This window comes from Balaenoptera borealis (genome assembly GCF_965194805.1).
Source record: "Balaenoptera borealis genome assembly, chromosome: 5".
Classification (NCBI taxonomy): Eukaryota; Metazoa; Chordata; class Mammalia; order Artiodactyla; family Balaenopteridae; genus Balaenoptera; species Balaenoptera borealis.
Genome location: NC_138862.1, coordinates 111,564,734 through 111,708,912, shown reverse-complemented (window position 1 = coordinate 111,708,912; position 144,179 = coordinate 111,564,734). Strand labels below are relative to the sequence as shown.

The following is a 144,179-nucleotide window of genomic DNA, read 5'->3' as shown; positions in this document are numbered from 1 at the left end:
GCACATGATGTATTCACCAGCCCAGAAGGTCTTTGAACTCTGTTGTTTAGGATTTTTATAAAGGTTTCATTACTTCATTACATAGGCATGATTGATTAAAGATGATTGAAAGATTAACTCAATCTTCAGCCCCTCTCCCCTCCCTGGACACCTGGGGGTGGAGCTGAAAGTTCCAACCCTCTAATCACATGGTTGGTTTCTCTGGCAGCAAGGCCCCATGCTCCAAGAATCACCTTATTAGCATAAACTCAGGTATTAGTTGAAAGAGTCTAGTTATGAATAACAAAAGATGTTCCCCTTTCCCCAGTCACTCAGGAAATTCTAAGGGCTTTAGGAGCTCCACCATGCTGGGAACCAGATAAGACCACATACATATTTCTTATTGTCACAATGTCACTATACCGTGTGTGCAGGATGATGCTAAAAAAAAAAAATGACAACACTGACCTACAGGCACAATTTCACCACATTTTAAAAATATCTACAGTGTGCAAGGCATTTTGCTGGTGACGTGGATGGAGAGATAGAAAAGACAGGACTTCTGTGGCTCACAGTCTGTCGAGAAGTAGGATTTTTAAAAGACCATGAAATAAATGATTTTAAGCAAAAGCATTGTCAAATGGCAAAACTAAAACAGTTTAGTAACAAGTTTGATGTCCTTTATTCAAGGGAAAACAGTCCATGGATTGTGGGAGCACAGTGCCTCCCAAGGAAGTGGCTCACTCCCTTTTTGGGATTTTGGGTGAGAGTGAGTTTTATAGGGCATTAGAAGCAGCAATGAGGAAACAGGGCTAATTGGCTGGGGTTGCGTTTCTGACCTTATCTAGAAAGATCAAGGAACAAGGAAATAACTATAAAGCCCAGAGTTAGCTTGGCATTTGGGGATTGGCTGACTGGATATACTGTGTTTCTGGTCAAGCAAAACATTTACAGGAGCACAAAAGTGCAGTTTGCTGACATAGTACCGTGGGCAGGAGCTGATCCGTCTTGGACCTGGAAATTTATTTCAACAGCATAAATTTTCAAAAGTGACCCCCAAATAAGTAAAAAAGCACAAATATAAATCAATAATCACAGTGTAGTAAACCACGGCCAGGCCTGTTTCATCAAAATCTTAAGTAGGTACAATAGCACAGTAAGAAATTAAAAACTAGGTTATATAAAAAAATGCCTGGTGAATGTTAGGTACTTCAATGGTACAAAGTGGTAGTCAAAAAAATGTAAATCTGGAACCCAGAAAATGGGCCTAAGTATCATGGTTTAAATAAAATAGAATGCAATTTTTAGTATAAACTCCTGAGAACCCACCTACACTCCGCCAACACAGGAGGCGATATCAGGCAGGCAGTCAGCTGCTTGGGGTCCAACCTAACAGACCGCTGCCTCCGTGTGGACAGCTGAGGCCATCAGAGGGCGGCATCCCTCCGTGGGGAACAAAGGTGGTGCCAGAAAGCCCAGTGCACTCACACCATCGTGAATCTTTATTCCCCTTGAAGAATAAAGAGAATAATAGTAATAATAATAATTCTCTTTATTATCCTCTGAATTGTTTGTTTGCCGGTTAGGAAATCAAACAAAAAAAAAATTATGTTGCTTAAGACAGTTGTTTTTTTTGAAAAAAAGAAAGAAAGAAAAAGAAGAAAAGAAAGTTGTGCTGCTCAATAAATAATTCTCATTGATCCTTAAATGTGGAGTGACTTTTGTTGCCTGGCCCATGTTACCAGAGAAGAAACTGAAAGAGGTACAAATTATTTGCATTATTATAGTGACTTTCAAAGCATTGGAGGAAAAAAAAAAATCTAAAGTTTCCAATTCATTCTACAAAGCTAGAAAAGCTTTTAAAAAACTATAATCAAAAACAAAACTATAGGTCAGCATTTCCAAAACTGATCCACAAATCCCTCTTTCTAATACATATTAATGAATGGTGTACCCACAAAAAAGATTTTGTGATCAAACAACTTAGAAAAGTGCTACATAAATTTTGGGAAATTCAGCCTAAAATACATTTTAAAGGTACATTGATTTCAGTACTGAAGAGTCATAATTTTGTTTCATAAAAGATATTACAAAATTATGAATTCCTCTATTTATTAGAGAAATAAAATTTCTATATGTCATATATATATTTTAAATGTATATCAATCAAAATTTCTAGGCATTGCTTTTATATAAAGTCCACTCTGTTTTGTTTGCTAATTTCTAAATCTAGCAAGAGATCATAATACTAAAAACCCAATATTTTCTCTAAGAGGCAGATATCAAGAGTCTCAGCTGAATATCTCTTTTGGCTTGGTTAAAAGGTGGACAGAAGTTACTAAGTTCAATTACGACCCCCCCCAAAAAATCCCTAAATATTTCAAACAATTGACTTTTCATACAAAGCACAGGGTATAGGCATATGGACTTGTATAATTAACACCAGTTTAGGCTGTCTCTTTGAAATTTTCATTGTTTTTTTGGCTCTGATTTGAGTCACAACAATGAAAAGATAATTAGTCATAAGAAAAAAAAATCTGGTTATATATGTGGTTCAGCTACATTATGAAACCAATATCAGACATTTTAATTTTTCCTTCTAATGAAGATGAAAACGGCTAGTGAATAAATCATATAGAGACACTATAAAAAGAAGGAGTGATTATCACACTGAGCAGTATCTTGCAATTTTTTGAAGACTGCTTCAATGTATCAAAAGAGGGAATGAGGTTTTAAGGATACTTGCAATAAGCAAAAGGAATCATTTTTACTCCAGAATCATAAAATCGCATCATTGTTTTTTTAAAAAAACTACTGGACACTAGAATGAAAACTACAAACACTGAATTTAATGTGTTAAAATTCCAGACAGCCAATAATAACTTTTCCAGAAGAGTTCATCTTACTAGGATTCAGTGTGGACACTGGGGAAATTCACACCATTAAATGGAAAAAGTTCCCGTCTTTGGTCAGTTCCAGGGAAATAGACTCTGAGTCTGGGATTAGCGTGCAGGAGGCTTGTTGCGGGGGCAGAAGCAGGGGGCAGAACACCGGGAGGTAGAAAGGGATGTGGGACTGGGCAGAGGGGAAAGTTGAACTGTTACGTGGCTGTGATAAAGTCTCAGTCAGCTCCAGTGAATCCTGTAGGAAGCTGTGGCGATGGGATGGCCCTTTCAGAGCCGTGCAAACTTGAGGCAAGAGAGCCAGTTCCTTGTATCTCCACACTGAATGTGGACTGCCCTAGGGAGGAGATGGAACCTGGGGCAAGATCACCCGCTTTGGCCAAGCGCAATGCCTGGGGAAGGACTCAGCTGTGAGCCAGCAGCCGGTGGAATGTGGGGTTGCTGGACAGTGCAAGAAGCATCTCCGGACTACTGGTCCCACGGGTGGGGACTGTTACTAATCAGTGACATTGAGCTGCAAGAATTCCTGACATTAGTGAAATGCAATGAGAAATTCATTTCATGCTTGTCTACTCAGGTAAAGTTCAAAGAAGAAAAATCAGCAGAACAAAAATAAATAAATAAATAGATAAATACATGCTAGGGTAGAAGTTTGGGAAGAACAGAAATAGATGTAATGTACCTCTGAGATAATTGACATCTGCTGAAGTCGGATGTTAAGTATTTATTTAGATTTTCTCCCCCAGGCACATGCACATACCATATACACCATGATCCTTAAGTCAAGAAAATTTAGTCTAAGCAGTAACTCCTGGTCAGAGAAATGTGTCCTCACTCTGTTGAACAGATATCTGCATGCTATTACTTAACTCAGGCCGAAACTAAAACCACACCCTTGTAGGTAGGTAATACCAATGCACAGCGACCTTGGCTTAGCAATAGCATTTTATTTCCCCCTATTTCCCCCTAGTATTTTGGCTGCTGAGAAAGTCCTGTTTCCAAACACCTAACCCAAATAAAATGTAAAATGTAATCTCCCTATTTCCTATTTCTCTGTCTTCACTGCATCTCAAATCTCAAATGGCTCACACCAACCTCCCAATCAAATTCACTCAGAGATTTTTTTCAAATTAACAAGATATAAAACAGACAAGATAGGTACATGATGCTTTCAGCTGCATTCACTAAAATCAACCTGAAAAGCAGGAAATCATTAATTATTTTTAAGTAAAAGGAACAAAATACTAGAAATTCGATCAATTTTCAGTGGCACAATTTTGGGGTGGAGTTGTTGATGAAATACATATCGTGCATTTTTCCTCAACCAGAAACCTACCCTTTTTTCAAGACTAGTTTCAGAATCACTTATATACCTAAAATACATTGAACAAGCTATTATATGTGAAGAGTACAGATTCACAGCAAGAAAGGATCTTAGATCACCTAGTTCAACCCATTTTACAGGTAAGGAAAGTGAGGCTAGAAATGGGAAACCACTCATCAAAGAATATGGAGCTAATTAGTAGCCACTGCCACACAAAAACCCAACTCTCAAAGCAGTGTTCTTCCTGCAACAATAGCTCTGTTAACGTTTCGGGAAGTTTCAATGTGTTCTTGTTTTCTATGTCATTGCAATTAACATTTAATCTAGTAGGAGATTGTGGTTCCTAATGTGGTGGCTAATGTTTAAATGTTTAAGTTACTTTGGTATTTTGTGAACAAAGCAGGAAACTAGCCAGATTTTGTATCTTAGATAAACCTGGTTATATGTTTTGTATGGCTCTTAAAGCTGGGTAATGTGGTTACCAAGTCACAAAATTTTAAATGCATCTAACGTTAGTTCTTTACCTAGGCTCCAGGCCTGGTACAAAAGAACTGAGTCCACGAGACCCATGTGCTGATGGAACCAGTGGCCCTAATAACCGCCAGCAATGTTCTGTCTGGCAAGAGGTTTCCAGCTTAAGAGGATGCATGGCCCAAAGCCAGCACCAATCTTACAGCATGAAAAATTAAAACCAGAATATAGTTTCAAAATCTGTAAGGCATTTTAAATGTCTGGCTAACCCTGTGCTGTAATTTCCATTCTAGCTTTTCCACTGTATTCAGAACGGGATTTTGTGTTAAGATTTTTAAAGAAGATACAGTGGGGACGAAAATCCATAACCATACATCCTCCCAACCTCCAGACATGATACGCTTTTGCTGAGCATATTTTATATATTATCTATGGCACTTTGGCTCATTCCATGCTTATGAAGCCAAGGTTAAAAGTTCAATTGCAGCAAGAGTCAATGACCTTCCCTCTGACCTGTGGCCCTAGACAGTGTTCCAGACCCTAATTACCCTCCAATAAAAGATGTTAGGAAAACTCCATACAGGAGTGAATGGTCTCCTGGAGCTACTGGAAAATATCTTCAATGACATGTCCTTTGTCCAGAGACTAGTAGCACTATCTCCACATACAAAAAGCAGAGGCGCTGACATTTTTTTAAAAATCAGCTACACTCCAGGCCTTTCCCTGGACCCTGGGGACAGACACATGAACGAGAAAGTTAGGTACAATTCCTGGATTCTAAATTCTGCTTCTTCCAGGAAACTTGTTGGAAAATTTCAACTAATCCTGATTCCTCTCTTCTTTGAGCTCCTATAGCACTTAGAGTCTGTAACTCGATATTAGAGACCTTCCACTGGTATCTCTTGCTTCGTTTTCATTTGTTCTTCACCACAAGAGGGTCTCATTTCCCCAACTAGATTACAAACTCTTTGAAACCAAGAACCATTGCGCTTTATTCTCTGTCCCACACAACGCTTAACACAAGAATGATCACTCTATTGATACAAACTGTTGCTTTTTAATTGCCCTTAAGCAGCTAAAAAAGAAAAAAAATTAGTGAAGAAGGAAGACTGAGTGATTTCAGATAAAATTTCGACTGAGAATTCATTTCCTTAAAAATTCTCTCTCAAAACATTGACAATAACTTTTAATCCACACAAAATGCAAAGCCTAAACATAAACTAGTAAGTAATACATTCACACATGAATGTTAATACACAGTATCTATACAATATTAGGTGAAAAAGCAAATTATTATCACTATATGTATAGAAAAAATAAGGATAAATACCAAAATATTACATTAAGCCATAGGAAATTGTGGTTTTTTTGCTCAAGAATGTTCAACTCCCACCAAGTTCATATGGCTAAAGTGTTATTAATTGTGTTTGGTTCTAGATGTGAACATTATAGGTAAATTGAAATGCTCTTCACATTTTAGGGTATTTCTATTACTTTTCTATTTTTCTACAGTGAGCATTTATGTTTAAATTAGAAAAACAATTTAAAACATACTCTGATTTATTGACTATACTAGTAAATTTTTTTTTTTTTTTTAATTTATGAAAAGATGGCCCTGCCACAGGAAATCTGGCATCTAGCCTCCCGAAATCTTGGTTAGATTTGCTTCATTAGATTCAGCTCAACGCTCCTTGAGAAAGCAGCTCTTTAGTATCTAACCCCCTCTAGTGAGCAGATTGCAAACCCTCAGCTCACTCTTGGAATTACACTTGAACAGACCAGCCGTACATTGGACGCTAGCATTGTTCCTAACAGTTTTTAATTGCAGAATATTGCAAGCTTATTCTTCAATGAGTTGTTTTTATTTTTCTCCAGACCAAATGAGTCCAACATTTCTTTTATTAATGGGTCCATCCCTTACCTTCAATTCAATTTGAATTGCAAAGACTCAGAGTAGAAAATGGTATCACGATGTTAAGAACATCAGGGTTAGCTGGATCGTCCACCACATTTCTAACTTCAGTGCAACCCACCTCTGTTACCTAGGGCACATGCTATAGGGATAATACCCACAGAACTGACAGGAAGAACCAAATATGTGATCTAGTACAGGCCGGCTGGAAGGATCATTAAATGCTACACAGCAAAGCTGGAGGCTAATACCAAACATGGCTTTCACTGTTGGTTTGTATTTATTCAGAAATTTTATCAATGTCAGTCTTTCACAGAATTTCAATTTAGCCTTCGGTTGAACTTCTCCTGTGGGTTTAGATTTATTGTGAAAATTTTCATTTGATGCATCAAATAAATAAATGAACATCTAGGGACTTCCCTGGCGGTCCAGTGGTTGAGGCTTCCACCTTCCAACGTAAGGGGTGTGGTTTCGATCTCTGGTTGGGGAGCTAAGATGCCACATGCCTCGTGGCCAAAAAACCAAAACATAAAAACAGAAGCAATATTGTGACAAATTCAATAAAGACTTTAAAAAATGGTCCACATCAAAAAAAATCTTTAAAAAAATTAAAAAATAAATAAATGAACATCTAATATATGTACTCATTTGTAATTATAACTAGATTTCCTAGATTTATTATCCATTGCTTCCTGAGGTTGAATCATTCCTGAAGGAGTTGCTGTTGGCACATCTACAGGATCACTCCCATCTTCCTCCAGGAAGGTCCCACACACAGTCTCTTGTTTCCCTTTACACTGGGAGGAGGGCTCTTTGTGAGATGCAAGCCTCGGACTGAAAACCATCTCACATTTCCTACTTCTGTTGGTTCAACAAACATTTACTATGATCCCATTAGACATAAGTCACTGTGATGTGTGGAATATAAAGATGAATTAACTCTTTTTTTTTTTGGAAAATGGAAAATTCCCCCAGGACAGCTGATCATCTAGAAAAGAAACTCACATCTGTACGTAAGTAACTATAGAGTGAGGCAGAGTGTGACAAGAGGCCTCTGTGAAAGGTGCAAATGAAGCGGGGTTGTGAGGAGGCGGTGGTGTCATCATCGCAGGTGACCTTAGCGAGAAGGCCGCACTAGGTCTTAAACAACCACCCAGCTCAAAACCTTTCCTCTGCCCATTCCTACCCCAGTCTCCTCTGCACCAACCTCTCCTCTTCCAAATGTTTCCTTTTTTTTTCTTGCCTATCACCTGTCAGAGCTAAGTCATAGATAGGGGTTGGTCAGATACCGAGGGGGAGGTGGACCTGGGAAAAGAAAAAGAAAGTATAAAAGGCCAGGAGATCGAAGAGAAAGACAAAATGTGTCCCAGGGAGACAGGCAAAGGGCTCACACTGCAGGACTCAGGCAGGGGCAGCAAAAACCTGCTGCAGGTACCCCTTTCAACGTGTAGCTTGGTGCAGGCCCAGGGGCAAGGGTACCATGTAGGTAAAACATACCTACGCCAAGACATGTAAGTGCTTAGGGCTCCAGGTAAGTTTGGCCCTTCTTTCAGCCAAGCCACAGCTGCCGTGCAGGGAAGAAGCATTTCTTCCACTCCCGTGATGGCCAAGGTCGCCTAGCCCAGTGAGGAGGCAACGCTCCCAGAATTTGAAAGGCAAATTCAAATCTTTGCGCTCAGGCTCACTTGGTTTGGGTCATCATGTGTCATGTATGTTGAGAAAGCAGGAAACGACCCATTCTTCTAAAGTAGGGAGTAGGATGGACTTTTTCTTTGGTGTCCCTAATAATCTCCTGTTGTAGAGGAATGGATAAAAAAGATGTGGTACATATATACAATGGAATATTACTCAGCCATAAAAAGGAACAAAATAGTGCCATTTGCAGAGATGTGGATGGACCTAGAGACTGTCATACAGACTGAAGTCAGAAAGAGAAAAACAAATATCGTATAATATCGTTTATATGTGGAATCTAGAAAAATGGTACAGATAAACTTATTTGCAAAGCAGAAATAGAGACACAGATGTAGAGAACAAACGTATGGATACCAAGGAGGCGGAAGGGGGGATGAATTGGGAGATTGGGATTGACACATATACACTATTGATACTATGTATAAAATAGATAACTAATGAGAACCTATTGTATAGCACAGGGATCTATCTCTACTCAATGTTCTGTGGTGACCTAAATGGGAAGGAAATTCAAAAAAGGGGGGATATATGTATACATATAACTGATTCACTTTGCTGTACAGCAGACACACAACATTGTAAAGCAACTATACTCCAATAAAAATTAATTTTAAAAAAATCTGTTGTAAGCAAGGGATAGCGTGGAGTAGACCTAAGGAAACAATCCTTCAAGGACACAGCCCCACCTTGCATCCTTACACAAATGACAGCAGAAACGCAAAAGGACCAAACCAGGCAGGGAACAAGCCAGCAGCCCCTTCTGTTCTCTTATTGACAACCCTTTCTCTCCCCTGGTCCCCTGCCTCTAACCTACATCTGTGTCACCCTGACCCTCCAAGTTTTCAAACTCTGCCCTCCATAAAGACTTCGACTTGATTCCTCTGATAACTATCCAAGAGTCATTTAATCTCAATTCCTCATTCAATCCCAGTTCCTCATTGCATTACCTGTAGAATGGAAATAATAATGACTACTTTACAGAAATGGGAGGATCACGTGAGATGATGTTTATAAGTTAAATGATTTTATGTATGTAAATTTTATGTGCATGATTTATATATATATATATATATGTATAAATGATTTTAGGTGAGGCGATCTGCACACATTTAGACAATGTTGTCTAGCACACAACAGTTCTTTAGCCCCCTTGCTGCTGTCACCTTGGATTTGCTGTCATTTATGCTATTATGGAAGTTAAGCATTAGTATGTGTGAAAACGATTTATAAACTGTAAAGATCTATGCAAATGTGATATTGCTAATGATTTACTTACTCTGTACCAAGGGATATTTCCATTTTATTTGGAGACAAAATCTTAAGCTAAAGGTGATGCTATAATGGCGGGAATTCAGACATGGGGAAAGAGAATGTAGATAAGGAAGACAATCCCCTCAAGGTCCCCCAAAAAGATATTAAGTAGGAAAGTAAAGCAGCTTGACACTTTCTCTACATATAAAGGCAACTCTGAGTAAAGTCAGTTAGTGATTGTACACAATGTTGAGGATAAACAGAAATAGACGGTTCCAAAAAGTCTGTCATAAAGATGGGATGTATTAGTCTTTGAGCATCTCGGGTCTCCTTATATCTCCACCATCACATAAGGACTCCCGTAGGCATGCAAATGCAAACATGCACACACCTTCCATCATGCAATACTGAACTTGCTTCCCTCCCAGTTTTTCTCTCCCGCCAGACAACTGGGGAAGGAGCATTCTCTTTGAGTTTAAGGATCAGAATCATTCACTATGGAAACTTCCATTTTACACTCGTAAGTGAAGGCCAGAAAGGTCATGCAGCTGAGCGTGAATCACAGTTGAGAGAGGGGCAGACCCAGCTGGAATCCAGGCCTCCTCTTCCCCCCCACTACCCCGTGCCTACAAGGCCTCATGCTGGCATCTGGCTTTTAGTCTAGGGTCTAAGGTGAATGCATGTTCCAACATCATTAGCCATATAAGCTATTTTAAGGGAGAAGCTTTGGTAAATTATGCCTGTTTGGATTTAGTACAACACTGATTCCAGCAGATGGCAATGAAGAACTTTATAATTCCCACATATGGGTGAGGAACCCAGTTTATGCTCTTAAGTGATTACAACAGCTTTTGTTTGGTAGGTAAACAACTCAGTTTTTAATAACATTGAAAGATTTATGCAACCATCACCAACATCAAGTTTTAGAATATTTCCATCACCCCCAAAATTTCTCCATGCCCATCTAAGATGAATTCCTGGGCCTACCTCCAGTTCTGGGCAACCACTGATCTTCTGTCTCTCTCTATAGATTTGCTTTTTTCTGGAAATTTCACACAAGTTGAATCATGCAATAAGAATCTTTTGTGTCTGGCTTCTGTCACTTAGCAAAGTATGTTTGAGGATCCTCTCTGTTGGAACATGGTTCAGTACTTCGTTCCTATTCATTACTGAACAGCATTCTACTATATGGATAAGTCATATTGCGCTGATGGACACTTGGATTACAGCAATTTTTGTTCTGATCTAACCAATGTTTAGGTACAAGAAGAAAATTGTTCTCTTCTGAATGACATTTATTTTTTCCCTCTTTGTCTGAATACCAAAAAATCTGAAACCTAAGTTTGTTAATTCATCTGACCCAAAATATATTACACTATGGCTCTGAACCAGGTACAGTGGAGGCCCTGTGGAAGGATACCGAGATAAACAGACGTGATGCCCCATCAAGTCAAAACAAATGGGTCTGATCCATCCACGCAGGGACTTTCACAGACAGTTCAACAACCGGAAGTTAAAGAGAATGAGTTCTAAGGACACCTACTTACTTCTGACTCTAAACGTGAAGACTTAATAAAATCATGAAGGTGGTTGGACCAGAGCAGCAATTCCCAGATCTGGCTGATGTTTTCTCAAGTCCTTCTTCCATATATTCTGATTTATTTAACTTTCAGATAAGCACTGAAAGTTATGTATTTTGAAGCTCCCCAGGTGAATCTGATAAACCTGATGTCAGGTTTGGGATCTTCTTGTCTCTAGATGGCCTTTGCTGTCCCTTCCAAGACCAAGGGCCCTCATTACTGTGGAAGACAGCCAAAAGCAACAGAACCAGCTCCGGCTGGGCCCCTTGTCAGCTGAAGCCAGAGTGGAGAGCCCTGAGAGTTTTGGAAGCAGTCTACTTGGAAATAGGGGTGGACCTTTTATTCTGCATATGGACCTTAAAACATGATTGGTATACACACATGTATGTAAACACCGGTAATATATCTATCAACCGAAGGTGGTTATCAATATGAGGGTTAGAAAATGCTATTAATGCCATTTCCCTAAAAGAGCCACTGTTTCAGTCTTTTAGAAAGCACCGTATGTGGTGAATACACTTTTGAAGAAACATATCAACATATATAATTATCGAACAGAAAGCAGTGGGACGCATAATATTGCTAATCTGCTTTACTTGAAAGCAATTAGAACACTGAGCATTGGCTTATATTCCCTTTTCAGGGAACAAATTTAACTGAGAGCCAAATAGCACAAAGCTCTGTAACTTAGACAAAAAGAGTTATTAAAACTGTCAAGGCCAATACATACTTAAGGATGAAAGTAAACTGTAGCTGACACCTTCTTTCCATTAGCTCACATCCATATTTCCCTTGGATGTGTGCTTGTCAATTCAAAATTATTAAGTTCCAAATGAGTCATTTGTTTTGTTTTGTTTTTTTAACATCTTTATTGGAGTATAATTGCTATACAATTATACAATGTTGTGTTAGTTGCTGCTGTATAACAAAGTGAATCAGCTATATGTATACATATATCCCCATATCTCCTCCCTCTTGCGTCTCCCTCCCACCCTCCCTATCCCACCCCATTAGGTGGACACAAAACACGGAGCTAATCTCTCTGTGCTATGCGGCTGCTTCCCACTAGCTATCTATTACATTTGATAGTGTATATATGTCCATGCCACTCTCTCACTTCATCCCAGCTTACCCTTCCCCCTCCCCGTGTCCTCAAGTCCATTCTCTACGTCTGCGTCTTTATTCCTGTCCTGCTCCTACTGGGCATACACCCTGAGAAAACCATAATTCAAAAAGAGTCATGTACCACAATGTTCATTGCAGCACTCTTTACCACAGCCAGGACATGGAAGCAACCTAAGTGTCCATCGACAGATGAATGGATAAAGAAGATGTGGCACATATATACAATGGAATATTACTCAGCCATAAAATGAAACGAAATTGAGTTATTTGTAGTGAGGTGGATGGACCTAGAGTCTGTCATACAGAGTGAAATAAGTCAGAAACAGAAAAACAAATACCATATGCTAACACATATATATGGAATTTGTTTTGTTTTGATGGAAATATCTCAGATTCTTTTTGGATGTTATTTCTGAAATAGAAATAACGATGTACCCCTACTGATTATTGGCAGATTTATGTTTACATATGAATCCCTAAAGAATCCACTCGAGGAATATGCTGTCTTGATAGAGATCTTAGGATAAAGGTCTTCAGCTCCAATGTTCTCCTTCAGGTTCCTGCACCACCACTGTCAGAGCCATTCTTTGGACATTTGCTATATATTCCTAATTTGTTACAGCTTAGGTGTTTTTGTTTTGTTTTGTGTGAAGTGTTTCCTGGTAGACAGCTGTTTGCAGGCTGTGTCCTCTGTCCAGGTTAGAAAGAAGGAACTGTTAGACCGTCTGAGTTGACACTGGTGCCCAGATAGCTGAAGTGTCACCCTGGCCCTCCTCCTTGGGGGATGGGGTTTTGGTGTGATTGATGGAGTCCACTGGGTCTGTAAACCCACCAAGTGCGTGTTTACCTGGTTCCTGAATTTATAGTTGGGAAAAGAGTGCTTAGTCAGTGGGTGTAATGCCCACATTGGATCCTCAATCTGTGAAATAAGGGATCTCATGGTGGGGAAGGTCAAACTGAAATCTCTGAAACTGCCCACCCCCAAATTTAAAAAATTATCACATCCAATAGGTAGGGGATGGCAGGAATCAGTGCCAGCTTTAAGGATCTAAAGGATGCAGTGGTGGTGGTCCCCATCATATCTTCATTTGATTCTCTAGCCTGGCCCATGGGAAAAAAAACAGATGGGTTCTAAAGGGAACCCTCCTACGCTGTTGGTGGGAATGTAAATTGGTGCAGCCACTGTGGAAAACAGTATGGAGGTTCCTCAGAAAACTAAAAACATGGTTACCATATGATCCAGCAATCCCACTCCTGGGCCTATATCCAGAAAAGACAAAAACTCTAATTCAAAAAGATACACGCACCCCAATGTTCACAGCAGCACTATTTACAATAGCCAAGACATGGAAACAATCTAAATGTCCATCAACAGATGAATGGATAAAGAAGATGTGGTACATGTATACATAAATAAAAGCATAAAAAAGAATGAAATAACACTATTTGCAGTAACATGGATGGACCTAGAGATTATCACAATAAGTGAAGTAAGTCAGAAAGAAAAAGACAAATACAATAGAATTCACTTATATGTGGAATCTAAAAAAAAGATGATACAAATGAACTTATTTACAAAATAGAAACAGACTCACAGACTTCGAAAACAAACTTATGATTGCCAAAGGGGAAGAGGGAGAGAGATAAATTAGGAGCTGGGGATTAACAGATACACACTACTATATATAAAGTAGATAAACAACAAGGAAACTACTGTATGGCACAAGGAACTATATTCAATATCTTGTAATAACCTATAGTGGAAAAGAATCTGAAAAATATATCTATAAGTATATATATATATATATATATATATATATATATATATATAACTGAATCCCTTTGCTGTACACCTGGAACTAATACAACAATGTAAATCAACTATACTTCAATAAAAAGTTGTTTAGGAGAAAAAAAAAAAGAAAAAGCAGATGGGTTCTAGAGTGGACCTTTGAAAACTCCAGGAGGTAATAGCCCCAATTGCAGCCACTATGCTAGATACGGTATTCTTCTAGAGCAGATTAACACAACCTCAGGTACATGCTATGTGGCCATTGATCTGGCATATATGTTTTTTTTCTATTCTAATCAGAAGAGAGGATGAGAAACAGTTTGCATTCACATGGAACAGGCAGCACCGTACATTTACAATTTGCCAGAGAACTATGTTAATTCTCCTTCCTCTGGTCATAGTATATTCCAAAATATCTGGATTATCTGGATATCCAACAGAGAATCACGGTGCTTGATTAGACGTATAACATTATGCTACTGGGCAAGATAAATGAGAAAGCTAGCATGCTGGAGGCCTTGGTAAGACCCATGCAACCCAGAAGGTGGTAGACAAGCCTTATAAAGATTCAAGGGGCGACATCAGGACAAGTTTTGGGGCCCAGTGGTACTAGGCATGCCAGTTAATCCTCTCCAGAGTAAAACAAGAATTATTGCGGCTTACCTTCTACCCTGAAGTAGGGAGCTCAGTGCATTCAGGCGCTGATGGCAGCACACTCCACACCTGGGGACGCTGCTCCAGTCTCTGTACCAGGTGATGCAAATACTGCCAGCCTTGAGTGGGGCCCCAGGAAGGAAAGGGCTCTTCAGCAGGTCCAGGGCTGCTGTGGTACAGCAACCCTGTCACCTTAGCCTTCTGAGCCAGCAGAACCTGTGGTGGTAGAGGTATCCGTGGTTGGAAAAGATGCTGCATCGAGTGTATGTAAGCCGCAGCGGAGGATGCAGTCCTACAAGTCCTAGGAATCTGGAGCAAGGCCATGCCATAGGCGGGGAAGAATTAGACACCTTTTGAAAGACAACTCCTCATTTGCTCCTCAGCTCTGGGAGGGATGGAGTGCTTGGCCACAGGGTACCAGACAACCATGCAGCCAGAAACGCTCAGCACGAGCTTGGTCCAATCAGACCCACCAAGTGATGCCGTCAAGTAGGCCCAGCAGCGCTTCATCACAAGATGGAAAGGGACTATCTGGGGTCAAAAGCCCACCAGATCGGAGGGCAGAAGCAAGCTGCATGCACAAGTAGCTCAGACCGCCTCACCAACCACTTTGTCAACCGCTTTGCCATTCCCTCAGCTCAAGCCCGCAGCCATTTGGAGAATCACGTCTGGTCAGCTGACCACCACGCTTTAAGGATGGATTGGCTCAGCAGGTGGTGCAGACTAGAAATGGATGGCAGCTGTTTCAGCCTCAAGTGAAAGAACAGCTTCAAAGCCTCAGAATGCTTATATCAGGACCAGAAAATATTCTGGCCCATGGAAATTAAAGACCAGCAACATCTGACCAATGCTGAAATGATTTATTTTTCAGTTGACTGATACCCAGGATACCATTATTGTCACCGGTGTTCATTATCCAGCAGATGCTAACTTTTTCACATTAACTGACAACCTGAAAGCCAGGCAGCTGAGCTACCCTCAAGCTAACTGCAAATGATGTTATTCAGAGTCCCAGATTCCTTCAGTTTCTAGTATCACCTTCTTTACCTGCTGAGGGGGTAAGGCTTTGATACTGGGTCACCTCACGTCACAATACAAAACAGGTTTTGCCAGAAGCCTACAGCAGCCTAGGATGCAGACACCTACCCAGTGATTCATGGGAACAAATGCAAAGCATCTGCCCATGTGAATTACATTAAGATCAGCGGAAACCTGGCTGCCCCTTAAAACAACAGAGTTAAAATGAAAGGAAGCCTGGTTCTTTGAAAAGTGGTAAACAAACAAACGACTTTATTCCTTCTTGGGAAACTTATTCAGAAAAGGCATATCATTTTACACACAGGAAGACAAATACACAGTCATTTTCATTACACCACACTCAGGAATCCAGCCCAGCACCTACTTTTATACCACCCCAGCAACTTAATTAGCTTTCTCTGGTTATCATTTTATTTTGCTGCCACACTTTTGGAATGACCACCTTTCAAACACAATCGTATTAACACGTAACATGCTGCCCTGTGACATGCTCCCTGCTATGGGGCAGTGCTTTCTGCAGAACCTGACGTGTGCTGCTTCCCCTGGCAAAGTTGTCTTACCTGAACCCGGCAGGGACTGTACAAAACCTTTCTGTTTCCTGTCCAGGAGGCAGGGCACCCCATGGGGCCAAATGGTTCTGCTTTCTTAATCCTGTCTTCACTTAGCATATGGGAAGAGACAGGATAGCTTTTCCCAACCGACCCTGAGCAAACATGTCAATTAGTTCAAGAGGAGCTTCACAGCTGAAAGGAAATGTGGAATTCATCTAGACTAATCCTCACGTTTTGCAAATTGAAAATCCATGTCCTAAATAATGGATCAGACTTCCACCAGGCCACTCAGCTAGAGAGCAGGAAATGCTAGCGGGCATGGGACCATGACAACGTACCCTGCCAAAGAGAAGGCATCAGCTGAATTAGCGGGATTGCCTTAGCAATCCACCCCCAGTGACTGCCTCCGGTATAGCCCCAGACCTTTTCTCTGGTTACCGACCCTCTGCTCCGTCTTTGGCCTCTCTCTGGTTGGTTCCAGCTGTTCCTCTTGGTGTATGGTGTCAGCTGGGGTCCAGTCCAGAGGATAGTTATGCCAGGTATTTAAAACTGTGGGGATTTAATTCAGAGACTTGGTTATATGGTTGTTGGAACACTGAAAGAGCAAAAAATAGCGCGCAGAAATAACCCAGATGTTAGTAATTGCAGGAAGCAGACACCACCACAGGTAGGGGAACAACAGGAAAGAAGTGGGGTCACAGGCTCTGCAGTCACAGGAATGCTCCCCAGGATGTAGGTGCTCCAACAGCCAAGGCTACAGCCGTCAGCTGGTGCCTCGTGGCTGATACCTGAATCTATGAAGGAATTGCCACGTGATTGCTGCTGGTCAAACCATTCCAATAGGACTTATTCTACCGCCGAAGAAAACAAACTGTTTATGAAAAGAAACTCTTTTATAACAGCTGAAAGCCTTGTTATGCTAATGAAAGATCATTTTATGTAATCATTAAAGCCAGTCCCTTAAGGATATATATACTAGGTAAAACTTTGTAGCCTGGCCCTAATTACTGCATGTAGTTAAAAGCAATCAAAAACCATTTCTTCAAAATTGTTCTGTAATTAAGACGGCTCATCAGTTAGATGTGAATTTTTCCCTATCCCAACTTGTCCGAATTAGTAAAGTTCTTACCAAGAGCAATAAATCAAAACCATTATAATTACAAGGATTGTGTTCAGTCTCATCCATCATAGGTCTCTAATCATTTGACCTATAATTGCTTTTGTAATTGCTTCAAGCTTTAGTAACAATCATTGCTGCTATTTATTATGAGTTGATTACGTACCAAGTTAAGTTATAAAAATTTCATTTGATTGTTGCACTTTACCTGGGAGGTAAGTATTATTCCCATTTTAGAGATGAAGAAGCAGTTCTGAAAATGTCCTTGACTCGCACTCACAGAGATCTTTTAGGACTTACTTTATGATTTATAGTATTTATCTCTGTTCCTTATGCTACTACAGAGATTAATGGAATTATATAAAAAATAATCCCAAAAAACACATAGCAATAAAACTATCCAAAATAGAACATATGGAGCATTTTTATTATAGTTGTGGTAGCATCTGTGTCTGCTAATTCCATCATCTCAACAGCTTCTACTCTGTATCTACTGATTGATTTTTCTTCTGGTTATAGGCCTTATTTTTCTGCTTCTTTGCATGCCTGGTATTATGGGTTGAATTTTGTCCCCCAATAAGGTGTGTTAAGTCCTAACCCCTGGTACCTTGGAATGTGATCTTATTTAGAAATAGGGTTGTTGCAGATGTAATTAGTTGAGACCTGGATGAGGGTGGGCCCTTAATCCAATATGACTGGTGTCCTTATAGGAGGAGAGGGCAGAAACTCGTGGTGAGAGCACCATGTGACAGAGGCGGAGGCTGGAGTTACGCAGCTGAAAGGCAAGGAGCACCACGGATTGACATCCGCCACCAGAAGCCAGGAAGCAGCCAGAAAGGACTCTACCCAGAGTCGCAGAGGGAGCACAGCCCTGCAGACGCATTGATATCACCCATCTAGCCTCTAGAACTGTGAGAGAACCCATTTCTGTTGCTGTAAGCTACCTAGTTTGTGTTCCTTTGTTACGGCAGCCCTAGGAAACTAATGAACTTGCCAATTTGGATTGGATGCTGGATATTGTGAATTTTGCATGTTTGGGTACTGGATTTTGTTGTATCACTTTAAGGAGTATTGGGCTTGGTTCCAGCAGGCAACTAAGTTACTTAGGAACAGTTTCATCTTTGTGAAACTTGCTTTTTTTTAAAAAAATTTATTTATTTATTTATTTATTTTTGGCTGTGTTGGGTCTTCGTTTCTGTGCGAGGGCTTTCTCTAGTTGTGGCGAGCGGGGGCCACTCTTCATCGCGGTGCGCGGGCCTCTCACTGTCGCGGCCTCTCTTGTTGCGGAGCACAGGCTCCAGACGCGCAGGCTCAGTAGTTGTGGCTCACGGGCCCAGTTGCTCTGCGGCATGTGGGATCCTCCCAGACCAGGGCTCAAACCCGTGTCCCTTGCATTGGCAGGCAAATTCTCAACCACTGCGCCACCGGTGAAACCCCGTTTTGTTTTTTTTTTAACTTTATTTTATTTGTTATTATTATTTTTTTGGCCATGCCGTGTGGCTTGCGGGATCTTAGTTCCCCAACCAGGGATCGAACCCGGCAGTGGAAGTGCAGAGTCCTAACCCCTGGACCGCCAGGGAATTCCCCAAACTTGCTTTTAAAGTTCATTAGGATGGCTCAGGAGAAACCATTAGTCTAATGTTAACACCCTTCTTCAAACTATACTCAATGCCCACGTTTTACAAGGCCTCCCCACTTTGGCTGATGGGACTAAGAACTATTTCTAGCCCAGTGTGAGCTCCTGGAAATGTTTGACCTATTGCTGTCTGTGGGTCTTTCCCCAGCCTCGAGGAGTTTCTTCTCAGGCTGGTGCAGATCAGGACTCAGCCAAAGACTGGAGAGGACCCATCTGCCCATCTCAGGAACTCTCCGGGTAGCACTCTCTTCTCTGGTGTTCTCTCCCACAAATTCTAGGCATCTATTCTCTCAAAATTCTGATTTCTATCTCTTCAACTCAGCCAGACCTCTGGGCTCCACAACCTGGAAACTGCCTTTGGGCAGTAAATTGAGTCAATTGTAGAGCTCATCTTATTGATTTGACTGTCCTTTTCTCAAAGATCACAGTCTTTCACTGCCTCTTAGTCAATTCATGCAAATCTTTGTTTCACGTATTTTATTTGATTTTCCTTTTTTTTTTTTTATGTTGAAGATTGAATCCAGTCCCTATTACAACATCATGGCTAGAAGGAAAGTATGTTATTTATTTTTTTAAGTAAACAAGAATATGGTGTTTTGAAGTAAACAAGAATATGGTGTTTTGAAGTTTCTTTCTCTTCCCCCCTTCTTAGTAGCTGGAGGGCACATCCCCTGTCACTACTGCACATGAATGTGAAACATATCATGTATCTTTTTTGGCACCAATAGGTTTGCTGTGAAGTCTCCAAGAAAGAGAAAACTAAAAAGTGAATCAGAGCCTGGCAGATCAGACCCAAGGAACCCAATCTCAATAAACATCTTGAGTTACTGATGACTGTTAGAGGCAAACTGGTAACAGAAATCGCATTTTGCTTTTCAAGTGATTTCATGAGCCAAACAGATGGCAAGCTTCCTCACTAGTCAGCAAGTACAAACTCTGCGATTGCCATCTTTGAAACAGTCTTACCTTGACACCATGTGGGACCAGGCAGGGCTGGAGGAGACAGAAAGCACTGAGATGACAAGTGAAAGCAGATGTCTTGTGTGGTGTGTGGTGTGATCATTAGAAACCAGGAAATTTACGTAAGAGTAAGTTGGGCAAAAAGCAACACTCTATACTAAACACATGCTAAATTACAGAGAGTTCGTAAACATGCCAAATGCCATATTTTTATAGCAATTCATAAATTATAAGACATTCCCACATTTATTTATTTTTTTCAAACCTACTGTATACATGGTCTTCTATTTCTCAGCTGATGGAAATTCCATTTTCCAGACATTCAGGCCAGATCTCCCAGTCATTGCTGGCTCCTCTCCTCTCACACACCTCCCATCCAATCCAACCCAGCAAATCTGGTAAGTTCTAACTGTAATAGATCAAGATGCAACCACGCCTTAATACCCCCACTGTCTGAGTAACTAACTGTCCTCTCTCCCTGGATTCCTGCAAGAGCTTCCTAACTAGTGAACCTGCCTCAAACCCAGCCTTCCAAGACTATTTTCAATCCAACAATCAAAATGGCCCTAATATAAATCAGATTATGTCACTCCCCTGCTCAAAACCCAGTGATGGCTCCCTATTTCTCTCGGAGGAAAAGACAAAGTTCTTACAACTTTTAGCCTATAAGACCCCATAGGACCCAACTACCCTGCCTGGTTCTCCTTACCCTGGTCTACCTTTTCCTTTTTCCATAATTTCATCATCTAGCCTGCTATATAATAGGGTTATGCCAAAATGCAACCCAGTCTAGCAAACCAGCAGCCTTGACTGATAAAATGATACATATGTCCTCAGCTAATACATCTGGTGAGGACCGGTTTCCATACTGTTACTAACTACCTTAGCCAACACAGTCATACACAACTCTCCTTTTTGGTAGATAACAGTTATCTATAGAGCAGTTTGAGGTAGATGAGGGTGAATTGCTGCCACACTCTTGCTATTTAGGTTATAACCAAAGCAAAGCCGACATGCATGCAGATATGGGTTGAGCAAACAGTTATTAGCAAGCAGCACAAAACATCTCTGCTAAACTGTGTAAGTTCAGAGAGATTCCAGCTCCCTGGATCCCTTTAATGTTACCTGACAAGTTCTCTCGAGGCAGACACAACAACATTTCAGAGGCAAGATTCTGTTAGCCTTTTAGATATCATCAAGCAAGAAGAATCCTCTGAAACCAATGGACAGAGGATCATTTAGGGAATGAGCCTGGGGTGCCTTCCCTAAGGACATAGACTACAGGCTTTCCCCAGTTTTTATACCTTATTCATGCAAGAGGTATAGCCAATCCTCTTATCTTGACCACCTCAAATTTCACAAAGGAGAGCCCATTTCTAACATACATTATATAGTCAACTGGTCCCCATTTTTATCAATAACACAGTTCTGACATTCAATTCTAATGGAATATCTAATTACCATACCCTTGGTTTGCTCAAGATACCAATAATCCTTATGGTAGCCACATCTAGTATGAGACTGCTATAGCCTAGAAGCTGATTACCCCTTTTGTGTAGATTCTCCATTGGGCAAATCTCTGCCCCTAGATTTAAAACGTGTGTTAACTAGCACATACTTAATTTCACATTACTTACAGGGAATATATTAAAGTAGATTAGAGATCTTATAGCACATGGCAATGAGTTAACTGGTGCCTCCATTGACAAATAGTTCAATGCCTACTATATTCACTATAACAAGCACCAAGACAGAGTAGGTTTTATTTTCCTTTTTTTTTCTCACAGCCACAACTGTTGATCAATTCCTGGTATCATATAACATGCCTGTGGCAGAAACTGAAAATCCAATCACAAAGAATTGGAAGACATGACTGTCACACCAAAATGTGTTAAGTGTGGGTAACTACCTACTCTCCACCAAAAATTTCTTATGTCTGTGGAAAGAAGTGATGGAAGAAAAATGGGCTTTCTGCAAAATCAGAAAATTCATAAGCTAGAACATATAGTAGAATGCAATCAGAGCCCTATATGTCAGTCATTTTTATTCTTTTTAAATGCTTTCTTTTATCCTTTGTGACTTGAATGATTCTGTTGTGAGTGTAGAATAATTGGCTTTTCTGTTTGAAAAAGGAATAATGTGTTTCTAGTAAAAGTACTAGATTAAAAATATTCTTTTCATTGTATGCCAATATTTTTCATTTTTATGTTTGCTAACATGTCTGAGCAAATAGAAACATCAGATACTTTAGATGTGAATTTCAATGTAAAAATTACTCATTGAACATGAGTCAACAATATTCCCTACAGAAAGCTCTGCCAAACACTATCAGTCTAAAAAATATTGCTCTATCAAGCCATGCATCATTCAGGGAGAGTTGTACAAGAAAATCTGTCTTGGTTTTTTATTGGGTTTTGCCAAATAATATTTCCAATATTTATGACCTTCAGATCATAAGTTCTCTAAAATTAACTACTTAAAAAGAGATCTTGAATTGTGTTCTAGAAACTCAGTCACCTGGTTTTTCCAAATTTTCAGTTATTGATGAACAAAAACAAAACCCGTGTTGATTCCGGCAGGGCCAAGGTGGGGTTAAAAGAATATTTCTGTCCTTGGAGGAGAAATGATTTGGCTGGGCCTTAGAGAATTGCTGGCATTCAGCTCATGCTTCATGCCTTTCCAGGTGAGAGCCAAACACAAGTTTGTCACGGAGACCAGAAGGAGCCCTTGTCAGGGTGAGAGTGAGGTCGAGGTTGGAGGAGGAGAGTGAGGAGGGAGGGGGTGAATGAGAAAAATCAGCTTGGCAAACTCAGGTGCATGATTGAAGGAGCAAATTAAGCACTGGCTTAGGGCACGAACACAGCAGAGGGCCCAAGAGAGGAGAAATATTAAATTTTGCCAAGTTGATCTGGAATTTTGCAAGCCAAAATTGTAAAAAAAAGGGGCTATTTTCATTTCAACATAGATGTGACTTGTACCTTTTATAGATGAGTGATGCTTTATGTTGAATTATGTCAGATGAGAGATGGGGGTGGCAGGACTTCTGGCACCAACATCTCCTTAGTCCCGGGGCCTCTAAAGGTCCTATTTGGGCTCCAAGTGGAGCTCTAGAGGAGAAAGCTTGGAAACGTAACAGGAAAAAATACACTGGCACATCAGGGGAAAGAAGGCAGCATCTTGTAAGATGAATCGTGCAGCGATATATGAGGTGGAGGAGAGCACAGTGAGAATTGTCACAGAGGGGTGAGGTGACGGGAACTGCCAGGAAGACGAGCCCAGGGGTATTTTGAGAAATATTTCATTTATCAGTACAAAGAGGCAGTGTTGAAAGTAGCATAATCCGCTTTCATTATATTTTTGTATGGCAAAATTATCCTATTTATGTAGGTTAAATGTAACTAATCTGTTAATACTCTTTATCAAATATTCTCCTTGTAATAACATCAAATCTTATAAAACATACGTTCGTATATGTGTATGTATATATGCATGCATGTATATATGTATATATACAAATGTACATAGAGAGAAAGAACTGATTCAATTCCTAAGATTACTAATGTCAGTGTATGTTTTTAAAGTAGCTTTGAGATAATAGTTCACATAGCATACAACTCAGCCATTTAAACTGTAGAACTGAATATCTTTTAGTATATTTACAGGTACATGCAACCATCATCACCGTCAATTTTAGAACACTTTTATCACCTCTAAAAGAAATCCTTTAGCTATCACCCCCTACCTTTCCAGGTCACTCCCAGCCCTGGGCAACCACTAATCTCCTTTCTGTCTCTCTTTTGGATATTTCATATGAATGGAGCCATATAATATGCTGTGTCTTAAAGAGGGGCTTTTTCACTTCTAATGTTTTTAACATTCAAACATGTAGCATGTATTTGTGCTTCATTCCTTTTTATGGCTGGATAATATTTCACTGTATGCAGGTATGTACCACATTTTTTAAAATCCATTCATCACTTGATGGACATTTGGACTCTTTCCATCTTTTGGCTATTAAGAATAATGCTGCAATAAACATTTGTGTACAAGTTTTTCTGTAGGCATGTTTTCATTTCTTCTGGGTCAATACCTGGGAGTGGAAGTTCTGGGTCATATGGTAACTCTACGTTCAATCATTAGAGAAACTGTTAGACTGTTTTTCAAGGTGGCTTCACCATTTTACGTTCCTACCAGCTGTGGATGAGGGTTCTGATTGCTCTACAGCCTCATCAACACTGATTTTTGATTCTAGTCATCCTAGTGGGTATAAAGTGGTATCTCATGGTGGTTTTGATTTGCATTTTCCTAAAGACTAATGATATTGAGCATCTTTTCACGTGCTTATTGGCCACTTATATAACTTTCTTGGAGAAATGTCTATTCAGCTCCTTTGCCCATTTTTAATTAAGTTATTTGGTTTTTTATTGAATATTATTGAATTTTAAGAGCTCTTTATATATTCTCGATATTAGATTCTTATCAGATAAATGATTTGCAAGTATTTTTTCCCATTCTGGGGAAGTCTTTTCACTTTCTTGATGGTGTCCTTTGAAGTAAATTTGTTTTTAATTTTGATGAAGTCCCACTTATCTATTTTTTCCTTTGGTTGTTTGTGTTTTTGGTATCTTATCTAAAGTATATTATCCTTTGGCAAATCCAAGGCTATGCGAGTTTACCCCTATGTTTTTTTCTAAGAGTTTTGTAGTTTTAGCCCTTACATTTAGGTCTTTGATCCATTTTGAGTTAATTTTTGTGTATGGTGTGAGGTAAGGATTCGACTTCATTATTTTACACGTGGCTCTCCAGTTGTCACGGAACCATTTATTGAAAACTTTTCTTTCTACATTGGATGGTCTTAGTGCCTTTCTCAAAACTCAGTTAACCATAGATGTGTGGGTTTATTTCTAGACTCTCAGTTCTATTCCAGTGATCTATACATCTAACCTTGTGCCAGTACTACCTTGTCATGATTACCATTGTTTTGTAGTAAGTTTGAAATTGGGAAGTGTGAGTTCTCCAACTCTGTTCTTCCTTTTCAAGATTGTTTTTGTCCAATCTGGGTCCCTTACAATTCCATATGAATTTTAGAATCATCTTACCAATTTCTACAAAGAAGTCAACTTCTTGCTTGAAAAAAGAGAAGTACCTAATAAGATACATTTCATTTTAACACTTGAAAGATATTTTAAAGTCCGGCATACCAATCAGACAGAAAAGATTACCTTATTTTTTGGCAGGAGCACATAAGAAAATGGAAAATGTTTTCAAATTTTTTCAGCCAAGCAGATTCAGCACTATCACAAAATTCAATCATATCTTCCTGGAGAGAGAATTAACTTTTAAACAATCAAGGAAACATGTTCAGATCCTGGGGTCAAAAGTCAATGGGAATCATTTCTACTACTTTAATGAGATATCCATCACTTCCCCCAATGTCCTAATTCCAATCTTCCACAAGTCTGGTACAGATAGAGCAGATGCATCATTTAAAAATGCTCATTCCCCTTGCTGATGTGCAGAGAAGGGTCTCAGAGAACCTCTGAAGCTTATTGTATTTTGAAATTGGAGGAACTTACATTCCAAGGAGAGAACACTGAGTTTTGAGGAAGTTGATAGTGTTAGAAAATTACTGTTTTCTTGGCTTCTGACTGGGCTGGTTTATGTCAATTTTGTATGTATATTCATAGTTCGGTAAAATGTTAACTTGTCCTAAAAGGAAGAGCTCTAAAAAAAGGAAGAGCTCTAAACACTAAAATAATTTTCCCCAACTCATTTTATTCAGAAATTTCTGGGAATACTAAATTCTAAAATACCTCGATGACACATCTTGGAATTCAGATGTAGTCTCCCACCTCCCATTTCCCAAGATATAGTTCCCCAAAGGACATAGCTAATCAATGTACTCATAAACCAGTAATAGGAGAAGTTTGTCACTCACTCAATCAAAACCACAAACGTAAATGGTTCTGTTCATTATTTCTATTCTTTTCCTCTAAATTCTTATTCTAGGAATGTATTTAGGAAGTAGACTTTACTATTGGAGCTTTAGAATCACTTTTAGGGTTCTTTTTCCAGGAAAATAAAACCGCATGATCTTTGCTTTTCATGAGAGTATTTTTCTGCCAATAAGTATAAAACTCATTTGACTTTTTCCCATAGGAAAAGTGTTTTAGTGGAAATATAGGATACTCCAGGGACTGGGCATTTGTAACCAAATAGTGTGGCAGTTGAGTTACTCTGTAGCCTTTTAAATTAGCAGATTCATGTGACACGACAGATAGCCAAAAAAGAGTTAGACAGCCTTGGGTTGAGCTTTGGTGATGTTATTCTTTAACTGTGTCATTTGGGGTCAGGTTAATCTGGTTCAATTTCTTCATCTCCACAAATCGGGGGGAAAAAGTGTCCATCTTACAGCTTTGCTACGATTATATAAGAAAAGAAAAATAAAACTGCATAGACATTAACCCCCAACAAAGCTATAAAATATTCCCACAAGAGTCATGCATTTTTAATGCAAGCTGCCTCATATGCTCTGAATTATACAGATAATGCAAAAAAAAAAAAGCTCAATTCTGCCTTGTCTGACTTAAAATTAATATTTTAACTTTACCTGTCTTTTAAAACCTACATATGATTTTGGGAAATGACTTGAATGATCCATGTCACTACAAAAGATATTTAGGGAAGATTCTACTGCAGAATTTTCTGTGTGATACTCTTCAGGGAGCAGAGACTACGCAAATCATACCTTCAGCCATTTCCAAAAATAACATGCATTTCTCACTTCTTGACACTAGATGGCACACCTCTGAAATAAACCAAGGAATTTGTATAAGGGAGGAAATGAATCTGGGTTAAAATAAGCCTCCTCAGACCAACATATCCTGACATTTGAAATGGAGGAAGATGGAGAGTGCCTGGAAAACCATTTATCTTTTCGACAATTAGGAAATGACATGGGAAATTAACCGTTCAGCCATTGTATTATTTTCCTAGGGATGTTGTAACAAAGTACCACAAACCAGGTGGCTTAAAACAACAAAAATGTATGACCTCACAGCTGTGGAGGCTAGATGTCGGAAACCAAGGTGTCGGCAGGGTTGGTTCCTCCTTGAGACTCTGAGGGAGAATCTGTTCCAAGATCCCCTCCTAGCTTCCGGTGGTTGTCAGCAATCCCTGGCATTCCTTGGCTTGGAGATGCATCCCTCCCATCTCTGTCTCAGTCTTCACATGCCTTCTCTGTGTGTCCCTGTGTCATCCCGTGGCTTTCTACAAGGACACCAGTCATTGGATTCAGGGCCCACCCTAATCCAGTATGACCTCATCTTAGCGAATTACATCTGCAAAGACCCTATTGCAAATAAGTCACAGTCTGAGGTTCCAGGTGGACATGGATTGCGGGGGACACTCTTCAGCCCAGTACACACAGCAACACCCAAACTGGGCAGCCAGGTTTGGAGCTGAGCTGTGAGACGCACGGACAAGCCATATAACCTGCCTAAGCACCACGTCTTCATCTTGTGAAAAAGGAATATTAACATATGTGCCTCATAGTATTGTTGTCAGGGTTAAATGAGGTCATACACACAACGTACTTAATGACTGGCACATAGTAAGTACTCAGTAAATATTAGCTGCTACTGATGTTATTATTGTTACTGGAATTCAAAAACGGGTCCTTCCACCTTACGTTTCCTCCAGAGCCTGACATGAAGGGTTCTCTGGTTTGAGTTTGACAGAATGATGAAGAGGGCAAAATGCATCTCTTAAAAGACCCAGACTTGCCTCTGTACTTCTCCTCTGCGGGAAAGGGTCCACCTGTGTCTTGATTTTTTTTATCATGTATTTATTGATCTTACTGAGTCTACTTTCCAAAAAGGATTTGTGACGACAATGTCCTTGTGTTCTCTTCCTGCTTCCTCAGGTTCTAAATGTGCCCAGGATTGGTCCAGACCTAGAAGAGCAGAGGACTTCGCAGCATTTGAGTAAAGGGGTAATAGGGAGTGACAAGATGTAGTGACTGTCCAACCTCAAGCAGAACCAGCTCAGGACAGGCGAAGAGTCGCACCTGAGCACACAGAAAGGGAGGGCCAGGCTGGGTCTGAGTGGGACTGCAGGGGTTGTAACAAAATAATCACACTTGGGGCCCAAAGCCAGCAGTGGATCTTGGTGGGTGAAAGTGATGCTTTAGGAGAGGAGCCCCCCAGGGCACTCAGGAGGGAAGGAGTTTAGGGACGGCCTGAATACCTGCCAGTCGGAAGGAGGAAGGCTTTCAGACAGAAGGTGGTACCAAAGAAGCAGAGGGTGAGGAGGAAATGTCTCTTTCCAGGGTAGCCAGGATCAGTGGACTCTGAAACCCCTACCTAGTTCCCTGGGCCCCTCAACTTTCATGCCCTAAGCAAACCATCACCGCTACCAGAGGCCTGCTCTGGCTTCCACAATCCCTTTCTCAGAGAAGGCCCTCCAGAATCACCAGCCAGAAGCAGGGGTCATTCTGGAACCCACCCTGTCCCTCATGGTCCACATCCTGTGGGTTCTACAACTCCAGAGTCACATGACTCCATCCCTTCTCTCCCTGCCCCTCCCCAGTACCTAAAGAACAAAGTCTTCAGCATGGAACACAAGGCCTTTAGAATCTGAGCCCTTGTCTACCTTTTCAAGCCTCACCTGCTTGGTCCTCCATCGGTACCCTAACCTCCCTCCAAGACAAACTGTGACAAGGTGATTGCTGAATGAATACAGGAATGAATAAATGCATCACTACAAACAGGAGGAGGTTTAGAGCTTCCAAATATTTTTCTGTCAAATTCTACCTTTTAATAAAACAAACATTCTGGGGTTCTCTTATTGGATTGATAGTCCATTGTGGTTTTAAAAGGACCCTATCCAAAAAAAAAAAAAAAAAAGACCCTATCTGTTATGAGAGTAGAGATTGCATCTTTCTCAGTCCTAGCATGGTACCTCACACAATGATATTTGTTGAATGGCAAGATCTAAATTCTCAGCCCTGGGGAGTTCAAGTTTGAGTTTTCTTCCAAGGTTGGGTCTTCCAATCTGCCTTGTATATGGAAGGATCAGAAATGAGTGACCTGGATGAAGGCACCTGCTTCTGCAGCAAGAAGCCCTTGGCAGACACCTCTGACACAAGGGGCAGGAACTTGGAGGGAGAACTGAGGCCAAAGAGGAAGCAATGTGTGCAAGTAGGAGATAGGTGAGGGGCTAATGTTGATCTGCAGATGGAGTCAGTTGTGAAAGTCCTGGAGGTGAATCCCAGGATGGATTGTCAGGTGAGATACAAAGACATCAGTACTGGAGCCTACAACGCAGGGTCAGACATCAGTTCACATGGGTGCTCCTCTCCCTGGGTCTTCTTCAAACTGAACTCTGTACCACAAAATTCATAAGTTGAAGCCCTAACCCCCAGTGTGATGGTATTTGGAGATGGGACCCGTAGGGAGGTAATTAAGGCTAAATAAGGCCATAAGGGTGGAGCCCTAATCCGATAAGACTAGTGCCCTGACAAGAAGAGGAAGAGACACCAGAGCATTCTCTCCCTCTCTCTCTCCTTGTGCACACAGAGGATGGGCCTCGTGAGACACAGTAAAAAGGTGTCTTGTCTGCAAGCCAGAAGAAGATCTGTCACCAGGAACCATATTTGCTGGCACGCTGATCTCGGACTTTAGTCAGTTTGGGCTGTTTTAACAAAGTACCATAGATGGGATGGCCTATAAACAACAGAAATTTATCTCTGGAGACTGGAAGGCTGAGATCAGGATGCCAGCAAGGTCAGGTGAGGGCCCTTTTCCGGGTTGGTTTCAGACTTCTCATTGCAACCTCACAGGGTGGAGAGAGAGCTAGTTAGCTCTCTGGCCTCTTCTTACAAAGGAACTCCACCCTCATGACCTAATTCCCTCCAGAAGGCTCCATCTCCAAATACCATCATATTGCGATTAGGGTCTCATCCTATGAATTTTGGAGGTGACCCAAACATTCAGTCAACTGCAGACTTCTAGCCTCCAGAACCGTAAGAAAATAAATGTCTGTTGTTTAAGCCACCAAGTCTGTGGTGTTTTGTTATGGCAGCCCTAGCCACTAAGACAGGTCTCTCTGGAAGGATCAGGCCCTGCCCTGGTATAAGAAGCACTCTAGTCTTCCTATAGAAGCCACACACTGTGGTGGCTGCAGAAGACAGCCCCTGGCAAACACACACACACACACAAAGATAAAAGAATGAATCTATAACTGTGGAGTACTGAGTATCAACCGAACAAGGCAAAGGAAGATACCCTGAAAGTAAGGCTATGCAAGCTGTCCGTAAGGCCAGATCTCTCTCCAAAGAAGTTATTTAGGGACCCCACAAAGCAGGGCATTAAAGCAGTGACTCGTGCAGTTTGGAGACTCACAAACATCAAAATGGTCAGTCACACTGTCCCTAAATGATTGGCTTCCAAGTGTCTGTCTAGGTACTTACTTGTTCCTCACCCACCTGCTGGCTGACCTTCACTGGGCTGCTTCTACTTCAAGAACGACACTCTTATCCCCATGACCATGAGCCTTCCTGATTCCATTTATGCTTCACTTTGGAGATCTGGGAAATTAGAGCCACCAGGAAACCAGACATCTATCTTTTTATTTTTGCAGTAAAAGTCCTTTAACAAAATTATTGCTTATACTCCATGAAGATGCGATTAAGAAAGTTGCTTCCTCCAATCAATCTTTTTTGACTACTTCCCCTGTAATCCAAAAAGAATTTATTTATATGTCTGCAAAAATTGAATGAAGCCAGATATAAAGACATTTTGAAAACTCTTTGGTCATGAAATATACAAGCTGCTGTCTGGCCCAACAGGTTTCCCAACACTGGAACATATAAAGTGATCCTGTAGTTAAACCCCATGTGTTTAGAAGATGGGAAACATCCTCCCCTCTGTCTGTGAGTAGTGATGGTGCTTCAGTTTTTAACTACTACTAAAAGCAAGTTTGTTTTCTGTTGAAACCCACCAGATCAATCATTTCTATATTCCTGCATCGTTGCAGGAATTTTGCATCATTGCTAAAAGGGTATCTTGACAATTGGCTTCTGTGTTCCAGGTGGACACTTGCACCAAAATAATGAACCTACCATTACATGAACTTTAAAGAATGTCATCCAGTGCTTTGCATGTAATAAGGAGGTCTGTTACCCTCAAGCACAGTTTGGGGTATGCTTACCATGCCGTGAGACCACAGAATTAGGGGGTTGGGGATCAGGATGATTTGTGCAGGCTTTAGGATATACAATAGAGGATCCATGAACCCTAGTGTGACACAAAGGCCCCTGCATCAGGAGCCTAGCTACAGAGTTTTTGAACAAGTAATTAATAAATAATAATTAATTAAAAGTAAAATAATCAAACAAATGTTGAGTTACCAGTTTACTGTTTAAAACAAGCTAGTTAAACATGCTGAAAATCTTATTTTCTGGAAATTTTTCTTCAGTATTAAAAACAAAAAATTTTTCTTTCTTAATAAAGAAAAATTTAGCTCTTTATGCAGTAATAGAAGGCTTAGAGAAAAACTGGACATGTTTGCTAGTTAAAACTAAAACCTATGCCCCTGAACTACATGTTGGCACGGCAGTGGGATTCTGGACTGCACTTCTCTCCTGGAACCACCAGGGGTCACGATTTGCACTCTTTAGCAGAGAACAAAGCGAGCTGGCCGTGAAACAAGGTCAAGAGGGACTTTTTTCCTGGTAGTTTGAGCAAAGGCCCAAAACCAGGAGCAAAGGCACTAAAGGCCCCTTCTTAGCTCACGGAGCTGCCAACACCTGCCTGCAGCTGGAGCCGGTTGCAGGGCCTGCAGGCTGGCTGAGGGTTCCTAAAACCAACCTGAGCTCCAAGAGCATCTTACCTGCTACTCAGACTAGACAAGAGGAGGGAGGGAGTCTGTCACTTGGGGGACTGCAGTGTCCATGGAGAGAGACAAAGCCTTCCTTATGGGGAGAGAGACAGGGCTTACTCTCCCCAAAGTCTAGTGCAGGAAGGAGCCCCCAAGAAACTCTCTTGTTAAGATGGGGTGTCTGCAAGAAAGAGAGGAGGGCAGTCCATTCCCTCGACCATGTCTGCTCAGTCCCTGACTTGCTGATCTGCCCCCAGCAGAGAACAAGAGAGGTGAGGTCAGGGCTGGGGAGGGGGCAACAGTGGAGCGGCTCAAACCCCTCTGATGGCCGTGGGAAGGGTGCCAGGTTTCCCCAAGGATGGGGTGGTCACCTCAGACAGTAGCTGAGCTCATACTGCCTCACCAATCCTCACCCTAACATGCACCAGCCGGGGAGAGAACCCAGCACAGCGGAAGGAGGCCCAGCAGGAACCGGCTGTCCCAGGCAGGGCAGGGAGCTCAGCGTGGGAAGGCCTGTGGCAGCAGTGCCCACAGGAGGGGACACTGGGCCCCAGCCCCACAGGGACTGTGCCAGAAAGGGCAGCCTGGATGAGCCAGAGAATCAGCAACAAGAAGGGACACCACAGCCCGCCCAGGGAGGGAGAGACACCTTTGCTCTTTGCCTCTCCCTCCCTCTGTTCCAATGATTGGAGGGCTTGGCTGGGGGCAGGGGGAGCTTATAAAGAACAGATTGTGCTCCTCCCTGTACACACACACACACACACACACACACACACACACACACACACGGCCATGAAAACCATAGACAGTTGTGACCTCCAGGGGCAGGAAGAGAGCTTCAAAAGTAGTTTGAGGGGCTTCCCTGGTGGCGCAGTGGTTGAGAATCTGCCTGCCAATGCAGGGGACACGGGTTCGAGCCCTGGTCCGGGAAGATCCCACATGACGCGGAGCAGCTGGGCCCGTGAGCCACAACTACTGAGCCTGCGCTCTAGAGCTCGTGAGCCACAGCTACTGAAGCCCATGCGCCTAGAGCCTGTGCTCCGCAACAAGAGAAGCCAGCGCAGTGAGAAGCCCGCGCACCGCAACAAAGAGTAGCCCCCGCTCACCGCAACTAGAGAAAGCCCACACGCAGCAACGAAGACCCAACGCAGCCAAAAATAAATAAATTAAATAAATAAATTTAAGAAAAAAAAAAAGAAAAAAAAAAAAGTAGTTTGAACTTGAAATTTAAAAATGAATGAGAGGGGCTTCCCTGGTGGTGCAGTGGTTGAGAGTCTGCCTGCCAATGCAGGGGACACGGGTTCGAGCCCTGGTCTGGGAAGATCCCACATGCCGCAGAGCAACTGGGCCCGTGAGCCACAACTACTGAGCCGGCGCGTCTGGAACCTGTGCTCCGCAACAAGAGAGGCCACGATAGTGAGAGGCCCGCGCACCGCGATGAAGAGTGGCCCCCGCTTGCTGCAACTAGAGGAAGCCCTCGCACAGAAACGAAGACCCAACACAGCCATAAATAAATAAATAAATAAATAAATAATAATTAAAGGTGCTAAAAAAAAAATGAATGCGGGACTTCCCTGGCAGTCCAGTGGTTAGGACTCTGTGCTTCCACAGCAGGGGACACAGGTTCAATCCCTAGTCAGGGAACTAGGATCCCCCATGCTGCGCGGCATGGCCAAAAAAACCCCAAAAGAATGAAACTTAGTCAACTACTAAAATAAGATTGTGATAAATCAAAGTGACTATAAACTTAATGGTTACCCTCACGGTTGTACTCAGTTACTAGTCTTCTACTGTCCTTTTAGAGAGAGTCAGCTCTCTTTCCCCTAAACTGGGATTTGCAGTGAACCAGATCACCCAACACAGCAGGGAAAACAAAATGCGCGTGCACACGCACACACGCGCACACACACACACACATAAATCAAGAGTTCATGGAACTAGTACAACAAACCTTAAGTATTATGAGAAAACTCATAATCCTGTTTGATAAAAAGATATAAATTCAACTTTATGGATAAAATACACCCTAATTATAGACTATTTATGCAGTCAGAGTGGGTGTGGAGAAAAGGTGAAATCATGTCAACCGCCCATAGGGTAGGTCAGATGAGGATCATTGCCAACCTGCGTCTCTACCTACAAAGTGTGGAACTTGGATTAGGCAGTCTGTAGCATCCCTTGTCACTCTCTGATTTTATAATCTTATATATACATCTTTATTAAAGCACATTCTCAATTTCTCACATCCTTTTTAAAAAGGCATGTCAAAGTGCACCACACTGAAACTTTCAACTCTGGAAAGAAGGCAAGGTGGACTCCTGGGTGGGGGGCTTCCAGGGTCTAGAGAGGAAGGCAGCCAGCTTCCTACTCCAGACAGATGGCGCCCTCCTACCTCCCACTTCCAACTTGCCAATTGCCAGAGCTCCAGACGTTGTTTCCCGGCCAATTATTTGGAACTTGGAGCCCCAGAGAAGTGCAGTGACTTACCAGTGTTGCGTGGCTAGTTAATGAACTTGGACAACAGACTGGTTCTACTAAGTGCCTGTCCAGAGCTGAAAGTTAATCTGATTCACTCACATGTTACACAGAGTAGTGAGGACAGTGCCTCCCCAGAGAGGCTTCCTCTGTCACAATCTCATCCAGTCGCTAAGAGATCAAGAGCCGCCATTTCCATGGCCGCTGCCCCTCCCTGGGTCATCTCACTTCTTATGTTTGTCTCCGCTTCAGTCTTTGTCTCCCCATACCTGCCATGTCTCCCCTCCCTTTCCAACTCTCTCAACTCCTCCTGAGCATAATAGTAATAATATTCTCTGTAGCACTTTACAGTGGACAAAATGCTTTTGCCTGAGAGCACATTGTCTAAATTCCACCATAGTTCTATCTTGTGATTAGGGACCAACACGATTTTACAAACAAGGGTACTGAGTTGGGGGGGGAAGGGACCTTCCCAAGGTGACAAGGCTAGTGTTAAAAACAAGACAACAGGCTAAAAAATTGAGTCATTTTGTTACTGAACCAAACTTGGGTCCCCTAGTGCACAGTAAAGCCAATCTACTGACACCAGGTTGTGGTGAAGGAAAGTACAGCATTTATTGCAAGGTGCCTGATGTGGGACTGAGCAAGGAGAACGAGCAGGGCAGCTCATACTCAAAAGACCTGAACTCTCCAATGGCTTTCAGGGAAATGTTTTTAAGGGCAAGGTGAGGAGAGGGTGGCAGAGTGCCTGATCAGCTCGTGAACATTCTTCTGATTGGTCAGTGGTGAGGTAATCAGGAATCAATATCAACAGTTTTGTGGTTCCAACTATCTGGTGTCTAAGTAATTTGATCAGCATGCAGTTAACTTCTTCCACCTGGTGGGGGTCTTATTATCTGCAAAACAACTCAAGGCCATGACTCAGTGTATTATCTATAGCCCTTGAGGAGGAACTAAAAGCCCTTGACTTTGTTTTATGGCTAAACTATTATTATTTTGTCTTGCTTGACTGTTTCCCTTTGCTTCTGCATTTTCTCACTTCTCTGATTAAATTTGTTCTTTGGGACTCGGGAAAGGTCTAAGAGACTAAAGCTTTTCTACAAACAACAGGCAGGTGAGGGACACGGGGCGGGAGGGTGGGGTCTGTCCGCAGGAAGGCCGGACAGTGTCCCGCTCGATTTCAGTTTATGCTAAGTCCCACATCACCAAACCAAGCCTTAATTACGGCTTCCTTCAGGCTCTCCCAGAAATGGAAGCTTAAACCAGGCAATCAGGAATCACCCAATCAGCACTAGTTAGGCAATCTGCCTGATAGACCCTACTGTCCCCTAAAGGAAAGTAAACTTGCAAAAATTAATCTGCTTTTTGTGAGTCCCTTGTTCCTGCTTCCTGTTCCTGTTAAAAGTCTTTAACTTTATACAGCTTTTCAGAGCTCCTTTATATCTGCTGGATTGGCTGCTGCCTGATTCAAGTTGATTTTTGCCAAATAAACTCTTAAAATGTTTAATATGACTCAGTTTATCTTTTAATACTAGTATTAGTAGACTTGAGGATTTGCTCTCGTTCTCTGCGGCCCCCATCTTTGTTCTTCCCTTTCTTTAAGATTGTGATTTTTTTTTTAAATGAGAACCTATGGTTCAGGAACCCTCTTGCACTGTTGGCTGGAATGTAAATTGATACAGCCACTATGGAGAACAGTATGGAGGTTCCTTAAAAAACTAAAAATAGAACTAACTACCATATGACCCAGCAATCCCACTACTGGGCATATACCCTGAGAAAACCAGAATTCAAAAAGAGTCATGTACCACAATGTTCACTGCAGCACTATTTACAATAGCCAGGACGTGGAAGCAACCTAAGTGTCCATCGACAGATGAATGGATAAAGAAGATGTGGCACATATATACAATGGAATATTACTCAGCCATAAAAAGAAATGAAATTGAGTTATTTGTAGTGAGGTGGATGGACCTAGAGTCTGTCATACAGAGTGAAGTAAGTCAGAAATTGAAAAACAAATACCGTATGCCAACACATATATATAGAATCTAAAAAAAACCAAAAGGTTCTGATGAACCTAGGGGCAGGACAGGAATAAAGATGCAGACATAGGGAATGGACTTGAGGACATGGGGAGGGGGAAGGGGAAGCTGGGACGAAGTGAGAGAGTGGCATGGACATGTATACACTACCAAATGTAAAATAGATAGCTAGTGGGAAGCAGCCGAAAAGCACAGGGAGATCAGCTCAGTGCTTTGTGACCACCTAGAGGGGTGGGATAGGGAGGGTGGGAGGGAGATGCAAGAGGGAGGGGATATGGGGATATATGTATATGTATAGCTGATTCACTTTGTTATACAGCAGAAACAAACACAACATTGTCAAGCAATTATATTCCAATAAAGATGTTAAAAAAAAAAGAAACTATGCTTCATTATGGAAAACAGTGTTTGTGCACTTAAAATGCAAATCATGTTAGCCATGAGTGTTTGACTTTACCACCCACCTACTGATAATTTGCCCTCTGATGACAACCTCACTGCTTATATTCTAATTCACTTACATCCACCAGAAAGGTGGGTGTTTGGGGTATTTTCCTGTTGTTCTGTTCCCACTGACTTGAACGTGCCTGACACTTAGAAGAGTTTCAAGAAATATTAAATGAATGAGTGAACAAGACAACCAGTATTTTTTGAAAAGCCAGTATAGACTCTTCTAGAGCTAGAAACATTGCCAAAGGCATTCCTCCTTGTGAAAAGTTATTTTTAAGTAAAACAGAATGATTCTAAAAGATTAAATTTAAACCTGATGAGAATTGTCATTTTTGTTAAGATGTTATTTATTGTTTCTTTTTTTTCCCCTCTTCCACATGCCATGCTAGCATTGCCCAAGAAGACCCTCTCCCAGTACCAGTCTGGAGGTGAAGTGAGAACCTAAGAGTTTGTGTATGTGTGTGTGTGTGTGTGTGTGTGTTTGTGTGTGCCTGCATGCACACACAAGCATGAGTTATAGAGGGAAGAGACAGGAGCAGGTAGGTGATAGACAAGTAAGAATGGGAAGGGGAGGAGAAAACTCCAGGAAGCAGTCTCCTACCTCTTTGCCACTTAAAGAAGCTGATATAAAAGCATATACATTCAGGAAAACGTTGCTTCCACCGCCAATGGGACAGATTCCAGGATGATGAGGAAGGGCCTCAGCAGGTAGAACTACTAGAAGCCACTGGTGGACATTCTGAATCTTGCATTTTACAAAAAGCTCTCATCTGGAACCACTGCCTCACGTGTCTTTCTCTGCATATCACATAAGCAATTTTTCTAACGTTGTCACATAAATTGATTTGGAGGGCAAAACTTCTCAGAGCATTTCATTGCTGATTCTTCATGAAGCCTAAACAAAAGCCTCTTGGCCTGAGATATGTTTACAAAAATCATTTCCGTTGTATGTGGTTCACTGAAATGAAAATGAATGAATCAGACTGAATTTTAACATCATTTGATAAAAATAAATGGATTTGAGTATAACCATGACTGGTTTACCTTAGTCATTCATTTGTTAGGTAAGATTCTATTTGCAGCCAGGTTATTTGTCTCCCATCCTTTTCCCCAACCCATCCCACCTCCTCAGTGGAAGGACAGTGATACGCGAGTGAGGAGAACCACCCAGCTCCTCCACCCTCTGGAGAAGGGCATGCTGGCTTGTTGCTCCACAGACCCCTGCTCTAGGAATTCAGTGCCACTGCCTAATACTTGCAGAGTCTGCCTTCCAGCAAAGGCCACCTTGGAGAGGTTAGTTGAGCTCCAGGAGAATGGGATGAGATTGCCATTTTTTTAGATTACTGAAATGCACAGTTACTATTTTAGAGCATTGTTTACAAAATGTTGATAGAGCATTCATCACCTCCTTTACATAGCACTTTCTCAGAGATGGTAAATTATCGGTCCAAATACCAAGTTTGGCTAGTTGCCAGCCTTCTATTGGGCCCATTCAGTATACTGTTTTTTGATTTAATCAGTTGTCATCATTTAAAATTTGGGACGCTTTACATTTAAAAAATGGATTTCCACCTTCTCTTAAGAAATAACAAATCTCCTAAGTTTAGGTCCATGTTTTTTCATGAAACAAAATCTCTGGAGTTGAGTGGTAGCTGACCTTTTTAGCAGACAGGACATGGTCCCACTGCTTTCTACTGCCTTACACACAACCCATTACAACTCGTATTATCTGCCTGAACCATTTGAATTTGCAACTTCTGCTTTTCACTCAACAGAATAGTTCTGAAAATGTTCTTTTTATTGTTAATCAGAAATCCATGTGTGCTTGTTAGTAGTTTATGAAACACTGTGCATCTATAATTTGTCAGTTTAAACTATTTTTACAATGAGAGGCTTTAACATGTACATTTAGTCTTGAGACATATAATAGGACATTGAATAGTATTTTTCTTCTTGCCTCAGAACTTTTAAGTCCCAATGCTGAGAGTAATTAGTGATAATGTCCTCAAATCCTAAAGAGAAGCTGCTGGACATATTTCGTGAGAATCACTGAAAGATATAGAAGGTCATCCCTCAGGCCTTCACTCACCTACATGTCCTATGTAAGGAAAAGAATAGCAATCCAGAGGGAAGGCATCAAAGTAAAGAGCCCTGGGGAGAGAGCTTTGGTTCTCCTCACTCTGGAACCAAGGAAGGGGGAGTTCAAAGAGCATCTCCTGGGAGGTTAGAAGTGCCTGCAGGGAGGGGATCCTGACAGCAATCTCCTTATCTGGATGAGGCCAAGCAGTGAATCTCACAGGCTCCCCTTTCCAAGGAGGAGCACAGGGAGGGAGCACCTAGGAGAACGTGCCATGCATTCTCTTAAGTTGGGGACACGCATGAGCAGAGACTGGGGCTCACTTCTCACCTAGAGATGCTTTCAGGCAAGAGTCAAAGGAGGCTGAGCAGAGAGGGTAGCAGTGGGGTCACCTGCACCCTCCCCAAGGATGCTTGAGTGTCGCAGGCGGTCCTGAAGTTGGAAAATTTCAAGACTGTTCTAATCTGATGTCCCGTTAGTCACTAAGGACTTGGATTCTTTCCCCTTAACTACACTTTCTGAAAAATCAAGGCCCTCCAAGGTGCCAGCATTCTGGTTTCAAGATGTCATTTCCTAGGGTTGCATCTGTCTCAGTTCCATCCTGAAGGAAAGTGTGTCAAGGTTCCAGCATTTCAGGAAAGGGTCCCGAGATGCACTCCTGTTGCCCCAGCTAAGGGTACACTCCAGGCTTGAGCCAGTGACTGTGGACAGGAGAGCTGTTGAGAGGGTAGAGGTGGTGATGGGCTTAAGCTGGTCAGCCTCCATCTCTGGAGCAGGATTTGAGCTTTGAGGGTAGGAGTATCCAACTGAATGAAAATCATTTGGAAGTAGGGAATGAATTGGGTAGGCAACCAATAATTCGTTCTCTGCAGAGGCAATTAAAGATATTTAAGTAGGGAGTGGCACAACCAATCATAGATTTGAAGTCATTTTGGCTACAGTGTGAAATTTGAAATGCAGGAAGACAAGACTGGAATGGGTATCTTTCCTATAAATAAAGACTTGGCTACATTTGAAAGTAAAATCTTTGGCCTTTAATACGTGCCTTGGTGCTTATATCAAAACTGGGAGCAGTGAAGAAATGAAGGCAAATATTTCCTGAAATTGCCAGACATCCTGACATTGCCACATCATCTCTGTTGATGTGTCTTCAACCTATCAAAACCACTCTTCTGAAAACCGTACTGTCAACATGGATACAATTTCCCATCTAAAGAGCACCAAAAATAGATGTGTCATAGATCTACAGAAGTTTGACTTGTTTTCAAAAGAAATAAATATCTCAGTTCCTATTTGCACCTAAATGCGTACATATGCATACATACACTCACACACATATTCATTCACTCACATGTACTTACATACACTCACACACAGACACTCATAATCACACACACAAACACATTCACACGCACACTCATGCACTCACATATGCTGTCACACACACACACTTTCTCACTTACACACTTAAATATGCAAGAGCCAATGCAAAGAGAACCATGTATTGATATTACTCCGCAGGACCCAAAATGGAAGAAGCAAAATGATGAATATTTATTTGGGTCCAATTTTTAAAATCTTGCTGGTTTACTTTTATATTTCAAGGAGAGAGGGGAGATCGGTTTAGGTTTGGGGATTCAGATCTTGGAAATTTCCATCTTCATTATGTATTCTGACTGTCTGCAGAAAAGCATTTTTCTCATTTCAGCTTTACCCTGCTCAATAAGTTTGCAACAGCTAGCATCTCTAAAAGAAAGGGCATCAGCAGCTTTCCTGGAATCCAAACTAGAGGAAAATTTCAAACATACTTACGCCACTATCTTAAAAGAGAAAAGGATGAGGATAATATCATGTTACTAATAGAAATAATGGAACAACAGTGAAGTAAGCTGTGGCAGCATCTCAAGTACAGTCTAGAGAGACTTGGGGAACTGAGTTTTAGCCCCAGGTCTGCCCCTGACCAGCGAGGAGATTTTGGTTAAGTCCCTTGAACTTTTTGAGTCCAGTCTTTATTCGTTCAATTCTGATAACCGAAGTTTTTTTTTTTTCCAAATTTTTGCAAATTGAATTGGGTAATAGTAGGTAGGTAATTTTCTTTGCAGAGCCTGACCTTAGCCGGAGTCTGAGTCCCGGCAATAATGTGCTCTGTGTGGCTACACCCTCATCCCCGGGAAACGCATTGCTGGGGTATCTGAAGCCCCTGACATGCTCCTTAAACCCTCAGCACAAATTCAGACCCCTCTCTCTGCTATGCCGCGAGACTTCGCTCGCGCCCACAGGCTGAGGACAGAGGGTGGAAGTGAGGAAATGTGGTGGGTCACCTCCACGGTGCTGCTCTCCATGGGGTGGAAGTGAGAAAGCGCTGTAGCAGCATCTCTCCTCCGAGACCCACTGCATGCAGCCTGGCCTCAGGTCATAAAAGGATTTGTGTAAACAAAGAAGACACACTCTTATCTATGTCAGAATTTGTCATCCTTGATTTTCTTCTTTTTTTTTTTTGGCACTGGCTTGAAAAAAATCTTAGCAAGTTAGACATACTGATGTCAGTACACAACAATATGACTCTCTTACAGTTTTCATTCCAACCCTAGAAAAACCCAAGAAGTAGGTGACCTGTGTGTGAGCTTAGGGTCCCTCCAACTTTACTTCGTGGGCTTTTAACTCCAACACTGAAGGTCTCCCCACTGAACCTCAGATTCCCAGGATATTCCATGAAAGCCTCCATAATAGCAAGAAGCATCTCAAGCCCTTTGCCCTTTTGTTCCCTTCAAAACCTAGAAGTCCTAAGTCCCTATTCGCTAATACACAACTCTTTGCCAGAAAAGCCATTAGAGCATGATGTATGCCTATTTAACTTGTGCAAATTGAATTATACACAGGTAGGGAGACAAAACAGAAAGATACATATTTATATAAACATGAGCCAAGTACCTCTCCTAGTGTTCAATAGAAGCAGCAGTCATGTATTCCAACTCTGGAGGAAAGAACTGCTGTCTGGGCCTTAACAAGAGGCAATCTCCTTATCTGGATCCTGACAGAAAACCAGGCCCACAGTCGTTACAGACCTTAGCACTGTGCAACTCCACTATAACTCAAGGCAAAGAAATAACACATGTAATAAAAGCTTCATATTTTACCCCTTATGAGTCATTTTTCTCTCTTAACAGGGCTCGTCAGTATTCAGTGCCAAACGGAAGTTACTGTAATTTCCTGTTACCTACAGGATAAGTAAGTGACCACAGCAGCATGGCCCACCTGCCTCAACTCCCTCCCTCAGTCGTTTTTTTTTTTTTAATAACTTTTATTGGAGTATAGGCCATTACAGAGCATTGAGTAGAGTTCCCTGTGCTATGCAGGAGGTTCTCATTAGTGATCTATTTTACACATAGTAGTGTATATATGTCAATCCCAATCTCCCAGTTTATCCCTCCCCCCCTGCCCACCTAGTGACCATAAGTTAGTTTTCTACATCTGTGACTCTACTGTGTTTTGTGAATAAGTTCATTTGTACCATTTTCTTAGATTCCACATACAAGTGATATCATATGATATTGAATATTTGTTTTTCTCTGTCTGACCTATTTCACTCAGCATGACAACCATCCGTGTGGCTGCAAATGGCATTACTTCATCCTCTCCCTCAGTCTTCATTCTGGAACCTACCCTACACTTTCTTTAATTTTCTGACTTCACATTTTTCTATTAAAACAATATAAACTCATAAAAAGCTGAGTTCAAAAAATATAATGTAGCAAAAAGCAATATGTATATTTTTCTTCTAGACTTTTATATAAGAAAAAAAGATGAGCTCATTCCATGTAGACAATTATATTCCCTTATTTTTCTCTTCACTCTATAGCCTAAGCACCTCCCCACAATGTTAAAATCTCTCTGTAAACATCATGTAAAAGGGTTACGTACTACTCCATGGTGTGACTATTTAGCAATGCACTTAGGCCTTCCCCTGTGGTGTCGAGCATCTAAGTTGCTTCCGTTTTTCACTATGATAACATGTACTGATCAGGCACACTTTATGCTTCTCTGCTGTCATTATGTTGTCACCTGCCTGTCACATCTTTCCCTCTGCTCTCTGCCTGGTAAACTCCCACATAGCCTTCAAGTCCCAGCTCAAGTGTCACCAGTTCTGCCTGCTAACCTGTTCTATAACTAACTCCTCTGGGTTAGTTACTTTCTATTCTGGGTTTCTACATCACTCTGTGTATCTCTATTATAATACCATCCACACCGTATAATATTAAGATGTTTGAGCAACTCTTCCACCAAAATGTGAGCTTCCTGAGTGTACAGTCATGTGTTTTTCATCTTTCTAACCATATCACCTAGTACAACACCCAGCACATAGTAGGTGCTCAACAAATATTTGCTGAATAAAAGGATTTCAGTCATTTTAGCAGAGTGTCTGAGGCCCAGGGGTGTTTTTTCCAGAACTCTTCAGTTATAGCATTCAGAAATTATGTCCATTCATTCTTTTTTCCATCTGTGCTAGTGGTCTGGTTGGTACAAATAATTTCTATGGCTAAAGAGTATATTAAAAATTTTTTTAACTTCCTACCAAGTGTGTGCCCAGAACTTTGCAAGATCCAATATGGGACTCAATGGGAGAAGCTGAAGTACTTTTCAAAGGGAGGTTAAAATGAGTGGGAAGACAGAGATAACTTTAAAAAAAATGTGAAAGTCAAAAGGATAGTTTATAACAGTTTGCAAAAATGAATATCAGTTGCAATTTTCAAGGCAGATTTTGTGGAAGAGGTAGATTTTTAGCAAGAATACAGATAATATTGTGTCTCCCCTCACCCACCCCGCCCTTCTTTCTCAAGTTCTACCAATTCCATACCTATGTCTACATCTTTTCATGGCTTAATTAGAACAAAAAGTCTAGGATATGGTGGTTCTTGTCTCTCCACTAAAGTGGGAGGAAAGTTTGGGTCTCCATTGCCTTCCTCAATCTCCTCTGCTTGTTACTTATATCGTCCTTATCTCCTCTTTCTATGGAAGAAATAGCACAATACCCACTACCAGAAAATTCTTGTACTTAGTATTATACACATTAATCTCTCTTAGTGAAATTGAATGTTACCTGCATACCTAAAATTTATATAAAGAAGTAGTGTGTCAGATTTAAGTAAAAATGATTATTTTTCCTTGTGTGAGAACTCCCAGATGGAATACCTAACAAGTGAATTTAGGAATCAATTAAAAAGGCCATTCGCACTAGGCTTTGTATGAGAACATGCAGAATATGAAGAGGAACACAATCCAGAGCCTTCAGTGAACACAAGCAAAGCAGATAACGGAGGTTAGGGTGTCAGCAGACTTTTCTTGTACTCACATTAAAATGCCATTTTGGTAGTTTCCAGGGTCTAAGAAAAGTTTTACAGATCTGCCCTTCCTAGTGACAAAACCTGAGTTGCCTTTACCCAAGAAGCAGTTATCAGTACTAATTCTGATTACTGGTTTGGTGCTTTTAGCACAAACTAGATTTTTTTCCCCTGAAATACAATAATTTTCCTCTCCACTATCTCCAGTAAAATTTGCACAGTTTTAGAATGTTCCCCAAAAGTCTTATGAAGAAATGAGGTGGGCTGAATTCCATCCCCTGAAAATTCATACTAACAAAAATCATACTAACCCCAATACCTCAAAATGTGACTCTGTTTGGAGATAGGGTCTTTAAAGAGGTAATTAAAGTTAAATAAGGTCAGTAAGGTGGGTCCTAATCCAATCTGACTGATGTCTGTATAAGATGAGATTAGGACACAGATACACACATACATACACACACACACACACACACATACACACACACATGAAACACCATGTGAAGACACGGAGTGAAGACGACCATCTACAAGCTGAGAAGAGAGCCCTCAGAAGACACCAAACTTGTTTTGATCTTTAACTTCCAGCCTCCAGGACTGTGAGAAAATAAACTTCTGTTATTGAGCAAAGTACCCTGTCTGCGTTACTTTTTTGTGGCAGCCCTAGCAGACTAATACAGGAGGCTTTCACTGCCATGAATTTGATAGATACATAGCGAGAGAACTTGCAATTTGTGATTAACAAGATAAACTAACAAGGTGTGAAGTCTCATTTGTTTGCTTTGTTTTTAATTCCTCGTGTAAAGAAAATGTTTTTAAATTCAAATTTCTTACCTCTGAACCACAGGCGTTTACCTATAATGTTGTATTTGAATACTTATCGTAAATATAATCTGTTAACCAGCTTTCCCATGGCTTTAGCTTTCATTATACTCATTTATTTCTAAAAGCCAGAGGATGAGGGAAGTGCCGGGGTCGGGGGAAGGCGGGGGAGAGGCAGAAGGTGAACCCTTTGTGTGCAGAGCACCTCCAAAATGAGGCTGCCTTTTACTCGGGGCTGTCTGATGACCCACCTCCCTCCAGGTGGAACAAAAGGGAGTGTCTGAGTCTGCGGCCACGTTGTCACCAGGGTTAGCTGTGGCTCTGTTACAGAGGTGTGTAGCTTCCTGGCAGTGGCTTCGCAGCTCTGGTGACGCTTCTCCTCTCAAGCTTTCTCTGCACTTCTGTTCTCATCTAAGGAACTCCTGCAGCTCCCACCACCTTCCACGGCTTGCAGGACCTGGCGTCACAAGCTGAGCTCGCAATGTGTCCGCCCAGGGAATCAACAAGCTTTCTCTATCCAGGCTTCGCCCAGTTAATTTGACATGATATTCAAGCAAATGACTTCACTCAGTACTATGTCTAGAGGGAAAGTAGATATTTTCTCCCAAATTTCTTTAAAACAACAACAGCACAGGCAGAAAGGAAATCCAGCCGATCCACAGAGACTATAGTAAAAGTCACACTCAAAGGTGCTAAAATAAATCACAGGCTGCCTTATTTTTCAGTCACACCGTATTTTCCATGCTCACCTCTGTTTTCACAGAATCTCAATGAAAAGCTCCACAAAGAAGACCCACATCAGGGGCGGTCACCTCTCTGGCTTGACACACACACCCATCAACATGGGAAACAGTGCTCTAACCCCACAAAATGGAAATATATCAAGAGACCCACAATGACAGTCTGTCCCAGTTCAGTAAGATACAGATACGTCCAAGTGACATGCATCTTGGTAAAAGTCAAAATATTTAAGTTCCTTGATTCATGACCTGACTCCTGGGATTTACTCTTAAGAATTAAGGTTAAGGAAAATAATCCAAAAGAAAGAACAGTAGATTACAAATGCTTATTTAGGCATTGTTGGGGGTGGTACAACAATCCCCAAAAGGAAAATGGTTAAACAAAGCAAGATATTTGCACTTTAGTCCGTTATAGACTGATTTCTGGAGCCATATAAATCAATAGAATGGAAATTGCCTTAGAATAAATCAAATTATAGGAAGATGTAATAGAATTTCCCACTCACGTGCTAGGAAAAAGGAGTCACTACACCCCACACCTCACTCACCCAGAAAAAAACGTTACCTTTGGTATGTGAGTGAACAGCCTTGTCAGGTGAAAGCAGGGCCCGGAAAAGGCTGGAGCTGGTAGGTTGCCAGTCTCCCACAAGATAAGGAAAGGGGGGCCCACATGGCAGCCACAAGCATTTGGCCTCTGGGAAGAGCCCTGGGAATGTCAGGCATGTAATAAATGGTGATGGAAGGTGCGTGGTGACAGTGCAATGCCAGATGTGCCACATGTGACCCAAATGACCAGCTGGGCCAATCAGGAGCTGTCCTTGGATGCACATATATGGAAATGAGCTGGAAAGGAACACAGTAAATAAAAACAACTGGTTTGTTACTGTACTAAGATTACGGACTCATTTCCGTTTAGAATTTTTATTGATATCATTGAACAGGAAATATTTCAAACATGTATTTCAATAGACTTTTAAAGAGTGGCACATGCTGGTTGAAGGAAACACCATGTATCCTATTTATTATATGGATCAGAAAGGGAGTCCCAGATGTGGAGGAAAGGGAGCCCTCCTACACTGTTGGCGGGAATGTAAATTAGTTCAGCCACTATGGAGAAAAGTATGGAGGTTCCTTAAAAAAACTAAAAACAGAGTTGCCGTGCGATCCAGCAATCCCACTCCTGGGCATATATCCAGAAAAAAAAACTATAATTCAAAAAGATACATGCACCCCTATGTTCATGGCAGCACCATTCACAATAGCCAAGACACGGAAACAACCTAAACGTCCATTGACAGATGAATGGATAAAGATGTGGTACATATATACAATGGAAAACTACTCAGCCATAAAAAGAATGAAATAATGCCATTTGCAGCAACATGGATGGACCTAGAGGTTATAACACTAAGTAAAGTAAGTGAGAAAGAGAAAGACAAATACCATATGATATCACTTATACGTGGAATCTAAAATATGACACAAATGAACTTATCTACAAAACAGAAACAGACTCCTAGACATAGAGAACAGATTTGTGGTTATCAAGGGGAAGAGGGGCTGGGGGAGGGAAGGATTGGGAGTTTGGGGTTAGTAGATGCAAACTATTATATATAGAATGGATAAACAACTAGGTCCTACTGTATAGCACAGGGAACTATATTCGATATCCTGTGATAAACCATAATGGAAAATGGAAAAGAATGAAAAAGTTGTATGTATATGTAAAACTGAATCACTTTGCTGTACAGCAGAAATTAACACAACGTTGTAAGTCAACTATACTTTAATAAAATAAATTTAAAAAAAAAGAAAGGGACTCCCAGCAGCAGGGATTTTCAGGATGTTCAGTGGCCAGGAAAGAGTCTTGTTTTCATTTATCAACTGTTTTAATACCTCCTGCCTCCTTCTCTTTCAGGAAAAATAACACCCTGACAGACATCTTGTCCTCTTCCACTGCCACTTTTGTGGCTCCTTTGCCATTCACCAGCCTCACTACAACTCAGATTTATTTATTTGTTTATTTATTTATGGCTGTGTTGGGTCTTCGTTTCTGTGCGAGGGCTTTCTCCAGTTGCAGCAAGTGGGGGCCACTCTTCATCGCGATGTGCGGGCCTCTCACTATCGCGGCCTCTCTTGTTGTGGCCTCTCTTGTTGTGGAGCACAGGCTCCAGACGCGCAGGCTCAGTAGTTGTGGCTCACGGACCCAGTTGCTCCACGGCATGTGGGATCTTCCCAGACCAGGGCTCGAACCCGTGTCCCATGCATTGGCAGGCAGATTCTCAACCACTGCGCCACCAGGGAAGCCCTACAATTCAGATTTAATGTGGCCCTTTGTCAAATCCAAACAGCTGCCTTTGCCTCAGCGTTCAGAACAAACTGTGTGCGGGCACGTTCCCTCCATACCCTTCCTTTAGTGCAGCTCCTTTGGCAAAGTCCAGAGCATACCTAATGGTCATGAGGGTCGAGTGTTGGTTCCTACTAACTTAAATAGCCCCTTTCCCTTTAAAAACATCTGACACAGAAATGAAGAAGAATAATTCAATTAAGTTTCTCTTGGGATTTATGCTAATACCCTGAACTCTGGGAGAATGATCATACTGCCAGGACCATCACCGCCTTAGAGTATTTGTTAATATTAATATTAATAAAATGCAAGCAAATTATTCACCCAATATGTATTCATTGAGACCCGCCATGGGTACTGAGTAGTGACAGAACTGGGGCAAGGATCCAGGTCCACTCTCAACAGATTGAGTCCTTACTCCTATAGGCGCCCCAGGTAGGCGCTTACTCTGGGCAATGCCCTCTTCTCAGACTAGAAGGATAGCAACATTTGCACTCTGCACACTTACAGTCAATTTGGTTGCCTAAAGCTCTCTGTTTTTTTCAACCCTCCCTGGAGGCTGTACTTCCTACAGCCATCACCTGGCAACCCCCATACATGCACCTACCCTTCCATTTGCTTTTTATTTTCATATGTTTAGCTACACCTAAAAAGCTTTCCTTTGGAGGAAATGTCTTCAGCAATTGTGTTACCTACTTTGAACTTCTTTCTCTTAAGCCATCGGCCTTTCTCTGTTCCCCACTGTGAAACTGACTAAAAACAGCATGAAGCTGACAGGTTTTTGTACAGAGACCAGACATAGCATAAAAAAATGTCAGCTTCTTGTTCCCTCTTTTAACACATGGCATCTTCCAGTGCATCTTTTTCTTCATGTTGTTATTATCATTATTCACCAAGAGTTTTTGTTATCCAAAAAGATAATTCAGAACTAGAAACTGTATTCAAACAATCGTTCTCAAGTGGAGCTCTCCTGGAAAATGACTTATACCCTAAATGCAATATTAAAACCCTTTGCTGAGGAATAAAGTAAGTAAAAATGGATTTTTCAGATTTTCTTTGCTCATTTGAGTTTATTCAACCCATAGCACATTTTCCAGTAAGAAATGGCAGGATATTCACCCTGCTCTGCTCAGAGAGAAAAAAAATACAGGAGGGGACACAGAGCTTTAAAAATAACATCCGTGGCAGAAGTAGACGGACATCCGGGCGTGTGTCTTACTCAACCTCATGTCGACTAAGCCAAGCCCGAGGCCCGGCTCAGAGCAGATGCTCAATAAGTGTTTGCCAAATAAACCCATGAGCGAGCGGAATCTGTGCCCCGGCACCAGCTCTTTGTTGGAAGAAGGGCTGGTAGATAGAGGTGCTCAGTCAATAGTCTCACCACATTCATGGTCCTGGCCAGCTGAGGATAGAAAGAGGCATCTCACCCCACATCCTGCACCCACGGCAGAGCCAACCTCAAGAGGACTCTGTCTGGACATGAGAGTCCTCTAAGAGCTATGTCCAAAGAAGGTTCTGGGGTCCCCCTCCAGAACCTTTAGAGGCCTGAGGTCCCCAGGGCTACCTCTGGAGTCCAAGCTGGAGTGTAGGCCCAGCCAACAGCTCTCACAGCAGCACCCAGAGGGTGGTGTCCAGATGCCCGGCAGCTTCTTAACTGTATGCTTTGGTTCCCAAAATTATGCCTCCAGTCAGACAGTTTTCCTGGATCTCAAACCATTTCACATTTTCTCTTGAACATCACCCTGGGGGCATCTTATAGAAATGTCCAACTCAAGCCATCGACTTCCCTCTGAAATATGCACTACCTCTCGCGTGCCCCAATACCAGACTCACTGTTTGTGCCTCCCAACGGCACCCTATCCTCCCTCAACACTGAACTCCCCACGTTTCCTGAACACCTCCACATTTTTGTGAGTGGCATTTCTGGTGGCTGAAATCTCCTTGCACCAATAGCTTTCTTGGAAAACTACTCATCCCTCAAGAACTTACTCCATGTCACTTTCCTCTCCTTACCTTTCCTCACTCCTCCCGCATGGAGTGAGCTTTCAGAGAACTTTGTTCAGGGGTTCAGCTAGCACTTGTAATTTATCTATGAGCTTATTTGTCACCTCCTGACTGTGACCGCCTCCCCACAAGAGATTCTCAAACCCAAGTGTACATCAAAATCATCTGGGGAATTTTTGAAACAGAAATTCCCAGACCTTACACCTGGAGATTCACACTCAATAGATCTGGGGTGGAACAAGCGATGCTGAATCTCTAAAATCTCCTGAGAGGATTCTGGAGCTCAACCATGTGTGGGAGCCTCTTCCTAGATAGTAGCTCCTGTGGGTTTTTTTTTTCCCTAAAGTGTTTATCCATTCAATGTATTTGTTATTCTAAACATTGCAAGGCAGGATGGGAATTTTAAAGATGGGGGATAGAGGACTCAAGCACAGACGGCACACTCCACAATCATATTGCTAGAATACTGTAAAGGAATAGCTCCAAAGTCACAGCCCCCACTGCCATGATGTACAATTTCCAAGACAGGGTGTGTCAGGAGGAAAAAAACGCGACCAAGGAGAAGCCTTTGTGAGAAGAGTACTTCAGGACGTTCCCCAACAGACGAGCACAGCCCTGATCCTGTGTGCTCTCTCTCGCAGCAGGTGGCATAGCATCAGGGTGTAGTAGAAGATTCATCTTTGGCGGGAGCATGGATGAGCAGACAGAAAGATGTTTGGTGGATAACAAAGGACAGTGAGACATTCTGAACCACTACAAAACTGAGAGGATCCTGAAAGAGACTCTCAAGTTAGTTCAGAGTCTCTGGAAATAGGTGGCAGAATTGAGCCCCATTTCCAGCTCCAGAAAGCCTTGGCTACTCTGGGGAGCAAATTGAATTTAATTTCTGGTAGATTCTCTCTTCTCCCTTTGTGCATTTCTTCCCCATCTCCCCACTTCCTCAAAGGCTTTTATAGACCAGTAGCTTCTCTAGTCTTCCCTAAACCCCAGATCAGGTGCTGCCAAAGCCCAAGGGGATAACCTGGCTGAATACCAGGGGCCTGGTATGTGTCCCATAAATGGGTCCAGCTGTCCAAAAGGTTCTCTGAATCAACCCTGGGCAGGGAATCCGACCGAACACAACTTCAGAAAGGTGAGAAAAACCTTGAGTTGGAGATGTGTGTGGCTGGTTCCCTGCTGAATAGGAAGGAGGAAGTTCCCTCCCACGGGGTTATCTCTGCAAGAGGCAGCCGGTGTGGGATCCCCTGCACGGCTCGCCTGCCATCTGGCAGCATTTGAAGCTCCCTGGGGACTCTGTTTAAGAGCCATTTAAATCCATAATTCAAACTCAAGAGCATTTTCGATGTAAAAAAGAGTAATGCTTGATTTAATTTTATTGCCTTGGGCTTACTGGGAAAAGGGAAGTGGGGAGGGGAGGAGAGGCTGCACTTCTTCCCCATGAGCAGTGACATCTGCTGCTGGTGGGAAAATGCCCAGGGCATAGCCTTTCCGTGTAATTATTCCTGGGCAGGAAAATAAAAACAATCCACATTTTCTCCCCAACCTACCAGCCTCTTTGCATCTCAGGAAACAAGCTCTCTGCCACTGGAAACTTGACAGGCTGTCCTGCAACAAACATCAGCTGTCACAGGCACAGTGCAAGGAGAAGGGAAGCCTCCGGGGCCAAGCAGAAGCCATCAGGAGAGTTCAAATGTGCCCACCAAAGGGACCCTCCAGATAAGCATCAAAGAGCATCAGGGTAGATTAGGGTCCAGCAGATGGCTCTCCAGGGTCTGTTTGTGTTTCAATGTCTGTTTTCACATGGAGAATTCATGGGCTATTTCTACACACAAATCTCACCTCCTTGGAAAAACAACGGCAAGATTAGAGCAAAAATAGATGCATCTAAACCAATATCATTGAACTCTTCAATCAACATAAAGTCATAGCAATCCTAGCACCCTCCAAATCTTCCCTGCTAGTATACTTCTCACACTCAGGATGAGATGAGAGGAGGATGCAGCTCTCCTGTAGGTGGAGAGCGTGGTGGCTTCTCCTGCTCCCTTGCCACCTACAGATGCTAAAGTGGTCTGGCCAGGGCCACATGGCTCCCTGGAGCCCTAGTCTGTGAAGACCAGTGTCCCTGGAAAGGTTGGCAACATGGGTTAGTTTGGACTTTGCTGAGTGTATCACATTTCACACTGAAGGAATTACTCGTGGTATAGCATATGGCACTAAGCAAGTCCTCCAGTGGTTTGTATAGTGTATGTATGAACAGCCATGCAATCTGTCAGGCCTGTCCCTTGCTCTGGGATTCCAGCCACACCCACCCAGTTAGCTATTTGGTACAATACAGCCCTGCAACCCTGGTTACAGCTGGCTGGACCACGGAGGTATGCGTGACTGAAGAGTAGCCTGGCTCAGGGACCCTGCCCAACAGGCACAATTGTGACCAAATTAAGCTGATCAGATCTCATTGCTTAGACCTTGTGAGAGCCAGCATTAGGAAAAAAAAAAAAAAAGAATTAGCCATTGGTAGAGGGAATAAAAACATTCTGCTTACCAAATATGCAGACAAAGTTCATATCTAATCACCAGAGTACCAAAAGAACTTATTTTGGAAATAACTGATATCTGTTTTATTTTATAAAAAATTAATCATCACAGAGGAAAAAATCAGAACTTTTTCTAGACTTATTTATATCTATCTTAAAACTCTGTATGGCATTTACTTTGAAATTCAGGATCGGGAGGGGAGAGCAGTCTACACATTTTCTGGTCTAAATGTCTTAATGTGAACCTGAAAAACTACAAGGAGAAGCAGCAGGAAGAAGCCCTGAAGCAGTAGGAGTCAGGAATAGGAGAGAAGAAAATATCAAGTAGCCAGAAGGCAGGAGCAAGAGGCGCAAATCAGAGACTTGCTGAGTCACCATAGTGACCGGGCAACAGAGAGAGGGTGCAGGTGCCCCCTTCTGGAGGAAACCTCTGAAATTCCTGCAGCGCTCAGAGCTGGCCTCAGTGCAGCCTAAGGCTCCCTCTTTCCTCATATAGCCTTATTGCAAATACTTACCTCCTGAGGTTGAGGTTTGTCTTTGCTTCTTGAAACCTAAAAGAACCTAACTAAGGCATCATATTAGCAAATAAAAGAAATATATTCAGATACTATAATCAAAGCCAAAGGTAAGAAACATTAAAGGGAGTGGACAGGATACTATGATTTGGGTGTCTCAATTGAGAGGCTTAATTCAAGAAGAGCTTTGAGTTGAAAGACAACATTACAGAACATAGAATACCTTCAGGAAGATGGAGGCCAGGATAAATACATGTGAAACCATGTCTTAAATGGGCAACAATCAGGAAGCTAGGGATGTACCACCAGAAGAAGAGAAGACTCAGGGGGCTCATGATAGATGGTGTCCTGTGTCAGAGGACTATCAGGTGGAGGAAGGATTGAAATTTTTTCGTGTGCCAAAGGGAAAGAAATAGGAACAGGGAGAGTAAATGTTTCATTTCAATAATTAGAAAAGCTTTTAAAAATCTGAATTTTTCAGAAGAAGGGATGGTCTGCTTTAAAAGGTAGTGAGTTTTTGTCATTGAAAATGTTCAAAGAAAGAGAAAATTTAAGAATCATCTCAATTCTGAAACTGTTTGAGTGAAAGACTTCTTCTATCCATGACACTTCCTATGTAGGGAGCACAAATTCTGGAGCCTTACTACTCAGGCTTGTATCCTGGATGACTCTAAGCAAGTTACTTGGCTCCTCTATGCAAATTTCCCAATCTAGAAATTGAGAAAATAGTAGTACCTATATCATAGAGGTGTTGTGAAGATTAAATGAGATCATTCAAATAAAGAGTTTAGAACAATGTCTGGCACCTAAGAAGCACTAGATATATATTTTGGTTGTTGTTGAGATTTGGTCCCCAGGACTTCTTCAAAGTGCTCATGGTTAAACTAATTATAACTGTGAAGGGAATATCTGCTCATCATTGAAGGAAATAAATATTAGAACTGCTTTATTAAGTGTCATTAAGTTAGTAAATTAATGCTGAAAATGACCTTAGTTTTGGGATATTCCCTTCTCCTTAATTATAAAGCCATGTATGACTTTTAAAAGAACAAAAAAAGGCAGGCCCAGGGGCTGTAATTGAATTCCACCACTGATTCAGTAAATATTTGGGGGGTACCTTCCATGTTCCTGGTACTGTACTACACAAAACTAACACAACCAAAGAAATAACTTGCTCCAAAGGAGCTTACTTAAGTCAGGGAAATAAACCATCAAAGTGAAAACAAACAGGTGGCCAAGATGGCAGAGTGGAAACACTCTGAGCTCACCTCCTCCCACAGGCACACCAAAATTACAACTGTTTGCAGAGCAACTATTTATGAGAAAGACCTGAAGAGTAGCAGAAAAGATTTTCCACAACTAAAGATATAAGAAGGAACCACAATGAGATGAGTAGGACGGCCAGAGATATGGTATAGTCAAGACCCATACTCCCAGGTAGGCAACTCACAGGTGTAGCCAGCTGCCCTGAGACTCAGCGCCTCATACCAGCAGGTCAGCCCCAGCCCAGGTCTCCCCAGACTCCACAGTCAGCTGCATCAAGACCCAGCCTTCCCCACAAGTGGCCAGAAACCACCATTAGAGGCAGGACCTGGCAGCCAACTGGGCTGGGAGCCAGTCCCGCCTGCCAGTGTGCACACAGTAGTCAGTCCCACCACAACAGGAGGGCCTACTCAGTCCATATAGGGGGTACCCCTAGAGCATATAGCTCTGGTGACCAGAGGGGAGTGTGCTACTGGGCCCCATAGGACATCTCCTACATAAGGCCACTTCTCCAAGATCAGAAGCATAACTGAATTACCTAAGACATAGAAATAAACACAGAGAATTAGGCAGAGTGAGGAGACAGAGGAATATGTTCTAAACAAAGGAACAAGACAAAACTCCAGAAGAAGAACTAAGCAAAGTGAAGATAAGCAATCTATCTGATAAAGAGTTCAAGGTAATGATCATAAAGATGCTCAACAAACTTGGGAGAAGAATGGATAAACATAGTGAGAAGGTTAACAAACAGTTAGAAAATAAAAAGAAGAACCAAACAGAGCTGAAGAACACAATAGCTAAAATGAAAAATACACTAGAAGGAATTGATAGTAGATTAGATGACAAAGAAGAACGGCTTAGCAAACTAGAAGATAGAGTAGTAGTAATCATTCAAGCTAAACATAGAAAAAAGAATTTTTAAAAGTGAGGACAACTTAGGAGGCCTCTGGGACAACATCAAATATACTAACATTTGCATTATAGGGGTCCCAAAAGGAGAAGAGAGAAAGAGGCAGAGAACTTATTTGAAGAGATAATAGCTGAAAACTTCCCTAACCTGGGAAAAGAAACAGACATCTAGGTCTAGGAAGCACAGAACGTTCCAAACAAGATGAAACCAAAGAAATCCACACCATTTAATTATAATTAAAATGGCAAAAATTGAAAATAAAGAGAGAACCTAAAAGCAGCAAGATAAAAACAACTAGTTATGTACAAAGGAACCCTAATTAGACTATCAGAGTTAGACTGATTAGACTATCAGGGTTAGACTATCAGCTGACTTTTCAGAAGAAACTTTGCAGGCCAGAAGGAGTGGTACATTATATTCAAAGTGATGAAAGAAAAAAATCTTACAACTAGGAATATTCTACCCAGCAAGATTATCATTCATATTTGAAGGAGAGATAGAGCTTTACAGACAAGCAAAAACTAAAAGATTTCAGCACCACTAAACCAGTTTTACCAGAAATGTTAAAGGGACTTCTCTAAGCAGAAAAGAAAAGACCACACCTAGAAATGTGAAAATTACAAAAGGAAAAATCTCATTGGTCAAGGCAAATACACAGTAAAGGTAGTAGGTCAACCACTTATAAAGCTACTAGGAAGGTTAAAAAACAGAAGTAGTAAAATCATCTATATTCACAATAAGTAGTTAAGGGATATACACACACACAAAAAAATGTAAAATATGATGTGAAAAACATTAAACATAGGTGGGGAGTAAAAATGCATGTTGTTAGAAAGCATTCGAACTTAAGAGATCAGCAACTTAAAATAATCATATATATATATATATATATATATATATATATATATACGCACATATAGAGAGAGATAGATATATAGATTGCTATATATAAATCTCATGGTAATCACAAATCAAATTTCTATAACAGATACACACAAAAAAGAGGAAGTAATCCAAACATAACACTAAAGATTTTCATCAAATCACAAGAGAAGAGAGCAAAAAATGAAGAAAGGAACAACAACAAAGAAAACTATGAAAACAACCCCAAAACAATTAACAAAATGGCAACAGGTACATACTTATCAAGAATTACTTTAAATGTAAATGAACTAAATGGTCCAATCAAAAGACACAGAGTGATTGAATGGATAAAAAAACCAAGAACCGCATATATGCTGCCTACAAGAGACTCATTTCAGATCTAAAGACACACACAGACTGGAAAGTAAGGGGATGGAAAAAGGTATTCTATGTAAATGGGAATGAAAAGAAAGCCAGAGGAGTAATACCTATTTCAGTCAAAATAGACTTTAAAACAAACACCATAGTAAGAGACAAAGAAGGACATTACATAATGATAAAGGGATCAATCCAACAAGAAGATATAACAACTGTAGATACATATACACCCAACATAGGAGTACCTAAATACATAAAGCAAATATTAGCGAACATAAAGGGAGAAATTGATAGTAACACAATAATAGTAGGGAACTTTAACACCCAGACAGAAAATCAAATAGAAAACATTGGCCTTGAAACACACATTAGACCAGATGGACTTAATAGATGTAGAATACTCCATCTAAAAAGCAGAAGAATACACATTGTTTCCACATGTACATGGAATATTCTCCAGGCTAGATAACATACTAGGCCACAAAACAAGTCTCAATAAAGTTAAGGAGAAATCATATCAAACAACTTTTCTGACTGCAACAGTGTAAGACTAGAAATCAACCATAAGATAAAAACTGCAAAAAAGCACAAACATGTGGAGGCTAAACAATATGCTACTAAACAATCAATGGATTGCTGAAGAAGTCAAAGAGGAAATCAAAAAATACCAGGAGACCAATGAAAATAAACACAACAATCCAAAATCTATGTGATGCAGCAAAAGCAATTCTAAGAGGGAAGCTTATATTGATACAAGCCTACATCAGGAAGCAAGAAAAATCTCAAATAAACAATCTAACCTTATACCTAAATGAACAAGAAAAAGAAGAAATAAAACCCAAAATTAGTAAAAGGAAAGAAATAAAAATCAGAGCAGCAATAAATGAAGTAGGGACTAAGTTTTTTTTTAAAAAAGCAATGAAACTAAGAGCTGGTTCCATGAAAAGGTAAACAAAATTGATAAACCTTTAGCCAGACTCATCAAGCAAAAAAGAGAACAGGCCCAAATAAGTAAAATCAGAAATGAAGTAGAGAAGTTACAACCAACACCACAGAAATACAAAGTGTCGCAAGAGATTTCTACAAACAATTATACAGCAATAAAATGGACAACCTAGAAGAAATGGATAAATTCCTAGAAATGTGAAATCTCCCAAGACTGAATCAGAAAGAAATAGAAAACATGAACAGACTAATTACCAGTAAGGAATTTGAATCAGTAATGAAAATTCTCCCAGCAAACAAAAGTCCAGTACCAGATGGCTTCACAGGTAAATTCTACCAAACGTTTAAAGAAGAGTTAATACCTATCTGTCTCAAACTATTCCAAACAACTGAAGAGGAAGGTTTGCTTCCAAACTCATTCTACAAGGCCAGCATCAACCTGGTACTAAAAGCAGACAAAAATGCCCACCCCCCCCCCAAAAAGAAGAAAATTACAGGTCAATATCATTGATGAACATAGATGCAAAAATCCTCAACAAAATATTAGCAAACTGAATTCAACAACACATTAAAAGAATCATACATTATGATCAAATGAGATTTAACCCAGGAATGCAAGAATGGTTCAATATCCACAAATCAAGCAAGATGATACACCACATTAACAAACTGAAGAATAAAAATTATATTATCGGGCTTCCCTGGTGGCGCAGTGGTTGAGAGTCTGCCTGCCGGTGCAGGGGACATGGGTTCAAGCCCTGGTCTGGGAGGATCCCACGTGCCGCGGAGCAACTAGGCCCGTGAGCCACAACTACTGAGCCTGAGCGTCTGGAGCCTGTGCTCTGCAACAAGAGAGGCCGCGATAGTGAGAGGCCCGTGCACCACAGTGAAGAGTGGCTCCCGCTTGCCGCAACTGGAGAGAGTCCTCGCACAGAAACGAAGACCTAACACAGCCATAAATAAATAAATAAATAAATTTTAAAAAAATTATATTATCTTCTCATAGATGCAGAAAAAAGCTTTTGACCAAGTTCAAGATCCATTTATGATAAAAACGCTCAACAAAGTGGATATAGAGGAAATACACCTCAACATAATAAAGGCCATATATGACAAACCTACAGCTAACATTATACTCAATGGTGAAAAAGCTGAAAGCATTCCTTCTAAAATCAAGAATAAGACAAGGATCCCCACTCTCACCACTTTTATTCAACATAGTATTGGAAGTCCGAGCCACAGCAATCAGATAATAAAAGGAAATAAAAAGAATCCAAAATGGAAAGAAAAAAAGTAAAACTGTCACTGTTTGCAGATGACACTGTATATATAAAATCCTAAAGACACCACCAAAAATCCATTAGAACTAATAAACAGATTCAATAAAGTTGCAGGATACGAAATTAATATACAGAAATCTGTTGCAATTCTATACACTAACAACAAACTAAGAAAAAGAAATTAAGAGAAAAATTTTCATTTACTATTGCATCAAAAAGAATAAAATACCTAGGAATAAATGTAAGGAGGTAAAAAACCTGTACTCAGAAAACTATAAGACACTGATGAAGATAATTGAAGATGACACAACAAATGAAAAGATATACCATGCTCATGAATTGGAATAATTAATATTGTTAAAATAATCATACTCCCCAAGGCAATCTACATATTCAGTGCAACCCCTATCAAAATACCAATGGCATTTTTAACAGAACTAGAACCAATAATTCTAAAATTGGTATGGAAACACAAAAGACTCTGAATACTCAAAACAATCTTGAGAAAGAAGAATAAAACTGGAGGTATCACACTCCCTAATTTCAAACTATACTACAAAGCTATAATCATCAAAACAGTATGGTTCTGGCACAAAAACAGACACATAGGTCAATGGAACAGAATAATGAACCCAGAAATAAACTCACGTGTATATATGCAATTAATCTATGACAGAGGAGGTAAGACTATACAATGGGGAAAAAGTCTCTTCAATAATTGATGTTGGGAAAACTCGACAGATACATGCAAAAGAATCAAACTGGATTACTTTCTCACACCATATACAAATATAAACTCAAAATGGATTAAAAATTAAATGTAAGCCCTGAAACCATAAGACTTTTAGAAGAAACATAGGTCTTTGATACCAGTCTTAGCAATTTTTTTTATATATCTCCTCAGGCAAGGAAAACCAAAGCAAAAATAAACAAATGGGACTACTTCAGACTAAAAAGCTTTTGTATAGTGAAGGAAACTGTCAACAAAATGAAAAGGCAGCCTACTGAATGGGAGAAGATATTTGCAAATGACATATCTGATAAGGGGTTAATATCCAAAATATACAAAGAACTTATACAACTCAACATCAAAAAAACAAACAACCCAATCAAAAAAATGGGCAGAGGACCTGAATAAACATTTTTCCATACAGATGGCCAAAAGGCACCTGAAAAAGATGATCAACATCACTAATCATCAGGGAAATGCAAATCAAAACTACAGTGGGATATCACCTCATATCTGTAAGAATGACTGTTATCAAAAAAGACAACAAATAATAATTGTTGGTGAGGATGTGGAGAAAAGGGAACACTCGTGGACTGTTGGTGGGATTGTAAATTAGTGCAGCCACTATGGAAAACAGTATGGAGATTCCCCCCAAAAAATTAAAAATAAAATTATCACACAATCCAGCAGTTCCACTTCTGGGTATTTTTTTCAGCAAAAAACAGAAACACTAGTTTGATAAGATATAAGCACCCCAGTGTTCATTGTAACATTATATACAATAGCCAATATACGGAAGCAACGTAAGTGTCTATCAATAAATGAATGGATAAAGAAAACGTGGTATGTACTATATATATATATATACACACATACACATACATATATATACACATACATATATATACACATGCATATATATATATATATACACACATACATATATATATGCAATGGAATGTTACTAACCATAAAAAATTATGAAATCTTGCCATTTGTGACAACATGGATGGGCCTAAAGGGTAACATACTAAGTAAAATAAATCAGACAGAGAAGGACAAATACCATATGGTTTCACTTATATGTAGAATCTAAAAAACAAAACAACTGAACCAACAAAACAGAAACAAACATATAGATGCAGAGAACGGCCTGGCGGTTGCCAGTGAAAAGGGGGTGGGTGGTTCAGTGAAATAGCTGAAGGGAGATGAAGAGGTACAAACTTCCAGTTACAAAATGAATAAGTCATGGGGATATAATGTACAGCATAGGAAATATAATCAATAATATTGTAAAAACTTTGTAAGTGACAGGTGGTAGCTAGACTCATCGTGGTGACCATTTTGTAATGTATAAAAATATCCAATCTCTATGTTGTACACCTGAAACTAACATAATATTGTAAGTCAATTACACTTCAATTTTTAAAAAGTGAAAAAAAGATAACAGATGAACGCAGGGAATAAACAGAGTGCTGTGATGGGTGTTAGAGCGGACAGTGAAGTGAGGGTGAAATGCTTGCCTGTGGCCTGAATCCTCAGGAAAAGACAGGGTCTTTATTCCCCTGGGGGAAAAAGCAAACGACTAATGCAAATCCTTGTTGCCACAAAGAGGAAGCGAATTGAGGATAGGTAAGAATCTCTGTTTAACACCTCAGGTTTTTTACCAAAAATAAAAAGATTGGCCATTTTTACAGACAAAAGAAGTCTCTGCAATGTTTTAGTCATGCAGCCTCCATATAATTATATATTCCATTTCTCTGCAACCGCCTCAAATATTAAATTTCTCACTTTTCTCATAGTCCATTCTGCTTCACAGTAATAAGATCACATCGATAACTGAAACTAATATATAAGCCAAAATTTTCATTTTAGTAAAAAATATCCAATTTCCTCAGCAAATCTTTAGTAGTCAGCATATCTTCCGATGGGCTAGACTAAAAGGAAACCAGAGATTAAAAGATACATAAAGAGGTATGCTCCTCCTGGGCTATTGGCTCCCATGTAAGAGTCGTCTAGCTGGGCAGTTTATTAATCAGGTTAAGCTGGACTATTCTAACAAAGTATTACAAACCTCCAAATCTCAGTGGCTTAACATGACAGCAATTTATTGCTTCAGTCATTTAAAGTCCATTGCAGACAAGCAATTCCCCAAGGTAACTTATCCTCCACATGGTGACTTAGAGATACAGGCTCCCTCCATCATGATTTCAGGATGTGTGTAGCAAAACAAGAGAAAGTGCAAAGAGCTCACACCTTCTCTTAATTGACTCTGATTAAAAGAAACACATATCTCTTCTATTCACAATCTGTTAGTCAAAACCAGATACATGGTTTTGACGTCCCTGCAAGGAGGCTCAGAAAAGTAGGGGAGCACATGAAATATTGAGGGAGTATTACTGCCTCTTTTGGTATATGCAATTCTCACCAAAATCAAACTCAGGCCAGGGATATTAAGATGTCTTGGAAATTCAACCTCAGGCAGGTGCAGGTATCCCAGCCTCAACATTCTACAGTTTAAGAATTTCTACTTGTCTATGTTTATTTTTTATTTATTTATTTATTTATTTATTTTTGGCTGTATTGGGTCCTCGTTGCTGCATGCATGCTTTCTCTAGTTGTGGCAAGCGGGGGCTACTCTTTGTTGTGGTGTGCGGGCTTCTCATAGTGGTGGCTTCTCTTGCTGTGGAGCATGGGCTCTAGGTGCGTGAGCTTCAGTAGTTGTGGCACTCAGACTCAGTAGTTGTGGCTTGCAGGCTCTAGAGAGCAGGTTCAGTAGTTGTGGCACACGGGCTTAGTTGCTCTGCGGCATGTGGGATCTTCCCGGACCAGGGCTCGAACCCGTGTCCCCTGCATTGGCAGGCAGGCTCCCAACTGCTGCGCCACCAGGGAAGTCCCACTTGTCTATGTTTAAAACACATGTAAGTTTTCCTCATAAGGAGAGAGCACCCTGGCACTTGAATAAAGTGTTACAGAAAGCAAACTGAGCCCCAGTTTTGCAAAAGATGGAACTTTAAAGATGGCAGCAAAACCAGCACTGTTCTTGTCAGGCTTGGTCCAAGATTTGGAGAATATCATACACCATAGACTGGACACCATGCACATAAGCCCATCATTGGGCATAGATCAGGTAATTAACAAACCTTTTTTTCAAATTATATCCACAGCAAAACATAGAGCCTTTCTATTGTTCTATGATTTTTTTTCTGAAATGGTGTAGTCTTCAAAAAATTTTTATTTTTATTTTTGTGAAACTAAGATAAGTCTATCTCTCTGTAGGAGAGAAATACCTCTCCTATCTCTCTGTTTTTGTTTTTTTGTTTTATTTTGTTTTGTTTTTGCTTTTTAGTTTTCTTTTTCTTGGAGCTATGTGTATAAAACTTCCAAGTGGATCAACCCACACTGTGCAACGGTTTTGCTGCCAGGTCTATGTGGAAATTTACATCATGACTTTTTTCTAGTAGTGGTTGTTCTTGGAAAAGTCTTCAGTTCTTAGTGTACGTATAGGAGAATGACATTCAGGAAAGAGACTCACAGTAATAAATCTGATTTAGGAAAGATATGTGACTGAGAAATATGAAATCATCCTAATAGCACCTGGAGTGGTAACTTTGCAGATTTTTTTCCTCTCTTTTTTTTAATGGCAATTAGTGACCTCCAGGTTTCTTTCCAATATGCACTGACTCTTTGACACCTTTCTACACAGCTATCTCTGCCATTGTCTTGGACAACAGGAATCCACTTATCCAACAGAAAGGCTCCTGGGCACTTCCCTCATGGTCCAGTGGTAAAGAATCTGCCTTCCAATGCAGAGGACACGGGTTTGATCCCTGGTTGGGAAACTAAGATCCCACATGCCACGGGGCAACTAAGCCCGTGCGCCACAACCACTGAGCTTGTGCGCCTCAACTAGAGAGCCTGCGTGCCGCAAACTACAGAGTCTACGCACCACAACTACAGAGCCCACACGCCCTGGAGTCTGTGCGCCACAACTACAGAAGAGAAAAAAACCCACACACCACAACTAGAGAGAGAAGCCTGTACGCCACAAGGAAAAGATCCCACATGCTTCAACAAAGATCCCACGTGCCGCAGCTAAGACCCGACACAGCCAAAAATAAATAAATAAATAATCTTAAAAAAAAGAAGAAAGAAAGAAACACTCCTGTCTCCACAACTTCCTTACCTTCAGTTACCTTATTAGGCTCTATCCACATCAATCACCCATACAGGTGTGACCCAAATCCTGTGACCATCCCCAATAATTCAACTGCTCAAATTTAAACTCTAAAATTCCGGTCTTTAAGTATGATTTTCTTTTCTTAGAGTACACTCATTCCGTCAATCCGTATACCCACTTTTCACATATTTACAGCATCCAGTCCCTAATGCCTGCCCTGGGAGGTAGTGAGCTTCTTGTCTCTGTGGATGTTCAGGAAGAGGAAGGATGATCCTCTGTCAGGGATACAACACAGGCCTACCCTGACCTTTTGAGAAAGTCATGTTGCCCTAGAAGGTGCAGGGGTACAGAATTCACGGACATATTGCAACTGTGATTTAAATGCTTGATTCTAGTAGCTGCAGGGACCTGACCTTCCAGTAAGTTTTCCATATTTAAATGACCAAGGTTCTAAATCAAGCACTAGATAATGACAAAATAATTAAAGTGATAAATACTGAAAAGCTTTAGCAGGATTAGGAAAACATGTGTCAATTTAAATAAGTTGAGTAATAGGGGTAGGGGATTAAGAGGTACAAACTATTATGTATGAAATAAATAAGCTCTGAGGATGTATTGTACAACATAGGGAATATAGCCAATATTTGAAAATAATATAAATGGAGAATAACCTTTAAAAATTGTGAATCAGGGCTTCCCTGGTGGCGCAGTGGTTAAGAGTCTGCCTGCGAATGCAGGGGTAATGGGTTCGAGCCCTGGTCTGGGAAGATCCCACATGCCGCGGAGCAACTAAGCCCGTGAGCCACAACTACTGAGCCTGCGCGTCTGGAGCCTGTGCTCCGCAACAAGAGAGGCCACGACGGTGAGAGGCCCGCGCACCGCGATGAAGAGTGGCCCCCGCTCGCCACAGCTGGAGAAAGCCCTCGCACAGAAATGAAGACCCAACACAGTCAAAAATAAATAAATAAATAAATAAATTTATTTAAAAAAAATTGTGAATCACTGTGTTGTACACCTGTAAATTTATAATATTGCATATCAACTATACTTTAATAAAATAAGGATAGATAGATAGATAGATAGATAGATAGATAGATAGATAGATAGATAAAGCTGAGTAATGTTACAGCCAGTACCTTGCAAATGCAAGAAACGAGACTGTAATTAATGTAATACGTGGAAGGAAAATGGTGTTGCTCAAGAATCATATACAGTGTACAGGGTAACACTTATTAGGGCCATACATCAGCCTCAAATCCAGTATGCTGAGGTAAATTAAAACTTGCCTCAGTTTTTAGACTCCAATTTAGATCGGACTCAACGGGAAGAAACTTATTTGTTGTAATAAGAAAAGATAATACAAGAAAAAGAATCCTAAACTTACAAACTAAGTGAAAGCAACACAGCAAGTCAAATATACACAAACTTGTGATCAATTGGAAGTACCTAAATGGTAATCTCCAGACTGCTGGGATGAAAATACTTCTGCATAGAAATCCTAAGCATTTATTGGACTTGGGATTATTGTTTTAGTATTCTTACATTGTCATCAAGGCAGACAATCATTAACTATCCATGTTTTTTTAGCTTAAGCGATCAAATAAGAGGATATTTTATGCATCAAAGAATAATGTCTCAGACATTGGTTACCAGCTGATAAAATCAAAGGGCAGAATATTAGAAGAGACCCTCAAAAATCCTAGGACAATCTAATGTGACTATGGAATTATTTTTCTCTTCCTTGGGGAACAAAAGGAAGCTAATAGAGCATAACCATTGTTTGTAAGCTATTTACAAGAAGATCTCTGTGCCTCCTTTCCAGAAGATAAATACACTGAGGGAGGAGAAAATACAACTCCTGCCACAAACCTTGCTCAAAGCTCTTTGTTAGATGATGTGCTGACTTACTTCCTATGGTTCTTCGAGAGGAGAGAAAGAATCTCATCTCCCATTGTCCTGAATGAATTAAGAGAATTATTGTTGACAGACACAATGGACCCAAAATTTCTGCTCTGAATAAAGTCTAAAAAAAAGAATCAGACCACCTTCCCATTACTACTGTTCTCTCCTGAAACAGCCACTGCATTTCTGCCCAAGACGTGAGAACTAGGAGTAAAACCTTTTTACTATATCCCATTACCAAACAAGCTCTGCAACCTTGAGTTCCAGGGTTATTCAGATCTTTAAATCTCAGTTTTGTTGGAAAACTGGAAGCAAGGTAGACAAAATAAGATTATTTCTTAGCACTGTATTTGATAGCAAAGATAGGGTCAACAAAACGCTTTGACTTAAGAGTCCTAAATTGTCCATCTCATTGCAAGGAAAACAATATCAATAATTTCTAACCCTGGCTTCAAGAGACATCCTTTAATTTGGGGAAAGTTCTATGATACTTTATTCAGTGGTCGACTGGGCAAATAACGTCTAAGCTTCCTTGCAACTCCAGAGCATTACACAAGTGCTTATTATGTAGCTGGCTCCTTATATAGCACTGAAATAATATCTCATGCAAATGTTCAAAGGAAAGGAAAGGAGATACAATGAGAATACCTTTAGCATTCCCGCAAAGGAAAAGCTGATCTCTCCCATCTGATGTGCAGACACTGGACAGATTTAGTCCACTTGTTAACTTTTCAGCAAGAATCCTAACGATGTTTAAGAGCTGCCACTGTTGTTGGTGGTAGTTTTGACCCCCCTTTAAAAATATGTATAGAACTTTGATAGGTAATTCAAACCTGAAAACAATTTGTAAAATAGGTCAGTTGTTTTATACCATGGAATATTAAGCAGATACCAACCTGCTCAAATGAAGTAAAAAGGGGAAAATATACCTAGCTTATTAGCTTTTCTCAGCCATCCCTATTATGGCCAAAAATTCTTCAGGAAAATAATAGAAGACAAAAGCTAGTTTGCAACTAATGTCACAGGCAAAAATGGTTCTAAACTCTAGATAAGTTGAGTTCTAAAAGAAAAATAATGAAGCCACTAGCTTAAAAGCAATATCAATTTTAAAAGATAGAAATGCAGTGGGGACTACTCTGCATTTAAAATGACTAAACTCTTTCATTTAATGCAAGCCAGGCATGATGTTTACACAAACCGTTAGAAGTTGCTGGAATATATGAAATCCTAAGGAGTCCAATAACACACACTGTGTGATGAATCACACAGTGCTTCTGAACGTAACACAGCAGGGACAACAAAAATTTGAGATTTGAAATCTTAAAAAATGAGATCTGACGTCTTTGGTAGAAGTGCTTGTATTAATAATGGCACTTTAAAGTCTATATTAAAGAGAAAATAAGCAAATCCATGTTCTTTTGGAATGCATATGCCCATTAAGAGAAGCTAGCAAGTTGACCGCAGCAAATCGTACATAACTGGCGTCTGTCCCAACGTCAGGCTGAGGAGTGTTTATGGCTTCCTGTCTCCCAGTCACATGAAGTTGCCTCGGTGACTTTCTGTCTCGTACTGGTTTGCTCTCCAAAAATACAACAAGCCAGATGCCTGTGGGTTCGGGTGTGTCTAACTGAGCTACACTGAGCACCAAATGACCTGGAAATGTTTAATCCAGCTTTTGTCAGAATAAATTACTGCGATGTTCTCATGCCCTTTAGGGACTAATTTGTGATTGGATCCCAAGTCCTGTGCAACACTATGGGCCAAAGCTGATGCCCTCCTTCCCCCTGCATGCAGAGTCTCTGGGTATGGTGCTCTGATATGAAGAAGATCCACCCTAAAATGGTAGGACTAATAAGAGGATGGCCACGTGAAATACTGCGAGGGTCCTGGAGAGGGGTGTGCATTTGGAGCTTTTTGCTCCTCAGAGAGCTTTTTTCTGGAAAGAGGGCCTCGGTATGCTCTCGACAAATTGCCCTGTGACGTATTGCCAAAGAGACGATATAACGTGTTATGGACTGAATGTTCGTGCTGCCCCCCAAAAAATTCAGGTCTTGGAACCCTACCCCACAATGGGATGGTATTAGGAAGTGGAGCCTTTGGGGGGGGTCACTAGAATTAGGTGAGGCCATGAGAGCGCAGCCCTCATGAATGGGATTAGTGCCATTACAGAGTCAGGAGACAGCTTGCCCCTCCCTCTGCTCTCTGCCCTGTAAGGCTGTAACAGGAAGACAGCAGTCTGCAATCAACCTGAAAGAGGGCCTCACCAGAGCCTGACATGCTGGCCCCTGATCTTGGACTTCCAGCCTCCTGAACTGCGAGGAATAAATTTCTGTAGTTTATAAGCCAGTCTATGGTACTCTGCCATAGCAGCTGGAACTAAGACACCATGCGCTGGCAGTGAGCACTAATCTAGCAACTCTAGTATTTTCAGTATCAAATTATTCCCATTTCATAAACACTTCACTAGTGTGCAGGACTTGCAGAAAGAAACTCGAAGATCAAGTCTGAGCTCGGTGTATATTGATGTCAGGTGGGAGAGGCTCGGCCCCGCTGAGCTCCCTCTCGACTCCCTGCCCTGCCACAGGGCCCTGAAGGGGCACAGGCTGCGGGGTATAAGCAGCTCAGTTGGGTGTCTCCAGATGACACCTTCTCTGCACTCACACTTCTCACTCGGTCTCATGGACTCAGCCGTGTTGCACACTCCTTACTTTGTTTTCGCCCTCCTTTTGGATTTTGGATGCAGAGTGTTTAGTATGATATTCTTCAGTTTCAGGGTCTTCTATCATCATCAATCCATGCAAAGTCCTTCTCTTGTTTTATTTCCGTATTTTATTATTTCTGTATTTTTCCCCATCATAACCTATCCACACACTTTTCTTCCCCCTGCCCCATAGGCATTAATTCTAATGTGTTTAATATATATATCCTTGAATCTATATGGGTCTTGGAAAGATATGTGACTGTGATTTCAATTTATATGAATTGTATTGAATTACATGTCATTCGGTTTCCTCCTCTGCATCTACATAGGTACAATGTTGTTACCTCTGACTGCTCTGGAGTATTCCACTATTTGCCTCCACTGCTTATTACTAAGTACAGTCATATTGCTCTGCAGAGATTGCTCCTTTACATTCCCAGGAGAGATGCATGAGAATTCCTGTTTGCCCACACTTGGTTTTATCCAACTTTCTAACTTTTGCCAATCTGATGGTTGTAAAGTGGGTCTTATTACTGTTTCCATATGCATTTCTCTGATTGCTACTAAAATTGGACATCTCTTCACATACTTGATACCCATTTACATTTCTCTTTCTGTGGGTTTCCTACTCATTTCTTTTGACCATTTTTTGTTTATTGATTTGTTCATTGTATGTCTTAGATATTAATCCCTTGTTAATATGCAGCATATATCTTCTTCAGGATGGTAGCAGAGTTCCGAGAGAGCACAGAAGTATACAAGGTTTCCTGAAGCTTTGGCTCAGAACTGGTACAGTATCACTTTTTGCTACATTCTAATGGCCAAAGTAAGTCACAAAGCCAATGCAGACTCAAAGGATGGGGAAATAGACTCCGCCTCTTGATTAAATGAACTACAAATTCACATTGCAAAGGGCACAGACACAGGGAGGAAAGGATAATCAGGATCATTTTTGCAATCAATCTACCACTCGTTTCAGTTATCTATTGGTTTATAACAAAGCACCCCCAAAATTTCGTGGCTTACAATGACAATTCATTATTATCTCTTCTGGTTCTGTATGGTGGCCAGATTTATATGAGTTCTCAGTTGGGGTCTCTAATGCAGTTACTGGAGTTGGATGATGGATGGCTGGGACTGGAGTGGTCTGAAGGCTCGGCTGGGCTAGACATCCAAGACGGTTCCTTTCCTCCCATGTCTGGTGCCTCAGCTGAGATGACTGAAATAGCTGGGGACTTCCTCCCACGTGGCTTCTCCATGTTGCCAGCTTGGACAGTCTCCGCACGCCTTCTCAAGTTATTCAAACTACTTACACGGCTGCTCATTTTCACCAGAGAGAGCATTGCAAGAGATCAGAGCAGAAGCTTCAAGGCTTCTGCTGACCTAGCTTCAAAAGTCACACACTGTTTCTTCTGGAAAATTCTATTGGTTACACAGGGCCAGCCCAGGTTCAGTGGAGAAGGGGGCCGCACAAAGTTGTGAATACTGGGCACTTGTGATCACCTGCGTGTGTGTGTGCAGTGACATATATGCATGCGATGCAACATCATCTTCACCTTTAGTTCTGAATCTGTAGATTTTTTTCCATGTAAATAAATATATGTGTACATGACACCGCTTTTTTAGACAATACATTTTACTTATTTATCTATTTCCTGGAGTATTGGGCTTATTTTTATTCTTCCAGAATGTATAATTCTTTCAACTGTGTTGTCAGAGTGGACACTTTTGAGGCCTCGCACGAAATGACCTGGAAAGAATATCTTTATTGCATACTCACTTTTAGTTTTTTTGACATTTCCTCCCTTCAATACTTTGTGTCTAGTGTTGCTATTAAAACACTTCTTCTCTAGGGTCATTAGACAAGTTTCCCTTGTCTTCACTTTTTTTTTTCCTAATTTTGCTCTCCTTTTTGTCAGTCTAGGCTCAGTTATTACCCACTTCATCCACCCCCTCCCAATGTACTCATCAAGTGGTGCTGTCTCTAAAGGAACTCCCAGTCATTGTTCTTTCTCAGTGGCTGCATCAGTGATAATCCAGTCCTTGAAGTGGAGAGCAAGGAAAGCAGGGAACATTCAGGGTCCAGTTCAAGGCTGCACTTGCTTTCATCCATGCCTCCTGCCAGACCACAGTGCTTGATACTGTCTTGCAGCCTCCAGCTAAGGGGCTGGCCCTGCCATTGTCCCTCCTCACAGTGGCTTTGGGAAAGGCAATGTCACTCAGGGAGATGTGGGGCACAACGAAAAAACTCCCCCAGGCTACTCTACTCATATTACCTACATCTCCTCCATTCCAAGCTGCCCCTTCCACCCAACCTCCGTTATTTCTACCCCTACCTCTGGCATAAAGAGACTCAACCACCTTCCACCTCCTCAGGCCGTTCTCACAATCTTTGTGCTCTGAGATATGGCATTGCCCCTGTGGGCTCTGTGTCATCCTCTGAGCAGAAATCACATTGTTTACCCATCTGATCAGGATACACATGTCCAATGTCCCAGACCCTTCACTTCATTTTTAGATAACACATTATTATATTAAAATGCAGTATTGAAATTAGAATACGCTGAACTTCAGAACATAATCTTTGAAATAAGTTTTCTCAAACAACTCTACAATTCCGCTGGATATCGCACCTAATAAAATTACCTTGTTTTCTAAAAATGAGGTTAAAATGAATAAATTAGCACACATTATACATGTTTGTTTTCTAAGTTTGATTAATCAATAAAGAATAAAAATGAAAAATTATAAATATATTCATCTTGGTAAAATAAAGGACACTAGTGTTTCCTTACAAATTAATGGATATATTCCATTGTTTCCCTTTTTCCAGAGCATTTGGCATTCTTTATCAACTAGTACATAAAAGAATAGAAAAACAAAGGTTTTTCATGTTGTCCTTTGTACTTCTATATGAATAAATCAGAAGGATAGTCCACTAGAAATTAGTAAATGACTTCAATTATAGAAAGGAAGGGATCTGCCTTACCATTGTGATAGGGCCAAAAGCAAGTGTTTCTTATTTTGGCTCAACCTGTTTCAATCTTTGAAGTCACACACTGGTGAATATTTTAATTGTTTTTTTCCATTGGTGTGTATAAATATAATTATTTTCAGTATGGAATCTTTTTCTTACTCAATTCACGCCAATCACAACCCTCTTATAGTTCAGGGTTTGTTTTGGGGGTTTTTGTTTGTTTGTTTTGTTTCTTTGTTTTGCATTTAATACATGGTTTGTCAGGGTCATTATTTTTGCCTCTACTTTGAAGTCTTTTTTACAGATGAAGATACATACTTTTTACTGATACAGAATTGGGACCAGATAAACCAAGCACCACATTCTAGTCTTTTTCTACATATTCTTTTACATATATATATTACATATATATTATGTATATTATTACATATATAATATGATTATATATTATATCTATAATACATATATTATACATTACATATTGTATTAATTTATCATATATAACTTTATATTAATATAATGTTATATATAATATATATATTTACATCTTTAGATTCTAAGAGCTTTGAATGTATAGCAGTACCTTTGCATCTGTTTCTTTTGGATGATTATTGATGTGAATCAACAATAAAAATCTCACAATCTATTCTATTAGTACATTTTCAACTGGAACCTCACAGGTATAACTGAAAACATTCTTGAACCATCACTTTGGAAATACTTTCTCACTTAGCTGAGCTTTTGGAAGAACTTCTTAAGTATAAGTTTTGAAGGGAATATGCAAAAATAATAAAGTAGTTAATTACTATTTATATTCTTTTAATTTTGAATTATTTTCTTTGAAAAATTTGGGTGGATGAAGAGATATTTTCCAAAGCCCACTTTTACTCTTAGCTCCCTGCTTGCTACTCTCCTGGCCTCAGCCAAGCCCATGCCATTCCCATACTTCATCTTAGTGCCTGGAAAACCAGCTGTGTTCTATGCCCCACGTCTGTGCCCTGGGAGGGAAGTGAGACACTTAAAGCCTGTAACTGACCAATGTGAAGTGTAGCCATGATGCTCTCATGAACCTTTCTTGATAGCTGAGTATCAACATGCTTACTATTTGGGAGAAGATTGGAGAGAGGCAAGTTCATTCTTGCAAAGAATACAGCATGGCGAATTCAGTTAAATGAGAGGTTGAGAGCAACCATCTGCTTACTGTGCAAAGCAAAAAGCAGACATCTGGGGAGACAGGTGATGGAGTGGAAACAGAGTTGAACTGAAAATCAGGAGGCTTGTGTGATAGCCCCAGCTTTGCCTGTCCTGGCAGCATTGTGACCTTGTGGGAGGTCAATTAACCTCTGAGGACCTCCGCTTTCTCAGCAGCACATCAAGAGTATGGGACTAGATGACACCAAAGTATTTACAAACTCAAAGGATTTTTTTCTTGACCCCAATTGACCTCTCCTGCTAATGCAGACACACATCAAACACAACTGTTTGTTCCTAATAGGGATTCAATATGCTAAATGGAATGTCCAGGGGCAACCTAATTAGGCAGGCAGTGGGGCTGTGGCTTTATCTGATGTGACTCCAATGCCCTTGAAAAGCATCCTTTGGTCTGTCCGACCTTGACCCCAGCTGTCAGAGTGTTAGTGTTCTTTGCTGACTTACGGAGAACAGTAGCTACACCCGTGTTGAAACTCGTTGTCACCCATGCAGAATAACATTCTTACTGAGTAGTTAATACACGTTATTCCATGTGCAGAAAGCTTTGGGTTTCAGTTGGTTAGTCTGTAAGCTAAGATAGAGTCATTTTTCCAAAAATTAGTTCCTATAAATATTGGCAATGAACTGAGGCAGTGGCAGAGGGACAAAGGGGAAAGGTCATATCTCAAAGATGAATGGTGACAGGCATCCCCATTCTCACCTCAGATGGCAAGATCAAGAGGTCACTCCTAATACTTCCTGGGGTCCTTTCATTAACTTGAATATTTTCATAAGTAAGAGTTACTTTCTTCTGAACAGGAAGGCATATTAAGTACCATTAAGTTCCTGTGTCTTTTTCAGAAATTATTCACTGAGGGTGAACATACCAAATAGGAAAACTGCTGTTAACAAATAGGGCAAGAAATATTACTATGACCCAAGTCATAGGTTCAGAAATTGTATACACATTGCAAAGAAGTAAAATATTGAATTGCAATAACAGGCTCGTCTCATTTTTTTTTATTGCCCGAATGGTTGGTGCCACGGAAACAGTGTGATTTCTATACTATATCAATAATTCAATAGTCTGAAGTGGCATTAAGGATAAAAACATTCATTTTGTTAAATTGTTTTACCGCAAAATCCATGAACAAAATCAAAGCAAAAGGAGAACATCCTATGAGGATCAGTTTGCTGGAATGAGACTACTGTTTATTAATATAATAATAATTTGTAATAAATACAAAATCAAAGCAAAAGGAGAACACCCTATGAGGATCAGTTTGCTGGAATGAGACTACTGTTTATTAATATAAATAATCTGTTAAAATAAATCCCTATTCAAAACAGTAGCACGCATCCCTTTCTCTCATTCTCCCTACATTTGACTCTCAAACTGAAATTAAGTGGTAACTTGGTTCTATTTTAGAATGATCTAAAGATACACAATATTTTTGGATACATTATAAAACCTTCCTTCTAGTTATTAATGGTATGTTTAATTCAAGTAAGAGCTTTTCTATCAAGTATATTTTTAAAATCTACTGTGTGTATACTTTACTGTCTTTTTTTCAAACTCTTATTATCAGAACTCTTTTGCTTCATCAATAGTCATTTATTGAAATCACTATGTGCTAGGATGATTTAGTTTTCTTCATTCTAATGGAGGCCTAGGTGTCATATAATTATGGGTCCTTCATTAGGAGTATTGCTTCTTCCTAACTCTTTTCATTGCCTTCTCCCTGATTACTTGAATCTTCAGGTTAATTGAGATTTCTCTGTACTGATGAATTGGCATCAGTCCATGGGTTATTCTAAATAGACCAGAAAAGAGAATCCTGCCTTTTCAACTATACACTAGTTGAAGCCAAAGGATGGGGAATGTTTCTTTAAGGACTCCTCAAGCAGCTAGAGTGGAAATGACAGGATGGCCATTTCTATCCGAAGCCCTCCAAAAATTCCCATGCCATCGGTGTTAGTCAGGAGAAGGTAGGTAACACTGCAATAACTAACAACCACAATGCCACATACATTTATTTCTTGCTCATGTCACATGAGAAAGGCAGGTCAATGAGGGGCTCTGCAGCACACCATAGCAGGGAGACTCAGACTGAAAGAGGCCTCTCTATTCCCAGGACTGTTCTATTAGAAATATGTGACCTTCTCAGTCTCTGCAACAGAAAAAGAGAGTACTGGAGTGACTTGCACTTGGCAGTTAAATGCTTTGACCCAGAAGTAACATGCCACATCCATTCACAGCAAATGGCCAGAACTAATTACTTCTCCCTGCCTATCTGCTTAACTGTAATCCTCCTGTGTACCTGGAGGGAAAATAGGCAGGATATGAGTAAGCACTCAGGGTCTTTATGACACCACTCATGGATCAATGAATGCAGGATAAAGGCTTTGGGCTGGGGTGGCCAAATGGACACTTTCCCCATGCCCTCACCTGGTGCCATTTTTTCCCCCATATGACACTTATGTAATGCAGAAGAGGGAGGCCCACAAGAGTCTCACATCCATATAAGGAGCAGAGCCACTAGTATTGACGGGAAGCCATTTGAGAGATTTGGCTCTTTTATCAGATGCCTGAGGATAAATGATGATTAGAAAAAAGATGGTTTACATAAATAATAGATGCCAGCTAAGGATACAACGTCCCATTTTCACCCATACAGTGGCCCACATAAGCCACCTCACCATCCACACACATAGAATTTAGATGAGATTTTAGGGAGAAAGGGAGAGATCCTGAATTTATTTGAGGATATCCCAGAAGTCACTAGCCCTGCATTATCCAAGATTATGTTTCGGCTACAAGTGGAATGAGAGTTCAAGATCGATGTTACATCATTCTGGGTAAAATCATACCCTCAACCATGGTTTGCAAGTATAATGACTGCTACATGATAATGAGTTAGTAAAATAACTAAGGAGTTATAGAAAGACATACCTGTCAGGTGTGGAACATCTTGGATGGGAAAAGTGAAAAAAATGGGAACCCTGACACACAGGCAGAAAACAGGTGTTCCTGGACTAAGTAAGTAAGAAGTAGGTAAGAAAGATTTGACCAAGCAGGGAATTATATTTAGTCTCCTCCAATTTTAATTTAACTTGTTTTGCCTCAGTGCTTTTTTAGGATAAGAATCGGGGCTTGATGGAAAGGAAGAGGTCAAATTATCTCTGTTTGCAGATGATACGATCATATAGAGAGAGAATCCTGAAGACTCCACCAAAAAACTATTAGGACTAATAAACAAATTCAGTAGTTTTGCAGGATCCAGAATCAACGTACAAAAATCAGTTGTATTCCTATACACTAACAATAAATTAATTATCTGAGAAATAAATTAAGAGAACAGTCCCATTTAAAATAGTATCAAAAATAATAAAGTATTCAGAAATTTAACCAAGTAGTGAAAGATCTGTGCACTGGAAACTATAAAACATTAATAAAAGAAATTGAAGATGACACAATTAAATGGAAAGATATTCTGTGTTCACAGATTGGAAGAATTAATATTGTTAAAACGACCATGCTACCCAAAGTGACCTACAGATCCAATGCAATACTTATCAAAATTTCAATGGCATTTTTCACAGAAATAGAACCAAAAGTCCTAAAATTCATATGGAAAAACAAAAGACCCAAATAGCTCAAGCAATCTTGAGAAAGAAGAACAAAGCTAGAGGCATCACAGTTCCTGATTTCAAATTTTATTACAATGCTATCAAAACACTATGGTACTGGCATTAAAACAGGCACATAGATCAGTGGAACAGAGTAGAGGGCCTAGAAATAAACCCATACGTATATGGTCAACTAATCTTTTGACAGGGTGACAAGAATACATAATGGGGAAAGGACAGTCTCTTCAATAAATGCAATGACCACATGCAAAAGAATAAAATTGCACATCATTCTCAAAAATTAACTAAAATGGATTAAAGACTTAAACCTAAGACCTGAAACTGTAAAACTCCTAGAAGAAAACATAGAGGGTAAGCTCCTTGACATTAGTCTTGACAATGATTTTTTGATTTGACACCAAAAGCACAGGCACCAAAACCAAAAATAAACAAGTGAGACTACATCAAACTAAAAAGCTTCTGCCTAGTAAAGGAAATCACCAACAAAATTAAAAGAATAGGAGAAAATATTTACAAACCATGTATCTGAGAAGACATTAATTTCCAAAATATATAAGGAACTGTGACAACTCTATAACAACAGCAACATTAAAACAAATAACCCAGCTGAAAAAATGGACAAAGAACTTGAATTGACATTTCTCCAAAGAAGACATACCAATAGCCAACGGGTACCTGAAAAGACACTCAACATCACTAATCATCAGGGAAATGCAAATCAGAACCATGAGCAGCTATCTCGTCACACCTGTTAGGATGGCTATTATTGAAAAAAAAGAAAAAAAAGATAAGTGTTGGCAAGGATGTGGAGAAAAGGGAACAATTGTACACTGTTGATGGGAATGTAAATTGGTGCAGCCACTACGGAAAACAGAATGAAGGTTCCTCAAAAATTAAAAACTGAACTACCATATAATCCAGCAACCCCATTTCTGGGTATATATCCAAAAGAATTGAAATCAGGGTCTTGAAGAGATACCTGCACTCTCGTGTTCATTGCAGCATTATTCACAGTAACCAAGATATGGAAACAACCTAAATATCCAGAAACAGATGGAAAGATAAAGAAGATGTGGTACATACACACATGGAATATTATTGAGCCTTAAAAAGAAGAAATTCTATCATTAGAGAAATGCAAATCAAAACCACAATGAGGTATCACCTCACACTGGTCAGAATGGCCATCATCAAAAAATCTACAAACAGTAAATGCTGGAGAGGGTGTGGAGAAAAGGGAACGCTTCTGCACTGTTGGTGGGAATATAAATTGATACAGCCACTGTGGAGAACATATGGAGGTTCCTTAGAAAACTAAAAATAGAACTACCATACGACCCAGCAATCCCACTACTGGGCATATACCCTGAGAAAACCATAATTCAAAAAGAGTCATGTACCACAATGTTCACTGCAGCTCTATTTACAAGAGCCAGGACATGGAAGCAACCTAAATGTCCATTGACAGACAAATGGATAAAGAAGATGTGGCACATATATACAATGGAATATTACTCAGCCATAAAAAGAAACAAAATTGAGTTATTTGTAGTGATGTGGATGGACCTAGAGTCTGTCATACAGAGTGAAGTAAGTCAGAAAGAGAAAAACAAATACCGTATGCTAACACATATATATGGAATCTAAAAAAAAAAAAAGATTATGAAGAACCTAGGGACAGGACAGGAATAAAGACGCAGACGTAGAGAATGGACTTGAGGACATGGGGAGGGGGGAGGGGAAGCTGGGACGAAGTGAGAGAGTGGCATGGACATATATACACTACCAAATGTAAAATAGATAGCTAGTGGGAAGCAGCCGCATAGCACAGGGAGATCAGCTCGGTGCTTTTTGACCACCTAGAGGAGTGGGATAGGGAGGGTGGGAGGGAGATGCAAGAGGGAGGAGAAATGGGGATATATGTATATGTATAGCTGATTCACTTTGATTCTGCTGTACACAGCAGAAACTAACACACCATTGTAAAGCAATTATACTCCAATAAAGATGTATATATATAAAAAGAGGAAATTCTGCCATTTGCAACAACACAGGTGAACTGGAGGACATTATGCTAAGTGAAATAAGTCAGGCACAGAAGGACAAGTACTACATGATAATACTTATACATGGAATATAAAATAGTCAGACTTATAGAAGCAGAGAGAATAATAGTGGTTGCCAGAGGTTGGGGGGAAGGAAGAAATGGGGAGGTGAGGGTAAAGCAGTACAAAGTTTCAGTTATTTAAGATAAACTAAGTTTTGGAGATCTGCTATACAGCATAGTGCCTACAGCTAACAATATTGTATACAAAAAATAATCTAAAAGGGTAGATCTTGTGTTCTTACAATAATAAAAATAATGATAATAATAATAATAAAGGAAGTGGGAGGAAACTTTGGAAGGTGATGGATATGCCTGTGGCTTTGATGGTGGTGATGATTTCAGGAGCATATACTTATCCCCAAACTCATCTAGTTGTAAACACTAAATATGCACAGCTTTTTACAGGTCAGTCATACCTCAATAAAATGGTTTTAAAAACAAAGAAAAAGAATTGGGGCCTGAGACAGGTCAGAATTGAGATGAAATTGCCCTATGACTAATTAAAGCATTGTTCTGACTGCATCCTATTAGCCCATTGTTGCCAGAATGACCTTTCTAACCCAAATCCCATCCTTCCATCTACTACATAAAACTTTCATTAGATCACTTTATCCTTGTAGGACAAAGTGCAAACTTCTTAGCATAGTGTACTGTTCCCACCTTCCTCTTTATCTTCAAGTTCTCCAAAGAACCATGCTCCAGTTATGTTGAAAAATCTATAGTTCTCTGTCACACTCTGTCACTTCATATGTCCACATGCTCTGTCCACATGTTCATAAAATGAACACAAGCATCACCACCCCCAGCACTAGTGCTACTAGCACCACCACTACAAGCTCTACCATCACCTTTAGATCCATCAACACGGTCACCACCACCACTGCCAGTATCATGTCCACTGGTACTGTCACCACCACCACCACCAGGATCACTTCCACTGCCACCACCAGCACCCATCTGGCAAAGACCCTCTTCATCTTTTAAGATTTGGTTTTAAGTGTTATCTCTTCTACAATATTATCCTCTGTGCCATCAATGAACCTTTGTGTCATCAACGTCCTTTCCTAAAATGTGATCATGGAAGCATTTGCCTCCAGATATTAATATTTGTTCCACACAATTACCTTTATTAATAGCTGCTTTATGTCATTTGAACTAGGCCTTTAATATGATTTAAAATAATGTTTTTAGATAGTATAAGTAACAGAAAATATAGTTTTCATGCCTTTGATGTAATAATTATGAATAATTATGATAGATTTACTATCCTTTAAGTAATAATTTTAAACTATGCTGTTTTGAGAGTCTTTCTGTGTTGGAATTATTTAGTTATATTTAAACCCAGTCTTTCCTCTATTTTGTGTACTAATATTTAGACTACATCATTGTTTAAGGAGGTTTCATTTACATATACACATATACATATGTGTGTATATATACAACTTCCTTAAATAATGATGTAGTCATATAAATATACACACACACACGCACAGGTGTGTGTGTTTGTGTGTGTGTGGTTTTTTAGGTTTAACTGGTATAAGTGTGATGTCCTTACGCAGATGAGGGGAGATGGGATTCCGTGCATAAGCAGTGTTACAGACAGAAGGTTTTGTCCCCTAAAATTCATGCGTTGAAACCCTAACCCCCCAATGTGACTGAATTTGGAGATAAGGCCAGTGAGGTGACAAAGGTTAAATGAGGTCATAAGGGTGGGGACCCAATCCGATAGAACTGGGGCACATATAAGAGGAAGAGACCCTAGAGTTCTTCTCCCTGCCATGTGAGGACACAGCTGGCCAGGAAAAGAGCTCACCAGGAACCAAATTGTCCAGCACCTTGATCTCGGACTTCCTGGCCTCTAAAACTGTGAGAAATAAATTTGTTTTTTAAGCCAAAAAAAAAAGATTTAACTGTTTATAAAGATGCTTTTTTCTAGCCTTCTTGGTTAGAGGTGAAAAACCGAAAGCAATGTGTAGGTGGATGCTCATATGGCATGACACTCGCAATTCTATGCCCAGGGGGAAAAGAGTTGTAAAACCCATGAGATACATTTTCTATTTTTTAAAGCTAAATCTGCAACTTAAGTGTTGAAAAATTTATTCTTTCATCCATTCATGCAAGTAGTATTTGTACAGTGCCTTTTCTGTGCCAGGCACTGAGCATCAATGGTAAACAAGACTGACCCGATCCTCATCCTCAGCGTAGATTCCATTCTATCGGGGCAAATGGATTTTTTTTAAAAAAGGAAAACAAAATAATTACAACTTGTGTTGAGTACTGTGAAGAAAAGAGGCAGAAAGATAATTCAGGGAGGCTTGTCTGTGAATTGAAAGATGAGAAGGAAATTAGCTAAGCAAAGAAAGGAGGTTAAGGGCATTGTAGGCAAAGGGTACAGTACATACAAAGGCCCTGAGGCAGAACAGGGCTTGGCATGTTTGAAGAACTCGGAAGAAACCAAAGCAGAACACAGTAAGATGACAAAGTTCCAAAATCTAGGCATGCTCTGGATCTGGCAGAAGATTCTAAGCCATGGTTGGGAGTTTGGATTTGATGACATGGCCCCAGGATTAAAAGGTTTTCAGCGGGGGGAACATGACCTGATTGATGTTTCCAGATATCCTAGCTTTTGTGAGGAGGCAGTGCTGTTGAGGGGAAAGAGTAAAGCAGGGACAGCAGTTAGGTGGCCCAGACAAGAGATGCTGGAGGTCTGGCCCACATGGTGCCCATGGAGATAGAGAGGCCAGTAAGGAACTTCTCTGACTTGTCACCAACCCTCAGAACTGTCCTGACAGCGAAGTGCTGGTATCAGCGCAGATGAGTGGCTTCTGTTAACTCATCTAGTCAACTGACAGCTGAGGCCAGATGGAATCCTACAACTGTCTAATTCTCAAGCACAGCTTTTTCTGCTGTGCTGCCAGCTTCTTACTGCCTTTGGAGGGCTGCCTGCCCCACATCAATTTTCCTGCTCCTGATTAGAGGCTGAGATACCACTGTTATTGCCAGTAGGAGGATATCCTTTCCCTTTTTTCCTTTCTTAGAACATAGGTTCCCATCCTAGGGTACCTGTGACCATTCAGCTGGCAGATAAGGATCAGGAGAACGTCCCCCAGATTCCCTCCAGGCTTAGCCACGATGCCTGTCCCCTCTGCCCCGTGCCCTCAGTCAAATACCCCAAACACCACCTTACAGAGGGTTCAAGCTTCAAGCTATGAATTTTTCAGGGGGACACAATTCAAGGCATAACACCACGTGATGCTTCAAATCTTCCCTTTCTCAATTTATATTAGGCCATGATTCTGGTTTGTTTCCACATTTCCACTACCCAGGATGACCGGCAGTGTCAGTGAGGCTCTGCTTGGTACATTTAGTCAGGCTTCAGTAAGAGACAGGATTTCATAACCTCTCAAAACAAGTACCACAGGCTTCCCTGGTGGCGCAGTGGTTGAGAATCTGCCTGCCAATGCAGGGGACACGGGTTCGAGCCCTGGTCTGGGAAGATCCCACATGCCGCGGAGCAACCATGCCCGTGAGCCACAATTGCTGAGCCTGCGCGTCTGGAGTCTGTGCTCCGCAACAAGAGAGGCCGCGATGGTGAGAGGCCCGTGCACCGCGATGAAGAGTGGCCCCCGCTTGCTGCAACTAGAGAGAGCCCTCGCACAGAAACGAAGACCCAACACAGCCATAAATAAAATAAATAAATAAATAAACCCAAAGTTAAAAAAAAAAACAAAAACAAAAACAAGTACCACAATCAATTCAGAGACCAGGGGATATATCAGAGGCCCAGAACAGGTTAATTTACCCATTCCATATTTCATATGGCTGAAATTTAAGCTGTCTGCTGAGAGGCGCATGGAATCTCTGCAAGAAATTTAGGTTTCTCGTGTGTTGTTTCACACTTCTCAAATAATGAAGTGGATGTAAGAATTCAGTCTTCAGATCTCATTATCAAAACTGGCAGTGAGTCGGGTGGAGCAGCTCTGGAGTTCTTGCCTGTCTACGGTGGGTACAGTGGTTAGCACCTGGGTTATAGCCCTGCTTCTGCAACATATTAGTTGTGGGACCTTGGCAAGTCACTTCACTCTCCTGAGGCTGCTTCTTGATTTGCAAGCAGGGATAATAAAACATCCTCTGAGCATCTGACCGGATTACCGAAAAGGGCCAATACCAATGAGGCAAATTAAAACGGTGATGCTGTTATGGTCACACCTGAAATGTCACCCTCTAGAAATGGTTTAAGGTCTTGGTTTCCCAGAATTACCATAAAATCAGCATTCCAGAGCTGGTGAGTAGAAGTACCCAATCTTTTCCACTGGCCTTGTGCATGTGGTTGCTCCCAGTACTTCTTTAACAGATCGTAAATATGATGAGAAGGGATAAAGTGTGCCCCTAAAACCAGAGCTCTGCTCTAAACACAGTCACTTGTCTCAAATGTCACTTAGGAGACTGTTGTCAAGAACTTCATTTAGCCTTTTTCTCTTCAGAGCAAAAGGTTCTTAAAGGACTGACTCTTTAACAGTAGCAAAACAAGCCACTGTTTTGCCTCTTCTACAAGTTTAGGGTACTTGGACAGGCATGAAGAGAGAAAAAGTTAACTTAGACTTTTCCCCTTCCTCTGACTCTAGCTGCCTTGTCTCTTAACCAAACACACTTAAGTAAGCAGTGCACCAAAAATTAGGTAACCAGTCCTAGAAAGGGGATCTTTAACAGGTAGGCAGATACAACCAGTTTAGAAAAGCTAGCTGGTATGGGGCAGTAAATCCTGTGTACATACAGAGTAGTGAAGCTTTGAAATGAAACCTGAGATGTCAGCCAAACCTGCAGATAGCTTGCCTGGCTCAGGAGCAAGTGGGCTGTTTGGCAGAGCAGGGGAAAGGAGGGCTGCGAGAGGGAGTGATGGGCTGCGTGGGAACCTCAGGATGTGGCGAGGAAGGGAGAGGGTGGCCAAGGTCCCACTCTGGGTAGCCAGAGCATCTAGTTCAAAAACAAAACAAATAAATCTTAAGAAAGGGCTAAGATAGTCATCAAGCTGTTTAAAGTTTCAGAAGGAAATTCCACTAACAGCTGAGTCATCCCAGAAGTCCAGACTCAGTCTCCAGCCCAGCTCAGGGCCTTTCTGCACACTAGGCAATCATTATGGGCTTGTGTTGCTCTAAAATTAACATGTTGAAGTCCTAACCCCCCCAGTACCTTAGAATGTGGCCATATTTGGAGATTAGGCCTTTAAAGTAGTAATTACAGTTAAATGAAGTTTTGAGGATGGAGTTCTAATCCAATAGGACTCGTGTCCTTATAAGAAGAGGAGGAGACACCAGGGATGCACACACAGAGGAAAGACCACTCAAGGACACAGCAAGGATGCAGCCATCTGTAAGCCGAGGAGAGAAGCCCCAGGAGAAGCCAAACCTGCTAATACCTTGATCTTGGACTTCTAGTCTCCAGAACTGTGAGAAATCAATTTCTGTTGTTTAAACCAGCAGTCCCCAACCTTTCTGGCACCAGGGACCGGTCTTGTGGAAGACAATTTTTCCATGGGTTGTGGGGATGGTTCAGGCGGTAATGCGAGAGACGGGGAGCAATGGGGAGCGGCAGAGGAAACTTCGCTGGCTCGCCTGCCACTCACCTCCTGCTTGCGGCCCAGTTCCTAACAGGCCGTGGACCGGTATCGGTCCGCAGCCTGGGGGTTGGGGACCCCTGGTTTAAACCACCCAGTCTATGGTATTTTGTTACGGCAGTTCTAGTTCTAAATGTAGTGGGAACTAATTGCAATCCAAAAAACCATTAGTACTTTATTTTTTAATAGCTCAATTTACAAGGATTTCAGATTCTGAACCCCCATATTCGCTCTACCCCGGAAGGGAAGAATCAAACCACAGTCAGTCAGGGCATAGAGAAGAGGAGGCAAGGGCCCTATCTGGCCCTTGGGTGTTATGACATTCTTTGTCCACATTGGTCCTTCAGGTGGGGATCTCTATGAGGCTGCAATGGTCCCACTGGCCTAGATGCACCATTACATGTTTTTGTTTTCTGGAGTCACACCACCTCCCCTTGACACTGACAGGAAGCAAGACCTGGGACCCTACTCTTATACAGGGTACAGAGGATGCTCTCTCTAGTATAACAGGAAGTTCAGCTTCACTATCAACTTTTTTCTGTCTATAACTACAAATTTCATTCACTGGGGTAAAATCAGAAGATGGGCCTGATACCCTGAGAAATGGGCTATCATCCTTCCATACCCTAATTATAGCTATAGGCTGGAGTGGTCTAACCTTGCTACTGACAAGCCAGTAGCACTGGCATCACTTGGGAGCCTGTTAGAACTTCAATATCAGGTCCCAACCTAGAATCAGAAACTACATTTTAACCATATCCCCAGGGGATTTAAAAATCCATGTTAAAATTTGAATAGCAGCAATATTGCACAATGATTCTCAAATTTTAGCGGGCATCAGAATCATCTGGAGGGCTTGGTGAAGGACACATGCCTCGACTGCACCTCCAGACTCTGACTGTATGGCTGGGGTGGGGCCTGAGGATTTGCATTTCTAACAATCTACCAGGTGATGATGGTGCTGCCAGTTTGGGGACCACGATTTGAGTAGAACTGGTATAGGACATATAAAGATACATTAATGTTTTGTAAGTTAAGAGACCTCAAGTAACTTTTTCTGACTATTTCATTATTAGTTGAGGCAAGCCTGTCATACATAACATTTGTGGAGTTCAGGGCAAGAGTACAAAAAGACACCAATGTACCATTTGTATAAATATTTAACAGTTATAAATCAGGATGAAAGAAAAAGGATTTAAAAATATTCTGTCCTCTATCTTGACAGATAACTTTGCATGATGATGTGGAAGATCAGGTTCAAAGGTAGAATTCTCAGGAGTTCTCAGGATCCTCAGAATTCCGTGCCTATCCTCGTCCCAGCCTACCCGCTTTCTCTTCCTAGTCTCGCCCCCTTCCTCAACCTGGGAGAAGACTCAAGAAGTGGGCTCAGGGCCTTTGCACAAGGAATTCCAGCATCTCAGGAATTCAGAGGAATGGGTTCAGAAGGGACACACAGGCTCCAGGGTGTCGTATCACCTGACCTCAGGGACTCATTGCCTAATGGGGAGGAGTGAGGCCACAGAAGGACCAAAATGCACAAAACAAAAGCACAGAACACAGAACAGGACTCAACATGGGCAAATCTAAGTGTAGTACAGATTGCAAGGCTTGAGGCAGCCTATGGTTTTCTAATAATATTCTTAGAGTCATAAAACTATTTAGTGCCACCTAGGAAGTCTGCAAGATAAAATGTAACTGTTGACCTACTAAGTTCTGTGACTCTCAGTGTGGTCCCCAGACCAGCAGCATTGTTATGGACTGAATGCTATTGAATGTTTGTGTCCTTTCAAAATTCATATGTTGAATTACTGTGAACAAAATGTTGGTAGAAATATGCACAGTAAAGGCCATGCTGGTGATAGACAGAAATGAGGAAAGGATTACTGGGAAATGGACAAGAGATGATCCTTTTTATAAAGTGGCAAAGAATTTGACTCAACTGTGTTCTAGTGTTTTGTGGAAGACTGAACTTGTGAATGATGAAATGAGATATTTGGCTGAGATTTCTAAGCAGAGTGTTGAAGGAATGGCTTGGTTCCTCCTGACTGTTTTTAGTAAAATGTGAGGGCAGAGATTAATTGAGGAAGGAACTCTTAAGCAAAAAGGAACAAGAATTTGGAGATTTTGAAAATCCTCAGCCAATCCATTTTGCAAAAAATGAGCATGCTTGTTCTGAAAAGAACACTGAACAATCATTTAATTAAGAGATCATGTTGCAGTTCATAGACTTTATCAGTCATCTCTGAAGAAATCAGGAACCGAGGTGGGATTACACTGGCAGAGACACTGTCAGCTGGGATTAAAAGGGCAATGGAAAAAAATGGGACAGGATGAAAGACAGTCAGACCTCTGGGATTCTATAGGACCGGACAATAGGCATAGAGCTATCCAGCTGCGAACATGTTTTATTCTTCAAGAACAGAGAAAAATGACCCTGAAGGTAATTCGGAGATCATCAGGCTACCACCCCCACCATAGACCCAAGGTCAAGGCTGCTTATTCCTTGGCTTCAAAGGGTGGGGCACTCTCAGAGAGCTGTAGGGGTGGTGCCCTCTGAAGCCAAAGGGGTGACGACCCCACTGAGCCATGCGGGTGACACTGCCACCCCAGTCAACCTAGAAGGCAGAGCATCAAACCAAAGGGGATATTCTTGAGTCTTAAAAGCTCATGGAATTTGTCCTGCTAGGTTCTGGATTTGCTTGGGACCCACCATATTTTTCTTCCTTCCAATTTCTCCCTTTTGAAATGGAAATGTCGACCCCACCTGTCCCACCATTGTATTTTAGAAGCTTATCTGGTTTCACAGATTCGACATTGTAAAGGAATTTTGCCTCAGGCTGAATCATATCTCAAGTCTCACCTGATTTCCATGATATTTAAATAAGACTTTGAACTTCAGACTTTAGAATTGAGGCTGGAATGAGTTAAGATGTTTAGGGGCAGTCGAGATGTTATTTCCCTAAACTGAAGATGCTATTATAATTATATAATTCACAGAAAGAAAAAAGGCACACCTTCCAGATCCCCCTTTTTCGGAAGAGAGAAAACTCAAGGAACTCTGGTTGTTCAAGGTTCTACGCGGGTGTGGGCCCTGATTGGCCTTCATCAATTTCCTTGCTTCTAGCCTGCACAGGGAAGGGGTGATAGGTGGGGCTGATGAAGTCAGAGGTGACCATAGTGAGCCACTGTGGTGGTCAGAGGTTAAACCTTCCTGGAAAAAAAAAAGTTGTATACATACTTTGTAGTTTCCAAGCACCCTCAAACAGCTAAAACTCCCCCGAATCTAGCATTTTACTCAGAGTTCTTACTTCTTGGGAGAGCTGATTTGGTCTCCTAGAAAAGACAGATGAGAATTTGGCCAATGGCCTCAAAGAAACCTGCTATTTTAAGAAGGGGATGTGTTTCATCAAATTCCTTTCCTTCCCTTCAGAAGTGGCACTCTGCTAGATTCAGGGCATTCCACCCTCATGAGTGTCTACCTAGGGAAGTCCCCACCCAGGAAGTTTTACCCCATAGCCTAAAACCACAGAGTTTGTCGGGCCAGTCAATTGAAGGAAGTCTAGTTGATGAGTCTAGTTGACCACTGGCTAAAAGAGGGACTAGATAGCTCTGTGGCAGGATTCAGGAAAGAGAAAGCTTGCTTATCTTCCCCAGAATTGGAAGGGCAATGCCTGGCTATTAGAAAAACAAGCACATCCCTGGTGCTAGAAGTGTAGCCGTTGCCATGGCACCCATCCAGCCAAAGTTTCAGTTGCTGTGAAGGCTCCTCAGAGACCAGGTCCTCAGAGCTGACAGCACCAGTAAGATGCAGCTGCTAATTATGTATTAAAGTAACCAGAAAACCCCCTCTGACATGCTGCAGATGGTGTCATGTCCTGAGGTAAGCTCTTGGCAAGAATAGAGCTGCCATTGATAAATTCCCCTTGTTGGTCCATTAGAAATGCACAATGCTGGGTCATGTCTGGGGCAACCAAACCCAGTCTATGGAACATTGAGAGTATATACCTCTTTTGCTTGTCCCTACAGTTTACACTGTAAATTCTGCCCCTTTTTACCTTTAGCACATTAGGACACCTTTTATTTTCATGGTATGATCGTGGCATCCATTTCTCCAATTCCTTCATTTAAGAGATGAGGAAATTCATGTTCGAAGGTGTATATTCCCTTTCCCAAATCACGTAGCTAATAAATGATGGAGGCTGGATTAGAACCCAGGTCTGTCTGATTCCAAATAAAACCCATGCTTTTCCTCATCAATCTGCATTGCTTTCCTGAACTAGTGGAAACTGTATTATGTCCTATATCAATTAGGAATGATTTTGACTGCAAGTAACTACAACAAAACAAACAAACATAAAAACCCAAAACAAAACCAAAAACAAATCTAAGAGTATCTTAAACTATACAGAAATTAAATCTGAACATAGGTAGTTCCAAAACTGGCTCAAAAGCAATACAGGGTCAGGACCCCAAGTCAGCATCTCTGCAGTTCTCAGGCCTTCATCACATGATCACAAGAGGGTCACTGCAGATGCAGGCATCAGGTCCACATGAGCATGTCCAAGCCAGGATCAGTGGACAGCTTTATAATAGGAGGAGGAAGGTGAAGGTGAAAAGAACTACTGTGATGGTCTCTCCTTTTCTCAGGGAGTAAAATCCTTCCCAGAACCCTCCCAGTGGATTTTTTCTTAAGTTTCACTGGACAAAACCAGATTCTATGCACAACTGTAAGCTGCAAGGGAGGCTGGAAAAGTGAGGATTTGGCTTTTCTCAGCTGCTCTAATGGGAAGTAGTTAATAGAAGTGCATTGGAATGGCCATTAAGTAGCCAAACACGAATTGTCTGCCACAGGTCCTCACAGGCTCCGGGGAAACTGTGCTCAATGGCAGGTCCCTGGCTCGGTGCTCTTGATCTTTTTCTAGCACTACTCTAAGAGCCTCCTAACTGATATTCCCTGTCCGGGATTTATCCATTTAGCAGAAAGATCTGTCTGAGCCTTCAACTCAGCCCTCAAGCCTTTTCCATCACAGGACCTAACTAACCATCCATACATTTAAACATAAGCATTTAGAGAACTGTTGTTTAGATTTTCTATTCTGTGCAAAAATGGAGAATATTTTCAACAAAAATACAGCAGAAGAACCTACTGTCTTCCTCTTCCCCAGACCACCTCTCTCACCCAGGGTCATTTCATACAGATTCTCCAAATGATCTCAGTCCCAGATGAACTCGAAATGTACTCTGTCTGGAGGAAGAAACACACACACACACACACACACACACACACACACACACGCTAAAATCAAGAGTAAAAGCAAGACAAAATCCTTACAGACTTACAAATTGACTACATGGAAACTTAGAGGTTTTCTTTCTTTCTTTCTTCCTTTCTTTCTTTCTTTCTAATATAATCATTTCAGTATGGTTGCTGGTTTACAGATTCATTGACTTGGAAAATTAAGGCTTTCCTATGGGATATTTTATGCTTGTCACTTGATAAAGTCCCTGCCTATCTGATTCAAAGGCCCAGACTCAAACAACTTCATCTTAAAAGGCACAGAACATTTGCATTTATTTTTTATCCATAAACTAGGGCTGGAATGATGCATCCATAAGAATGCATAGCACCCCCCCCCCAAGCGTTACAAACTCCAGGAGGAGCCATTCACATATTATATGTAAATGCAGCCCCCTGGAGCTTTGCAGCTGCCGTCCTAACAGTAGCTGCTCCAAGAAACAGCAAATGGCACACCAATTAGCCTGAGAGCTAGTCCCCCGGGGTCTGTGCTCACAGCGATGAGCCAGTCCTTTCTGCTGTTGCCAGAGCACGTGTGTGAAGGTTACGCATAGAAATGATTGTCCTGTTCAGAGCCCAGGCTGATTGCACCCCAAGAGGAGCAGTTGCTCCTTTAGTCTTTGTATACGATGCATAGCTCTTGTTTTTAAATGACAAAAGGAAAGGGGGGCCTGGTGTTTCAAGCCCTCCTCTCCTCAGAGAGAGTAAAGACAAAGGACAGAATAAGGGAACGAAGGTGAGGCAAGGGACAGAGGCAAGGGCCAGGAAGATACTGAGAAGAACTGGGAGCACGCAAGCTTTTTATTCTCTGAGAGAAAGATGCAGGTGATTTTTCAATCAGAGAGCATGCCGATTTGGGGGGAGCTTGCACACACCCAGAATGTGTTGGAGCAAAGAAGAGAAATTCCAGCTGTTAGATTAGTCCATGGGGAATCCGGTTTAGCAGAAGAGAGCAGTCACAGAATTTTTACTGTGCTTTTCATTCATTCAACAAAAATGTATCGTCAATCACAGCTCTATGCCAGGCACCGGGGCTGGGATTCAGCAGTGGAGGCACGCATGGTCCTTGCCACCAGGAAACTTATAGTCCAGTGGGTAAGGAAGACATTTAACAAATAATCACACAAAGAAGTGTGCAATTTGAATTGTGACAAGTGATGGGGTTTGGGGTTCAGGATACGCTACCCAAAATGTGGCACCTTGGCATATTGAATATCTCAAGCTGAAGAAATTGGAGAAGTGGTGTATGCAGGAAGGACTTTCTTTCCCCTGAAGTAGATCATTAAATCCTCATGTGAGAGGCGCCCCCCCTATACCCAGAGTTGAAAGGAGCATCCTTACCTATCTCCGAAGATGAAGAGACAGAGAGAAACCTGAACTAACAAGCCTCGCTGGGCTTCCCCCAATTTACTGCACTTAGCTCACCTTTGTCCTATTACACCTTTCCACGACTTTCCACTCTCCATCAAAACTAGCATAAAACACTCAGGTCTGTTTCTTTGGGTCTTCATTTCCTTACGAAGTCTCCTGTGTCACATAAAACTTAAATAAACTTATATGCTTTTGTTCTGTTAATCTGTCTTTGTCAATTTAATTTTCAGATCCAGTCAGGGACACTAAGGGGGTCAAGGGAAACTTCTTCCTCTCCTACCTCAGCATTTCAAAGGAAAAATACAGGGTACCAGAAGAGTGAAAAAGAAAGGAAAGATACCCAGACGGGGCAGGGTGCACGCAAGGAAGCGATATTTAAGCTCATGAAGGATGAGTAGGGTTCAGTCAAGTGAAGAAGAGAAGTGCTGGAGGCAAAGGGAACAGCACGTTGGGAGACCCTGAGTGTGGAAGAACTTGGCACTTCTGAGGACAGAAAAGAGGCCAGCGTGAGCAAGGAGAATGGTACTGGAAAGTCGAGCGCTCGGATTGGCTCTAACGCACGGGGACTTTTAGAGAACATCCCCCTTCCAGGTCCTGAATCCTCCCAGGTCACATCACATCCACTGCAAAAGTGTCCCAGTCATCAGCTCATCAAACACCAGGCAGGAAACCACCTTGCTTTGAGAACACCGTCCCCTGCTCTGAACCTTCAGCAGAGTATAAATTTGCATCCCAGAGTAATTCAGAGGTATTAGTAGAGGAAGAACCAGGCCAGGGCAGGTCAATGGCTATTAAAATCTCTTGATGTTTGGGGCACTGTGTCAGGTTCCTGGGGCCTCCCTTAAATCACACATGGCAACTGCCAACGCCAACAGGTAGGGGAACTGGCTCCAGACCAAAGCAGCAGATCCTCTCAAAGAGTTCCCTCCCGTTCCTCTCTCCTCCCACTGCAGACTAGTAATAGCCCAAAGCAGCCTGGCTCCTGGCTTCAAGATCTCTTTGGCTTCATTCCCTAGTAATTGAAAAAGGAAGCATTTCCAAAATATGAGATTTCAGGATTCTAGTGGTTTCAGTTACCTATTACCTGATACATCAGCAATTTCTCCCCAGTAGACAGGAGAGGAGAGGAGAGCTAGGCTGTTATGCAGGCCTCCTCAGAGGCACAGGCTTGGCATTCAAGGGGCCAGAAAGAATTTGCCCATGCTAACTTCCACTAAAATGCTAATGTGGAAATATCTGGAGGTCTTCAGATCTGTAGACCCCAGAGAGAGGCTGCTCCAGAACTCTCCAGAACAGCGTTGGGCAAAATAGCAAAGTGAAAGGCATAACTCTAGTCTTGTTTTGTTTTAAAAAAAAAACAAAACTAAACTAAAATCAAAAAGGACTCAGTAATGAGAGACTAAATATTCAAACAGACAATGGCCAGACAATATATAAAATAGAAATCTGACCCACAGCCTGCAGCAACCAGGCCAGGAAAACAATGCTTTACCTACATTAGCCTGGCCAGGAAGTCCATCTGCTATCTAAGTCAGGCTTACAGGAAGTCAGACAACTATCTAGTACAACCCAGGAATCCAATCAATAACCCCTGTAACTATCAGGCCAGAAAGGCCAGGACTTGATTAGTAATTGACATCTTCCCTAATATTTGTCCCTGCTTCCAACTTAGGACCAATTAAAGGAAAGCCTGCCATGCACCTCCAACCAATCACATCGATGCCACCTACAGCTTCCCCGCCAACAGCCCCCAATCAGGCATGTCTGAAGCCTTCCTTCTTTTCCACGACAAAGCTTTCCCACTCCTCTGCCAGCCTTTGAGCCTCTGCCTAAACGTAAGTGACAGTGGCTGATTCCCTTGCTATAGCAAGCCCTGAATAAATAGGCTTTGCTTGCTCTCATTTGGTTGGTCTGCATTTATCTCCCCATTAGGGTTCCATCTTTTGCTGGGTACCTGATACATACCTGCTCATCGTCTCCAGATTCAGTCTCCTCCTCCATAAAATAGAGTTGATATTGCTAACCTCTGTCTTCTTCATAGTATTAGGAGGAAGAAATAAGTGCTTTGGAAATGAAAACACTGACGCAACAAAGTTACTACTTTGGGTGTCAGCATTGCCCGTCCATCACCTTCCTCTGCTCTCCCTGTTCCTCTTCTCATTTTCGCATCTCCATCTTAGTTCAGCACTTCAGTTTTAGTATGTAACACAGGGAGGAAGCCATGTAAATGTCTATCAATTTAAAATGTTAGAAATAGAAACATGGAGTGTTTTCCTCCACTGCAATGTCTCTTTTAGCCCTTCTTAGCTTCCTTCCTTACCTCTCTCTGGCCCTCCGCCCCCTCCACTTTGATTTTTCTTCCCCAAAGTGTGTCTTTTGTACTGTGAACTTCTCTCTTTCTCCTTCCTTCCTTTCCTAATTATTGATGTTTTCTGTTCTCTGATGCTAGATTCGAGGATTTTTTTTAACACCTTTATTGGAGTATAACTGCTTTACAATGTTGTGTTAGTTTCTGCTGTATAACAAAGTGAATCAGCTATATGTATACATATGTCCCCTCAAGGATTTTTTTGATATTTTTTTAATATTGAAGTATAGTTGATTTACAGTGTTTCAGGTATACAACAAAGTGATTCAGTTTTTTATATATATATATGTATATATATACACATGTATATGTGTATATATATATATATATATATCCTTTTATATATATATATCCTTTTTCAGATTTTTTTTCATTACAGGTTATTAAAGATATTGAATATAGTTCCTTGTGCTATACAGTAGATCCTTGTTTATTTTATATATAGTAGTGTGTATCTGTTAATCCCAAACTCCTAATTTATCCTAAATTATCCCTCCATCCTCTTTCCCCTTTGGTAATTCTTTGTTTTCTATGTCTGTGAGTCTATTTCTGTTTTGTAAATAAGTAGTAATAAAAAATTTTAAATTATAAAATCCTGCAAGTTTTCCCTATTTGAGGACAAATGTCTGTCTGAAGGGTCTGAGAGTATTTTAAAAGAAATACAGTTTCATTACTCCCAAGGACAAAAGACAACACTGGTTGAAAAGTGAATAAGAAAGCCTTGCACTTGAACAGATCAGAGTTGTAATTAGCCTATTCATTGTTTGCATGCAAATTCAGGCTCACAAACTGAGAGCATTTCCCTTGTTTGCGCTCTTAATTCCATTAGCAAATCTTATTCTCTGAGATGCAGAAAATCCCATTACAGAGTAATATTCATCATAAAAATTAATCCCAGGGTCTCCCATAATCACACATATTAATCCCTAGGACTGGTCCAGTGCTTTGTTCACATGATTACAACAAATTTTCCACACGTAATAACTTCATACAATAGATGCTGTCGCAGCAAATGGGCCTGCCTTGCTCATGCATCCAGAGTGGTGATTCCCAGGGCAGCGTTCTCAGACTTGAGGGTGATTCTGCACTGCCCCCTCTCCCCCTCACCTTCTTGAATCTCTGAGTCAGTAAATCTGGTGTGTGCAAGACGTGAGCATTTCTAAGAAGTTCCCAGATTATGTTGAAGTTGCCAATCCAGTGAACACACAAGAGAACTGCTGCCTTAGGTGTCTGAGAGATTGGGCCAGACTTGAGTCCAGCCAAAACCACTCTGGTCCTCTGATGCACACTTTTAAGTTATGAGTTTTCCAACTGAGACCCAGCCTCCTGTCCTTAGAAATCAAAAGGTAACCAAGGACTTCAGTTTGTGCTAAGACACAATGCCTGATATCAGCTCCTACCAGATGCTACCTTGAGAGGAGAGTGGAGGGAGGACAATGACAGTGAGTCAACTGAATGACGGGGCCAGAGGGCAGGGAGGAGGCCCTGCGAGCATGGAACAAGCTGTGTCCACACCATCTGTCTAACCCCAACTGGCTTTCTCAACAGGAGACTCTCCCCATAAGGACATGCCTGTTTCGACATCTTCCGGTTGTAAGTGAAACAATAAAAGGAGAGCTGAGAGTCAGGGTGTGGTTGAATGATTCTGGGTCCTTGCTGCCCCACCTACCAGTCAACTACAGTTATCTCCCATCCTGGAGCGTTCTACCTGTAGTTTTCTCACTCTGGGACTTTAGAATCCTAAAGGATGGGAGTCACATTTGATAGCTGGTATGTTTTGTTTAGATATAAAAGGAACAGGATAGATTTGTATTGGCTCTCTTGACCTGGAGCTCTAAGAAGGCTTTGGTTTCTAGGTATCAATAAACTGTGTGTACTGAGCATGATAAAGCAGTAGAGCCAATATGAATTAGGTTCCCACTTCTTTGAGCAGGACTGAGGGTTACATAAGACAAAGCAATAAGTTCTTGCTGCTGATAGAATAGCTTGGGGTAGAAGGGCCTGTGAGGGGGATGATGCAACAGGCTTGGGGTAAAGTGAGGAGCTCTGGAAGAGAGCTAAGTAAGTGCAGGCAGGATACTCACCTGTTGCCTATGCACTTTTTGCCTGTTCACGTAATAGGCTGAGGCCACCTTGATTTCACTGACTTCTTCAGCAAGAAAACCAAGCAATTTAAATACGTGGGGTCAGAGAAAAGTCTTATCCAGAGTGGAACTGCAGGGGCATGGCCACTACTGCAGGGCACTTTCTCAATATCAGGGACTGTTTAACAGTTTTTAACATAATGTATGGACATGGTAATTGTTAAGACAATGATGAAAGAACTTAAAAATGAAAGGAAGCCTTCCTACATAGGCTCATTCTACTCCTGTGAGTACCTCTTAGATTCATCTGTGGGTTGGCTAATAGAATAAGAATACATGTTATAATAAGCATAGCTTGTGGTTGATTATGAAGGAAGTCCAATGTAGTGGTGAAAAGAGCATAATTATTCTCTGAGATGCAGAAAATCCCATTACAGAGTAATATTCATCATAAAATGTAATTCCTTCCATGAATAATTTTATTGAAAATAGTAGTAGGCAAGCGTCCCTCCCATCAAGCCTCTTAGATACCCTCATCCACCAGAGGGAAGACAGCAGAAGCAAGAAGAACTACAATCCTGCAGCCTGTGGAAAAAAAACCCACATTCACAGAGAGATCGACAAGATGAAAAGGCAGAGGGCTATGTACCAGATGAAGGAACAAGATAAAACCCCAGAAAAACAACTAAATGAAGTGGAGATAGGCAACATTCCAGAAAAAGAATTCAGAATAATGATAGTGAAGATGACCCAGGACCTCGGAAAAAGAATGGAGGCAAAGATCGAGAAGATGCAAGAAATGTTTAACAAAGACCTAGAAGAATTAAAGAACAAACAAACAGATGAACAATACAATAACTGAAATGAAAACTACACTAGAAGGAATCAATAGCAGAATAACTGAGGAAGAAGAATGGGTAAGTGACCTGGAAGATAGAATGGTGGAATTCACTGCTGCAGAACAGAATAAAGAAAAAAGAATGACAAGAAATGAAGACAGCCTAAGAGACCTCTGGGACAACATTAAATGCAGCAACATTCACATTATAGGAGTCCCAGAAGGAGAAGAGAGAGAGAAAGGACCAGAGAAAATATTTGAAGAGATTATAGTCAAAAACTCCCCTAACATGGGAAAGGAAATAGCCACCCAAGTCCAGGAAGCGCAGTGAGTCCCATACAGGATAAACCCAAGGAGAAACACGCCGAGACACATAGTAATCAAACTGGCAAAAATTAAAGACAAAGAAAAATTATTGAAAGCAGCAAGGGAAAATCGAAAAATAACATACAAGGGAACTCCCGTACGGTTAACAGCTGATTTCTCAGCAGAAACTCTACAAGCCAGAAGGAAGTGGCATGATACACTCAAAGTGATGAAAGGGAAGAACCTACAGCCAAGATTACTCTACTTGGCAAGGATCTCATTCAGATTTGATGGAGAAATCAAAACCTTTACAGACAAGCAAAAGCTAAGAGAATTCAGCACCACCAAACCAGCTCTACAACAAATGCTAAAGGAACTTCTCTAAGTGGGAAACACAAGAGAAGAAAAGGACCTACAAAAACAAACCCAAAACAATTAAGAAAATGGTCATAGGAACACACATATTGATAATTACCTTCAACGTGAATGGATTATATGCTCCAACCAAAAGACACAGGCTTGCTGAATGGATACAGAAACAAGACCCATCTATATGCTGTCTACAAGAGACCCACTTCAGACCTAGGGACACATACAGACTGAAAGTGAGGGGATGGAAAAAGATATTCCATGCAAATGGAAATCAAAAAAAAGCTGGAGTAGCAATACTCATATCAGATAAAATAGAATTTAAGATAAAGAATGTTACAAGAGACAAGGAAGGACACTACATAATGATCAAGGGATCAATCCAAGACAAAGATATAACATTATAAATATATATGCACCCAACATAGGAGCACCTCAACACATAAGGCAAATGCTAACAGCTATAAAAGAGGAAATCGACATTAACACAATAATAGTGGGGGACTTTAACACCTCACTTACACCAATGGACAGATCATCCAAAATGAAAATAAATAAGGAAACAGAAGCTTTAAATGACACAATAGACCAGATAGATTTAATTGATATTTATAGGACATTCCATCCAAAAACAGCAGATTACTCGTTCTTCTCATGTGCGCACAGAACATTCTCCAGGATAGATCACATCTTGGGTCACAAATCAAGCCTCAGTAAATTTAAGAAAATTGAAATCATATCAAGGATCTTTTCCGACCACAACGCTATGAGACTAGAAATCAATTAAAGGGAATAAAACGTAAAAAACACAAACACATGAAAGCTAAACACTACGTTACTAAATAACCAAGAGATCACTGAAGAAATCAAAAAATACCTAGAGACAAATGACAATGAAAACACGACGATCCAAAACCTATGGGATGCAGCAAAAGCAGTTCTAAAAGGGAAGTTTATAGCAGTACAAGCCTACCTCAAGAAACAAGAAAAATCTCAAGTAAACAATCTAACCTTACACCTAAAGGAACTACAGAACGAAGAACAAACAAAACCCAAAGTTAGCAGAAGGAAAGAAATCATAAAGATCAGAGTGGAAATAAATGAAATATAAACAAAGAAAACAATAGCAAAGATCAATAAAACTAAAAGCTGGTTCTTTGAGAAGATAAACAAAATTGATAAACCATTAGCCAGACTCATCAAGAAAAAGAGGGAGAGGACTCAAATTAATAAAATTAGAAATGAAAAAGGAGAAGTTACAACAGACACTGCAGAAATACAAAGCATCCTAAGAGACTACTACAAGCAACTCTATGCCAATAAAATGGACAACCTGGAAGAAATGGACAAATTCGTAGAAAGGTATAACCTTCCAAGACTGAACCAGGAAGAAATAGAAAATATGAACAAACCAATCACAAGTAATGAAATTGAAACTGGGATTAAAAATCTTCCAACAAACGAAAGTCCAGGACCAGATGGCTTCACATGTGAATTCTATCAAACATTTAGAGAAGAGCTAACACCCATCCTTCTCAAACTCTTCCAAAAAATTGCAGAGGAAGGAACACTCCCAAACTCATTCCATGAGGCCACCATCACCCTGATGCCAAAACCAGACAAAGATACTACAAAAAAAGAAAATTACAGACCAATATCACTGATCAATATAGATGTAAAAATCCTCAACAAAATACTAGCAAACAGAATCCAACAACACAGTAAAAGGATCATACACCACGATCAAGTGGGATTTATCCCAGGGAGGCAAGGATTCTTCAATATATGCAAATCAATCAGTGTGATACACCATATTAACAAATTGAAGAATAAAAACCATATGATCATCTCAATAGATGCAGAAAAAGCTTTTGACAAAATTCAACACCCATTTATGATAAAAACGCTCCAGAAAGTGGGCATAGAGGGAACGTACCTCAATATAATAAAGGCCATATATGACAAACTCACAGCAAACATCATTCTCAATGGTGAAAAACTGAAAGCATTTCCTCTAATATCAGGAACGAGACAAGGATGTCCACTCTCACCACTATTATTCAACATAGTTTTGGAAGTCTTAGCCACGGCAATCAGAGAAGAAAAAGACATAAAAGGAATCCAAATTGGAAAAGAAGTAAAACTGTCACTGTTTGCGATGACATGATATTATACATAGAGAATAATAAAAATGCCACCAGAAAACTACTAGAGCTAATCAATGAATTTGGTAAAGTTGCAGGATATAAAATTAATGCACAGAAATCTCTTGCATTCCTATACACTAATGATGAAAAATCTGAAAGAGAAATTATGGAAATACTCCCATTTACCATTGCAATAAAAAGAATAAAATACCTAGGAATAAACCTACCTAGGGAAACAAAAGACCTGTATGCAGAAAACTATAAGACACTGATGAAAGAAATTAAAGATGATATCAACAGATGAAGAGATATACCATGTTCTTGGATTGGAAGAATCAATATTGTGAAACTGACTATACTACCCAAAGCAATCTACAGATTCAATGCAATCCCTATCAAATTACCAATGGCATTTTTTACAGAACTAGAGCAAATCATCTTAAAATTTGTATGGAGACACAAAAGACCCCGAATAGCCAAAGCAGTCTTGAGGGAAAAAAATGGAGCTGGAGGAATCAGACTCCCTGACTTCAGACTATACTACAAAGCTACAGTAACCAAGACAATATGATACTGGCACAAAAACAGAAGCATAGATCAATGGAACAAGATAGAAAGCCCAGAGATACACCCACGCACCTATGGTCAACTAATCTATGACAAAGGAGGCAAAGATATACAATGGAGAAAAGACAGTCTCTTCAATAAGTGGTGCTGGGAAAACTGGACAGCTACATGTAAATGAATGAAATTAGAACACTCCCTAACACCATACACAAAAATAAACTCAAAATGGATTAGAGACCTAAATGTAAGACCAGACACTATAAAACTCTTAGAGGAAAACATAGGAAGAACACTCTTTGACATAAATCACAGCAAGATCTTTTTTGATCCACCTCCTAGAGTAATGGAAATAAAAACAAAAATAAACAAATGGGACCTAATGAAACGTCAAAGCTTTTGCACAGCAAAGGAAACCATAAACAAGACGAAAAGACAACCCTCAGAATGGGAGAAAATATTCCCAAACGAATCAATGGACAAAGGATTAATCTCCAAAATATATAAACAGCTCATGCAGCTCAATACTAAAGAAACAAACAACCCAATCCAAAAATGGGCAGAAGACCTAAATAGACATCTCTCCAAAGAAGACATACAGATGGCCAAGAAGCACATGAAAAGATGCTCAACATCACTAATTATTAGAGAAATGCAAGTCAAAACTACAGTGAGGTATCACCTCACACCAATTAGAATGGGCATCATCAGAAAATCTACAAACAACAAATGCTGGAGAGGGTGTGAAGAAAAGGGAACCCTGTTGCACTGTTGGTGGGAATGTAAATTGATACAGCCACTATGGAGAACAGTATGGAGGTTCCTTAAAAAACTAAAAATAGAATTACCATATGACCCAGCAATCCCACTACTGGGCATATACCCAGAGAAAACCATAATTCAAAAAGACACATGCACCCCAATGTTCACTGCAACACTATTTACAATAGCCAGGTCATGGAAGCAACCTAAATGCCCATTGACAGACGAATGGATAAAGAAGATGTGGTACATATATACAATGGAACATTACTCGACATAAAAAGGAATGAAATAGTGGAAATGGGCAAAAACATAATATATATCCTTGTGATGGTCAATTTTGTGTCTCAACTTGGCTAGACAATAGTACCCAGACGTTTGATCAAACACAACTGGATGTTGCTGTGAAGGTATTTTTCAGATGAGATTAACATTTAAATCAGCAGACTTGGAGTAAAGCAGATTGCTCTCCATAATGTGAGTGGGCCTCATCCAATTAGCTGAAGACCTTAAGACCTTAAGAAAAAAGACTGATTTCCTCAAGGAAGAGGGAGTTTCTCCAGCTGACTGCCTTTGGACTCAGGCTGCAACATCAATTCTTCCCTTAGTCTCCAGAATGTCAGCCTTTAGATTTTGGACTTGTCAGTCTTCACAATGTGTAAACCAATTCCTTATAATCAATCCCTCTTTCTCTATTCCTCTCCCTTTCTCTCCCTCCACTTTACATATATATGTATGTATGTATATATATATATAGATAGATATAGATAGATAGATAGATATATGATTGGAGATTATCTTTTCACCTATCATCTATCTTTCTATTCTATATCTATAAATAGAATATATATATTTAATATATAATATATAATTATAGATATGCTATATATGCATATATATTCAGGGTTCTTCAGACAAACAAAATCAATATGTTTATATATACATATAAAGATACTAAGGAACTGGATCACCTGTTTGTGAGCACTGGCAAACCTGAAATTTGTAGGGCAGGCCAACAGGCTAGAAACTCAGGCAGGAGTTAATTCTGCAATCTTGAGAGAAAATTTCTTCTTCTATAGGAAACCTCAGTTTTTGCTCTTAAGGCCTTCCAACTGATTAGATAAGGCCAGCCACATTATCAAGGGTAATCTCCTTTACTTAAAGTCAACTGATTGTAGATGTTAACCATATCTACAAAATTCCTTCACAGCAACACCGAGGTTAGTGTTTGATTGAATAACTGGTACTACAACCTATTCAAGTTGACATAAAAAACTAACCATGGCTCCCACCAACAGTGAATAAGAAAATAAAGTCTAAAACTTACAGTATATCTGGCCATCACTTAATATTTCTTCTATGTAAAGCAGCTAGTCAACTGAAGAATTTTACTCTTGTTGGGCAAGCAAAAATTATTGTAGCAGATGTGAGATATGCTTTGTGTCTAGAACTATTTCTGTGACAAATATATGATGTACTCACAGTATATCCTAAAAATCTAACTGATGGTTTTGCTCATATTATTTCTATATAACCAAAGGATTCATTTGGCTTCCTGCATAAATAATAAGTGAAATTACTCTGAATCCAGATAAAATTAGAATAAATCCTTCAGGAAGTTCAAAGAATCATAATAAATATTGATGTGAAGTTGTGTCTTCACGTCCCACATGATAAAAGAAGGCCTATTAACAGTATAATAGTTATGGCTTTAAGTACTAGAAGTAATAATAATACAACTGCAACAATTAATACATATGGAAGAGAATGTGGTGTGCTCTTTGGGGTATACTAGGTAGTTTTAAGTTAATAATTGCAGTAATGAAATTAATGGCATCTAAAATGGTAGGTACCTGCTAAAGGAAGGGAGAAGATAGTTAAATATATGAGGTACATGCCATATGTTAGATTTCCAGCTAATGGTGTACATTCTCCATCCTGTTCCAGTTCTTCAGGGAGAAAGTCAAAGGATGCAGGCTTACTCCTGTAGATGAAAAGTCATAAAGGCTTTCTGCAATTCTTTAGGCATCTCAAAAGGGCAATCCTAAGGAATATATGTAGAATCATTCCAGTGAGAATAATCTGCCCAGTATGCTCTACTTCAAGCCAGTGTTACCCTGGCCTTCAGTGAGTGCTGTCTCCACACCCCAGGTATATCTGTCCCTGGGAATCAGAGCGAGGCCACAGCCCAAACACTGAATGGACATATCTGTGCTTCCAACCCTACCCACTCTTCTCCTCACCCCAAATCTTGTCCTGTCACTTCCCTTAGGGGTCATTGAGAATTGATGATTTTTTCAAGCTGACTCATTCTTTCTGATACATGCCCTGGGGGGTTTAAAACATTTGAATCTTTCTTTACCCCTCACCTTGAGAATGACTGCTGGGTTCAACTCTACTGACAGAGCAAGTTATCCTCATGGGTCTTGGGGAATATTATAGATTGGGAACCCAGATTATAGCTGGGGACCCTTAGTGTATTCGTTGGTATATTAGCCAGATAGACAAGGCTCTTCATGATCTGGCATCTTCCTATACTTCTAACATCATCTCTCATCACTATCCTCCACTCCCTTCACCACACACTATGCTTCCAACAATCACATCATACTTATTCACCCCTAGAAAGACTTTTCCCTTCTTGTCATTTTGGATAGTCCATACTAATTCTTCAAGACCCAGCTCGGTGAACTCTGTGAAGTCTTTCCTGATCCCTGTCCTGGGCAGAAGAAATCACTTCCTTGCTGTTGCTTCTACAACATCACTCCACTATACTGATAGGTTTTTTTTTTCATGCCTCTCTCCCTACCTGGTAAGCATCCTAATGACAGGAACCATAGCCCAATCATATCTGTATCTTCCAAATTTTTGATCTCCTGGCACGGAGCAGATATTCAATGAATGCTTGTTGAAAAAATAATGAAAGGCAGCAGATTATAATCCTCAACTCCATGTGTGGTGTTTGTCAAAGTGACCAACTCGCTTCCCTTCTGCCCCTCCACCACATCGTGAGTCACTGATGACACCTGTAGTAGAGCTGACAGGGATAAAGATACAGGTCTTTTTCATTGGAAACCTCTCCAGACCTCAGATAGCTCCCTTGTTGGATGATTTCCAGACCTTCCCCTGGGGTCCAGCTTTGTCTCTTGAGGCAGGGTCAAGATGCACTGTACCTAGTCTGGATTTTGTTCTCCTCGGGTCGCCTCCCACAAGCTATACTTTATAGTTATACTCCTTTCGGGCACAGTCTGCAGGCAAACTGCTATGGTACTTGGCAATAAACTCAGTCTTCATATCATACCTCACAAGGATGAGGAGCTAGTCTATTAACTCTTTCCACAGGCTGACACAGGCACCCAGCCTTCCAAAGAAGCAACTTGCTCCTTGCTAATGGTCCTCTGTTATACTGTGGAGTTCTCTGTGCTTTTCAAATCTATTTCACACATAATATTTTCATCTGACCATTACCATAGCTCCCTGTGCTAAATAAGCAGAGTAGATCTAGTACTCCAATTTGCAGATGCAGAAGAGACTCCAAGAGTTCTCAGCCACTAGGTAAGGACACTAACCAGAACCTGATTTCAGATCTTAAGACACCTAGTGTCCTGTTCTGTGTACTATAACATATTATGTATCAATATATTCCAAGCTATCTCCAAGATCTGCTCATTCAGTACAAGTTAACTCAGCTAACCATTTCATGGACTAGTTCAAGGAATTTCCAGCACAAGAAGCAACAGTAGCAGCAGAGTTGGTGAGCTAAGCTCGAAACACTAGTTAACAAAAGTATTCTCAACTACAAGTCCATTCTTAGATATTGCTGGAATTGGGATGTGAACATACTGAAAATATTTTTAATTATTCCTTAATCAAAAATTCCTTCCACTTACCTAATGTCTATCAAGTGGCACACTGTGCCTTTCAAGAGATGGGAAGAGATTGTATGTCTCACTGACCAACAAAGGAGATTTCAAGACTACAGCTTACCCTCGTATGAACTCACCACAGTCCTTCCACAGAAGCTTCTGTTCCGAAATGTTAAAAGGTAGCTGAAGAGGAGAAAGGGTGAATTTTTGTTCCAGAAAGCCCTTCTCTCTCTCTCCCTCTCTCCCTCTTTCCATGCCTTCTTCAATTTAAGTTCTTAGATAAATCATTTCATCCCATGCAAAATACAACTAAAGGACAATTCATTCAAAGAGTACTAATGACTGACATTGTCAGAGAAAAATTAAATATTCTAACGGTTTTTCCTTGCTTTTGTCAAGAATTCACCTTTAAAGCAAAAAAAGTATGTGCTTTGCAAAGTTGAAGTGATTCATCTTATTCCTCCAAGGTGAGGTGACCCACATCATTTCGTCATTTCAGACTAGCAGTCATATGAGGTTTCAAAATGAAATGTGACTCCTCAAAGGTAAAAACCAAACATACCACAGTGAAAAGTCAAAATTTTCATTCCTCTGTTTTGCATTTTCAAGTCCTCCCTGCTTACAACTCTTTCCAGCTTGCCAGAATAAGACTTTTTTCTTCATAATATCAAGCATTTAGATGTGGAACTGTCTGCCTCAATTTCACTGTATATGGAAGAAGCCCAGTGGGAAAAACCTCAAATATTTCTTTGATCTCCCTAAACATCTCAGGACCTTGACTCAGTTCCCTAGGGATGGTCAGAGCCTAAATCTTATTTTCTTAATAATTCTAATCCCAACATTGGGTAGGAGAATGGTAAATTTGCCTACCCTAAGAGGCATGGATTCTCCAAAACATTTCCCCTAATTTATTGGATTTCCCAACTTCCTTGCACAGATAATACAGAACTTTACAAATACTTCTTTGTTCCTCTCCTTTTATTCCCGGATAACTCCTTAAGATTTACTTTAGATATAGCCTCTAAGCTTCTCTCCCTCTTCCTCTAAGATGGGTACTCCTCCTTTCTGCTCTCATGGAAAGGTATGCATAGTGGCTAAAATATCTGAAGACCAAGATTTGAACTCTGGTTTTTCCATTTATTAGTTTATAACTTTGAGAAAAAAAGAAAAAGAAAGTAGACTCTCTCAGTCTGAGTTTTCTTATCTATAAAACCCGATGAAAGAAATTAAAGCAAACACAAATAAATGGAACGATATCTCATGTTCATAGTTTGGAAGAATTAATATTGTTAAAATGTCCATACTATCCAAAGGTGATCTACAGATTCAGTACAATTCTTTTAAAAAAATCACAAAGTCTTTTTTCTAGAAATAGAAAAAAAAAAATCCTAAAACTCATATGTAACTGCAAAAGACCCCAACCAGCCAAAGCAATCTTTAGTAAAAAGAACAAATCTGGAGGCATCACCCTTCCTGATTTCAAAATATGTTACAAAGCTACAGTAATCAAAACAGCACAAAAACACTGGCACAAAACAGACACATAGATCAATGGAATGCAATAGAGAGCCCAGAAATAAATCAATGCATATATGGTCAACTGATTTTTGACAAGAGTGACAAGAATACACAATGGGGGAAAGGATAGTCTCTTGAATAAATGGTTTTTGAGCAACTAGATATCCACATCTAAAAGATTGAAATTGGACCCTTACCTTACACCATACACAAAACTTAACTCAAAATGAGTTGAAGACTTAAACATAAGATCTGAGACTGTAAAACCCCTAGAAGAAAACATAGGGAAAAATCTTGACATTGGTCTCAGCAATGATTTCTTGGATATGACACCAAAAGCACAAGCATCAGAAGTAAAAATAGACAAGTAGAACTACATCAAACTGAAAAGCTTCTTCACAGCAAAGGAAACCATCAACAAGATGAAAAGGCAACCTAAAGAATGGGAGAAACTATTTGCAAACTTTATATATTTTATATATGAGAAGGGATCAATTCCCAAAATATATAAGGAACTCTGACAACTCAGTAGCAAAAAACAAACAAAAACTAATTTAAAAATGGGCAAAAGGGGCTTCCCTGGTGGCGCAGTGGTTGAGAATCTGCCTGCTAATGCAGGGGACACAGGTTCGAGCCCTGGTCTGGGAAGATCCCACATGCCGCGGAGCAACTGGGCCTGTGAGCCACAGCTACTGAGCCTGCGCGTCTGGAACCTGTGCTCCACAACAAGAGAGGCCGCGATAGTGAAGAGGCCCACTCACCGCGATGAAGAGTGGCCCCCACTTGCCGCAACTGGAGGGAGCCCTCGCACAGAAACGAAGACCCAACACAGCCAAAAATAAATATAAAAATAAATAAATAAATAAGACCCGGCACAACCAAATAAATAAATAAATATTTTTTTTAAAAAAAGCACTGCTCTAGAACGTGGAGAACTTCTCTCCTTATAAAAAAAAAAAATGGGCAAAGGACTTGAGTAGACATTTCTCTAAAAAAGAGATACAAGAGGCCAACAGATACATGAAAAGATACTCAACATTAATAATCATCAGGGAAACACAAATAAAAACCAGGAGATATCTCTTCATACCTGTTAGGATGGCTATTAAAAACAAAAATGAAAACAAAAGTTAAGTGTTGGCAAGGTTGTGAAGAAAGGAAACTCTGGTACACCACTGGTGAGAATGTAAGTTGGTACAGGTACTATGGAAAAAAGTACTGAGTTCCTCAAAAAATTAAATAAAGAACTACCATATGATCAAGCAATCCCATTTCTGAGTATATATCCAAAGGAATTGAAACCAGGATCTCGAGGAGATAACTGCACTCCCATGTTCACTGCAGCATTATTCACAACAGTCAAGATACAGAAAGAAACCAAATGTTCATTGACAGATAAACTGATAAAGAAAATGTGGTGTATACATAAAATGAAATAACATTCAGCCTTTAAAAAGAAAGAAATCCTACCATTTGCAAAAATACAGATGGACCTAGAAGACATTATGCTAAGTGAAATAAGTTAGTCACAGAAGAATAAATATTACATGATTCTTCTTATATGAGGCATCTAAAATAGTCAAAAGTATAGAAGTAGAAAACAGAATAGTGGTTTCCAGGAGATGAGGGGGAGGGAAATATGGGGAGTTATTATGTAATGGTTATAAAGTTAGAGTTTTACAAGATGAGTAAATTTCATAGATCTGCTGTACAACATAGTGCCTATATTTAACAATAGCTATCATGTACCAAACATTTTGTTAAGAGGGTGAATTTCATGTTACCTTTTCTCACTGAAAAAAAGGGGAGACAGGAAACTCTTGGAAGTGATGACGTGTTTATTATCTTGACAGTAACATAAATGCATACATATGTCCAAACTCACCAAATTGTATATGTTAATTATGTGCAGGGTTTTTTTCTTTTTGTATAGCAGTTATACCTTAATAAAGCTGGGGAGAAAAAAAACCAATGCCTTGATTTTGATAAATGCCCAATAATGCCAGATATCGACATAGTTATTATTCTAACATTTATGGTATTGTTATAATTTATGTTTGTATGTGTGTCCCCTACCAGTGTCTCTTCCAAGTACTTCTTAAGGACAGGAAATATGATGTTTATGCTTATAAAATTATGCTTATAAAAATGTAATACTTTTGTCTAGCAAACTATCTAGCATAGAATGGACCTTCAAAATATAGTAGAAGAATGAATGACTAAAGAAATCAGGCTTAGTATGTATCTGTGATAGGGCTCTACATCCTCTTAACCTAATTAGGTCAAAACAAAAATCTTTAAGACAAACCCAAAGTTCTGAGAGATTCAAGGCACTCAGAGGCCCAAGCAATGTGTTTATACCAACTGTCTGATCCATCATATCCTGGACACAATTATAGTGACATAATTAAAAATATGGATTCTGAGGTCAGGGTTTGAGACCTAGCTCTGCAACTTAATTGCTGTTTGACTTTAAACTCCATAAGTCACAGCTTTCTCATACATAAAATAAGTATAGTTCTGCTTCATTGATTTGTCATGGGAATTAAGAAAAATAATTTACAAACAGTGCCTAGCATAATTCTTGGCATATAGTAGGTGTTCAGTTTCCTGGCAGTGAATTTTCCTGAGTCTTGTTTGTCTAAAAAAAAATTTTATTTCATCTTCATCTTCTCTGGTTATATACAGAAATTTAGGTTGGCAAAATTATTTTGTTGAGCACTTTAAAATTGTCATTCAATTGTCCCCTGGTTTTTATTGTTTGGGTTGAAAAATCTACTGTCAGTCCTACTGGTGATCCTTTGAAAGGAATGTGTCTTTGTTCTCTGTTTTTAAGATGTTCTTTTTGTCTTTGAACCTCAACAATATTATGTGACAATGAGATTTTAAATTTTATTTCATTTGTAGTTTGTGACCTTTTTGATTTTGTAAAACTCTTAGCCATTATATCTTCAAATATTTCTGCCCCAATATCTTCCTCCTCTCCTTTTGAGACTGTAATGAATATATGTTAGACCTTTTCACTGAGTCCCACATGTTTCTAACATTTGTTTCTGTATTTTCAATTTTGTTTCCTCTATGTACTTCATTTCGGATACTTTTTATAGACCTCTCTTCAACCTGGTGTGTGTTTGTGTTCATGTGTGTTGGTGCCTCCTCACTCTGGAAGGGGATAATTCATTTAATACTGAGGAGATCCCCATTATATTAAGTCCTTAAAGTGAGGGAATTTTTCTTCTTTTTCAGAAGTTCAATCTTGACAACACTGAAGATCTGAAGAAATACACCTCATTTTAATTCCTTACTGAAATAAACTGGATATTTGTGTTTCACCAAAATTTGTATGTTGTAAACCTAATCCCCAGCATGAAGGTATTTGGAAGAGAGGCCTTTGGGAGGTGATTAGGTCATAATCATGACCTAATGAATGGGATTAGTGCCCTTATAAAAGAGACTCTGGAGAGCTCCCTCATCCTTCTGCCATGTGTAGTTACAGCGAGAAAACAGATATCTCTGAACTAGGAAACGAGCCCTCGCCAGACATTGAATATGCTGGTGCCTTAATCTTGGACTTTCCAGCCTCCAGAACTATGGGAATTACACTTCTGTTGCTTATAAGCCACCCAATCTATGGTATTTTGTTATAACAGCTCTAATAGACTAAGGCACTTACTTTTTATTACATAGGTTATTATTCCTACCTGTCATTCATTAACATTTTTCTTTCCTTCATTATTTTGGTTTCAATGTTCTCTATGCTTTTTAATCCCTTGTGGGCTTGCTTCTAAACCAAGACTAGATATTCACCATCAGCATCAGGGGTTCTGCTATAACCAACAGAAAATCTGGATAGAGATGGGCAGAGGGCTACAATCTTTTCCAGTACACTCTAGAGCTATAGTAGGGACACTTAGACCAAACAAAAAAATCACACCATGTTTCTTTCTGGGAATTGTGAGAAAAAATTAATATGATCTAAAAGAAGAGAAATGGAGCACTGCATGAGAATTAACAGACATCTTCAATTTGGAACACTCCTTAGTGTTTATTATAAGAAACTAAAAACCAAGAATCTTCTATGCTTTTAAAAATGTAACACTGGCACACCTAAATATCATTTAAATTCTCCTGGAAGAGGAATATTTACAGTATATGAACATTTAGAAACCTGAGACATGAGAAAATGCAAACCCTGCATTTTTTGGTTATGGATGTTCTGAATAGAACTAGGATCATTCCAGGTGAATAAACATGAGGAGGCAGCTACAGAAGTGTTCCATGTTTATTTAAGTAATTACTCCCCTCAGGGAAAACACTTTACAACAGCAGTGGGGAAGTGAGGTGAAATCATGCAAGTTAAAATGCCTTCAAGTATAACCAATGGCCTGGGGACCCCAGAGAAGAAAGCCATATGCTAAGGAAATATACAGCTTGGCAACCTTTAGAAAACATTCCAGGAGCAGAAACTTTCTGGTCCTTTCAACTTCTCTCACAAGGGCTCCTGCATATCATCTGCTGCCATTGCCAGCTGCAGTACCCAACCTAGAAAAAAGCATTAGATTCTGAGGAGAAAATAGATTTTATCCTCAAAACTAGAGGTAGAGCTGGCTGGGGGTGGGAAATGGGCAGAAATGGTTACACAGAGAAAAATGTGAGTAAATATAGTTCAATTCTCTTGTCACTAGCTCTCCCCCTCCGAGTTTCTTGATAGTGGGCTGCATAGCCCCTTGAATATTAATATTAATCATCTTCTCAGATTATATATTAAAATAAAATAATTTGTTTTAGAATTCTTAGAAAAAATTCTATGGGTTGCACAGCTCTCAGATAACATTTACTGCACTCTGCTTTCTGCCACTAAATAAAGCATGTTAAGCATTAACTGAGTAATGAGGAAAGCTTCCTCGTGCATGTCCAGCAGTGTTACAACCAAGCAGAACTTTGCAAGATACAGTTGATTCAGAGACCCTTACAAATCCAAAAGAATGCCAATGTCTCCACCTACATAAGTGGTCAGCATTTATGTTAAGAAAGAAGAAAAATTACTGAGAATCCACTTGTTAAATATGTTTATAGGCACAGGATAAAATGGACAAGCAAATGAAACTCTGATCCCCTTATCAAAGGCAAGAATGGCTACTCTTGGTTTTGTTTTGTTTTTTCCTGTGACTGTAAGTCCTCTGCAAAGACACATTTTCAAAGGTTTTGTTTACCGCTGTTGACTACGGAGATTCTGAAAAGTGCAGTCAACAAAACAAGCTAAATGGCACAATATCAACTCCATCATCTTTAGCCATTTGAATTTCAATTTTCACTAAAGAGTATTTCATTCTCCCCCACCCCACCCTTACTGCAACAGACCTGGTACTATCACCTCCAGAGCTCTTTCTTTGCTCTTTGATGCAATGAAATTAGTTGTTTCCAGAATATTTTGCATGACTAAGAAGAAAGGAACTGAATAAAATATTATAACTTACAAATCTCACTTGGGAAAATATGTGCATAGAGATCAACATTTCTGGTAAAGGCCCCCAAATCCTTTAAGTCTCCCACTGAATTCACTCAGTGTTCTGCCTATGAATACATTCAGAGGAATAACACATTTTGAAAGTGACTCACTTGATAAAGGTGGTTAAAAAATAATTCAACAAGACAATCCCAGCTTTAAGTCTCATTTGAGTCCTCAAGGCAAAGGTGGGCATCAGTCATAACTATTTATCCTAAAGCTGCCAAGGTGAAGACCCAAAGTAGAAAGACATCTAGTCTTTAGCCATATAAGTAGGGCCATTCTACTCAAAAAAAAGGACTCTTTATAGGCACACACTCATACACATTCTAAGAGACAGTGTGGTAAAATGAACAGAACCTAGACAGGGCTTCAGAGTTGGGAAGAACTAAATTTGAACCCGAGCTTTTCACCACGGTCAAACCACTCTTGACCTTGGTTAGATCATTTAACCTTGTTGAAATTCAAGTCCTTCATCTGGAAAATGAAGGTAATAATATCTACCTCCTGGAGTTTTGTGAGGATAAGTTCACATCCAATGGTGGTCATCACACCTTCATCCTCCCTATCTCCCAGCTATAACAGTCTGGCAAGGAATAATAAAAGCACCATAACTCAAGTAATAGTTCTTAAATTATATCCAGTCTTCCAAGCTCTATGCCCTCTGTCTAGGAAAAAAAAAATCACATATATTCCTGAAACCCTAGTATTTTTGGCTTCACATGGAAAGAGTGGGGTAGTAAAGTCTAGATCTAAATTGTCTTTCTGTTAGCCCATCAGACATATAGAGTCCCAAAGAATATATAAAACATTTTATTTCTTCCGATTTGACTTTTCACTGGAGCGGGACCTTAGTTCTTAACCCTTAAGACACCCACCCACATAGCCACCTCCTTAGAGACAGCAGAGAAACCTCCTCTCCTATTCCATCTTTATCTTCCCCAAGGCTCCTTGGACACGAACAAGATTTCTCTTTAATTTTGCACCTTCAGAATAGTCTCTTTTTATGTGCAGGTAATCATCCCTTCACCCCACCAAATGCCATCTAGATGGTTCTTGGGTAGGACATTCTGGGAGGGAGAGGAGACTAGGGACAGAGGGAAAGAGGCATGCATAGCTATTTTCATTGAAGACGCTATAGCTTCCTGGTGATGAACACTTTCAATGTTCAGAAACGCTGTGGACATCTTCAATGTGTTTTTCCACCAACGAGAACAGGAAAAGGAAAAAACAGACCCATCCTGCTATGCACCCTCTCTATGGAAACTTCTCAGTCCTCACAAAGGTCAGTATCCCTCCCCAACCCCACTTGTGGGTGAAAAGGTACTGAGGTTTCTCCATACATACTTTGCCTACATCATCTGGTCTCTAGACGTGTAGCTAGTCTCCCAGAACCAACAGCTTACGCACAGCCCTGCACCGGTACTCCCTCTGTCACCCCCATACACATCCTAGGTCACTCTGCTTCCAGTGTACCATTTGCAGTCCCCTTCTGGACACTGCTGGCTCCAGATTAAGTTCTTTACAAGGGGTGCACTTCTTCCCTGTTTAGGAATGGTAGAAATCTCCCCACGCACCTGAGGGGAGAAATTCTGAGCCCTATGCCCACAACTCAAGTGTCACCCTCCCACAGTACATCTCTCCCTATCCCTAGAGAGGTTAGAGGGGACCCTTCTTGGCTCTGTAGTAGAAACTACTAACCTCTTTATGGGAGACAAGGTCAGCATCCTGAAAAGCAGCAGATCCTCTCTCCACCGGCTCCCAGTTTAATAGGAGAGCATTCTGAGCCCTGGTTTGGTGCAACCTTGAAACAAACTTCATAAACTTGATGGTATCCTAGCTGGCCTTTTATTAGATTGAATGTTGAGTTCAAATATGGTTTAGTACCCATCTATTAAGTATTCTGGGCTGTTGATGCCTCTGTGGGTGACAGTGGACTAGTTCCAGACTGTTTTTTAAAGATTTTTTTGATGTGGACCATTTTTAAAGTCTTCATTGAATTTGTTACAATATTGCTTCTGTCTTATGTTTTTGATTTTTTGGCCACAAGGCATGTGGGATCTTAGCCCCCCAACCAGGAATCGAACCCACACCCCCTGCATTGGAAGGCAAAGTCTTAACCACTGGACCGCCAGGGAAGTCCCAGTCCTAGACTTTTTAACCCCAAACAATTGAAATACTTTGGGTGGTAAACAGCTCTCAAAATGTCTCCCTTGATCAGAATGGACTCAAGAGAGAAATCTTTAAATTGTTAAGATTTTTTTCTGAACCTGTATGGTATGTGCCTGGGGGAAAAAGTGGGTAAACAATCCATTGCCACCAATATATTGCCAAGGATTCGGATGTCTAGCCCTCAGACAAACAAAAAAGAAGTCAATGTGAATTAATTCTAGGGGTTTGCTGATTAAATAATTTCTAGATGGCTGCCTTTGGGGAAAAATATTTTCTTGAATGTAGCAAACCCAGTGGTCTCTTTTTGTCACCCCATTCTCCACCATCAGAGGCCGAAGAACTGTCCTAAGTACCTGTGGTGCTTCATTCCTCCCCAGGTGGCTTAAGTCATCATGCATCATCCTGGGCCCAGAAGGCACTATTTCCAAGTGCTTCCCCAGCCCACGTATGGGGCACTCAAAGACTTTCCATGACATTCCATTCCTGAAGCAGAGCCTTTCTGGTCCTGGAAAAGTTGGGTAACCTTTTCTGCTGCAGGGCTCACTTTCCCCCTTCCTTCACCACCCATAGCTCTGAGGCTTGTCACTGAGCATTTTGCCGAACCCATTCCCACAGCAGCAGTGGTGAGGAGTCTGGCCTGATAAAAATTCACCACAGAGTGTGGGCATCTCTCAGGGCTTATCTTGTCTTCCTCAGTCAGAAGTCTCTGATACAACCACTTCTCCAACATAAAACTGAAAGCAGCAACCCTTTCCCAACAGTCTAAGGCATTCAGAATCTGCAGCACGGTATATTGATCCTTTTTTGCCCATTTGTTTAATATTATACTTTCCTAAAGAATTTGTCTCCTTCCATTATCCTAGCACTTTATATGTCCTATGCTAGGAAGAGGAAGGGAAAAAAGATGTCCTTCCACTCACAAACATTCACAACCTTGTATACAATCTTGTATGCCAACCACTGTATTAGTTTGCTAGGGCTGCTGTGACAAGTACCACAAACTGGGTGGCTTAAACAACGGAAGTGTATCATCTCACAGCTCTGGAGGCTAGAAATCCAAAATCAAGGTGTCAGCAGGGTTGGTTCCTTCTGAGGACTGTGATGGAAGGATGTGTTCCAGGTCTCGCTCCTTGGCCTGTAGATGGCCATCTCCTCCCTGTGTCTTTTCATGTTGCTTCTCGTTTATGCATGTCTATCTCTGGGTGCAAATTTCCCCTTTTTGTAAAGACATTAGTCGTATGCACTAGGACTCACCATGACCTCATTTTAATTTGATGACCTCTTTAAATGCCCTAGATATCTTTCTGGGGAGGAGGGGGGTCACACAATTCAACCCACAACACTGCCCATTCATAGACTGTTCAAGAACGCCCGGAATAAATCATCACCCTGGTACAAGACAGACTCTAGTGGCAATTAGAAAAGAACTCTGTCAAGTTCTTATCTTGTTGCTCAGTCAACAGCAAGAAAACTGTATTCCCACCCACTGATTCATAGATCTCTCCAATTACATAGAAACTATAAACAGTTTTTTATTCTAAGATTCTATCTTTAATGTGAACCCTTTCTAGCACCTTAAAGCTCAACTTTTAAACGGGTTATTTTTTAAATGCTTGGTGTTTTAAATTAGTTTTGTTCATAATATTGTATATAATTATGAAAATATTTTTGAAATTTATTAACTCTAATGAATTAACAGTATGTGCTGAACACATTGCCAGAGTGAATAAGGTCGCATAGAAAATTAGTTGTCCACTTGCCAATTTCCTGTTTTTTGTTGCCTGAGCAGTTACCTACTTGCTTCTGTACTCAAGCAAGACCAAGAAATTATCATTCACATATTTACCCATTTTAGCTGAGCTCAGTGAAATTTGAAAATTTTCACCTACTTTAGAAGTGCGCTCTTCAAAAAAAAAAAAAAAAACCTTCTTCCACTGTCCTTTGAACAAATGGCGTCAAAAGACAAATTAAGTCAGACAGGCAATAAGGTTTTTAGAAGGCATATTGGTTTTACACAGAGTTGAAATTTCAGAATCACACCTGCCCCCTAAGCCCAGAATCTATTTCAGAAACTAAAATCACTTTTTGCTTTCAGCTTTCAAGTTGGCTTTGGGGATCTTATTTCCCCGACCAGGGGTTGAACCCGGGCCTTGGCAGTGAAAGCGCCGAGTTCCAACCACTGGACCACCAGGGAACGCCCATCAGCTTTCAAGTGTTGATAAAATGTAAATCCCATTTTTTCCCTAAAAATCCCGTCTTAGGATGATACCATCTTTTCATAAAGGTCTAAATACTCTTATATTCCCATACAAACCCCAAAAGAATTCTGGAGATTCCATCAAATAAAAAACACAATGAGAAGAATCAATACTGGGAAGCAACATGAGCTTAATTTTCTTCTTTAATATTTAGGTGAAAACCCTGAAGCATTCAGCGACTCAAAGTTTCCAGGAAGGGAAAGTACCTGAAGCCTCAGGTACTTGAATCAGGCCAATTCTATGGTGAAACTTGGGGGTGGGTGGGAAGAGGGGAATATCCAGGACACTGCGTCATACTGAATAACTGAGACAGTTTATCAATGTCCAATATCACTTTGGAGTACAGATAGTTAATATCCTTCTACCCTAACTTTATTGGACTCAGTATCTATTTTCAAAAATGTGTCCTAGGTGATCTCCCAGCCTATTCATCTACTCTCTACATTATTCAGTCTGAACATTCGAGGGTGTTGAACAAAGGGGGTTCACCCTTTAGAACTCACAGCAGGCACAACTGTGCCAGGCCTGTCATGTACAAGCCTGAGAAACTGACAGTCCAGCTTATCTGGTTCCTAAAAGAGTAGCCCTCATTTCTATCCCTTACATCTCTACCTCTGGGTTCCCCAACCCTGGCCAGCATCTCCTGTTTCCCTTGGGTTGACCCAATGGACACAGCTATTAGCATCTCCATAGTTTAGAATTTGTGAACTAATTTGCATGTCAGTTTCTTCTGGAAAATTATGGATGACACATCAGTATTTAGAAGTTGTATAAGCAATTTCATTATCTAGATTTGTGTCTTGGTGGGTAGACCCAGTTTGAGATGGAATGGCCAGCAATAATAGGATACCTCCTTTTTGATCATGGCTTAAATAGCTCTGGGTTTCCACTTCAGATCTTGGAGCATTTCCTAAATGAGCAGGTTAGTTTGGGTTCTGTCCTCTTCCAGTGCTTTTCCTCAAGTCAATTATTGGAAATTGGGGATTGTTTCTCATTGATTCATGTACTGGTCAGAGTTCTCCAGAGGAACAGAACCAGTAGGAGATACATATAGAAGAAGGTTTATTATAATGTATCGGCTCACATGATTATGGGACTGAGAATTCCCATGATCTGCCATCTGCAAGCTAGAGACCCAGGAAAACTGGTGGTGTAGTTTAAAGGCCTGAGAGCTGGAGGGCTGATGGCGTAGATTCCACTCTGAGTGCGAAGGCCTTGGAACTAGGAGTGCGGAGGGCAGTAGAAGATTGATGCCCCAGCACAAGAAGAGAGGCAGAGAACAAATTCAACCTTCCTCTACCTCTTTGTTCTATTCAGGCCCTCAACCCATTGGATGATACACACCCACACTGGGGAAGGCTATCTGCTTCACTTAGTCCAATTCACATGTGAATCTATTCCAGAAACGCCCTCATAGATGCACCCAGAAATTATGTTTAACCAGATATCTGGGCATCCCGTGGCCTAGTCAAGCTGACACATAAAATTAACCATCAAAAGCCATAGCCCTTGGGACTGCCACATGAAAAACAGCTTACTTCCCCATTGACTTGCTCCCTTCTAAGTCATAAAAATGAGGGTTATTTCTCATTGGCCCATCAGCTTAGTAATTCTTAGTAAACAGCAATTAGCAATACTAGGGACCTGCACATATTTGCAGTCAACAGTTACTACTTCATACAGATTCAATCTGCTATCTCCAAACAGTATGTGCTGCACATAAGCTAACTTAATGCTTTCTCTCATTCCTTTATCTTGTAAGGCAAGATAATAGAACAGAACAGAGAATCCCCAATACATTCAGGTTAACTTGACCTAGAATTCATTCTTAACGAAAGCATGAGGGGGAACACCAAAACAAGAGAAATGGAATGGAATAGACAAAATGGGGAGTTGCATTCTTTCAAGCTGCAAAAAAAAAAAAAGGATCATTGTTCTTCCACAATTGCATATAACTTAATACCACACTATAATGCACATGACTTTGGACACATGTTCCAATTAGTTTAACAACCCTTAAATTATCTAAACTATTTTATAAAAAATATATACAGTATGAAATATATCTTTTCTCCTCCTCCTCTTTTTTTTTTTTCTCTTGGTAAATGCTTAATGGTATGAGGATAGAGAGTATTCATTAGATTGCAGTAAATCATCTCCCCTTATACATTTTATGTGATGGTCTGCAAATAAAAGAAATTTATGTACAGGATTTAAATCAGTAATACTCTAATGGAAATTCAGTGATATTTAAAATTTTTATGTGGAGAAGACAACATTAAATACAGCAGTTTATAATTATAGAAAGAATTACTACCTATTAAATTGTTTTCTTATTAAAGAGTAATTTGTATTAATTGTAAAAGGTTCTATATTCAATTACATGTGAATGAATATAGAATTCAAATATAAAAATATTCTTACTGTGTAAATAATTTTATAAATGACTTTTTCTTAACTTAGCTAAGTGATCTGAATATTTTTTCTTATCATTAATAATTTTGGACAAATTTTTAAAATTGCTCTCCACAAGGGTTAATTTATATATCTACCAGCATTAAATGAAAATCTTCTTTCCCCCATAATGGCTATGATCTTAAAAATAAAGACCTTCTTTGACAACATAGTAAGGAAAACGTAGCTCATTGTTTTGTTTTGAATTTCTTTGATTGTAGGTTGAAAAATGTGTGGCCAATTCAATGACTATTTCCTTTACAAGTTACTCATTTAGGGGTATTCACCTTGTTCTCATTGGCATGGAAGAACTCTGTATGTATTAAAGATAGTAATCCTCTGTCTTTCATAAATGTTACTAAAACCGTTTCCTTTTCTCTCACTTTATCACTTGTCTTTATATTTTTAAAGTGTTTTTAATGTCCTGAAGATTTCCATTTTCATGACATCAAATCTATATATTGTACCTTACTGTTTCTACCTTTGGTGTCTGTCTGAGCACTGACTCTCTGCCTTGAATCTTTATACTCACCTATGTTTTGTTCTGCAAATTTCATGGTTTTGTTTTTTATATTTATACCTTTAATCCACCAGGAATTTATTTAGATTTAAAATGTAAGTTGGAAGCTACATGTTCCTCTGTGCCCCACCCCCCATAGCAAGTTGGCCAATTTCTCCATGATTTACTAAATAAGTCATACTTTCCACATAGCTTGGACCCTCTTCATCACTCTTCTTTACTAAAAACAAAAAAAAACTCCTGTATGCAGATTCTTCCTTAAGGTCATTCTGCAATTTTTGTCATTTCTGGTTTTTTTTAATCACTGTTATGTGATTGGGATTACATTATATTCTGAATTTACATAATAGGAAGGGGATTGACAGTTTCACAGAATTGAGCCTTCCCTTCAACAGCTCTTTCTAATCAAGCCTTTTATGCCCTTCAGTAAAATGTTTCGGCTTTCTTACAGAGGACTTGTTGAATAAGCATTTTATATTTTTATTTGTGATTTGGAATGGAATCACTTTTTCTCTTTTATTTTCTATCTGATTGTTGTTCCTATGAAGAAGGGTTTTTTGTTTTCTTGCTTGCTTAGTTGCTTTGTTCTCTTCTTCTGTCTATTACACTCCTGAAGATTTCTGGCTGAGGAGAATGGGGTGATGGTATACATCTGAATTACAAGGGATTCAAAATTATTTCTAGTTACTATGGTTTGTTGCCTATAAGGATTGAAAGTAATATTAAATCTCTGTTAGAGATTAGTGAAAATAAAGATGCAATTTTTTTCCATCCAAGTTCACAAATCCCAGGTTACAACCCCTGATGGCTCTGGCATTTCTTAGGGTATCTTTGGAGTTTTCTGCTGGGTCCCCTACAATCAGCTGCAAGAGATGGGGAGAGGGAACATGCCCTTAACCACTATTTGCCTGGGATACATTTTTCATTCTTTATTTTTCAGTCTTTCTAAGTCATTTCATCTTAGACAGCTCATGTACACACCACTCTTAGACTTTAATCTGGTCTCAGTCACTCACTTATTACGAATACTGAACTACTTCAGACTTACTTCTGCGATCTTAATTTCCCTTAATATTTTTCTTTCATGCTTTTTTGTTTGGTAATTTGTTATATTTTCTTTCCTCCATTTTTTCCTTTTATAAGTTTGGAAGTTTTATACAACCAATTTCTATCCTTCCAGAGTTTTAAAATATATGAGCTTACATCTTTCTATTGTTACTATCAACAGTTACTTAAGACCAGAAAAGAAACATAAAGATAGGCATATCTGAAAGGATGTTTACCTGTCTCTCTCCCACCCCACGTGCCCATTTACCTCCAAAGAACATAAAAGAGACAAGAGGAGAATGGGAGAAATCCTATCACCTACCTTCTGGTCGTGGCAGGCACTGAGGGGTAGAGAACATACAGCTAATAGAACAAGACAGAGCAGTATTCCTACACTTCTTTGCGGATGACAAGTAGACATGCCCTTTATCAAATTCTGAGTTAGAAGCAGTCCAGGACAGTGATTTCTTCTTGAGGTAGTTTGCTTAGGGTTGTAATGCCATTAACTGGGTGTAGTCTGACAACGTAGGCATGACCAGGAGCCTGGTCTACCAGTTGCAATGTTTTACCCAGGGTGAGTATCCATCTTTCTCCATCTATCTCTCCACCAGGGGCTCCTCACCTATTTTCTCTGTGTTTTGGGGTCCCTGGCTTAAAAGACAGATTTCACTTCCAATGCAGGGAGCGGGGGTTCTCTCCCTGGTTGGGGAACTAAGATCCCACATGCACAGCCAAAAACGTACTGAGGGCAGGAAAAGGGAGTCTCCCATATGTTGAGGAGTCCCAAAAGCCCCACAGACCTCACAAATGTGTTGTCTTAGAGCCCGCATGTTCGTGACACCCAGGGCAGGGGAACGTGAGGAATTTTACAATCCCAGCAACACACTGCCACCTGGTTTCTTTCTATCCAGCCCCTTTCTCACAGTGCTTGGCCTGTGAAATCCCAGCGGTGTGTTGCATTCTGGGAAGTGCAGCTTTCACAATTCTGTGCTATATTCTCAGTGTAGGGGATGGGGGCAGGGGTGAGACCTCTGAAATAATCTAGGAGAAGTAGGGATTGGGGAAGAATTCTTCTGGCCTTCTTAAAGAAGCGAGTGTCTCTTTTTTGGTTGATGTAGACTGGCTCCCCGATGCCAACAGAGGGGATACAAAGTATCTTCCTACTGTTTTTATGCTCTCTTTGTTTCCAGGATAAAAGACTGAATAAAAAATTTTCTTCTCTCAGTCCAGCTCCATTTGGTTTAGACTTAGTGAACTTCTTCCCAGCTTATTATAATCATTTTTAAGTTATAGCTTTTAATGGCATTGCACCTTTTTTTCTTTTGCTGTCATAAGCAAGTTAACTGGAAGCTGTTAGAAAACTGTCATTTGAAACAGGAGTCTCTGCTACCGTCTTTTCCTTTTTTAACTGTTATTAAAGTCCCAGATGTGTATGATTCTAAAATATACAGTAATAGGTTATTTAGTGCTATTCATTTAATTGCCTAGAGTCAGAGAGTTGGTTCTTTGAAAAATAAGCCAAGTTATGGTTTGTCTTTCCAGAGGGAAAATTTTTGCAATCAAGCCCTAGTTTCCTACTCATTTGTAGTCTACTATTTTGAGTTCCAAAAAACTGTATAAAGGAAGCTTCTTTTACATTGCTCTGAATTATCAAGCAAGAGCCATTATTTCTCATCTGATCAGCCAAATAGACTTGTTCCCAGGAGGTTGCTTGATATTGGATCTCAGGAAATACTCAATTTTCTCAGGAGAAAGAGGACGTGAGTGAATACAACTCTGCCAACAGTGACTGTAATTCCAAGCTCCACATGGTGGGAATTCAGGAAGTTGTGTTTCAACAGCATGGTGATCTGGGGCAAATATTTGATACTGCTGTTCTTGGACACTGAGAATGTTGTTGCCTTGTGTCTTATCCTGTTGACGTTGAACCCAAGAGCCATGCCCTACCCTCTTTTCTACACTGGCAGAGTCTGCCTCTCATGAGACAGGTTGAAAATGTCAGATGCTTACTTTGTCAGGCTCACCTGCAGCTAGAGGTGGCCAAGCAAGCCAGTTCTGACTGGTGTGGTACAATGGAAAGTCTGTTGTGATGAAAGATTTTCTTCCCTGATTGGAAGGGGAGGGGAATTGGGAGAGAGAAGCCCCACTCCATCTGATAAAGAAGCTAGGAGACCCCACCCTTCTCTTCCTGCTTTTGGATATTGACATGAGAGGATGTGACATTTGGAGCTGCTCTAGTCATCTTGTGACAAAAAGATGTCCCTGACAAATCAGGGACAGCAGATTGAAAAGACAGGAAGCACCTAAGGCTTCAATAATTGCCAAGCCACTGAAACAACCGTGGTACTTTCTACCCCCAGATTTCCTAATGGAGAGAAAAATAAGCCCTTGGGAATACCTATTACCTCTGGTTGCAAATGTCTTGTTCTTCTCTACTTCTGGACACACAGGAGCACAGCACTTCTCTGCCACCAAATTATGGCTCTATGACTTGAAATGATGTGTGACCAGAGTATTGTATTTTGTGTTCAGTGACTGATCCCTGGTGCTCTTCCCTGCAGTGGTAATCATGGGAGCATGTACATTTGTGGAGGTGCCGAAGACCCAAGCAGCCTGGAATAATGAGCTAATGCCTAAAAAACCACTGCTGTGGACAGTTGCCTGGACCCTCAGCTGATTTTGCATGAGTAAGAAATAAACTTCTGTTGTGTTAAGCCATTGATGGAGGCTGTTACTGCAGCATAATGCAGCCTATCATGCCAGACACAATCTCTATTCTTTTAGCCACTTGTATTTTTATATGCTCCTACTTGTAGCTGAAAGTACCTAATTGATACAACATATATAGCAATTTGCCCTGCAGACAACTGTTTCTGAAAAATGAGATGGCTGCATTGGTAGGGAAATGAACATTTACGATTTTCTCCTGCCCAGACTTTAGTTTCCACCTTCTAGTAACAACATCCCAATTTTGCTTAAGGAAACCACTCTTGCAGACATAACCATTCCCTGACCATGTCTTCTCAGCACTTACTTCTACTCACAGAAAGCTGCTCACTTCAAACTCTTATGACTCCTTGCCTGAAAACTTTTGTCTAATTGTAATAACATGCTGAATTCATATAGAGGACAAGCCAGAATTACCCAAGAGTTAATGTCCCAGAAGCTCTCAACCAACCATGTAAAGAGAGGTGGTTAGAAAATATTCTAGTTTCTTCATCTCTCAGCTGAAATAACTCTGATGTGCGTTGTAAACTGTCTCCCTTTGAGAGTAAACCCCAGTTGCCAAGAGTGGGAACTGCTTTGATAACACACCTTTTATTGGCTTCTTCCCCCTCCTTGCCTCTCTTCCCCACTCTTGAGTAAACCTCCCTGGGGTCAACTCCCAAATGAAGCGCTTGCTCCTGAATCCTTGTCTCAGAGTTAGACTCTGGCGGAACCTAAACAGACACTATCCCTCCCCAAGCGGACCCAATCTTTCTAGGACTATCAATAAAGGTACATTACTTGCTCTGTCTTTTGTATGTGGACCTTGAATGGAATCACACAATGACTACCTTCAAGAAGGCAGAGGCTCTTCAAAAGGTCTACTTATTAGTTCCTTCTTTATGGATTCCTGCAGCGCCTCTGATACCTGCCTTTTTTGAGCCAGATACCTTAGTTGTTTCCCCTTGTTCTATGAGTTAACCCATATCCTTTTAATAGATTCATTTGGGGATGAGATAGCTAGAATTGCTTTCTGTGATTTGTAGTCAAAGCAACCAATGGATATAGATGATGTATTAGACCTCTTTCAGCTATAAAGATTTCATGATAAAAATGAACAAGTTATAAAAAGTATAAGATCACTAAATGCTGTATGTTATTCATAAAATCAAATCCATAGAAGTCACTTTAAAATGTCAGTGTTTTCATATTTCTTCACATTTTACTTGAAATAGCATCTCTAGCTTGTGAGAATGTCTTTCTAACATTTCAACACAATTCCCTCAAATAGTTATTGATCTGAAAGAGTGAAATAACTTCGTGGTGGTAGGGAGGGGTCATTGTGGTTGCTGCTATTTTGTTTTTATCTGGGTGACTATTAAGTTCCCATTATCTGGTGTAGAATCTCTTGAAACATTTTTAAGAATAAAAAGTTCTTAAGAGATTTCTATGCAAAGAAATCCATGCTAAATCCAATGCTAAAATCATAGAGAAACCTTGTTTATTTACATTAATCTTACATACCTGAACATGAGAGTCACAGAGAAAAACTATTTAAATATACACTAACAACAAAAGATCAGAAAGACAAATTAAGGAAACAATCCCATTTACCACTGCATCAAAACAAATAAAATACCTAGGAATAAACCTACTTGAGGAGTCAAAAGACCTGTACTCAGAAAACTATAAGGTACTGCTGAAAGAAATCAAAGATGACAAACAGATGGAGAGATATACCATGTCCTTGGATTGGAAGAATCAATATTGTCAAAATGACTATATTACCCAAAGCAATCTACAGATTCAGTGTAATACCTATCAAATTACCAATGGCATTTTTTCACAGAATTAGAACAAAAAAATTTACAATTTGTATGGAAACACAAAAGACCCCAAATAGCCAAAGCAATCTTGAGAAAAAGAAATGGAGCTGGAGGAATCAGGCTCCCTGACTTCCTACTATACTACAAAGCTACAGTAATCAAAACAGTTTGGAACTGGCACAAAAACAGAAATATAGATCAATGGAACAGGACAGAAAGTCCAGAGATAAACTCACACACCTATGGTCAACTAATCTATGACAAAGGAGGCAAGAATATACAATGGAGAAAAGACACCCCCTTCAATAAGTGGTGCTGGGAAAACTGGACAGCTACATGTAAAAGAATGAAATGAGAACACTCCCTAACACCATACACAAAAATAAACTCAAAATGAATTAAAGACTTGAATGTAAGCCCGGATACTATAAAACTCTTAGAGGAAAACATAGGCAGAACACTCTCTGACATAAATCGAAGCAAGATCTTTTTGATCCACCTCCTAGAGTAATGGAAATAAAAACAAAAATAAACAAATGGGACCTAATTAAACTTAAAAGCTTCTGCACAGCAAAGAAAACCATAAACAAAATGAAAAGACAACCCACAGAATGGGAGAAAATATTTGCAAATGAAGTGACTGACAAGGGATTAATCTCCAAAATATACAAAGAGCTCATGCAGCTCAATATCAAAAAAAACAAACAACCCAATCAAAAAATGGGCAGAAGATCTAAATAGACATTTCTCCAAAGAAGATATACAGATGGCCAAAAAGCATATGAAAAGATGCTCAATATCATAAATTATTAGAGAAATGCAAATCAAAACTACAATGAGGTATCACCTCACACCAGTCAGAATGGCCAACATCAAAAAACCTACAAACAATAAATGCTGGAGAGGGTGTGGAGAAAAGGGAACTCTTTTATACTCTCAGTGGGAACATAAACTGGTACAGCCACTATGGAGAACAGTATGGAGGTTACTTAAAAGACTAAATATAAAACTACCATATGATCCAGCAATCCCACTCCTGGGCATATATCCAGACAAAACTCTAATTTGAAAAGATACATCCACCCTGATGTTCATTGCAGCTCTATTTACAATAGCTAAGACATAGAAGCAACCTAAATGTCCATCAACAGATGAATGGATAAAGAAATGTGGTACATATATACAATGGAATATTACTCAGCCATAAAAAAGAACAAAATAATGACATTTGCAACAACATGGATGGACCTAGATAGTCTCATACTGAGTAAAGTCAGACAGAGAAAGACAAATATCATATGATATTGCTTATATGTGGAATCTAAAAAAAGATGGTACAAATGAACTTATTTACAAAACAGAAATAGAGTCACAGACGTAGAAAACAAACTTATGGTTACCAGGGGGTAAGGGGAGTGGAAGGATAAATTGGGAGATTGGGATGGACATATACACACTACTACGTATAAAATAGATAACTAATAAGGACCTACTGTATAGAACAGGGAACTCTACTCAATATTCTGTAATGACCTGTATGGGAAAAGAATCTAAAAAAAAGAGTTGATATATATATATGTATAACTGATTCACTTTAGTGTACACCTGAAACTAACACAATTTGTATATCAACTATACTCCTATAAAAATTAAAAAATAAAAATAAAAAATTTAAAAATTTAAAAAATAAATATCATCTCCCTTAAAAAAAAAAAAAAGTGTCTCCTAATACCCAAATCTAGGACAAGATGAGAAAAAAATGTAAGAGTAATGGATTATAGCCTAGTATATAAAATATATATATATATATAAAATTTGTGAGTCCATACTGATATAATTGAGTAAATAAATGGGAGAGAATTCCAATTAATAAATGTAGAAGGAATAATGGCAATATAAAATTATCATTTGGCAACATAATAGTAATAATTATCTCAGTCAAGAATCATTAATAGATGCTAAAATTAGCAGGAGAAAGTACAATGAAAAACAGAATATTTACATACTCCCAAATATCTCCTCACAAGATACTTGCCAAATACAAAGAGGAAAATTGTAATGTTACAGTGGAGAAATTTAGAAGACTCTGCCTTATTCAAGTGCTCCAATATCACCACTAATGAGACAAAGTGTTATCATGTGCCTCCTGATTTGATATGCTGAGAACGTGTGATGGTTAATTTTATGCGCCAACTTGACTGGGCCATGGGGTGCTCAGATATTAGATTAAACAGCATATACGGGTGTATTTGTGAGAGTGTTTCTGGATGAAATTCACATTTGAATTGGTAGAATGAGTGTAGCAGATTGCCCTCCTCAATGTGAGTGGGCTTCATCTGATCTGTTGAAGGGCTGAATAGAATAAACAGGTTGAGTAAGAAAGAATTTTTTGCTCTGTGTATCTTACTAACTTCAAGCTGGGAAACCAGTCTTCTCCTGCCTTCGGGCTCAGACTTGGACTCAAACTATACCATTGACTCTCCTGGGTCTGGACTTCTCAGCCTCCATAATCACGTGAGCCAATTCCTATTTATATTTGTGTGTGTGTGTGTTTGTGTGTGTGTACACATACACATATACACACACTATTGGTTCTGTTTCTCCTGAGAAACCTGACTAATACAGAGATTTTGGTACTGAGAGTGGTTCTAGAGGAACAGAATTTTAAGGATGAGTTTTCTGAATTGATTCTGGCCTTCTGGAATTGACTCTCGAATCTGATTAGATTTAAAGATGCAGAATGACTCTGCATCCAGTAGTAAACAGAGCACTTATAGTCCATGGCATGATCTGGCAATGCAGATACAGAAAATATCTGCATTGGATACTCCTAATCAATCCTTTATAAGAAGCAAGATGCTGGGTGACTGCGTATATGAAACTTTCAAACATTTTGGGAAATCAAACATATCAATATAATGAGGTTGGCTGGTTGCTTCTAATGTTGCTGGACAAAGTGATTAAAAAAAAAAAAAAAAAAGGATGAGCTCATGAATTCAATTTCCCAGCTCAGACACCACATAAATGACCTGAAACCTTCTATACATGCCTTGGAATACTCTTGCCTCCTGTAGCTGCAGGGCCCAGATTCCTGAAAATCAAAAGAATCTCACCCTGTGATTAACTGAATTACAGGTTAGACTCCCAGCCTCACAGAGTGTCTACCGTTAAAGTGAGGGCATTGACTGGGGAAAAAATGGGATCCTGCATGCTACCATGGGGATATGTGGGAAAAATCTGATGAATCTGGAAACACAATGAACCCCTAAATTCTGATGAGCCTTCTTTGCCGGTGGAAGAGGCCTCTCCACTCCCCACTGGAAGTGGCATTGGGTCAGGTACGTGGGATTTTGCAATAATGCGTAACCTGAATTTAATCATGAGAAAATATCAGACAGACCAAAACAGAGGGACATTCTACAAAATAACTGGCCAGTACCCTTCAAAAAGGTCAAGGCCATGCAGGACAAGCAAAGGCTAAGGAACTTTCACAGATTGGGGGAGACCGAGAAGACATGTCAACTAAATGCAATGTGGGATCACTGATTGGAATCTGGTCCCCAAAAAAAGGTCATTAGTGGGACAATTGATAAAAGTTGCATAAGACTGTAGATTAGTTCGTAGTACTGTATCAATATTAACTTCCTATTTCTGATCATTGTACTGTGGTTATGTAAGATATTAACCTTTTGGGGGGCTGGGTGCAGTGTATGCAGGAATTCTTTGTGCTATTTTTACAACTGTTTTGTGTCTTAAATTATCTCAAAATGAAAAGTTCAAAAGTTAAAAAAAGTAAGTTCAAAGCATTATTTAAAGTGAATTACACAAACGTGCACTGAAATAGCAACTGGAGATGGAGAATATACTGAGGGAGTAAATGTAAAAAATATCCGGAATATTGATTAGGCTCCCTGAAATCATACTGTGTTCAAAACACGCCGCGGTCACACTGTGAAAAGCAAAATGGAAATAAGAAACTAGATGTAAAAAAAAAATCACACACAGCCTGAAGAACAATGCAAAATGACCACTTATTCAACCCATGAATTGAAAGGAATTCGGAGTAAAGAACTGATTGAAGAAGGGTTTGGAAGATTTAAGAAAAATGTGACTGAACACAAGTGAGGATTTTGACATATATGAGTGATTTCCCTCCTCTACTATTTCTGATAAGAAATTATAAATATGTATTTCTCTATAGATGAATATATTCTATTTCTTCTAATAAGTATGCATGCATCTATAAATTATGAATAGAAATTTATCATCATCTGTATAACTAGGAAAGGGTGGATATAAAGAATTGTGCATACATCAGAAAATTCTGCAAAAAAAAAAAAACAATGGAGTTGTACTCCAGGGAGAAAGAAACTGATCAGCCCAGTGGTTACACAGTAACTAAATGGAAAGAAGATCTAATAGTATATCATCATCATTATCTTAAGGCAATTATAGTATAGCGGCAAAAATCTGAGCATTTACTATATACCAGCCACTATTAATCAAGGACTTTACATGTCAATTCACATAATCCTCACAACATATGAGGTTAGTCTACTATTCTTCCCATTTTACAGATGAAGGTAAAATGTAAATGGCAAAAATGGGATTTGAGGGCAAGCAGTTTGGCCCAAAAGTAAAGTTTTTAATCACAAGTTTTAACCACTGCCGTGAATTTGCAAGAAAAGACTTGACTCAACAGACTGGTTTTCCCTTCTCCTGGGAGATGAAGCTTCCAATTTGTAATACTATTATGGCTTAATATGATCAATACCCAGGATTAGGATCTTCCTGTCACCAGGAGGTGATGGACTGGGGCATGTGTGGCAAGGTGAAGGGTTGAAGGTAGGGAAGGGGTGACAAGAAGTCTCAGACCATAGGATGTAGAGCCCACACCCCTCACGCCAGCACCGAGGCTGGCTGTAGTTCCCTACTGGCCAGGGCTCTCGAAGGGACCAGAGTGAACTGCGCCTGCCATACAGACCCTGCCTTGTTGATTAGAAAATGGTCTTTTGGGTAGAATTTGAACTGGTGATGTCAGGCCTTGTCACACCTACTACTTGACTCCAAAGTGGCAGCTGGGAGTACAGTCAGCAGAGGACAGTGGACAAATGCTCCTAAGTGTGAACTTAGATTTGTAAAACACCCTCAATCAGTTCATATATCCTGTGTTCAGAAAATCTGGACACCAACAGTCAGGACTCACTCCGGTAACTGACTAGGAAAAATAACACAATGAAAACATTTGAGAAATATTTGTTCTGGAAACAGAATTTGCAAATGAATTTAGAGTAGGGTCAATTCAAAAGCCTACAGAAGACAAGGAGGTAATGGATTATAATCGCGTAAAACAGGCAGAGCTGTTTCTTTTGAAGAGGCTTTGTTTCCTTATTAAACACATAGACTAGTCATCACTTCCGCAAAGAAATATGCCCTCTCCAATGTTGCTTTTAAAACACACAGCTCTTTTGGGCTATCTTTTGTTTCCCTGGCTTTGATGGAGAGACGCACAGAGAAGTAGTTCTCTCCTGTGGGACTTCCAGTAATGTAAGCACGATGATAAATGTGGACTGACAAGCCCTGAGAGGGAGACGAGAGGCAGTGGGTGGGAGGATGGGAGGAGTGACAGCACACGCGCACTGGTGAGTACAGGCTCTGTCGCCTGGCAGCTGGTTTTCGCCAAGCAGAATGTGGGCCCTGTGTGGTCAGACCTCCGCATTGTTCAAGAAAGCCTGAAAACATTTTTATATGAAATATCTTGGCCTTCCAATATTTACCTCAAGCTTTCAGATTAGGTGCAGACCTCCTTCTTAAAGCACTTTCTTCATCATCTTCAGTGACACTCTCCCAGGTGTCTTCCTTCTGTACTGGAAGCTCCTCATCTCCTTCTCTGGGTCCCCCTCTGCTCCTCATCATCTAAAATAAGGGTGTCCCAGATCCACTTCTCTGCTCTATCTACATTCTCTACCTGGGCAACCTCACCCGATCCCATGGCTTTCAGCCACCTGTGCCAGAGATTCCCAAACTTACATCCAGCCCTGACCTCTGCCTGGCGCTCCAGACACTATCACCGTGACTTCTCCAAATAGATGTCTAATAGGAAACTCAAATTAACATGGCCAAAAGGGAACTCTCCCCTGACCTACCCATACCTTCTCCTCCCCATCTCAGGAAATGGAACACCATCCACCAAGGTGTTCAAAACAGAAAAAAAAAAAAAAAAAAAAAAGCATTTCATGCTTGATGTAATATTTATGTGTGGTATAATTTTAGCTTCACACTTGTTTATGTTATTCCGCCTTTTTAAGAGACTCTTTCAGCCTCTTCCTCATCCCTTTCACCAGGAAAATTCCTATTTATCCTTCAAGAATCAGTTCCAGCATCATCACCTCCAGGCAGGGCTGATCACATAATTTTCTGGGCCCCGTGCAAGATGAAAATGTGGATGAAATTAATCTACTCGTCACACGTTTGGTCACCCCAAGCCAAGGGATTGTCGCCTCTGCACGGGACACTCTTGGTACCTGAATTGAGGGTGAGAGGCCCTCATGAGTTGCCTAGACAATGACCCTGTGGAGCTGCCAGCGCAGGGCAGGGACAACTGCCACCTTGCCCCACCCCAAGACACTGCGGGGCACAAGCCTGGCCTTGACCCTCCTTGCTCCTGTGCCTGGTCTCTGCCTGGGATGGAGGGTGATGGCAGTATGAGGGCCTCCGCATGCAAGGTTCACTGCCCCCTGGCTCCAGTGGCTGAGGATGGGCTGCTGAGAACCCCTCCTGGGGAGACAGGGAAGCAGAGGAAGGTGGGACTGCACTGAGCTGGGGCTCCAAGCCCTGGGTGCATGCCCATTGTCCCATTGAACTGCACCTACAAAACACACATTTCAAGGATAAAGCTACAATATTAAGAATTTCAAAAGGGGACCACAGAGCATTAAACCCCAAGCATGGGCGCTTGTGAGCGTGAGGCCCTGAGACGCTGGTTGTATGCCCATGAAGCTGGTCCTGCCTCCGAGAAATTTCCTCTGACCCGTCCCCCCAAACTGAACTAGCTGCCCCTTTCTGTGCTCCTTGCTTACCCCATGTTTGCATGTACCACTACATTTAACACATTATCTTACATTATCTATTTATATGTATGTTTCACAAAATATTTTGTAAACATCATAAGTTCAAGGAATTTGGCTAAATCCTTTTTTCTTTTTAATTTCTAGGCCTCAGTATTGAAACTGCTTATCAGTAGACCTTTGATAGGTGTTCAAATGACCTGACAAATATACTAACTGGCTGAGCAGAAACCAATTTATACACCATCCCTTTTCGGCCCTGCCAACACCCCTACCATGGTTGTCTCCCTTGTGTTCCAGCCCCAGCAATGGATCACACCTGATCCACAGTTTTACGTCCCCACTACTATAGCCACTGCCACCACCACGGACTAGGAAGTTTCCATGCACAGCTCCAACTGACAAGGAGAGATCATCACATCTGAACATCTGAACACTCGCCAGATGGGATCCACAGAGGCTCTGGCTTCCCCTGGGGAGCTGGGAAAGGCTGCATAACATAGCTGGAAAGGTGAGAAAGTTAACATCCTAAGGAGGCAGAATTCAACAATGAAAGGCAAGAGATAGAAAGGAGTCAGCAGATATTTACCTGTCTTTCCTTCCCCTAATGGACTGTTCTGAAATGCAGTCATTTTATTTGGCCTCTCTGGAAATGTCCCACAAGGCTGGGCAACCAGCCATGTTTATTCTGAAGTCAGCCAGCTTGCCAATATTCCTCCTTGTAGTTTCTTACCCTACTTAGGGTAAGTTTAGGGATATCAAGTTGCCACTGCAACTGATCAAATGGGGGTAATAATAATTATAGTACTTTTGCAGCGGTTGGCTACTTATGATGGCACTGAAATCCTTGATAGGTTCGGGGCAGCTCATTGTCATTTTAAGGCATTCTGTGAAAGCCATAGATGACTTTAAGGCAGGTAGTAAGTCCAGATCATGAACACATCAAGCAAGAACCAGAGGAACATCTGTGGGGGTAGATCTTGAAGGTGTTGGACCCTCAAGTGGAAATGGAATTTTAAACTAAGCAGGAGAAATTTGTTGAAATGGGCAACTCATCCATAAGTTGGAATTTAGTGCCTAGCAAGTCTTAATAATGTCCTAATAAAATTCAGTGTTTACCAGTCCTAATAGTTAGCTGGGATGACTCCATAAAGCCTGGATTCACAATGGCTCAGTTAGTTGAGGTGGATTTGTTGGAACTTACTTGGCAGAGTAATGAGAAAGGGGTGAGAAGGCTCAGGAAAAAGAGAATATTAGAATGAAGATATGCAAACCCACTACCTGAGTGTATTCTCCAAGAGGGGACACTCCCCTCGCTAAGAAATGTACCCATGATGGGAGAGCCAACATCACTGAGAAACTCACTGTTGGTTGTCTTCTTCAGGCCAGGGTTGACAGTGGAAGATCCTGGCATAGCACTGGACTTTATATCAATGGAGATATTGGGATTCTGGAAAGGCAGAAGCCAGGGGGGATATAATTACTAAACTGAGTAGTATGGTCAGAATGGCAATCAAAGTGCCTTGGCCCAAAGTGATTATTACCTCAAATTGATGATGGTTTTCCCAAAGGTAACATAGACAAACCACCGTCTAAGAGCGTTGGTTGTCAAAGTGTTGTCCTAAGATCAGCAGCTTTAGCATCACCTAGGAACGTCTTTGAAACGAAAATTCTCAAACCCCACTCCAGACCTACTAATGTAAAAATTCTGGGGATGTGGCCCAACAATCTATGTTTTAACTAATCCCCTAGGTGATCTGGATACATGCTAAAGTTTAAAGACCATTGACTCGGCTTTTGTTTGATTTGTACAACCAAAAAGAATTCAAAACTGATCATAAGGCTGATGTCAGACACTGATGGAAAACTGAAATTTCCAGTTACTAGATCCAAGCCAGTTCACAGAGCCAGAGCCCATTGATTAAAGGGAATACTGGGTCCCCACAATGCCACCACAGCATGGTAAGTATCTCTCTAACCTTTCCTCACATTTGCCAGAGTAATTGTGTGCTGAAGAAAAGGGAATACCCAGATTTTTTTTTTTTTTTTTTTTTTTTTTGCTGCACCACAAGGCATGCGGGATCTTAGTTCCTCAACCAGGGATCAAACCTGTGCCCTCTGCAGTGGAAGTGCAGAGTCTTAATCACTGGACCACCAGGGAAGTCCCCAGATGTCTTGAGGATAGTTAGAATGAGATCACAGCTGACAACAATATTAGAGAACCCCAAACACCACCATGGTCCTCCAGTTAAAAGGGAGCCTTATAGATACCAGATTGTAAATGGTGTTTGGGTTCAAGGTCATCTCACAATGGATCCAATAGATCCAAGGACCCACTCTGTTGCTGTATCTCTTGTCTCTGAATGCCTAATGGGATAGATATACTTAGAAGTTTGCCCTTGGTTTCCTGACCTATGAATTAAGGAACATTATGATTAAAAAAGGTGCAAGAGGAGTAGGGGCAAGATGGCGGAAGAGTAAGACGCGGAGATCACCTTCCTTCCCACAGATACAGTAGAAATACATCTACACGTGGAACTGCTCCTACAGAACACCCACTGAACGCTGGCAGAAGACGTCAGACCTCCCAAAAGGCAAGAAAATCCCCACGTACTTGGGTAGGGTAAAAGAAAAAAGAAATAACAGAGACAAAAGAATAGGGACGGGACCTGCGCCAGTGGGAGGGAGCCGTGAAGGAGGAAAGGTTTCCAGGCACTAGGAGCCCCTTTGCAGGCAGAGACTGCGGGTGGCAGAGGGGGGAAGCTTCGGAGCCGCGGAGGAGAGCGCAGCCACAGGGGTGTGGAGGGCAAAGCGGAGAGACTCCCGCACAGAGGCTCGGCGCCAACCAGCACTCACCAGCCCGAGAGGCTTGTCTGCTCACCCGCCGGGGCGGGCGGGGGCTGGGAGCTGAGGCTCGGGCTTTGGTGCTAGCCGGGAGGGAGTCCGGGAAAAAGTCTGCAGCTGCTGAAGAGGCAAGAGACTTTTTCTTGCCTCTTTGTTTCACGGCGCGCAAGGAGAGGGGATTCAGAACGCTGCCTAAACGAAATCCAGAGACGGGTGCGAGCCGTGGCTATCAGTGCAGATCCCACAGCAACAGGGGCGCAGAGGGAAAAACGGAGAGATTCCCGCACAGAGGCTCAGCGCCGAGCAGCGCTCACCAGCCCGAGAGGCTTGTCTGCTCACCCGCAGGGGCGGGCGGGGCTGGGAGCTGAGGCACGGGCTTCGGTTGGATCGCAGGGAGAGGACTGGGGTTGGCGGCGTGAACACAGCCTGAAGGGGTTGGCGTGCCGCGGCGAGCCGGGAGGGAGCCAGAGAGGAGGTCTGCAGCCGCCGAAGAGGCAAGAGACTTTTTCTTGCCTCTTTGTTTCGCGGCGCGCAAGGAGAGGGGATTCAGAGCGCCGCCTAGACGAACTCCAGAGGCGGGTGCGAGCCGCGGCTAACAGCGCGGACCCCAGAGACGGGCGCGAGCCGCGGCCATCAGCGCGGACCCCAGAGACTGGTAGGAGACGCTAAGGCTGCTGCTGCCGCCACCAAGAAGCCTGTGTGCGAGCACAGGTCACTCTCCACACCGCCCCTCCCGGGAGCCGGTGCAGCTCGCCACTGCCAGGCTCCCGTGATCCGGGGACAACTTCCCCGGGAGAACACACGGCGCGCCTCAGGCTGCTGCAACGTCACGACGCCTCTGACGCCGCAGGCTCGCCCCGCCTCCTCCGTACCGCTCCCTCCCCCGGCCTGAGTGAGCCAGAGCCCCCGAAGCAGCTGCTCCTTTAACCCCGTTCTGTCTGGGTGGGGAACGGACGCCCTAAGGCGACATACATGCAGAGGCGGGTCCAAATCCAAAGCTGAACGCTGGGAGCTGTACGAACAAAGAAGAGAAAGGGAAATCTCTCCCAGCAGCCTCAGAAGCAGCGGATTAAAGCTCCACAAACAACTTGATGTGCCTGCATCTGTTGAATACCTGAATAGACAACGAATCATCCCAAATTCAAAAGGTGGACTTTAGGAGCAGGAGATATTAATTTCCCCTTTTCCTTTTTTTGTGAGTGTATATGTGTATGCTTCTGGGTGAGATTTTGTCTGTATAGCTTTGCTTTCACCATTAGACCTAGGGTTAGGTCCGTCCATTTTTTTTTTTTTTACTTAAAAAAATTTTTTTTTCCTAATATATGTTTTCTTAATAATTTTTTCCATATTTTCTATTTTTAGAAATTAAAAAAATTTTTAATAAGTTTTTTCATATTTTTTATTTTAAAAAATTAAAATTTTTTTTTCTTAATAAATTTTTTTCTTAAAAATTTTTTTCTTATTTTTTACTATAAAAAATTAATAAACCTATTTTTAAAAATTAAAAAAAATTTTTTTCTGAATACATTTACTCTTAATAATTTTTTTTCTTATTTTTTACTATAATAGCTTTATTTTATTTTATTTTATCCTCTTTCTTTCTTTCTATTTTTTTCTCCCTTATATTCTGAGCTGTGTGGATGAAAGGCTCTTGGTGCTCCAGCCAGGCATCAGGGCTGTGCCTCTGAGGTGGGAGAGCCAACTTCAGGACACTGGTCCACAAGAGACCTACCAGCTCCATGTAATACCAAACTGCAAAAATCTCTCAGAGATCTCCATCTCAACATCAAGACCCAGCTTCACTCAACGACCAGCAAGCTACAGTGCTGGACACCCTATGCCAAACAACTAGCAAGACAGGAACACAGCCCCATCCATTAGCAGGGAGGCTGCCTAAAATCATAAGGCCACAGACACCCCAAAACACACCACCAGACGTGGACGAGCCCACCAGAAAGACAAGATTCAACCTCATCCACCAGAACACAGGCAATAGTCCCCTCCACCAGGAAGCCTACACAACCCACTGAACCAACCTTACCCACTGGGGACAGTTACCAAAAACAACGGGAACTACGAACCTGCAGCCTGGGAAAAGGAGACCCCAAACACAGTAAGATAAGCAAAATGAGACGACAGAAAAACACACAGCAGATGAAGGAACAGGGTCAAAACACACCAGACCTAACAAATGAAGAGGAAATAGGTAGTCTACCTGAAAAAGAATTCAGAATAATGATAGTAAGGATGATCCAAAATCTTGGAAATAGAATAGACAAAATGCAAGAAACATTTAACAAGGACGTAGAAGAACTAAAGAGCAACCAAGCAACGATGAAAAACACAATAAATGAAATTAAAAATACTCTAGATGAGATCAATAGCAGAATAACTGAGGCAGAATAAAGGATAAGTGACCTGGAAGATAAAATGGTGGAAATAACTACTGCAGAGCAGGATAAAGAAAAAAGAATGAAAAGAACTGAGGACAGTCTCAGAGACCTCTGGGACAACATGAAATGCACCAACATTCGAATTATAGGGGTCCCAGAAGAAGAAAAGAAAAAGAAAGGGACTGAGAAAATATTTGAAGAGATTATAGTTGAAAACTTCCCTAATATGGGAAAGGAAATAGTTAATCAAGTCCAGGAAGCACAGAGAGTCCCATACAGGATAAACCCAAGGAGAAACACGCCAAGACACATATTAATCAAACTGTCAAAAATTAAATATAAAGAAAACATATTAAAAGCAGCAAGGGAAAAACAACAAATAACACACAAGGGAATCCCCATAAGGTTAACATCTGATCTTTCAGCAGAAACGCTGCAAGCCAGATGGGAGTGGCAGGATATACTTAAAGTGATGAAGGAGAAAAACCTACAACCAAGATTACTCTACCCAGCAAGGATCTCATTCAGATGTGATGGAGAAATTAAAACCTTTACAGACAAGCAAAAGCTGAGAGAGTTCAGCACCACCAAACCAGCTTTACAACAAATGCTAAAGGAACTTCTCTAGGCAAGAAACACAAGAGGAGGAAAACACCTACAATAACAAACCCAAAACATTTAAGAAAATGGGAATAGGAACATACATATCGATAATTACCTTGAATGTAAATGGATTAAATGCTCCCACCAAAAGACACAGACTGGCTGAATGGATACAAAAACAAGACCCATATATATGCTGTCTACAAGAGACCCACTTCAGACCTAGAGACACATACAGACTGAAAGTGAGGGGATGGAAAAAGATATTCCATGCAAATGGAAATCAAAAGAAAGCTGGAGTAGCAATTCTCATATCAGACAAAATAGACTTTAAAATAAAGAATATTATAAGAGAAAAAGAAGGACACTATATAATGATCAAGGGATCGATCCAAGAGGAAGGTATAACAATTGTAAATATTTATGCACCCAACATAGGAGCACCTGAATACATAAGGCAAATACTAACAGCCATAAAAGGGGAAATCGACAGCAACACAATCATAGTAGGGGACTTTAACACCCCACTTTCACCAATGGACAGATCATCCAAAATGAAAATAAATAAGGAAACACAAGCTTTAAATGATACATTAAACAAGATGGACTTAATTGATATTTATAGGACATTCCACCCAAAAACAACAGAATACACATTTTTCTCAAGTGCGCATGGAACATTCTCCAGGAGAGATCATATCTTGGGTCACAAATCAAGCCTTGGTAAATTTAAGAAAATTGAAATCGTATCAAGTATCTTTTCCAACCACAACGCTATGAGACTAGATATCAATTACAGGAAAAGATGTGTAAAAAATACAAACACATGGAGGCTACACAATACACTACTTAATAACGAAGTGATCACTGAAGAAATCAAAGGGGAAATCAAAAAATACCTAGAAACAAATGACAATGGAGATACAACAACCCAAAACCTATGGGACGCAGCAAAAGCAGTGCTAAGAGGGAAGTTTATAGCAATACAAGCCTACCTCAAGAAACAGGAAACATCTCGAATAAACAACCTAACCTTGCACCTAAAGCAATTAGAGAAAGAAGAACAAAAAAACCCCAAAGCTAGCAGAAGGAAAGAAATCATAAAGATCAGGTCAGAAATAAATGAAAAAGAAATGAAGGAAACAATAGCAAAAATCAATAAAACTAAAAGCTGGTTCTTTGAGAAGATAAACAAAATTGATAAACCATTAGCCAGACTCATCAAGAAAAAAAGGGAGAAGACTCAAATCAATAGAATTAGAAATGAAAAAGGAGAAGTAACCACTGACACTGCAGAAATACAAAAGATCATGAAAGATTACTACAAGCAACTCTACGCCAATAAAATGGACAACCTGGAAGAAATGGACAGATTCTTAGAAATGCACAAACTGCCGAGACTGAACCAGGAAGAAATAGAAAATATGAACAGACCAATCACAAGCACTGAAATTGAAACTGTGATTAAAAACCTTCCAACAAACAAAAGCCCAGGACCAGATGGCTTCACAGGTGAATTCTATCAAACATTTAGAGAAGAGCTAACACCTATCCTTCTCAAACTCTTCCAAAATATTGCAGAGGGAGGAACACTCCCAAACTCATTCTACGAGGCCACCATCACCCTGATACCAAAACCAGACAAAGATGTCACAAAGAATGAAAACTACAGGCCAATATCACTGATGAACACAGATGCAAAAATCCTCAACAAAATACTCGCAAACAGAATCCAACAGCACATTAAAAGGATCATACACCATGATCAAGTGAGGTTTATCCCAGGAATGCAAGGATTCTTCAATATACGTAAATCAATCAATGTGATACACCATATTAACAAATTGAAGGAGAAAAACCATATGATCATCTCAATAGATGCAGAGAAAGCTTTCGACAAAATTCAACACCCATTTATGATAAAAGCCCTGCAGAAAGTAGGCATAGAGGGAACTTTCCTCAACATAATAAAGGCCATATATGACAAACCCACAGCCAACATTGTCCTCAATGGTGAAAAACTGAAATCATTTCCACTAAGATCAGGAACAAGACAAGGTTGCCCACTCTCACCACTATTATTCAACATAGTTTTGGAAGTGTTAGCCACAGCAATCAGAGAAGAAAAAGAAATAAAAGGAATCCAAATCGGAAAAGAAGAAGTAAAGCTGTCACTGTTTGCAGATGACATGATACTATACATAGAGAATCCTAAAGATGCTACCAGAAAACTCCTAGGGCTAATCAATGAATTTGGTAAAGTAGCAGGATACAAAATTAATGCACAGAAATCTCTTGCATTTCTATACACTAATGACGAAAAATCTGAAAGTGAAATTAAGAAAACACTCCCGTTTACCATTGCAACAAAAAGAATAAAATATCTAGGAATAAACCTACCTAAGGAGACAAAAGACCTGTATGCAGAAAATTATAAGACACTGATGAAAGAAATTAAAGATGATACAAATAGATGGAAAGATATACCATGTTCCTGGATTGGAAGAATCAACATTGTGAAAATGACTCTACTACCCAAAGCAATCTACAGATTCAATGCAATCCCTATCAAACTACCACTGGCATTTTTCACAGAACTAGAACAAAAAATTTCACAATTTGTATGGAAACACAAAAGACCCCGAATAGCCAAAGCAATCTTGAGTACGAAAAATGGAGCTGGGGGAATCAGGCTCCCTGACTTCAGACTATATTACAAAGCTACAGTAATCAAGACAGTTTGGTACTGGCACAAAAACAGAAATATAGATCAATGGAACAGGATAGAAAGCCCAGAGATAAACCCACGCACATATGGTCACCTTATCTTTGATAAAGGAGGCAAGCATATACAGTGGAGAAAAGACAGCCTCTTCAATAAGTGGTGCTGGGAAAATTGGACAGATACATGTAAAAGTATGAAATTAGAACACTCCCTGACACCATGCACAAAAATAAACTCAAAATGGATTAAAGACCTAAGTGTAAGACCAGACACTATCAAACTCTTAGAGGAAAACATAGGCAGAACACTCTATGACATACATCACAGCAAGATTCTTTTTGACCCAGCTCCCAGAGAAATGGAAATAAGAACACAAATAAACAAATGGGACTTAATGAAACTTAAAACTTTTGCACAGCCAGGGAAACCATAAACAAGACCAAAAGACAACCATCAGAATGGGAGAAAATATTTGCAAATGAAGCAACTGACAAAGGATTAATCTCCAAGATTTACAAGCAGCTCATGCAGCTCAATAACAAAAAAACGAACAACCCAATCCAAAAATGGGCAGAAGACCTAAATAGACATTTCTCCAAAGAAGATATACAGATGGCCTACAGACACATGAAAGAATGCTCAACATCATTAATCATTAGAGAAATGCAAATCAAAACTACAATGAGATATCATCTCACACCGGTCAGAATGGCCATCATCAAAAAATCTAGAAACAATAAATGCTGGAGAGGGTGTGGAGGAAAGGGAACTCTCTTGCACTGTTGGTGGGAATGTAAATTGATACAGCCACTATGGAGAACAGTATGGAGGTTCCTTAAAAAACTACAAATAGAACTACCATACGATCCAGCAATCCCACTACTGGGTATATACCCTGAGAAAACCATAGTTCAAAAAGAGTCATGTACCACAATGTTCATTGCAGCTCTATTTACAATAGCCAGGACATGGAAGCAACCTAAATGTCCATCGAGAGATGAATGGATAAAGAAGATGTGGCACATATATACAATGGAATATTACTCAGCCATAAAAAGAAATGAAATGGAGGTATTTGTAATGAGGCGGATGGAGTTAGAGTCTGTCATACAGAGTGAAGTAAGTCAGAAAGAGAAAAACAAATACAGTATGCTAACACATATATACGGAATCTAAGGAAAAAAAAAAAAAAAAAGGCCATGAAGAACCTAGTGGCAAGACGGGAATAAAGACACAGACCTACTAGAGAATGGACTTGAGGATATGGGGAGGGGGTGGGGTGAGATGTGACAGGGTGAGAGAGTGTCATGAACATATATACACTACCAAATGTAAAATAGATAGCTAGTGGGAAGCAGCCGCATAGCACAGGGAGATTAGCTCGGTGCTTTGTGACCACCTAGAGGGGTGGGATGGGGAGGGTGGGAGGGAGGGAGATGCAAGAGGGAAGAGATATGGGAACATATTGTATATGTATAACTGATTAACTTTGTTATAAAGCAGAAGCTAACACACCATTGTAAGGCAATTATACTTCAATAAAGATGTTTAAAAAAAAAAAAGTGCAAGGCACTTTCCCTCCAGGCCAAGACAGTACATCAGAAGCAATATCACCTGCCAGACAAATTGCAGAAATTAGTACCAAAAAAGACTTAAAAGATTCAGGGATGGTGATTCCCATAATATACCTAGTCATTTCACCTACCTGGCCTCTGCAAATAAATCATGTGGATCATGGTGGGTGCCAGTGGACTACTATAAACTTAAAATAGTATCCCCAATTAGAGTTTCTGTGCTAGATACGAATTTTATGGGAGCAGATCAACTCAATCTCTGGCACTTCATTTGTGACTACTGTTTTGCTGAATGCTTTACTCCTGATTCTCATCAATAGAGAGGATCAAAAGCAGCCCATCTTCACACTTCAAGGACAGCAGGAAGTCCTCACTACCTTGCTCTAGGTCTGTGTTAATTTTCTGCGGTCTGCCATGGCCTATTCTATAGCGATCTCCATCATCTTGCTGCTCCGCCGTGCAGCGTGCCAGCCTTCTACACTGATTGACATTTTACTAATTGGACCTAATAAGGAGAACAGGTCAAGTAATTCAAATGCCCTATTAAAACACATATGTGTCAGAGGGTAGGCGGTAAGTCCTTGATGATCAAGGGGTCTGCAACATCAGTGACATTTTTAGGGGTTCAGTGGTCTGGAACATGAAGGGCCGTACACTCTGAAGTAAAGCCTGAGAGCCTGACAATGGTACACCAAGTAACCGTGCAATTGGAGCTGCCCGTCATGAGCTTAGTGTTAACAGAAACTCCCAGAAGAAGGTTGAGAGGCAAAGAAGCAAACTATTGCATGAAAGAAATGGTAGATTTAGGGAGACTCAAGTACTCCAGAAGATGCAAAAAAAAAAATATGACTTGTTGGCCTAGACCTCCATATCGCCTGCCTCTGCTGCACTGATGCAACTCTCTCAGCCCACACCTATTCCAGCTGAGGGAGAAATAAAGACCTTGAACTCAAGTCAAAGACAGTTTGGTAGTATGCTATATTGGGTCCTATAGAAATGGATCACTGCCACGTTATGCCACAAAGAGACTCCTAGTAACCAGGGAGATAGAATGACCTATTTTCTGGGTGTCAGTCAGCTTCTCTCCTTGCTCAGTTCACTGCTTGTACAATGGGCTAATGAACAAAGTGGCCATGGTGGCATGTTCAGATCCTGTACACGAATCCAAAAGCAGGGGCTCCAGGGGAAGTAGGGGTGAGAAGCGGCTGCAGCTCCGGGCAGAGGAGGTAGGAACCCGAAGGCGAGCAGGGGCTGGGTGGGCACCACGGCGGGGGTCACCATCGAGGTGGTGAAGCGTGAGACCCTTGTTCTGCAGCAGCAGGCCGGTGACGTGGAGGAGAGGGCCGAGCGCCTCCCGCGGAAGTGGAGGGAGAAAGGCGGCCTGGGAACAGGCTGAGGCGGCCTCCTTGAACCGTAGGATCCAGCTGGTTGAAGAGGAGCTGGACCGCGCTCAAGAGCACCTGGCCACTGCCCTGCAAAAGCTGGAGGAAGCTGAGAAAGCTGCTGATGACAGCGAGAGAGCCATGAAGGTTACTGAAAACCGAGCCTTAAAAGAGGAAGAAAAAATGGAGCTCCAGGAAATCCAACTCGAAGAAGCTAAGCACATTGCAGAAGAGGCAGATAGGAGGTACGAAGAGGTGGCTCTTTGGCTGGTGATTATTGAGGGAGACTTGGAAGGCACAGAGGAGTGAGCTGAGCTGGCAGAGTCCCGTTGCCGAGAGGTGGATGAGCAGATCAGATTGATGGACCAGAACCTGAAGTGTCTGAGTGCTGCTGAAGAAAAGTACTCTCAAAAAGAAGACAAATATGAGGAAGAGATAGATTCTTACTGATAAACTCAAGGAGACAGAGACTCATGCTGAGTTTGCTGAGAGATCGGTAGCCAAGCTGGAAAAGACCGTTGAAGATTTGGAAGATAAACTGAAATGCACCAAAGAGGAGCACCTCTGTACACAAAGGATGCTGGACCAGACTCTGCTTGACCTGGATGAAATGCAGGCACCCCAGGCCCACCCTGCCGCTGCTCCTCCCTCTGACCCCGACTCGGCTGAGGCCAGCCTGCCCGAAGCTGACCTTTAAGCTGACAGCTCATCTTTAACTGCAAGGCTGCTTTCTCCTTTCGCCACCTCTCCCACCCCCTCCCCTGCGTCCTTTTCGCCAGACTGCCTCTGCCTCCCCCCAGAGATTCCAGTTGGACCAGAGGCTGAGCACTTTTGGGAACAACTGTTTAAGGGAACGTGAGCACAATGCCAAGTGTCTTGAAAAGCGTGTTGTGATGGACACATTTTGTAATTACCTTTTCTGTTGTTGTTGATGTAGCAGCCATTTGTAAAACACTCCAGATAATTCCATAGTTCTGAAGCAGCAGTCTAATCCCTGTCTCACTTTTGGAAGGTAACTTTTCAGCTTAATGCATATTGCCCTCTCCGTAGAGGAGGGGAAAATGTATGGGCCTGCCTTCCTGAGAGCCAAACAGCCCAGAGAAAGGCTCCATTCTGGGAAACCTCGTTGCTCTGTAAAAAGTACCCACCAAACCAGAGAGGTGATTCCAGGAGGAGTTAGCAAAAAAAAAAAAGCGCTGTTCAGGTTTTCAGCTGAAAATGGTATCTTTGGGCAACTTTTTTTTTTTTTCATCAGAAGTGACCAAACAAAATTAAGATGGCAAAGACTTCCCTGATGACACAGTGGTTAAGAATCTGCCTGCCAATGCAGGGGACACGGGTTCGAGCCCTGGTCCAGGAAGATCCCACATGCCACGGAGCAACTAAGCCCGTGAGCCACAACTACTGAGCCCGCGTGCCTAGAGCCCGTGCTCCGCAATGAGAAGCCACCGCAATGAGAAGCCCGCGCAGCGCAATGAAGAGTAACCCCCGCTCGCCGCAACTAGAGAAAGCCCGCGGGCAGCAATGAAGACCCAACGCAGCCATAAGTAAATAAATACATAAATACATAAATAAATAAATAAATTTTTAAAATGGCGAGACCTCTGTCTGAGACCAAATCCTTGTCCCAGCTCTACCCCATTCCCAACCGCTCACAGAATGGATCATGTGCCCCTTATATTGAGGTGACCACTTATTTGCTCT

General features: G+C 40.7%; 1 pseudogene across 1 annotated transcript; it reads left to right on the top strand.

The window, feature by feature from the left end:
• Positions 1-46,438: 46,438 nt before the first annotated feature.
• Positions 46,439-143,871, top strand: LOC309629918 (annotated as a pseudogene). The gene is made up of 2 exons (XR_014249498.1): positions 46,439-46,447; positions 142,462-143,871. The product of XR_014249498.1 is annotated as an uncharacterized misc_RNA (transcript).
• The last annotated feature ends 308 nt before the right edge of the window (positions 143,872-144,179 follow it).